Source organism: Pimephales promelas, chromosome 23 (assembly GCF_988280905.1).
Source record: "Pimephales promelas chromosome 23, fPimPro1.hap1.1, whole genome shotgun sequence".
Lineage (NCBI taxonomy): Eukaryota > Metazoa > Chordata > Actinopteri > Cypriniformes > Leuciscidae > Pimephales > Pimephales promelas.
Genome location: NC_142791.1, coordinates 13,009,866 through 13,154,044, shown reverse-complemented (window position 1 = coordinate 13,154,044; position 144,179 = coordinate 13,009,866). Strand labels below are relative to the sequence as shown.

Below are 144,179 nucleotides of genomic sequence, written 5' to 3'. Positions count from 1 at the left end.
AGCAGCTGCAGCCGTGTTATTTCTCTTTCGCTCTGCTGCCTGTGCCCTCCCTTGGTGATGCTACCTGTCTGCCGGGCAACGGGGACTGAGGATTTATAGGGTGTGAATTTGGAGCGTGTCTGTGTGGAGGCGGTGACATTAGGGAGTGTTGTTAATCATTTGCCCAATAGGATCCACTGGGGGATTTGTAGATCGAGCTCCTTAAAAGAGAAACCACGTATATTCACAGGGGCTGGTGGTGCAGCTCCGCCTCTGGGACCATGGAGCCACAAGGCAGAGCTGCATCAGGGAGCACATGCCGATCTCAGCTTTATGTTAAGTGATCTTAGCTGTGGATGGATGGCAGGACCTCTGGGAGTGGAAGAGTTCTGCTGTGGAGGGGGCAATGTTAGTTTCTTGGCTAGGCAATTGTTGTTAAACATTTTCCCAATGGGGGGTTTGTAGGCTGAATTTCTTGAAAGGGAATGAAGTGTAGTTACAGGGAGCTCCTCCTCTGGGACCAGGAGGTCTCACGGCAGAGCTGCATCAGGGAGCACAGGCTGATTTCAGCTTTTTGTCAAGTTTTCTTATTTTTGGATGCATGGCAGGACCTCTAAGAGCGGGAAATCCTGCTGCGGAGGAGGGACGGCTGTAGAAAGGTGAAACAGATGGTTTGAGTTTTTTTTAAAGTACCACACAGCAGGACGGTGTTAAAGTTTTTGAGGATTCAGTCTGCTAGAGTGTTTTGGCATTAGATTTTAACTTTGAGTGTCAGATGGAGGCTTTATTCGTGGTGAGCGGCGACAGACGACTTCAAGGAAAATCTCCATCTCCAAATGCTTCCAGTGCCAAGAGCGAAGACACAGATGCCAACGCACCACCCTCCAAATGGATACCTAATTCTGTCTCTTCTTCTCTTAAACACTTTCATCTCTTCCAAGTTAAATCATTGCTAAAAAAAGACCAGCAGGGCTGGTCATCAGCATATGTTGTGTTTTGGACACTGTATTGGATCCTGGTGTCCTCACTGGGCTTCTTTAACCCTGATTTAATTGCACAATGCAGCCTCTGGGTAACAAACACGCATTTTTACTTAGAACCGTCCTCAGGAAAAAAAAAAAAAAAAACTAAACAAAAAAACATTTTGTTTAGCTATGCTACATGAGCCAGTTCCATTAGACTATATGTATCAGTTGATGTTTAGTATCATAAAATAGGTTTTAGCATTGTTTTTTTGCTATTCATTTTAGAGCCAGACCGATATATCGGCAGGCCGATATTATCGGCCAATAATAGGCATTTTCCAAACTATCGGTATCGGCAGTTATAATGGCCGATAAATGAATATTTCTTCATATTATTTTAATTAAAACTCATACATAACTACAAATAACTAATGTTAGGGAAATGTGTTAATGTGTTGTTGTGCGTTCCTGAAAAAAATAAAATAAAAAATATCGGCCGATATATCGGATTTTAAAACCAACAAATATTTGTATCGGTATCGGCCTTCAAAATCCTTTATCGGTCGGGCTCCAATTCATTTTGAGTGTTTTATTTTAAACCATTACATTTTAAAATAAATGATAAAATCCATCATTTACAATTTTGATTAGCATATTTAAAAATCAGCTTATATTGATTGTGAAATGCTAGAAATATTCCAAAAGTAAGTCAGCGGTTCTCAGCCTTTTTTGACTCCAAAGCCCTCTATTGTCCACAACAGAGTATTTGGCATAGTAATGGATATGACAATGTTGATATGTTTGGTCTTTGGCGGAACTTACTACTGCCAATACACACACAACATGTTGTTGTCATCTATACAGGTGGAGGGTTTCTGAGTCTCATAGTCGAGAAAAGTTGCTGAACTATTTTTTTTTTAGGTGAACTGTCCCTTTAATACTATATGATCCTCCAACTAGACCAGCACTATCCAGCGTAATCCAGCATGGAAATTCAAGCTGGTCCTTTCAGTACAGAGATATCTTTCTCTGTACTCTGTGTGTGTCTCTATTCCCAAGCTCTCTCGCCTGCTTTCTGTCTTCCTTTATATCCTCCGGATATTCATCCATCTCTCAGCTTTCTCTCACTTCAGGATACAGATACAGAGCATTCACTTCAGAAATGTGTTGACTAAATCTACTGGACAAATAGGGCCATTTGTTTTGCCTCCCATCCTCCCGAACATATAATCTCCAGTGCAGTAGAGTTGATGCGTATATCATATATCACGATCACATGAGCCCATACTCCCACAATGCACCCCACTGGGTTTCTAATAGGCTGTCAGGTTGTAAAGGTGACACCCAACCCTTCCCTGCCCTCGCCCCCTTCCTCCACAGGGGGAAGTGATGCGTCGTCATCTGACCTTGAGTGCCTTTGTCTGCAGCTGATTGGCTCGTGCTGCTGCAGATGAGCAAAGTCATCAAACATTAATGTGCAAATCTAATAAGTGCGCTGAGGTTCAGAGGGCCGGCGTGAATCTTGATCGCGATACCGCAGGTCAGCAGAAGCCAAGCCCCCCCACCCTCTCTCTTTCAATCAATCCGTCAATCAATGCGCCTGTATTATTACAGCATGCTCGCAAAAATTACACAGTGGCGGCAAATTGTCTCTTATAACAGACCTGAGAGATATCAGGTGAAGAGCTGATCAATAAGCCCACAGATGCTTTCCGATTGCGCATTATGTCAACGCGTTGATGGTTTATGAGAATTTTTTTAAGACCTTTACAAATTGACAGTTTACAATATCAAACATAAATGCATGACATATTGACGATTCTCTCACTGACACACTGCCCTTGAATTTTGCATTCTTGCACGTGTGCATTTTCGCAGGCTGATGATCAATACGGCTTGCCGTCGGGTTAAAGTGGATATAGGAAGGTACACTGCTGTTTAGGGTTGAAAGCCTTCGATTTTAGGCTGAGTGATTCTCTCCCTCCCCCTGGCCGAGTGATGCAGACACTGGGGAGTGATGGATGTCGCTGTTTGTGCGGTCGCCTACCGATTCATAATTAAACATCATGCCGTCATGGTCATATTTACTCTGCTGCTTGATTGGCTTGTGGTGAGAGGAGCTTTCTGGGGCCGTCATTAAAAGCCCTGTGTGTGTCTGTGTGCCTTTTTTGACATTTTATGCTTTTGCTGGTTGCGCATGCAGGGTTGTGTTTCATTCAAAACTGTATTGAGTGCCTTTTCCAAATAAATTATTGATAAAAAACGAGATATTCTTTTTCAAACACAAAATATAACTGTTTTCGACATTTATAATAATAATCATGTTTCTTAAGCATCGAATCGTCATATTAGAATGATTTCTGAAGGATCATGTGAGACTGAACATGCAAAATTCTGTCGGCATGTTCTCTGTATAAGCTGCACTTGCAGTTTGAACACAAATATTTAGTCATAAACGAATAAATCTTTATTTGTTAGTTTATAAAAGCTGGTGTCATTTATAACAGTCTGACGTTATTTACATAAGTAAATCTATGCAGGAGTGCAGCCATCGGTAGCCACAGGAAGCCTGCAGAGATCAGGAAAACAGCCAAGCTTACACACATAAACAACTTGCAAAAAAATAGAAATACTGAAGGAGAACCCAATGTGATCACAACAACATCTCTGTGCGATGATGAATGACATGTACATACAAATATATATCCAGATAAATACAGTATCTGTCAAATATTTGTTAACTTTTTTTTTAAATGTTTTTGAAAGAACTCTCTTCTGCTCACCAAGGCTGTATTTTTAAATCAAAAATACAGTAAAAACAGTAATGTTGTGAAATATTATTACAAATTAAAAGAACTGTTTTCTATTTGAATATATGTTAAAATGTCATTTATTCCTGTGATCAAAGCTGAATTTTCAGCATTACTCCAGTTTTCAGTCTCACATGATACTTCAGAAATTATTCTAATATGACGATTTGATGCTCAAGAAACATTTATGATTGCTATCATAAATGTTGAAAACAGTTGTATTTCAGTGATGTTTCGACATATAAGAGGTTTTTATAATTAAACATATTTCAAGTTTCATAGCTTAACTTCGTCCTCATTATATGCAAAGCTTTTCTGGGTAACACTTTACAATACGTGTGCACTAATAAGCATTAATTCATGCTTAACTAATGTACAGATAATACTGAATTAATGTGTAACTAATGATTATTTAAGCTATTCATTAATGATTAGTTCATAGTTCACGTTAATGTATTAGTTCATACATGAATTGTTATTAATTAAATATGTAATTGTGGATTAATTCCATATTTTTTAACTAATAGTATTAATTAATATGTTAATTACCAGCATGAGCCAAAGCCTTGTATTTCAACTTCCAGATAATATGACAGGTACACTAATATGCATTAATACATGATTAATTACTTCATTGTTAGTGCAAATTCATGTGCACATTACTACAATTACTAAATGACTAGTTAATAATGATGTGCCCCAACAAGTAAAGTCATAGCATAATGGTACCTTTGCAAATCATTAGCTAATGATTAATTAAAGCAGACAACTGGAAGTTGAAGTTCATAGCTTTGACTACTTGTGGTAATTAACACATTAATTGACACTATTAGTTAAGAAAATATGTTATTAAGGAATTAATACTCAGTGACACATTGAATTAATAGCAATTCATGTATTACTTAATCTATTAATTATATTGACTCTTTATTAGTTGCTGATGCAGTAATCATTGATTAATGGTTTAGTTCTTCATTAGTTATACATTAACTCATGATTATCTGTGCATTAGCTAAGGATGAATTAATGCACATTAGTGCACCCGTATTGTAAAGTGATACCCCTTTCTGTAATCAAGTTCCAAAAAATGGCTCGTTTTAATATATTGTGGGATCTGTGATGTCACACTGGCAAATGCATTTATATATCTATATATATCTATATATATATATCTATATATCTATATATATATATATATATATATATATATATATACATACAGGGATTTTTGGTAAGCTTACAGTTAATTTGTGGCTAGAATAAATACTGAAGGGCGGGACTTTTGTCCGTGGGTAATTGATTGGATGGTTGTGGTTTGCTATTGGTGGATCTCATGTGAGTGACAGGTTGCCCCGCCGTCACTCCAGTAAACAGATAAGAGGGAGGGGAAGTTATTTTGATTTAAAGATTATGAGGAAACATGAATTTAATTATGTATAAATCATATATAATAAATATAGCAATATTAAACTATTTTGATTTCATGGTGACTTTAATAAAAAATCAGTCATCATTTAGGCTACTCAACCTGGTGTTTTTCTATTGTCGTATGCCAATCTTTCTTTTATGGATCACAAAAGGAGAAAAAAAAGCCTTGCTCTTCCATATAATGGCAGTAAACAGCGACCAGCGTCAAGCTTTTTCAATAGCTAATATGCAAAAGTATCACAGCATGATCATGTGCTGTATATTCCAAGAGTTTGGAGTATTGGGGAATGTGATAAAAACAACCGAAATTGAATGTACCGTTAAAATCTTGACCTTGGCAATTGGTGTTTTGTTCGCAGAGTGCATGTTCGTGAGACTGATTTGTGCAGTTCACTATCTTGCCCAGAAAAAGCACAAGAGAATACTCACTTTATTTTGATAGTCCCTTTAACACATTCTGTTGACTATGATGTTGCACACGTCTACTAACTCTCATCTCATACTAACTCTTTTGGTTTGTTTTTCACCGTATAACCCCAGAACACTTGGAATATACAGCACATGATCATTCTGTGATATTTTGCATCCTTTTTAAAAAGCTTCATGCAGAAAGATGAGCATATGACATTAAAACAACAATAGGTTGAGTAAATAATGACTTGATCTTTATTTTAGGAGGAACTAGCCCTTTACGGTTACGGCCTTCCCAAAGTGCATTGCAACAAGCTCTGCATTGCAAAAGCGTCCAAGATGACTGGTAAAATTGAGAGAAATGTTGATCATAAATATATCTATTTTAATCTTGAATTAGCAGATATTTCTATGTGTGCAATACATTATAGATTTTGTATGCAACAAGTTAACGTCAAATTGTTCTGTTCCCATGTGCTTATCAGGACTTTGTATTGCAGACTTGCAAATCAGTCACTTATGAGGTTCCTTCCCTGTCACAATCCTACCTCAGAAGGTAGCCTATGTAAACACTAGACAGAGAGCTCAGTAGGTTTAGGAAGAGAGATAATGATAAACACATTCTGAAACACTAATGCAATGTGTCTCAAAGAAGAACTGCTCTGTCAGTAACATCAGCCTCAACAAATGTGTGTGAAAGTGTAGAAGACGTAAGTGTCCAGCACGTTTATTATGCACACAGTGATGATTTACTGGCCTTTCTCTCAGTCTTCTAATGTGTCCTTTTTCTTTTATTGAATTTTGATGCAGATAAATAGGAGCTGTGTTGTAAGTGTCTGTGGTGTGTCCGGGGTGTAAAGGCCAGACAGATAAGCCTGCCATGTAAACTCATTCATTGTGTGTGTGTGTGTGTGTGTATGTGTGTGTACGTATAACAGAAACTAAAAGCTGTGATATATCAGAGATAGGATGTGTAACTCTCTACGTGGGTGTCAGAATCAAGCAGGTGCTTGTAGTTATCAAATGCTCAAATAACATACATAGTTTCTAATATGTTTTAATATATTTTTGAAAGAAATGCTCATCAGGGCTGCATTTGTTTGACGAAAAATACAGTAAAAACAGCAATATTTTGAAATACTTTATCATTTCAGAACACCTAATACATGTGAATGCATCACTATCAGTGTAAACACACCTTAAGTGTAGACCGTTAGCTTCATTTATAATGGGAACCGTCAAGTTTTGTGTCATGGCACCTATCGCTCACAGAAAGTGTGTGTTAGAGGTGAAAATGAAGGCGAGAGGAAGTTCTCTGTTGACACCTTCCAGAACAGTGTGTCTTGTGCCCTTTTTTCCTCTCCATATCACCTCATCTGTCTCTTTCTCACCCTCCCTCTCTGCCCTACTTCAGTCTTTATCATCAACACATTTAGCTCTGAAGGCGGCTCTGTACACCAGTGCCTCCCAACAGTCAGTCTGTTTTAGTGGTTTAATAATTCATTCATTCATTCAATTTACTATGCACAAATCCCATTTAACAGCACATCTAGAGGAGTCTTAATGGAGCCCATGCTAAGTTTTAATATTATGCAACTCTCGACCCAACAGAAAAACAGGCCTTCTCTCTCTAATGCATATTTTTATCTGTGGGAATATTATGAGAATCTATTGTAAATCTAGTACACCAGATGCTTTGAAACCTAATTACCTTATTTTTATGTTCCACGGAAGAAGTCAAAGGTTTGGATAAAACGGAGTGAATAATTGTCAACTTTTCTTTCGGGAAGCACTATCCCTTTAAACATAGTTATTTTTATTAAATTTCTTCTCATCAAGAGCTTCTTCCAAAGTCATCCGCAATGTCATGATAATAACGGCGGGGGAAAACGCAACCATGAATTGTGTTCTGAAGCTTGTGATTAAAAATTCATTAGGTTCAAATAAAAAAAGCATTAAACACAGAAAATAATAAAGATTAGAGATTTATCACAAGTAGTTGTAAAACAGTAAGTGTCAGAAAAGTGGTTACAATGTCAGGCATAAAAAATTCAAAAGCTGCTTGTCTATATTCTCTCTCTTTCATTTTCTCGTAACGAGGAGCAGGCACTAATGAATCTCTGGAGATGCGCAGAGACCTTGAGGAATCGGTCAAGGTCAAGCCTTGATGAAGTCATAACCAAAACATGATAGAAGGAGACAGAGAGTTTGGCAGAGAAGGTGGAAGAACCGTGGAACGGAAATCAAATCCTCTCGACCTAATGCATTTTACATTAGACTGTCAGAAACACAAGCACAGACTGTCCAGGTTGTTTTACACTCTTTGCTTGGTAAGCAGGTAAAAACTGTCAGGCACATATAAAGTTACACTGTAACAAAAAAAATCCTTTTTTTTTTTTTTTTTTGACAAAATATTTTTTTTAATTAAAAATTTATTTTATAAACATACCTTTCATTTTTAAGGAGATTTAGTGTTTGTTTAGCAACAATATACACTGATTATTTGGAAGCGACAAGAATTTCTAGAGAAAAAATACACTACCCATAATCCTGAAGAGAGATCCACCAATCACAGACCATGGATGCAAGAATCGTCCACAAAAATTGCACATTTTGTTTTTACGCTATCCAACTACTTGTATAGTTGCAAATATTTTTCATATTTTACATTCAATGAAATGCAATTTGAGTTTGCAGCTTTTAATTAATGTTTGTTAGCTTTGAGGCTAATATCTACAGGATATACTTGCTTATAAGCTTTTGGCAGATATATGTTATGCTTGTTGGTTTGGTCCATAGCTTTGAACTATTAAAGGATGTTTTGAAATCCTTGTGGAGAAAATGAATGGGAAAATTGCTGTAAATTGGATAAGTTAATATAACTCAAAAAATAGTTGAAACTGATTACATCAAAAATTTTAAGTGACATTAACTAAATTTTATAAGTTAAAGAAACATATTTTTTTAAGTAAATGGTACAGTACTAGGTAATGTTTACTGATACAAACTTGATATTACAAGTTAATGTAACATTATTAATCAAGTAATTTTACAAGGACCTTTTGGGTTCACATAACTTACATTTAAATAAAGATAACTTACATTTATTTGTAACAGTGCAATTTATTTGACCTTCATAAAAAATGTTGAAATTTATCGGTAACAAATTACTCCATTTATTAATTTTTAATAGCAAACCAAGGCAGCAAAAACAGAGGGTGGATAGTGTTGCTCTCTGTAATTTCCAGTCTTGCCTCTGGCAGGTTTTTCACCTTGTGTTTTATAAACCCAGCGGCTCAGTCTCATCCGAGACCTTCGCCAAACCAATCCAAGTGATGCTAATTGTGTGAGAGTGATAACATTGGCAGGGAGTAATGAAGCCTCAGACTTGAAGAAAAGTAAATGAGGAAGAACCTCCTGCCGAAAGTGACGACGAGCATTGCGAAAGGTGCGAGATTCGGCTGAGCACTGATATTGAAATAAACCTAAGGATTTTAAAGCAAAATATCATCTGCCATTCCGTTGGCTCACACCTTAATGTGTGAATAATGTGTTGTGCAGGGCTATAATTAGCCATCTCACCTCTCTCTTCCCTCTCGGAGAAACAGAGCGATAAGGAGAGCACAGCTGCTCTCAGACTGGAGGAATAAAAGCACAGGGCAGCAGGCGGCCGGCCTCTGACCGCTCACTCCGTCGAGGAATAGTTCAGCCCAAAATAACATTTCTCTCATTATTCCTTCCTAGGAACGCCAAAGGATAGATTTAGCAGAAACTTCCAATACAAAAATGTGAATGCTGTAAATGAAGTGAATGATTCATAAATAGGCTAATGAGAATAAAGAGAACTTACTTTAACACTCACGAGACGCGCCGTCTAACATTGTGCTCAGAAACCTGAATATCATATGGAGCGTCCCGTGAGGGTCAAACTAAGTTCTCTTTATTCTCATTATTTATGAATCACTCACTTCATTTACATCATTCACATTTTTGTATTGGAAGTTTCTGCTAAACGTCTTGTTGCGCTTAAACTATCAAATACACACAACAAGGTTATGTCAAAAACACACAAAGTTCGCATAAACACATGCGGTTATGTCCGTGAACGTAAACAGCAAGAAAAGAAATCCAGTGTTTATTAGATCTGTTTATTAAAGCGAAAGCAGCGTAATATATAGTGCTATATAGTATGCTGGTAATAGGAATCAAACAGCAAAAGAAAAATAGAAAATCACTCACTTTGTCTGAATAACTTTAGTAGCTTTATTAAGGATACATTTGTTCTTAGGCTCAATATGATCAACATGGCGGACTGTGTTCAGATCACCCAGGCCTAGTACTAATGCTGATAGGGCATAGTTGTGGGCGGAGCCTGTGTAATGTCAACATCATACTGAAGAAACGGCTTATTCTGAGACACTGCTTATGATTTATTGGGATAAAAAAAAAATTATAGGGTGGTTTTGTACAAACACTGCCGACACACATTTAAAGCTACACTGTGTGATTTTTACCCCCACATAGTGGTGAAAAGGTATATGACCATCCAGGGAATATTAGTTTCTGTTCCTCTCAATTCCGATTTCGTTTTAAATCCTATGGTGGCCAATGTAGTCCAATATTAACATGGCTTCCAGTTGGACCTTGTCCATGAGTGTTGACTCAAACGTAAACGCGAAAGGCGAAGCTTGAATTAACGGGCATGTCCCTCTTCGGCTAATGTACTTTCAAGATGGAGGGGCAACATGGTGACCGACATTAGAACCCCTTACCCGTATGTATTTTCAATGGCATATTATACACTCACAAGAATTCTTTATTACTTGAACAAAGTAAATATACATTAATGAGCACATATATTTTTGAAAGAACAAGTGTTTTAGCTAAGAATAAACTAAAAGAGTCAAACTGAATAATAGTGCACGTGTGCAGTTCACTGAACGGCCACCGGTGTCACTAATAACACAGGTTTATGAATTCTACATATAGCGGCTTTAAATCACACAGAGATAGGCTAGTAGTGAGGCAAAATTACATTCATTTGAATGAATGAATTAAAGCATTTATTTATTTCAATTAATGAGAGTGTGAGAGAAATGCGTCTGAGCAGTGAGAGTCAAAAATATCCCCTTACACAAATATCCAACAGGAACCCTGCAGGTTTTTTGTAAGGGTCTCTACTAACAATGAATCTGCGAGTTTCAAAACATTCAAGAATAGCGTTGTTACCCCTTGTTGCTTAGAGATATAAAGTAGGAAATTCAGTATAGTGAATTTATTTGAATATTAAAAGTCGCGAGCAGCATTGATTACAAGTTTGTTGTGCTCCTGAATGTTTCTGAAATCTTATCTCTGATCTATGTTTGCCAGTGATGTATGTGTGTGTGTGTTTCAATGAAAATAGCACATTAACATAGAACATTGATTTAACTGACTGGAAATACATGTGCATTGCATTTTAATGCACATCTTCCAGCCAATCAGAATCATTTAGACAGATATTTTTTAATCAACATACCTTCTTGAAATAGTACATCTGACCCAGTAATCCTCACATTCCTCTTGGTAACATAACTGCACTTCATTATTTTTAGTGACGCTGATTTTTTTTCCCATGATGCCACTCTGTAAAGCTGCCTCTCTCACCTGTGAAAGTAATATGAGCACAGTAACTATGATATATGGCCACCGAGTGAGTTTGTTTCTTCATTCTGTTATTCTTTCACTGTTTAATGTGTTTAACAGCTGCGTCTGCTGTGTCTCATCCTCCATTTCACTCTCCCTTCCTTCTCACCCTTTTGGAGACAAATCATGTGTTATTCTTTGCTCTTGGAAATCATACTAAACACACTTTATTCAGTGACAAAAAAAAATCATTTGAATAATTGGTGCGCGACATTTGTTTAATTCAGCGAATGGTACCAGTAGGAGTACCTTATTATGGAGTTTAATTTGGAACTATATTTATGTAAATATCATTTAAAATCTGTATTATCCATATATTATTAGCCATTTTTTTTGTATATTTTTAAATATTTATGATATATATGTGCCATATTGGAGGCATTAGATACACACTGTCTACCTATTTTTCAATTCTTCTTATTTACTTAACATATTAGCAACAGTATAATAATCATAACATTAAAGCATGGCCTTCATTTAAATGAATAGAAACAGTAGCAGGGGTTTAGGCTTTTAATGGTGGTTATAATATTGGTAGCCTATCACAAAGAATATGCCATTATGCAATAGTGAAATCCTATGACATCTGCAAATGCCAATTTATTATCACATGAACAGCTTGTGTATGATTTACGTTTGGTTGATTCCGAATGTCAAAACAATGACAAGAGAGATATTTGTATGTGTTGTTTATAGCAGGCGAAACTAAAAAGACTTCACTGTTCTGCCCCTAGTACTGTCGGTTACCTGAACAGATCAGGTGAAAGTGTAGATAGCCATTTGCAATTGTGGTGTGACGCCAAAAGCTGTAAAAAACAAACAAACAAAAAAACACAAAAAAAAACATGGGACTTGCTCACTCTTGCATACTGTAACACCGTGTCGTAACTACATGCGACGCGATAAAATTCCAGCGACAGCAAACTTGTGTCTGTCCACACTAGACGCGACGCGACTGTGAGACGCCACATGTCAATCAAAAATCACAGTCATTCAGGGGTGCGTTTCCCTAAAGCATCGTTAGCCAAGTATGGTCGCAAGTTCCGTCGTTACCAATAGAGTTCAATGGAAATTGCGACCAACTTGCGACCATAGTTGGCTAACGGTGCTTTCGGGAAACGCACCCCAGAAGAGCGTGTGGGCGGAGTCTCTCTGTGAAAGCGCACTGCTGGCCCTCACTTGCATTGGAAATGGGTAAGGACATAATCAAATCAAGAAATAACATTATTAAAAATCAAAACATTAACAAAATATACGGTAACACTTTACAATACGGGTGCATATGCATTAATTCATGCTTAACTAATGCACAGATAATCATGAGTTAATGTATAACTCATGAAGAACTAAACCATTAATGAATGATTACTGCATCAGCAACTAATAAAGAGTCAATATGATTAATAGATTAAGTAATACACGAATTTCTATTAATTCAACATGCCATTGTGTATTAATTCCTTAATAACATATTTTATTAACTAATAGTGTAAATTAATGTGTTAATTACCACAAGTAGTCAAAGCTATGAACTTCAACTTCCAGTTGTCTGCTTTAATTAATCATTAGCTAACGATTTCATTGGTAAGGTATCATTATGTTATGACTTTACTTGTTGGGGCACATCATTATTAACTAGTCATTTAGTAATTGAGGTAATTCGCACATGAATTTGCAGTGACAAAGAAGTAATTAATCATGTATTAATGCATATTAGTGTTAATTGACACCATTTGTTAAAAAAATGAGTTATAATGGAATTAATCCACAATTACATATTTAATTAATAACAATTCATGTATGAACTAATACATTAACCTTACATACTCTTAATTTGTTCCTAATCATTAATGAATAGCTTAAATAATTATTAGTAACACATTAATTCAGTATTATCTGTGCATTAGTTAAGCATGAATTAATGCTTATTCGTGCACCCGTATTGTAAAGTGTTACCAAATATACTCATTGACTAATTTTGTTATGAAGTACAGTTGTATGTTTGCATAGAATTCATTTTGAACGCTATATTTTATACTTTCAAAATCTGAGGTAAATGATCCATTATCGCTTGTGGCACAGTGACTTATTTTTAACTAAAAATAATGTGTACTCATAACCAGTGTAATTTCTTAATTCTGTCAGCCGCGACGTCACAGAAATAGGCACCGTTTCTAAATTAGAAACTTCGCGTGTCGCCGTTGCGTCTGGTTAGGACATAAACTCTGATTAACATGGAAAAGATACCTTTTATCCCGTGTCACGTTGCGTGTAGTTAGGACACTGTGTAAGTTCTGATCTAGCCTTTGCTGTGTGACATTTTGTCAAGTCAGGATACATTGCCCCGTTCTTTGCGATGTTGTGTTATTAGGTGTGTTTGGCTTGAAGCTGCACTGTGCAGACTGGTCGGCGTATGACATCACAGCGCCTGCCGTTATCATTCATCAGCCCACAGCCGTGCTTCCTCATAGCTCTCTCATAGTTGCTGTTGTTTTCCCCAACCTAAGCATTCATATCTCCCACAATCATTATGTTGGGACTTTGGAGACAAGAGTAATTGAATACTTGTGTGTAATGATGTGTTACTCGCTTTGCTGTTCCACTTGCCTGGTTAACAAAACCAGTGTGAGGTTACACCCATTGTTTCACACCTCTGCACAAATCCTGCATGTTTGCAGTGCAATTATGCATTTCTACAAATTTTGCCTCGTCTTTATCTGAAATTCAAATACCTGACTATTTTTAAATATTGAGATTGTAAGAATCTGAACTCCCTGTATGATGCAGGAAGCCTAACCCAATGCACATGGATGTCATTCACATTGACATTTTCTCATCTCAGTGCCACATATTGTGTCTGTTTCTGTTTGATGGAGGACCATATTGTGTGTATGGAGGTGTAGTGATTATGAGCTGTCTAGGGGTCCCGAGGGTGAAAAGAAACAGTTGAGTAAGAACGCCTACTATATAGCAACCAACAGCGCATCGATTTCATCACGTCTACTGTATGTGAAAGCGCTTCGAGGGTCCTCATGCGACTGTGGAGAGCTATGGACCATTTCATGTGGATAGTTTAATTGGATGAATTCTGATAAATTATTCTTAACAGCCCCCTAATTGACTAATTAGCCAATGATGCTTTTATCCGAGCACTTATAATTGGAACAATCCCTTTGGAGAAACCTGAATTGAACATTCTGGTCCAGACGTCATGAATGGTGCCTGCTCAAGTCACCTTTATTATAACGCTTTATACAATACAGATTGTTTCAAAGCAGCTTTATTGTGATAACAGGAAAATGATGCAAACAGTTCATTTCGGCTGTAAAGCAGCTCTAAAAGCAAATAGTGTCATTGTTCAGTTCAGTGTTGATTCAGTTCCGTTGTATCATGCAAATGCGGATGAATAAATAAACTGAAGAACTCTTCAATCCCAAGATCATTGCACTGCATCAGAACTTGTGATCTTTGTAGTTTGAAGGTAACAATGACTTCTTTGGTGAGGAAAGATGACTTTACAGTTTGTTTGAAACAAGCATTCATTTTGACCCAAGCAACATTCATCAATGATGCTGTGAAGGGGGAAGTATGGGGCACTTCAGGAAGGGACACACTGTGAGTGTCTTGTAGAAGGACACACTGATGCTGGTTCATTAATCATCGCTTGCGGGCTTTGAACCTACAACCTCTCGGTTACCAGCGTGGATCTACAACCACTCGATTACAACACATTAAATATCAGGACACTCTCCACAAAGAGTCTCAACTTGAAGACGTGTTTTAGCTCAAAACTTTCTCTTGTATTGTCTCAGGAGGTTCTGTCAGACTTAATTTCTAAAGGCGTATCAGCTGTGTCTCAAATGTTTCTCCTGAAATGAAGAACAGAAATAGAAAAGCAGCAGACTTCAAAGAATAGTTATTTCATAAAAAAAAAACAATAATAATGGCCTCATGACAGCCAATGTCAAAGCCAACCAGATGAAAGTTTGACTTAATTTTATGTCAAGTTGTCATGACAAAGATATACTGACAGGTTATTGTGTTATGATTTATGTCAAGATGTCATAACAAAGACATCTTAAACAATGTCATATATGCATTCAAAATGTCATTATTGAGCAAAAGTCACTCGTAAACATGCATAAACCCTACTTTATATTCAAGACATATGTCATGTCATATATGAAAGGTGTCAGGTCAGTCTTATGCACACCCCTTCAAGTAAAGTGTTACCAAAATTTGTGTTGCACAGAAGAAAACAACAATACAAGGGTGATCTGGATGAGTATACCTATAAGCGAAATATTTTTTTCCCCCATTTAATCTCATTGCTGTATAGCAAAAACTATTAAATAGTTCTAATTTGTGATTTTTGTTGTTGTTGTTGTTCCATATGCTGTTTATATGCTCAGGTCCTGTTTCGGGTGTTTTATAGCCTAATTAGCATGACAGCCATGCATCCTGAGCTAGAGTTCACACTGTTTGTTGATATTAAGCGTATACTCTTTGCATATAACAGTATGCACATTTTAAATTACAGAGATTAATTGAGAATCATTTAAAACTACAGCAAACAATTAGGTGAGAAATAACATGTCTAATTAATAACATTTATGTCAAGTCACCTATAGTGCTTTATATACAGATTGTTTCAAAGCTTTCACATGAATAAACAGGAAAACTATGCAAACTTCATCAAATGTGAGACAAGTTATTATTCATTATTCTGCAGTAGCAGCTCTAAAAAATGTCATTATTCAGCTAAAGCCAGTTCAGTGTTGCTTCAGTTCAATTGAGCAGATGAATTTCTGAATCCAGGCTGCATCACAAGTCAGATTTGTGGATTGATATTATTCACACATTTTGCATACAGGTCCTTCTGCATGAAGATCAGGATTCGACACAGCAGCGTTAGTTGGACTTATATCATGTGATCTCTGCATTTGCATCCTAAAGCACCTAAAATGAGCACTACATGCCATATAAATTCATTTAGACTAGATTCACTTGTTTTCTGAATAATAAATATAGATGAACTCTTGCATAGACAAAACTTGATGCCAGAATAATCAACCTGATCTCATGGGAAAACGTAATTTCGTATTAATTACAATGATGTGAATAGTATACAAAAATGCACGATTATTAGAAAAAACAAAAGAGCCCATTCCAAAGACCTGTTCACACCAAGGTAACTATTTAAGCTACAACAATATTTAAAGGGACAGTTCACTTTGAAATTAATTTTTGATATGTTTTATCTTACCTCAAGGGCATCCAAGATGTAGGTGTCTTTGTTTCCACATTTTTTCAAGTTTTATATTTTTTGGTTAAACCGTTTTTGACTGTCAGTCATATAATGCAGGTATATGGTCACCACCTCAAAGTCCAAATTAAACATGATTTAATGACTCCTAAATGTAAGTACACATTGATGGCCTAAGACACGAAACGAGCGGTTTGTGTGAGAAAACGAACAGTATTTATATCACATCCGTGATCTGAAGCCGTGGGCGCTTCGGTCTGCGCAAACGCTGTAAAGCGCCGGAAGTGATTTCGAAAAAATTCAACGCTGTCTGTTGATATATCGAAATCGTCTTCCATTGCGATTTCCTGTATATCTAAATAGGTTTAGATCTTCACAGTAAAAAGTAAAGTTTCAGAAATATCTGTGTAAACAATGAGTGACGTACACGCGCAAGTGATCACTTCCGGCGCTTTCCGGAGCTTGTGTGCAGACCAAAGCGTCCACGCCCTCAGATCACTTGGATGTGGCCGTGGTTACGTAAAAATAATATAAATACTGTTCGTTTTCTCACACAAACCGCTCGTTTAGTGTCTTAGACCATCAATGTGTACTTACATTTAGGAGTCATTAAAAAAATCATGTTTAATTTGGACTTCTCTGTGCATGCTCTTTGAGGTGGTGACCATAGACCTGCATTATATGACCGACAGTCAAGAACGGTTTGACCTAAAAATATAAAAATTGAAAATACTGTGGAAACAAAGACATCTACATCTTGGATGGCCTTGAGATAAAGAATGTTCATGCTAAACATTTGTGTTGGTGTGAACAGCCCTCAAGTCTCTATATTTGGTCGCTATATGCTTAGATCCACAAATCATGATGCTTGATTTAGCAAACACCACTTACAACAGCAAGCTTATGTGGATAGTACTATCCATGAGTGTCTGAAAACACACTTATCACCTTTTCACCCTTTGTGATCTAAACAAGTGGTGCTGACAGGGTGTGCAGACTGGACATGTTATGGCTTCAGCACTTTAGAGTGTGTGACAGAAGTGTGAGAGGCGTTTAGGTGTCACTGAGACTGTACACTGTCATTATTTAGCTATGAAAATGGCAGTATAAAAAGGTCTTATTTATATCTGTCTTTGACCTTCTTAGGAACCACAGCAGGTCCTTCCATCGCTGTCTCGTCTGTGGATTCCTGCCATTCCTGTGAATCATTTATGTTTATGAGAGAACATTCTTTGGCTTTCTATGTGTCGATATTCTGGCCGCTCTGCTCTCCCTTGAGAGTATATGCAAAACTTGCCTAGTCGTTTTGGTCTAATAAAAGAATTTCCTCATTAACACTTTTTGTAAAAGCATGTGTTCATGGTGATGGCTTCCTGTAGCTGTACTCTTAAAAAGCACATCCTGCTGCTTAGAGATTTGGTTTTGGTTGAAACTGCTATAGCCGCTTAGCTATTAGATATTTGCTTGCTCTTCTTTGTTTTTGTATGTTTTGGGAGACTATTTTCTGATTGAATACCTTTTGAAATATAATTTTAAATATATGAATACTATCCACACCAACTGATGTTTATATTTGTAAATTACCATGTTTTTGAATGTAGCATTCCTAATCAGAACATTCTACTTTGTTGTAGTATAACATTTCGTTTTTTGCACGTAGCATTGCTAATCAGAACATGCTAGTTCACTCGGGTTTTTAGTAGGCTAATTTACTTTAAATGAAAACTTCAATGAAAACTTTACAATTAAGATGAAAAAAGGTTATTCAAAATATCAATAAATAATATAATAGATTATAAATAATTCTTTTTAAATATTGTTCAAGGAATTTTAGTTCACTTTTAATAAAAGAAAAAAACTTTTGCTGATAATTTACTCACCCCCATGTCATCCAAGATGTCCACGTCTTTTTTTCTTCAGTTGAAAAGAAATTAAGGTTTTTGATGAAAACATTCCAGGATTTTCTCCATATAATGGACTTCATTGGGAACCAAATGGTTCAAGGTCCAAATGAGAGTTTCAGTGCAGCTTCAAAGGGCTTTAAACGACACCAGACGATGAATAAGGGTCTTATCTAGGACCCTTGGAGTCATGACTCGAAAAAAGATTTGTTCATTTTGATGAACACGTTTGAACAGGAGAGTCTAAAACGCTCATCACAGAACAGAGCAAGCCGAGCATATTTGCTTATAAAACTTAAAAAATTGTATTTATTTTTTTAAATGACCAATCGTTTCGCGATAAGACCCTTATTCATTGTCTGGTGTCATTTAAAGCCATTTGAAGCTGCACTGAAACTCTCATTTGGACATTGAACCATTTGGTTCCCAATGAAGTCCATTAAATGGAGAAAATCCTGGAATGTTTTCATCAAAAACCTTAAAGGATTAGTTCACTTTTGAAAAAAACTTTTGCTGATAATTTACTCACGCCCATGTCATCCAAGATGTCCATGTCTTTCTTTCCTCAGTCGAAAAGAAATTAAGGTTTTTGATGAAAACATTCCAGGATTTTTCTCCATGTAATGGACTTCAATGGGAACCAGACGGTCCAAGGTCCAAAAGACAGTTAATAACAGTTTCAGATCCAGCTTCAAATGTCTTTAAATGACACCAGACGATGAATAAGGGTCTTATCATGCGAAACGATCGGTTATTTCAAAACTTATTCCAAAATTGTAACTTTTCTAAGGACAAATGCTAGCCTTGCTCTTCTGTGAGGTGCGTTTGTAACGTTCAAAAGGTCACGGGCGACGTAGCCGGATGTACAGAGTCAGTGTTTACAAGTTGAACGCATAGGTTGAACGTGCAAACTAACTCAAACGCTGTTTACAAAAAAAAAAGGGAATTGAAAAGGTAAAACAACGATGTCGGACGATTTTGATTCTGTACTTCCGGCTACGTCGCCCGTGACCATTTGAACGTAATTACGTATTGCGTGACGTTACAAACGCGCCTCACAGAATAGAGCAAGGCTAGCATTTGTCCTTAGAAAAGTTACATTTTTGGAATAAGTTTTGAAATAACCGATCGTTTCGCATGATAAGACCCTTATTCATCGTCTGGTGTTGTTTAAAGACATTTGAAGCTGCATCTGAAACTGTTATTAACTGTCTTTTGGACCTTGGACCGTCTGGTTCCCAATGAAGTCCATTAAATAATCCTGGAATGTTTTCATCAAAAACCTTAATTTCTTTTCGACTGAAGAAAGAAAGACATGGACATCTTGGATGACATGGGGGTGAGTAAATTATCAGCAAAAGTTTTTTTTTAAAGTGAACTACTCCTTTAAGTGAACTGAGATCTCTTCTTGGCAATAAAAGAGCAAACTCAGGGCAATAAAGCTCTCCTCTGGGCGCTGCAGAGTGTCTATGTACTGTAAGCTTGTCTCCTGGCTGTATATTCTGTCCTGTCTCTCATTAGGGGCCAGTGCTCTGACCTCAATGGCCCGTCTCTTGTGTTTAATGACAGTATCTCTGGGCTCTTCCTCAGCATCCAGCTAGCACAGATGCAGTGCTCAGCACTTCAGATGTTATCTGCTTTCCTTTCTCACCTCACTCTCCCTCTCTTATTCTCAACTTCAGACTGTCATATCAGCAGCTCTGCTCTGAAGTGTATGAGTGTTTCTCTCTCTCTGCAGTACTTGTATATGCTGAGAAAGACAATGAAGAAAAATGTGTAAATTTAAAGTTCCGTGTTGTGAGTTATGAGTGGTTGTCAGAGTGTTTTTAACATACTTTTCTATAGTTGTTAGAACATTGCTACATGGTAGAGAATGTTTTAGTGTGTTGATTGGTGGTTCCTTGCATGTTCAACTTCAGAGTAATTTTTTATGGCTGCGATGTGTTTGCTTTTGTCTTTTTCAATATTCTGCACTGCAATTTCTAAAGCATTGCTTGGTAGTTGTTGACATAAGCCCCTTTCATACAGCACGTTGATCCCGGGAAATTGCCAGAACGCCTTCTGTGTGAAAGCAAACACGACCCGGGATTGATACCGGCATCTCTAGGGCTCTCTAGTGAAACCTCCATTTCGTCAGTCACTGACGTAACGTCTCCTTCCCCTCCTTCAGGGAACGAGGGTTGCATACATAACCGAGACGTTACTGGCACGCAAAATCGCATGTTAAGTGTGTACAAAAGTATTTGTTTATAAAGAGTAAATATCTTTAATCATAATAAAAAAATGGGGTAAGAAAAAAACTTTATTTAACATACTATTATTGTCACGATTACCAGTTGGAGTGCCCCAGAGAATCACCAGAGGGCACTCCACATCAGAACTGATCACTTCTCCAGAACTCCATTTCCCATAATGCCTCATCCCGGTGACTGATTACACACACACCTGCACCTCATCAGACTCTCTATTTAAGCCACACGCTTACACTCACCCAGTGCGAAGTATTGCATTGCCACGGCTTGTAATTTCTGAGCGTATATCCTGTTTCTGATTTCTCTGGTTTTGATCCTGGTTTGTTTCCTGACTTCTGCCTGTTTGCTGCCTGCCCTGATCTTCTGCCTGTTACCTGACGACTCTCTGCGCTCACTCTCTGATATCCCTGTTTTGCTGTTTCCTGACCCCTGCCTGTTTGATGATTCTAAATAAAGCTGCACATGGATCTCATCTCGTCTCCAGCTTCGTAACAGAATACTTCGCCTCTTCAGATCCAGCAGCCGAGAGAGAACCGAGATCCACCATGGACCCACTTATTAGTCTCTTCCGCCTCAGCCAAGGTAATCGTTCTATAGAGGAATATGTTGAGGAATTTTGTGAGTTATGCCATGGGGTGGACTTGGATGATTCAGTCTTAAAAGATGCTTTCCGATATGGACTTAAGGACATAATAAATTATCTCATGCCTGATAATACCCCTCAATGGACTTTATGTCAGTATATTGGATTCGCCCTGAGAATTAGCGGCTCATCATTTACTGTGGGCTTTGAGGATAAGGCCGAGGGGGCGTTCCCAGAGACCGTCCAGCCTGAGACCATCCAGCCAGAGACGCGTCACTTCACTTCTGCCGAGCCAGAGACGCTTCACTTCACTTCTGCCGAGCCAGAGGCGCGTCACTTCACTTCTGCCGAGCCAGAGACACTTCACGTCACTTCTGCCGAGCCAGAGACGCTTCACGTCACTTCTGCCGAGCCAGAGACGCTTCACTTCACTTCTGCCGAGCCAGAGACGCTTCACTTCACTTCTGCCGAGCCAGAGACGCTTCACTTCACTTCTGCCGAGCCAGAGGCGCGTCACTTCACTTCTGCCGAGCCAGAGACACTTCACGTCACTTCTGCCGAGCCAGAGACGCGTCACTTCACTTCTGCCGAGCCAGAGACGCTTCACGTCACTTCTGCCGAGCCAGAGACGCTTCAAGTCACTTCTGCCGAGCCAGAGACGCTTCACGTCACTTCTGCCGAGCCAGAGACGCTTCAAGTCACTTCTGCCGAGCCAGAGACGCTTCAAGTCACTTCTGCCGAGCCAGAGACACTTCAAGTCACTTCTGCCGAGCCAGAGACGCTTCACGTCACTTCTGCCGAGCCAGAGACGCTTCAAGTCACTTCTGCCGAGCCAGAGACGCTTCACGTCACTTCCGCCCAGCCAGAGTCTCGTCCCGCCGAGACAGCCCAGCCAGAGTCTCGTCCCGCCGAGACAGCCCAGCCAGAGTCTCGTCCCGCCGAGACAGCCCAGCCAGAGTCTCGTCCCGCCGAGACAGCCCAGCCAGAGTCTCGTCCCGCCGAGACAGCCCAGCCAGAGTCTCGTCCCGCCGAGACAGCCCAGCCAGAGTCACGTCCCGCCGAGACAGCCCAGCCAGAGTCTCGTCCCGCCGAGACAGCCCAGCCTGAGTTCCATGTCAGCCCTGCCGAGTCTGAGCCTGTTCACGTCACTTCTGCCGAGCCAGAGACGCTTCACGTCTCCAAACCAGTGTCTACGGACAAGATGGCCGCCTCCGAGCCAGTGTCTACGCACAAGATGGCCGCCTCCGAGCCAGTGTCTACGGACAAGTTGGCCACCTCCAAGCCAGTGTCTACGGACAAGATGGCCGCCTCCATGCCAGTGTCTCCGGACAAGATGGCCGCCTCCAAGCCAGTGTCTCCGGACAAGATGGCCGCCTCCAAGCCAGTGTCTCCGGACAAGATGGCCGCCTCCAAGCCAGTGTCTCCGGACAAGATGGCCGCCTCCAAGCCAGTGTCTCCGGACAAGATGGCCGTCCCAGTGTGTCCGGCCAAGATGGCCGACCCAGTGTCTCCGGACAAGATGGCCGACCCAGTGTCTCCGGACAAGATGGCCGACCCAGTGTCTCCGGACAAGATGGCCGACCCAGTGTCTGTTCCTGAGCCAGTGTTTGTTTCTGTGTTTGTTTCTGTGTTTGTGACCATTTCTGTTCTAGTGTCTGTTCCTGAGCCGGTGTCTGTTTCTGAGCTGGTGTCTGGTCCCGAGCCGGTGTCTGGTCCTGAGAGGGCATCACCGCCGTGGCCGCCCGAGGGGTCCTCACCGCCGTGGCCGCCCGAGGGGTCCTCACCGCCGTGGACGCCCGAGGGGTCTTCACCGCCATGGACACCCGAGGGTCCCACAGTTCCGCCCTGGCCACGTCCACAGCCTGCTCTGCTCTGGCCATGCCCACAGTTTGCTTCGCCTTGGACGCCCGAGGGTCCGACAGCTCCGCCCTGGCCTTCGCCTGCACAGCCTGCTCCGCTCTGGTCACCTGCACAGCCTGATACGCTCTGGTCACCTGCTCCTCTTCTGCTCCACGGACCTGGCCCTCCATCCCACCCCCAGATCCGCCTTCGCTCCACCGCCCACCTGGACAATTTTGTTTGTTTTGAGCGTCTGGAAGCCGCTCTTTGGGGTGGGGCTATGTCACGATTACCAGTTGGAGTGCCCCAGAGAATCACCAGAGGGCACTCCACATCAGAACTGATCACTTCTCCAGAACTCCATTTCCCATAATGCCTCATCCCGGTGACTGATTACACACACACCTGCACCTCATCAGACTCTCTATTTAAGCCACACGCTTACACTCACCCAGTGCGAAGTATTGCATTGCCACGGCTTGTAATTTCTGAGCGTATATCCTGTTTCTGATTTCTCTGGTTTTGATCCTGGTTTGTTTCCTGACTTCTGCCTGTTTGCTGCCTGCCCTGATCTTCTGCCTGTTACCTGACGACTCTCTGCGCTCACTCTCTGATATCCCTGTTTTGCTGTTTCCTGACCCCTGCCTGTTTGATGATTCTAAATAAAGCTGCACATGGATCTCATCTCGTCTCCAGCTTCGTAACAATTATTCTCTGAAAACATGTCATCTGACAACTTTGCTTCTCTGGTAAATTTATCTTGTACTTGTCTTAGGAATGTTTCTTTCTATTCCTTTTTTCTTCTTGTTTTGCAGTGAAGATTGCTGAAACAGATTGTGTAAGAGAGGAAGAGGAGTGAAGGAGAGAGACAGGAACTGATAACTCAGTGTCGGCTCCAGATAGAATCATCACCAGAAGGTGTGAATTGAACCTCAGAGTGTCTGTCCATCTTTGATACTCCACCACACATAGGCTACTCTGTGTTTCTCTCCCCGCTCTATTTCCTTTCTTTCTCTCTATCTCACTCCCTCCTCTGTCTCGCTCTCTCCCCGTCTTGCATCTGTTGTGGTGCAGCAGGCCAGATGTTGCCCTTGTCAAACTCAATATCAGATTTTCGTAGTTTTCTGTTGCAGCAGCTGAGCTAAGTGGGTTACTGCCCTTCCTCATTAGTCTGAGTCTTAATTGATTTACCCATAATTCTTTCACCAAACATGTCACTTAATTTTCATGCTCAAATAATCCATAAGAGGGATATGGGAATAGAAAGAGGAGTTTATCAAGCATGAGACAATACGTCAAACTCAGAGTTTCCTAGACAGTGGAGACTCTGGAGAGAAATGGTGGAATTTAAGCAGGTGTTAAGCACTTCTGTTTTGATTAGTGAGATTATAGGAATATGCTTGTAGTGAACTTTGATTGGCTAGTCCATTCTGGAACTGAACATAAAAATGTAAGTGTCATCTCCATTGTTAAAAAGAAGCGCGCTTAATTAATACTTTATTGTCAAATTTGTTTTACTTCAAAGTACATTTTAACGAATTATATTTAATAATATTTTGTCACGCTTTAAGGAGCACATGTCACGGATACATAAGCGTCCAGACCTCTTCTCCGCCCACTAGTTCATCATCCCCGGAATACTAATCACCGTCACCTGTCTTGCTCACCTGATGCCACTCAGTATTCACTCACCTTCACCTTTAAAACTGCATCAGTTCCCTCAGCACACCGTCTGGTCTCGTCGACTAACCCTTGACGTCCTAACTCTCGCTACTACTCACAAGATACTTACCTGCCTGATACTCACCTGTTCCGTGAAGATTCCCGTCTGGCTTTCTTCGTCTGATCACCATTCATTGACCTAGTTCACCACCAGCCCGTCTGTAACAGATAAGAGACTTTATCAATCCATATCAAGACGAACTCTTCAGACTGCTATCATTTAATGCTTACTTAATGTGTTAGGGCCCGTCCACAAGAAGACGCGTTTTGCTGTAAACATGTATTTTTTTATCGTATTGGTGTTTCGTCCACACGGATCCGGCATTTTGGGAGAGTGAAACCTCTATTTTTTGAAACCGGGTCCCAAAGTTGATAAATCTGAAAACAACACCCTTGCGGTTTCGTGTGTACAGCCAATCCGTATATTTTGTGAAACGATGATGTCATCACATCACGAGTCGGCTGCGTCACACGCCATCCTCAGGTGCGTTCCATTCGACCGTAAGTGGACTGCGAAGTGGACTTCACAGGGTATTTCGCCATCTTAAGTGAGATTCCAATTCGAAGGGAATGAACATGTTCAGTTCGAAGGGCACTGCGAACGGCATAGGGAATAAGGGAACATCGATACATCACTTCACAGGAAGTCAGTGAAGTCCACTTCAACTGATATACCATGTTCAGGGAGTAGGGAGCAGTGAACACTGCATAGGGACCCTGTCGAATGGAACGCACCTTTCGTCTTCTTCTTCTTCTTCTTGGTTTGTATACAGCGCACACGGTTATGCGCATGCTCAAAGTCTTCTTCTCTGTGTATAGTGTATCTCTGTGGCAGAATTACAGTGCCCCATACTGGTCTGCCATATATACTACACCGTTTTCAGTGGTTTCGTGTGTACGCAGATATTTGTTGAGACGACGCCGTGTTTACGTTTTTTATTTTTTTTTTTAGAACGAGGGAAAAAAAACGGATAGGGAACGCACCGGCTTCGTGTGGACATGGCCTAAAGCACACGTAAAGTACTTGATCATAATTCCAAAGTGGAAGTGAAAATAGGAGTATTTCCTTTGCACTTAGTCTAATTATGTTATTTATGCTATTTATACTTAGTGCAAATAGTGGCAGATGTGTGTGTGTGTGTGTGTATACAAACAGCGTATATGATTATTTATTCAAATCAAAAATGGATGACAACTCGGACATAACTTGTCCCTATTCCTAAAGCCCACCCCTTGACCCCTATCCCTACCTGCTAAACACTTTTTTTCCCACTACTCGTTAGGCATTTTATATGAGTTACAGGAAGAATGAGTTCAGAAAACTGAATTGAACTTGGGTTTATCATGTCAAATGTTAATGCCATCCACCTTACTTTCCACACCACTGTTCCTGTTATCAGATGGGTTTCTTTTGTAATTTTATTTTTGTCATCCAGACATTGGTGGGCGGAGTTAGTGTAAATAGCCTCTGCCAACAATGTGGGCAATTTGCACTTGCTGTAAATGCACAATCTGATATACGCTTCAATTAAAATGACTAATTTTTGGGTGCTGATGGTGCAGTGGATAAGACACATGCCTTTGGTGTGAGGGACCCGGGTTCGAATCCACTGCGAGACACCAATGTGTCCCTGAGCAAGACACTTAACCCCTAGTTGCTCCAGAGGCGTACTACCTGTGACATGTATAGCAATTGTAAGTCGCTTTTGGATAAAAGCGTCAGCTAAATGAATAAATGTAATGTAAATGTAATGTAATTTCATCTAATATAAATTTACACTGTAATTCCTTTTAAGTACCCAAAGACATTACATTCAGTTTGCACTTAGGTATATTCTTTTAAAGTATACTACTATTACTTTACTATTATATTACTTCTTTTTCACAAGGACATGTTGCAGCAGACTTGATGCGACCAAACGTTGCCACAATGGTTCTTGTGGGCTTTGCAATCAAGGTTTAAATATGAGGAAGTGCGACAGAGAATTGGGAACTATGGCGGAGAGCAATAACGGCTTAAGTTTTGGAACAAGGAAATGAGAAATAAAGTGTAACCAAATAAACAGCCCAAAATCGAGTACAGTGCATACATGGACACCTCCATCCGGTGTGATTATGGTGGCGTCATGGGCAGAGGGGTCAGACAGCAGTGAGACAACGGTGGGCCGGAGGGCAGCTATGTTTAGCTTCCAGACATACGGCGGGTCCGGAGGATAATGGAGGACATAGGCACACGTCTGAGAGCGTGTGTTAGCAGGATTACAGTCAATTCCCTCTGATGCTCATCTGGGAATTCGGATGAGTCCGGGAACATTGTGGGAGCATTGCGTGCAGGTTATGATGGAGAAAACCCATCAGTTGCTAATATGGCACAACATGCTCACAGACAGGCATGAACGCAAGCATCCTTCTGTTTGCCGTGAGCGTTTGATAGATGGGAATTAATTTTGTTTATTTCTTTTCTCTGGCACCGACACTTGAAAGAGGCATAGGATGAGAGCTTGAGGAGAGTAGCAGCGGGTAGAGGAGGAAGAGAAGGAGTGTGTGAAAGGGAAAAATGAGAAGAATCCCATTTGAATGAAAATCATATTCAAATCCAGGGTGAGGAATGAGCTGCAAAAGCGAACAGCCTTGAGAGTTTTGCATAATGGCTGGCAAAGCTAACGTTACAAAGCTGCTCTGCTGGAGTAAACAAATGGTAAAAGAGACCGCTAATACTGCCGTGCAAGTGTAAAACCTGTCTTTCTTGTGTGAACGTGAAAACCTGACAAACAAGGTGTTTTCTCAACTGAAGCGAGCATTTTATTTTGGATTCGTGCCTCACTCAATTAATGCATGTCTACCACCGATTCTCCAACATAGTCAGTAGGGGATAGGCAAATGCCTTTCCTAATATGGGGGTAATTAGAAGGTTTAAACAAGGCAAGCAAGTGGCATTAATAAAGCTAGCCAATTTAAAGTTAAAAGTGGATTATCTTGTCTATGTAAATATCCATGCTCATTTTCATCAAAGTGTAAGGGATCCAAACCCAGAGCTGCCATTAGGGAGCTCAGGTGTGTGTGTGTGTGTGTGTGTGTGTGTGTGTGTGTGTAGCCAGGCTGAGGATAAAAGAGTGTTGAGATATTGCTTTGGCATGAGATTACAAGAAATCATTCTCACTTTTCAATGGAGCAAATGTTGATTGAAAGAACGAGTGCTGTCCAAACACTGAAAATAAACCCAAACATAATTGTCTAAATGGAGAGATTTAAAAATATATATATATTTGTTAGCTGAATCTCACAAAGCCTGTCAAAACCTTTCGAAAAATAAATAATATTTAGCATAATGCAAATGAACTCTATTTTAGCATAATTTTTTCCACTGCCAGTTTTTTAATTACACAATTTAAATGTGTGTGTGTGTGTATATATGTATATATGTATATATATATATATATATATATATATATATATATATATATTCATTTTTAAATATAATATTTTCATTTTTTTGCCTCACAATCATTTAATGAGAATCATATGTATAAAGATATATGGTAAAACTTTTGAGGGGAAAATATGCTTAATTTCTCATGAAAATAAATGGTATATAATATAATAATAACAATAAAAACATGAATAATAAATAATAAAATAAATGAAATGTATTAAAATAATTATTTAATAACAATTATTAAAATCATTTCACAGTTTAAAATGTAAAGCAATTTATAGCAATTGATTAAAACCAGTTACCTAGACTAACCCTAACTTAAACCATTCCTATTAAAGAAAATGTTGTCACGTCGAAATGTGACATGCCCCTTTTAGTGCTAATGATGACAAACGCCATTGGATCAAATGTACCTGGCCTGTTTAAATATGCAAGTACAAGTACAAGATTCGAAAGTTACAGCCTACTTTATATATAACGGCATGCATATCAGTATGTTTCTTACACAAAGCTTTCATAGAAGAAAACTCAATGAGTAAAAATACATTGAATCAATTTACATTCTAAGAGTTTTGTCACCAGAAATCTTTGGTCTAATTTTGCACGGCTAGGTTAAACACCTACGCACAAACACGAAACACCAAAGGTGTCAATTGTCTCTTGTCTTCTTTTCTCATTTCCCTTCTAGCTCCCTGTCACTGTATAATACCTGCAGTTGGCCCCAGAGGCCCGCAGGATTCACTCCTCATTTAAGCAGCCACACAAAACACAAATACTCATCAGAACTCAATTAGAGCAGGTCCCTCCACAGAAAACCTATAAAGCAACCAGAGATCTAAGATAATATAGCTGATGCGAACTTATATAATCCCTATATTCTTCTTGAAAGAAGTTCTTGAAACAAAGTTACTTGTGGGGACACCAAACCAGACGAAACATATGACAGAGCTTCGTCAAGCATACAGCCGGTGAGTCCCTTGAATCTAGCGCTCCTCGACAGGCCATATGAGTGTAGAGGCACAAGTAACTGATCAACATACAAATCGATGGCACAAACAGGGAGCGAGACCCAAAGGCACTTGAGACATCAGATTGTCCCGAGCATTGCCGCAGTAGCATCCTCTACCCCAGATACAGCTCTGACAAGGACCGGAAACACTAAACATAACACTGTGAATCACTTTACCATTCATGTGGGGAAGAATGATATTCATAAAGAGCAGTCAGAACTTTTTCTGAAGACTTAAAGTTCAGACATTGATCAGTGGACCACTCCCAGTAAGAGCAACAAACAGGTTATTTCCTTGGGCTTAACACATGGCTGCAAAAAACTGCAATATAAAAGGAATGAACTTCATTGACAACTTCAATCTTTTCTGGAGTCAGAGGCAAATGTTTCAACAGGATGGCCATCACACACAAAAAAAAAACTGGTTCAAGAGTGCAATATCTACTTCTCCCTCCATCATCCTTCTGCAGTGTGTGCCAATCCACTCAACCTGAATGGCACGCACACACTCTAAAAAAAAGGTTCTTCAGCGGTTCTTCAGGGGTTCTTTGCGGTGGTCATGGTGCTATATAGCACCACTACCATTTAAAGAACCTGTTAAGCCCAGTTTAGCTCTCTGTGGTGGTTAACGTGCTCCTCTTATGCACCTCTTATGGTTCTACATAGCACCATATGGCAAAGATAAGTGGTTCGCCTATGATTACAAGCCAATGAACCAGCACCTAAATGGACATGCGGTTGACAAATCAAACAAGGACAATGATAACACCACTCAGCCACAACAATCTCTGCCCACGGACACAATCTCAGCAGATCCCTGCCCAAAGAGCTCACCACAGACAGACCGGGACATATTAGAACTGCTCCAAGATTCAGTTCCAAGGGACCACTTTCTGGAAAACAGCCAAGGAAACCAGGAGAGCATGCTACAGCCTCCGATAACACCAGAGCAACAGCCCCTCTCACCAGACACGTTATCCCTCTCTCCAGCATCTCCACTTCTGTGCTTTTTAGAGAAAATTGAAGAACTAGTGTATGCTGGAACCAAACTATCCCTCTCTTTTACTGCAAACCCCCAGAAGTCTACCAAAAGTGGCAGGCCACCAAACCACCAAAGCCTGCGGGCCCAGCTCGCCCTCCCCCCTCCTTTGAGAGGTCTTCAGCCTCTGCTATAACACCAGGGCCCACTATTATTTACTACTAACTGTATATGTGCATTTACTGAATAAGCATTGTGCCACTGTTCATCTGACTGATTGTACTGTATTTTAACTTATTTTTTTATTTGATCTAAACTATCTATATCTAAACTGTTTTAATTATTCTTATTTCTTTTGATTATTGTAATTTCTTCTTAAAAAAAATTGTGTATGAAATGTGCTATAAAAATAAACTTGCCTTACCTATATGAAACACCCCCTTGAGTGCAAATCATTGTTGCTCTTGATTCCTTGATGTGAAATAGGTATTCATGTACGTCACATTTATGTACATGTGGGTGGAGGGCGATTACTTCCTATTTATAGAATTTTCTGCTGAATTCTGTTGAAACCTTGTGAAATTACCAACAGACTGGCACCAAGTGAGCAATCATTGACTCACACCACTCATGTCGTTCCAACCCTGTATTACTTTGAAGACAAAAGATCTTTTTCTGAAATGGCATACTGTATAGTAGGGACTATATTTGGTTCAGGCGTTCTGCATCCACCAGGTCATGTGTGACCTGCGGCATCAGTTGAGTTCATAAATGAGTTCTCTCCTGGGGCCTCGTGGGATAGTAAGTGTCCATCATCTGCACTTCAGAATCTCGCCAGAAATAGTACATCCGGATACTTTACGCCTACTGTTTTATGACTGAATTCAGACACACTACACATACTGTTTTTAACTAACCATAGTATAGAAGGAGGCATAGTCGATTTTTGTCTATACAGTAAAAGTCAATCTTGTTTCTGACCCCAATGACTTTCTCATGATCTCATGAAGTAGCGTGTGTATGACACGCCAATTCGTATTTCCATTTTTGGCGTGCTATCAACACGCATAATGTTTATGAACGCTGTTGACTTAACGTTATTACTATATGTATAAATATATGATTAACCTCAACCCCGTCCCTAAACCTATCCGTCACTGGGGTTAATACCATTTATGAGTCTTCCCATACGATCCTAGGAAAAAAAAAGATCGCTCCCCAGATGTAGATCTACATTTTGCTTCGTTTCGCTCGGATATTTGAAGGCGTGTACAGACACGGAGTCATTTGGACATTAATGGCGTAGACATTCACGCATACACGCAGATAGCTTAAAATGCGTTGAGATAACACGCCACTTGACTCGAAAGTGGCGTGTACTGTATGTTTACGCAAAAGTCATGATGTCATGTTGGTATGAACAAAAACAGTTGTTAAAAATACCTTCTTCTGTTCCAGAGAAGAAAGCAAGTCAAACATGTTTGGAATGCCATTGGGTGAGTAAATGACTGTTTTCATCTGAAATTTAATTTTAAAAATGTAATGAATTATCCCTTTAAATGTAGATATGACATCATGAACCTCAGCAAGTATTACTTCTTCAGAAGTGCTGATTGTAGCAACCTAGTAAACACAACTTTGTCTCCTGGTGGACTAATAATCATGAAAACTGGATCATGAAAATTGTGCCGAAGCCAGACAATCAGATCTGAAGACTTCAGTCAGCTCATGGCATTTTGTGCGTAAAAGGCATTAGACACAGACCGTCGGTGAACTGTTGGCGGGCGGCTCGTAGGCGTCCCATCAGAAGGTGAAGCTAGGTGTAACGTAATGTGACCTGTGAGTGTGTGTCTGTGTATCTGGAAGAGAATTGTTGGATGAGAGTCTGGTGTGTACTGGCGGATGGATATTCACAGACGGCAAGATTAAGTGCTCTTCTGGATGCTAAAAGCTAACAGCTAAGCTCTGATTCATGCCAGGGCACATGCACACTCACTGCCTGGTTTGTGTTCTCAACAGCTTCATTGAAGTTTAAGATAATTGGTTTGTGTGGAGATGTCGTCTCATTACAGTAAAGTGGTTGTGCAGTGTGGTTGTATAAACTGGTCTGAGAAAGATCATGAATTAAATTGAAAAGAAACGGTTTGTATTTATGGTTGCTAATTTATGAAGTGTAAAGTGTGGCTAATGTGTGAGGGAAAATGAAAGAGAAATAGCCACATGTTGCCCTCAACTAGCACATTTGACTGACAAACAGTACACCTCTAATAACGAATTTCCGTCTTTAGCGCTATAAGAATGTGCTAGGGGGTCTGTCAAAAATAGATCACTGTGATTTTACCAAGACGTTCCTGGATCAACATATTTTGTTCTCCCTGGAACAACATTCCTGTCTGGAAATTTAGTTCTAACCCTATCCCAACCCCTCAACCTAACCATAACCATAACTTCTTACAAAGATAAGAGTGAAATGAAAGGTGAATAACGCTGTTGTAGAAGCACCTAACCCTGGTTGTAAGCCAATGCATTCTCATCCCAAGGCGTCATATACAACGTTTTTGCCAATGCGTAGACATCCAACGCACATGTCACCCTTTAGCATCAATATAACACGCAAAGAGTATAGGTAGGTTTAGGTCTGGGGTAGGGTTAGGGTTAGACCACTAGGAGGCGCCTTCTGCCCCATATATATATCTGCGTCTCATATTGACGCTAAGGGGTGCCATGTGCGTTGGATGTCTACACATTGGCAAAAGCATCGTATAAGGACGCCTTGGGATAAGAACGGGCTGTTGTAAGCCTAAACTTGACATAACCTGTGAACTTCCTCAAATCTGATTGGTTGATTGAAATTTTGTTACAGAATTAGCAAAGATGTTGATCCAGAAACATGTTGCACTTGGCGAAATCAGGTTCACCTCACGAGAGTGAAAAATGACAAATATGTTTTAAATATAAGAATATATAAAAACCCAAATATAAATTATTATATTATATAGCTTTATTATTACTTGAAATTTTTTTTTTTTACATATTTATTTATTCATTCATTTGTTCATTCCTTTTTTGATAATTCAGTTTAAAAATATTTGTCCTCATAAGCTTTCATTAAAATTAAAGGCAATAAAACTGGTTATGAAACTTCTTTTTTTTTCAGCCTTTAACCCCTTCCAACTCTTCGCTCCATTCTGTTGTAATGCCCACTTTTCACAATCCATTAAATTCCCTGGGGATAAAATCAATCTCTGTCTAAATTTTTAATGAATATTCTTTTTGAATATTTGGTTTTAATTATAGAAATAAGTCACATTATTGGTCAAAAAAAATGACACGTTTCAATTGTGTTTCAATGTTTGGCTTTTGTAAAAACACAGATAAGTTGTTTTCTTTGGATAAGCAGTAGATAACGTGTCGTCCACTCTGAAAATTGATTTTGTTTGCGAAACTAAAGTAATGGGCTTTTTGGTTGTGCATTTTTTTTTATTGTCTTATTTCCGGCATGTCTGTCAGATCAAAATCACTTTCTCTCTCACTTGCCCTCCCCCGTCCTCTTCCTCTTGTTTGCTCATCCTTTGAAGTGATCGGCTTGAGGGCCGAAGTGACTCCTGAGAGAAAGACAGAAATGGAGGATGAAAAAGAAAAGATGAAAGGATCTTTTGGTCTTATAGAACAGGGGAGATATGAGGGAGGGGTTTGGCGGTGAATCACATTTTTGTTTCTCAACAGTTGAGGGTAAGCTAAGCCAAAGGGGGTCAAGGAAATACTGACATGCTCATGAAAAATCTCTGTCAAAATCTGAGCTCTTCAGTCCCATCAATCCAGAACTTCCTGCAGGATACAGATTCAAACTTTCTCATTTATGCGCTACTAACTTATCCACAATTTTCAGCAACACCCAAGAAACGTTACAGTAGCTAAGTAGCAAATTTTTGAATACTGTTTATAATATGTTATAAATTTAGAAAATAATAGTTAGCTACTTTTTGAGAGTAGCCTGACTGTATTTTAATGTTACACATTATTTCCAAGTCTGTTTGCTTCCTCATCTAGAAACTCACCCCCTTAGGAGAATCTGGCCCAACAAGAAAGTCCAGACTACAGTTGACTACAGATGCCTTCTGGTGTTGTGTTTTTCCCCCTTTATTCTGCCCAAGAAACTAAAATCCCAAAACTAAAAGCATTCCTCTAGCACAAACAGTAGAGCATGGCACTATAGCAACACCAAGGTCATGGGTTCGTTTCCCAGGGAATGCATGAACTGATCAAATGCAATGTAAAGTTGCTGTGGATAACAGTGTCTGCCAGATTCATATATTTCAATGTAAAATCCTAGAGTTTGGTGAAAACATTTATCAAATATAGCAGAAATGTTGAAAATACATAAATATAATATGTACATTAGAGTTAAAAGGTTTTAATGTTTTTGAAAGAAGTGTCTTCTCCTCACCAAGGCTGTATTAACTTGATGAAAAATACAGTAAAAACGGTAATATTGTGAAATATTCTGTATTTTTGATATATTATACCTTCTAATCTATTGAATATATATATTCTATTTGATTTAATTTATTCCTGTGATCAAAGCTGAAGTTTCAGCATCATTAGCTACTCCTGTCTTCAGTGTCACATGATCCTTCAGAAATCATACTGATATGCAGATTTGATGCTCAAGAAACATTTCTTATTATCAATGTTGAAAACAGTTATAAATAATTAAAAAGATCTTTCTGACCCCAAACTATTGAACAGTATTTAATTCAATCCCATTTTTTGTTAAATCTAAATAATAACATAGCAACAAGTTAACTTCAAAATATTGATAGCCTCAGCCCCAGATATCATGCCCATGATCCCTTAGAAATCACATACACAGACGTCATGCCCATGATCCCTCAGAAATCACATACTCCGACGTCATGACCATGATTCTTCAGAAATCACATTCTCAGACGTCATGCCCATGGAGTTTTGGTTGAACATCTGATGCATATGACACACTTAACTGGAAACACTTCATGCTTTTCGAAGTCATGATCTGATTGGATGCATTCTATGGGGTTTCCGTAAGATGTGTGTGTTGCCTTCTTTAATGGTCCGCCTGAAAACAAACCCGCCTTGAAAGCAAACCCTCCTCACAGAAGAAGAAAGCCATCGTGTTTAAATGTGACAATGAGCGCTTATCATGATCAACTACAAGCTGGATTTTCAAAAAAAAAAAAAAAAGTATGAAAAGTTTGTGACATAGAAGAGTTTTGCACACTGGTGTATTATTGTATGGCATTGACATTTTCACTCCCCAAAACATGATGCTGAACAAAATAAACTGTGATTGGTTGCTTTACATGTCAGTCAGACGGCCTCTTGGGTGGTACTCAGCCAATGAAAGCTGCAATGGTTGATATCTCTATTGATATTGACATCTCTACTGAGTGCTATATGTGTTGCTTTTTGCATAGTGTTTCAAATCAGAGGTTCATTTCCCTGTTATGATGCTCCCAGTGAAGCTGCTGCCTGTGTAGACAGTAGACAACAAGGTGGCTCCGTAAGATTTAGAACATAGTGAACATGGGATTGGTCATTTTGAGATGTCACTCGAATGGGGTCATTGATAGACAACAGGGAGGAGCTAATGAGAATGTTCTGGAATATACAGTAAGGCTTGTGTTAGAATAAAAGAGAAGTGAGAAGATCTGAGCCCTCAACTCGTTTTTATGCATTAGTGGTGACAGATGTTCATTATGAAGGATAACTCAGGTGGATAACTGACAGGTGTGTTTGTGTGTATGTGTTTGCAAATGTTTGAACAGGAATGAAGAAGAACAGAAAGAGACAGACAGAGAGAGAAAGAAGAAGTAAATCAGAAAACACAGACAAAGCTGGTATCCAAAAATAAATGTCTCATCTAACACCCACACACAGGAACGCATGCACCAAATAACCGACTAAATACAGACCCTATTCTCTTTCCATTGGTTTTATCACCTTATAAGACAAGAGATTCATCAATCATGTCGAGACAAGTAGTGTCCGTTTACTGCTGACAGCTGACACCGTGTATCAGACCTGTTGAATGGGAAGGTTGTTGACATTGTTCATCTGCTGGAAATTAAAAACAGAGACTGATGAGGGGATCAGACGAGCGTTGTTGTTTTCTCACGCACACAGTCTGTCTGTGCTGCCCAGCGGACCTTCGCTCCCCCTCGTCCATGTCTCCATCTCAATGCTCCACCACCTGCTGGGCTCGTCGGCACCTCTCCGCTGCTGGTGCCCGCAGCCCGTGCCACGCTGGCCACTACCATCTGCTGAATGTCAGCATGACTCCTGCCGCCCTGGCACAGAGTGGATAGCCAGGTGGTGCTTGAGCAACCCTTCCCCCAACACCCTTTCTTTCTTATTACAAGAACAGATATGGTTACGGGTTTGTCATAAAAGTCACCTTTAACTTGTTTATACTTCTCTTGAGCATGTGTATAACTAAAGTATGTTAAAGTCATAACGAAATCAAAATGTACCCTTTTAACTTTATCGCATGTTCCTGGTCTTCTTCCAACTAGATATTTTAGACTTTTATTTTCAGATGACATCACCAAGGCCACTTAAATTGCCACCAATGGGCGCTGTTGATGTTTCAGGAGGAGAGAAGTCTGCAAACAGATTAGGTTCTGGCTCGAACAACACAATCCAATCAATTCCTAACGAATAAAAGTCCAGCTCTATATTTGTCTTGTTGGATATCCTGCTTCACATGGAAATATGTCTCATTATGGAAGTAAAAGGAGTTGCAGTCAACCAAATACTGGAATCCTCATCCCCTCCGCCTTGATTCTAGAATAAGATTAAAGGGTTAGTTCACCTAAAAATAAAAATTCTGTCAGTATTTACTCACCCTTATGTTGATCCAACCCCGTAAGACCTTTGTTCATCTTCGGAACACAAATTAAGATAGTTTTGATTAAATCTGAGCTGGATCACTCCTGCATACTAGTCCATAGGCTTATTGAGGAATTGAAATTTGCCGGCCTCGAAAAGTTATTAAAGACATCGTTAAAATAGTCCAAGTGACTTCAGTGGCTCAATCTTAACTTTATCAAGTGACAAGAATACTTTTTGTGCGCAAAAACAAACAAAAATAACAACTCTATTTCAACTATTCACTTCCTTGTCTGTGGGCCTCTAGTCAGTTAATGTAGTGTCATAGCGTAGAGCTACGTCATACGTAGGCTCACTGACATGGGTGAGGGAACCAGGGTCGGCGGATTAATAGCAGAGCGAATAAGGCGCTTAATTTTTCAAACATGGAAGACGGGATGAATTCTCCAGTACACCGGAGGAAGTTTGAGGTGGACCGTCACCGTACTAAGAATCTTGGTGATGGTAACAATGAATGACGGGCCAATGAATTTAGGAGCAAGTTTTCAACACACGGAGGGGAGAGGAATATCAGTAGATGAAAGCCACACCTTATGACCAGCGACGTAGACGGGAGGCTTCGACCGGTGGCAATCTGCCTGGGCCTTAGTGCGCAAACACACCTGGAGGAGAGCCTCCCTGGCTGTTCTCCAGATGTGTCAGCAGAGGGAACGGAGACAGGTCCATAGACGACACTGGTAAAGAGTTGTGAGTGTACTTAACCCATGAGATATGCTGCCTCCAAGAGGACGGAATTCTGCAACACCAAACATTGTAACTTTCATTCCAAATCTTGGCTGGCCTAGCTCCGTCTGGACGTTGCTCTGGGGATGAACCCCAGAGGAAAGACTGAGCAATCAACAAAACTCTCCATAATTTGGATGTAAACTGAGGACCCATCAGAGACCGTCCTCTGGGAGGCCATTAAAACGAAAAAGATGATCTATGACAGCCACCGCTGTCTCTCTGGCAGAGGGTAATTTGGGCAGAGCGATGAAGTGAGTAGCCTTCAAGAACCTGTCCAACATGGTTAAAACCACCTTGTTACCCTGTGAGACAGGGAGGCCTGTGATGAAATCTAGCACAATGTGTGACCAAGGTCTCGGCACTGACAACGGTTGAAGGTGCCCAGCAGGGGGTCGAGTAGAAGTCTTACAACAATGAACAGACAAACCTGCGAACCGTGACACGATCAAAGTAGATGAGAGAGACAAATTGACGTTAACACATAGCATTTTAATCCGTCTCCTTTGTCCCATTTCAACCAATTCTGTCCTGATTTCTTTGAAGGGATGGTCTATGAGGGTCTTTCATCTTCAAACCAAATTTGGGTGTCCAGCCAACAGTTTAAATCCCTTCTGAGAAGCGTACTGCCCATTATTTTTATGCATGAGGTCAGTAGGCAGAGAGTAGATGTTCTTTTGAGGCTATTCGAATGTATTTTGACCACATTCGAATGTGTTTCGTTCATACTTCGAATGCAATTCGGTTGAATGAGTTTTCAACTACCTTTGGAAGTGGTTGAAAGTGGACAAGTTCAAAACGTTTTAGACCCTGTTTACATCAGTATTTAGCCTTGTCCATTTGTGATCCGATCAACTAAAACACACTGTAACAGAGACAGGGGTGTACCAACTGTCATCAAGAGGCCCCAAAGATGTTCAAGCAGTAGCTGCACCACTGCTCTGAATGTGCCGGCCAATCTAGGCGTATGAAGAAGAAGAAGAAGAAGTGACTGAGTTTCATCTGTTTGGTGTTGTAAAATGTTCCGGTACGCAAGTATGACAATTTATTTTCTGGAAATAGTCAATTGAAAACAATAAACATTTAACATGGTAACCGGTCTTGTTTATGAAAATCCAGCTAATACTAGCTTAAGGTTATTGATGTCATCACTAGCAGGTCCAGTCTAGTTTATTTAGCTGATCAGCTGGACTTTTACCTGGAGAATCTGGTGGGTTAATCATCATCAAGTTGATCATAGCTGGTAAACCATGTTTGACAACCCCCCCCCCCCCCCCCCCCCCAAAAAAAATGCATCTGGAACAACATGAAAAATTTATGACTGAATTTAAATTTTTTGGTCAACCAGTACTTTTTGATCTGTGTTTCCCAGTGGGGTAAGCTGCATGGACATCAGATTTGTCCATTTAATTTGTGGATGTGCTTGTTCAGGTAAAGAAGTTGTTGCCACCTGTATATTGAATGGATTCCTCTTAGATAAGTCTTCCAGCAAGTTCCCTGGTTATTTTCACAGTCTCAGCTTTGAAATGGCCACCTGTCATTTAGCTCAGGGGCCTGCAACCCAGCTGTCAGCCTTACCCCTTACCCCTTACTCAGTCTTTCTATCTCTCTCATATCTCCTCCTCTGAAGGTCTAACGTCACCATCTCTATACTTCCAGGCCCCTGGGGGCCAGTCATCTGGAATGGCTCTAACACAACTGGAAAATTGGCAAGTTTGTCTAGATCATCGACTGAACGTAGAAACCCTCTTAGTGCTTTTACTTGTGTCAGCAGGCGGACAGGAAGTGCACTAGCACCTAGCTTTCAAATCCTATCCCCCTCAAGAAGACAGATAAAAGCAAGCTCCTGAGGTCGGTGTTGAATGTCAGGCTTGTTGTGATACGATTGAAGAGAGAAGCGGTCATATTGAGAGAAAGAGAAAGAGGTTGGGAAGGGGGAGGTAGGGGGATGGAGAGAGTGCTGGCCATCTGTGCCGCTTTTGTCCTGCTGTGTCTCAGGTAGGGGTGAGAGGGAGACTGTATGTTCTGGGTTTGGCAGGTCAGGATGGAAGCCTCATTGGGGACAGACAACCCAATTTTCAGTCTTGGGCATTCAGTCATCTACAGTAGGTGTGGTGGAGAGAGCAGCACTGCCATTCACATATGGATGCAGACATGAACAAACACAATCACATGACTTGCAAAGTAACAGATTAGATCTCGAACACTTCCTTGCGGGGAACTGTTCGACTTTCAAAAGGTAACTGGACTTTAACATTGTACAGTACCTGTAGCCACAATGCCACAGTGTGTGTGGTTGCCAGAGCATTGATATGCATTTTCTGGGCGGCCCATGGTATTCGCTAGGGCTTGCAAGAATAGTTCATGTCAAACCCCAAGTCTCTATACCAGGTCTCTAGATATTTTTCTTACTTTTGTCCACCTGGTTGTTAGTCCGATCATTTCAAAATGTATAAACCTTTCTATCCTCCAAAAGCCATGCAATTTGAGATATCATACATGTCTGTAGCACGATCATCATAGAAGAGTTACTGTACAATGTGAAGTTCAATAAAAAAATTTAAAAAAAAGATCATTCTAATGCTGCACATTGTTTGTAATATTTGTGGGGTGATTATTTAGCTGATTCTATATTATCCAAGAGGCACAATTTGCATGGGTTACTAGTATTATATATATATATATTTTTTTATCACAAAGCTAACAGCAACAACATCAACCAATCAGAAAATCTGGATAGAAATGTTGTTTCAAGAGCATATACTTGGCAAAATATTGGAAATCTTTTTTGAAAATCATATTTTCATCATTCCATCTTTCTGGACAGATAGTTACACTGTGAATACATTGTGATGCTCCGAGTCAGTTTAAAAGCAGTTTGGGCACTGCAGAGGGAGGATCTCGTGTAATATCCAATTATAATATTGCAGGTTGAAGCTCACTAATTTATGCAAAAACATGCATATTTATTAGATTATGCCACCTCTTATTTAGATGACTGGGGACATTATGTTATTCTAGAGGGGAGGGTGTCTGTTTAATAAAGAGTTTTATTAATGTTTAATTTGATTTAATGAAATCCAGCTGTGTAAGTTTATGTTGAAACATAAAAAAAGAGTATTTGTCCTTTCAGGATAGTATGCCCTGTTGTTCTGGTGTGTAAGCAGAGACACTTAGTTTCACACATATACACCCTTTAAATGAACAGGAATTTAAACAGTGTTAGCTGTGTGTGTGTGCGTGTGTGTGTGCGTGTGTGTGTGTGTGTGTGGAGACTGTGTTCCTGGCATGTTGTTCTACAGGAGAGACCAGACTAATGTGTTCGGCCTTGCATTGAAACTGCCATAGAGGTGTTTTTCTGAAAGACTCCTCTGAGAGCCGGAGTATTCTGCATTCCTTGTGGCCTTGGCTTCCATACTCGAACAATCACAGCACTGAATTACTGTCACTGCACACATACCTGTTTTCATAGCCTTGATTGGATTATAGAGTTCAGCTCTGCGGGGAACAGATTCATGTGCTTGTCTGGGAGCTGATTGATAAACATTGAAGTTACATTGTATCTCGTCAATCAGATTCAGACTGGATTGCTATATGACAAGATGTTCTATATTATATATGATCAGCAACAAAAGAAGAACGAATCTGAGACCTCGTTCAGAGGAGGCAGCAAGAAAATGATAGTCTTATAAATTACAAATGTATTTTATATTTCAGTCAATTTCATCTATCTATCTATCTATCTATCTATCTATCTATCTATCTATCTATCTATCTATCTATCTATCTATCTATCTATCTATCTATCTATCTATCTATCTATCTATCTATCTATCTATCTATCTATCTATCTATCTATCTATCTATCTGCTTGTCTGTCTCTCATCTATGTATCTGTCTGTCTATCTATCTATCTATCTATCTATCTATCTATCTATCTATCTATCTATCTATCTATCTATCTATCTATCTATCTATCTATCTATCTATCTATCTATCTATCTATCTATCTATCTATCTATCTATCTATCTATCTATCTATCTATAAACATATTTTACCTCAAGTTATCTCTGCATTTTTTGTGGATTCTTTGAGTAAGCTCTGCATGTGATAACTAATCTTGCGCTGATAATATTTGATAAAAATAGGTGCAATGACAAAATGGTCTGGGCTTTTCCTATTTGGATATTTTCCAGAACACAAGTCACACTGTCACAGATAAATTTAGCCTCGAGAGAGACTTTATAATTCGAAAGATAACTCTGTAAGACTGTCAGATGTTTCGCCAGGTGAAACAGTGTAACACTATCAGTTATTGCAGAGCAGCAGCCCTCCAATTAGAGCACGCGCATATCATGACGTGAACGCGCCCGTGGTCCAAATACTTGAGACAGTTGGAAAGCAGAAAGAGAGAGACAGCCGGAGAAAGAAACACTTGACTGGAGGTATATCGGTCCAGCGGGGGATTACGGCCAACGAGACCACGGTAATTCATCTCGTTCAGGATGCTTTAAGATCCTACCATGCCGATAGAAACACGCAAATGGTTTTAAAGCGCATCGTGTTGTTCCGATGACTGTTTCATGCTCTCATGTACATCATGGGTCTATCGGCATATGTGCTGCTGTTATTAGTTAAATGTAGGCTACAGTAGCCTATCTGCGGATCAGAGCACATCTATTCATAGTTTTACCTGCAAATGCCTTCGTATCTTTCTTTGATGCTTTCAGGTTAGGCAATGCAGTCCCTCCTCGGACGATGGGTTTGTATCGGCTTTCAAATGGACGGATTACATGCACGCGCGTGCATTTAACTTCACCTCGCGCTTTCAGATGCTGCATTTGGGTAGATTGAGGTTGTGCTGGTGCATCTGCTGTAGTTGAATAATTTATTAGGCTGTATCTGGGGCTGGAGGAGAGAAACAAACACTGGCTTGTTATGTGAGGCTATTTTAATTGCGGCGAATGAATTAGACGCTAGCCAATATAAACTTTGGTTGTTAATTTGTGTTGCCCAATTTTACTGTGAGTATGCCATCAAGTGTGTGAAGGGATGGTTTGTTTGCATTAACCGTTTCTATTGTGCTTTAGGAACTGTTACTGCATTACCTGTGACCCATGGAGCAAATCTGACCTAAATTAATTATTCTAAGATTTGAGTAAAGCAGAACACCTTTAGCTATTTCAGTTTGTTCCTTTTGTAGCCTATTTAAAAATAATAATATTAATAAAAACAATTTAATGGAGTAACTCAATTTGAGTTATTTGGGACACAACTGTGACAGAAGTGTTCGGTTTTCTATTTGATTCATGTTTTGCATTTCATAAAATCATACGTTTTTATAAAATACAGTTATTATTCTGCTTTTTGGGCCCTGGCCAACATCTTTTAGTTTGTGTTGGCCTAGGCCTATATATTTTACAAATCAGTATTGTGACAAGACCCATCAATATGATAACACTGCATATTCACCACATCCAATTTCTCACAACTTTCAATTCAATTTCAATTCAGAACTATTCAGAACTATGCAGTATTTAGCAAAATTAGCTATGCAGTGGTTTTGTTGTTATATAAAATAGCCTAATAAGAAAAAATAATAATATCCAAGGGGCCTTTTACACCACGACATTTAGTATTGTAGGCCTATCCTATGTAAAAAATATTGTCATGATTTATCACAACTTTTTATCTTTTGTCAAATCACCTAATTAGTGGGATTCAGATAACATAGTCTAATATTTTGAGTTTTCTATTTATTAAGCCAATCTCCTTCAAATTAAATTTTGAGGCAACCACTTAAGTTACCCCAACAATACATTTTTTTGTATGTGTATGTATGTGAATGTATGTGTACATTTATCATTACTTTAGTTTCATGCAAACGTCTAAAGAAATCGTATGTTTGTAAATTCGTATGTTTGTTTAGCTATATTTATCGTTTGTTTTGCTATTTTAAAGAGCCTATTTTTTCTTAAGGTTTGGTGTTCATTATTTATTAGTAGCTTACCTTTATAGGGTTTATAGGGCATTTGTATGCAACTTGATTGCAAGTCAAAACTCCACTAAAATGATCCCGTAAATATGTTCATGCAAAATATATAACCACGTAAGATCGATGTTGGGAAACTTGGGCAGTCTTACTGTCCTCCGCGTGAATAATGAATTGAGCTCGTGCACGCTTCTGCGCGTTCCTCATTCATCTGAGTGCGCGTGAGTGAGAGGCAGCAAGCGGAGAGGAGCGAGTCCCGCTGACACCACGATATTAGTCTGAACCTCGACTGACTCCTACACATTCAGGATACTCTTGGATTATTTAACATTTCGTCTTTCACCAGTAAGTAGCGCTTCTGAGTCTTTCTGAGCTCCTGTTTGCGGCTTTTTCTCTCCAGCCCTGGAGGTTCGCGCATAAACGTGTTTGGCTCAACGGTTGCGACAAGTTCCATTTAGAAAGTTGCTTTCTGTTTCTCCACCTCTGAAAAGAGCTTCCCACTTCCTCGTTTAGATTTGTTTGTATGCTGAATGTTGTTTTATGAACTGCACGTGATTTCTTGTTTTGAATGTTGTAAGAAACTGAAACACGTTGTTGTTTTAATTGTCTCAGTTAACCCGTGTCAGTGCGTTGAATGTAACGTCAAGTGTCATTGATGGTTAGTACTAACCGTGGGTTTGTTCTGTTATCTTTTTCCTACAGACACAGTTGTAGAGTCGGTTAAAAAGGGTTGATAATCATCTTGCAGCAGGTGTCTTGTAGAGAGACTTCCGCAGTTTCACACGGTCTACTGATAGCGATGTTAACGAATCGTTCTTGTGAGTCGCATCATTCATTGATTCAACTGAATCGGTTCAGTTAACCGTTTGGTACGATACACCTGCGAATTGAATTGAATCCGTCCGAACGGTTCTGGAGTCAATAGATGACCGATTAATTTGAACCTTGATTAATCTTACTGATAACCAACTCGTAATGAGACTAGAACAAATGAGTGAACTGATTAGAGTAAACTGAAAAATTGATTCAATGGGCAGAATCTTACTTTAATAGCTAGACGAATAGTTGGGACTACAGGTGGGAAGTATCGTTCTATAACTTATTTGGTTAAAATGTTCTCAAAATATTGATGCTTTTTTCCTTACACATATTTAACGTACATGGTACAACCACAGCATTCCCACAACCATGACAAACCTGTAAGTATCATGAGTCATGGACTTTTATAAATGTATTAATACAAATATATAAAGATAAATAATGAAGTTATGTTATGATAAATAATGTAGTTATGTAAAGCTTTAAAATATTTATTTAGCAATACAATCTCCATAAAATTATTATTATTAGTAGTAGTAGTAGTATGAAAGGGTTAGTTCATACAAAAATGAAAATGATGTCATTAATGCCCTAATGTCATTCCAAGCCCATAAGACCTCCGTTCATCTTCAGAACACAGTTTAAGACATTTTAGATTTAGTCCGAGAACTTTCTGTCCCTCCATTGAAAATGTGTGTACGGTACACTGTCCTTGTCCAGAAAGGAAATAAAGACATCATCAAAGTAGTCCATGCGTTAGTTAGAATGTTTTGAAGCATTGCACATTTTGGTCCAAAATAAATAACAAAAACCACGTCTTTATTTAGCATTGTATTCTCTTCCGGTTCTGTTGTCAATCCGTTTCAGTGACGCTTCTGACGTAAGACACTCCTGACGTTTTATCAGTGCGCGGCGTGCCTGAGCTTCGTTTACAGTCTGAGGGAGACGCACGTCAGCAGCGTCTTACGTCAGCAGCGTCCCTGCGGACTCGTGAACGCGGATTGACAACAGAAACGGAAGACAATACAATGCTGAATAAAGTCGTAGTTTTTGTTATTTTTGGACCAAAATGTAATTCAGTGCTTTAAAACATTCTAACTAACCCACTGATGTCACATGGACTACTTTGCTAGTGTTTCTGTTTCCTTTCTAGACAAGGACAGTAGCCTATACCGTACATAATATTTTAAATGGAGGGACAGAAAGCTCTCAGACTAAATCTAAAATATCTTAATTAAACTGTGCTTTAGGTTTGGTGAGTCATTTATGACATAATTTTCATTTTTGGGTAAACTAATCCTTTAACAGTACAGTACATCCATGAACCACTGAAACAATTATGTAAAATTCATGGCAATTCATTGACCAAAAAGTGTGGGAACCGAAGTCTTTAGCTTGCCAAAAATACCATACTAGGCCTACTGTAAAACCAAATCTGTTATCAATTATTTTATTACTTAGTTTGGATAAGTTGCCACAATTTTATTTTACAAACTACAACCAGAGTAACTAATATTTTTATGGAAATACCATGGTTCAATTTCTGTAAAGGTGTACAAAAATCTGTTTTTGCTTCCTCTTAATGTTAATTGGTTACACAAGTATGGTGAAGTTCTGTTTGACTTTATCTATAATTCAATGTGTGATCTATTAGATCCTGAATATCCACTTTCCTTTCACAAGAACAACGAGCATAACTATGATGCTTGTTTCCTCATGCGATCACCTGGTGCGTCGCTTCTGTCCCTCACACACATGCACACACTGTTCTTTCTCTCAGCGACACGCGCTGCTGTGAGCACAGCATCTGAAATGCTTTGGAAATTGCTTGGCACATTGTCTGAAAATAGCTTGTGGCTATCACATATTGCCTCAGGTTGAAATGTGAAAGATTGCACTTATTTGGACTGAATTCCCGAGAGAGAGAGAGAGAGAGAGAGAGACAGACACGGAGACACACAAGTTGAAACTTATTTATTTTTTCATTTCTGTGTGGGGCAAAGTTGTTTGTGGCAAAATAAAAGTATGAAAACGCATATATAAACTGCAGTGTCTGTTACCTGGTGATGTTCATTGCTTTGACCGTACGATGTTGGTTATGGAGTCTAAAACGATGTTTCTCAACCGCTGGCCCAGAGTGTGTAGTAAAAGAACAAAATTTCGGGGCCGTTTACATGACCTTTTTAATTAATTTTGGCAATTCATTCACACAACAGCGGGTTGTGTGCTTGGGGCTTGGCTTTTAATGGTGAGACAATTGTTTTTGTAATTAGGCTCTTAAAACTCATATCAAAATTTGGATTTATATATTGTCGGCCAGTAATTCGGCTTTCAAAAATAAAGAATTATCGGTTACGACCAATATGTTCATATCGGTATCCCTAACTATAATAACTATTGGTGTGGTAGGTTGTGTAGGGTTTTCTGGAAAGGATTTGCATATCCATGAGTTATTGTGGGTCCCATGGCCAAACCAGTTTGAGAACCACTGGTCTAAAATATTGTTGGTTTAAAATTTCCACTGAACAGTGTGACATACGAGACAGATGTCGCACAATCTGTCTGCCTTCTTCCCCAAGATGTATGGGGGTCATGTCATCGTAGAGGACCGAAAAGAAATAGGCTAGTCTGTCTGAAGATATATTCTACCCAGAGAAGAGATGACAGATGCTCGGGTCGAGAGTCGAGAGGTCAAAGTGCGAATGTCTCTGTCTTTGTTTCTACCAGTTTTAAGTCCTGTTCACACCAAGAACGATAACTATAAATAAAACAATAAAGATATTATAGGCTAGTTCTAAAAATTGTTTTCAATATTAAAGAATAGTTCACACCACACACAGCTAACGATAAACGGCACAGGGAAACGATTTTATCCAGTTGATTAACGATAAAAACCTATACAGCCAATCAGAATTCATCCTGCTGTCACAAGCTCGAGCATTTAAAGCGGCAGACAAACACACGCTTATAATAAACAGAAGGATATCGTCCGCTGGTTTGGACTCTAATATAGTTATCTTTATTGGAATGAACGGGCTTTAAGTCTCTCTTTTATGGTCCACATCGGTCCCAGAGGCCTTAATTTGACTCTCACGGCCTGTTGCAAGGATTTAGCACTTGAATAATAGTTTAAGAGTTGTGTGTGTGTGGCATATCCTGAGGGCAGAGGGAGTCAACGGTGGCAGATGTAGCTGACTTTCAGCATCGTTAGGTCACACTGGCTGTCTGTGGAGATTTAGAGGGGCAAAATAAACCTGAGAATGGATTTGTCTTTCTCTTCATGGATTTATTGACATTCCTCCACATTCAGTCTTAATCTTAAAATCAACATCAAATCAAAATGGACCTTGTTTAATTTCTTATTGCATGTTCCTGGTCTCATTGTGCCCAATTAATTGGTGCATGTTGTTCCAAAAAATAAATAAATAGTTTGACTATGTAATATTTCTTAACTCGCTCTGCCTCTTCGGCTGACATCACTCGATTCAAACACGTCTTGTCTGATTATTTATCCTATTTGAAATGGATACACTTCATTTCTAGTCTTTACCTAAACCATATGTATATATATATATATATATATATATCTTATTATCAAAGTTGAAAACGGTTTAATTTTTTGCAAGTTCTGCATATAAAATTACTTAAATTTACGTCCTGTGATCAGAAATGATTTGTAAAGTCTTGGTCAAAAAGATTTTATACATTTCATTATGTTTAAATATACTGGGATTTTTGCCTGTATATTCTATTAAATGCCAATATTGGCATTCATCTTTCTCCCTTGTTCTCTCGCTCTTTCACCTTTTTTCCCTCCATCGCTCTCCAACCGATCGGAGCTATTCTTGGCCTGCTCTCTTGCTGATGGGAAAAGCTGACATTGCTAACAGAGGGGGAATTTGAGCTCGACTCAAGCCAAAGCCCGCTTCCTCCTCCAGAGCCTGCATGCACCCGTCTGCCACTGCGCCATCAGGACATCTGATTTACTGTCTGCTGTTTGCATGACAAAGAAAGCCTTTCTGTTTGAGAAAGGAAGAACCAAACAGAGAGGAAGAAGCTCTCCTTTTTCCAAAACAAGTATTTCTTGAGGTCTTCAGACTGCCTGAGGTCTTCTGCTGGCAGCATTACCCATTGTACATTGTTTATTGCTGGTTTGGCAATGATCGAATATCAACCAGTTTACAGGCAATACGTTCCACTGTGCCAAATGATTTTGGCCCGTGACTTGGTTGCATCTTGGCCGCTGAATTTAACTCTGTCTGACTAATGAGGAGAGGTGAACAATCCCATAAAAGAACTGGCACGTTGTGCAAAGTCAGAATCTAGCAAACAGCAAAGCAACTACAAAGACATCTGTGCTGATTTAATCATGTATTTATTTATTTATTTGGCTTATGCCTTTATTAGGCAACATAGTGGGGAATTGACAGAAAAGCACAGGACGAATAAAGAGGGACAAGTAAAAGATGGACTCGGCCCGGTTACCCCATGAACACAACAGACCTTCATATATCTGTGCTACAGTGTACATAACTGGGCTGAATGAAGTAAATTTAAACAAAAGGATTTTACTATATGATTATACTTTTAATATGCGTTAATGGAAATAGAATTTTTTTATGTTTTTTGTAATTAAAGGCCCACTGAAGTCCGCTGACGTCATTTCCACTGAAACAGGCAGCTAAGGCGGGACATATTGAACGATTCCTCCCCCTTTTCAATTAGCCAATAGCGTTTAGTTTACCTCACTGACTGGAAGTGCTTAAGGGTCTGTTTACAAATCGCATATTTTGCACGCTCAAGTTGTTTTTTCAAATGTAGTTGCACGGTATGCGCTCTCATAATGGAAGTGCGACGCGGTCGTTTTTTCCATGCGCATCTGCGCCGCATCAAGATGAAAGCATCTCAACTTTTCAGAATGCTGCAAGCGCACCATAAGCGCACAGTAGGTCACATGACAAGAACCAACCGGAGCGCACCGTCCTAGCGCTTTGGAAAAAGGAGAATGTGGCACGCCCAGCGTTTTCTACGTGTTTTTAGGCGCTATATGTGAATCTGGCCTAACAGCGCCATGAACCTGAGACTCACAATGACAGCTACTGTCAGACAATTGGCATCTAATGAGTTTTGTCGAGTTAATGTCAATAGCCGTGCTCTCTGTAGGTGTATGTTCATATTGATATTTTGCCGTTATGTGAAAAAATCCAGCAAAATGTTCCGCCGCGTTTGTCGACCCCAGAGGATTAACTTTAGCCTAATCATAAATTGTGATTAAAATATGATCACTTACATCAAGACGCCGCTGTGGTGGAGTCCATGCAGGGAGGAGCAGTGTTTGGCACTGAGTCGCTTTTTAGCGCGAGCTATGTGGTGCATGTCCACCTCTATTCAGTTGGAATAGAAAGTTAAAAAGTTGGTGTAGGGTTTAGTTATCCTTTAATCAAATCTTTATATCGCACTGCAGACTGCAAACTTACAACTAAGATAAAATGTATCTTTCTCGCATGACCCTGTAGACCTAACGGCAGCACTAATAGAGGTGCAGGAAATGCTGGTCCATGCTCAGTTTTCAAGATAATTGTTAGTTGTCCAATCTAAGCTGCACTGTTGAAAAGACCTCAGAGTGACATTGTGTGACCCTTGTCTGATAAATGGGTTGTCTGTTTTGGGGTCAAAGGGAGCAAGAGAAGGGCTGGGTACAAGTGTGCATGTGGTTGTGAGTGCATACTGGAGGAAAGGCACCATGGGATTGAACTCCTGAGGGGGTGTGCAGTGGAAAAGTGCCCTGCGCTGTGTCAACAGGCAGTTTGTGTAGACGTGCGTGCGTGTGTGGTTTTAAGGCAGCTGATGTGCCGACAGGAGCAGCGGAAATGGATCCAGCGATGAGCAGAAACCAGATCTAACGCATGCACAGGAAAGGAATGGCCTTGTAAGGCATCTGAGAGTCAGAGAGAGAGAGAGAGAGACAGTGGGTCACCATTCCCTGAGACAGACGCACGCATTCAATGTCTTCACCACACAGGCTATAGAATAATACATTTAGCAGCATTATTGTATAAAGCTATAGGTGTTTAAAACTAAGGATGATTAGTGTTTTTAGGAAACCATGTGCTGTTGATTTTTATTTATTCAATTTGGAAAGCGTAGTACTTAAATCCTGACCTGGGAACAGTTCCTCTTATACTTTAATCTTACAAATCCAAATATTTTATGGAAAGTATTGTCTCGCATGAAAACAGTCTTAAATGGTCAGAATTGAAACGCAAGGACAGTGTTTTTTATGCTCTTGTCTTGTGAATAATTGAAGTTCCATTTTTTTTTCATTCGGGAGCTATTTTTCAAGAGATTTGTAACTAGTTTTTGCTTACCTATAGAGTGCCGAAGTTACAACGTCACTTTGTAGGCCAAAACACAGAAGTGAGTTAGCATTTTAGCACTTCCAGTTCCCTCGCCCTAAAGTCTATGGGTTTTCTGAATGGGTTTTAGCTAAATCGCCTGAAATAAGGTCTGTGGTTAACAAAGCCTCTAAATATTTTCACGTGTTGATCTATGACATAAAACACACCAGTTAAAACCAGCTTGTGTTTTTTTAAACATTGTGCCTGCTTTTGTTTTTGAGTCAATGCAAATAGGCGTTACGCACGTAAAAAATTCCTGTGGCGCGAATGAGAGAACGTAGAACGTGGCGCGAATACGCCTTATTTGAAAACATATAAATATAGAGAGGTGACTCTCTCGATGAATGCTCGGTCGACATGAAAAAAATGGCCGCCAACAGATTACGATTCCGACGCGCGAATGGATTCAAAGTGGTCAAGCGTCAAACTAGACACGAATTTGACACACTATTCGCGTCCGGTGTGAACGTAGCATAAAGATTTTCTTGATACCAAACGTGTAAGGGTCAACTCTTTGTTTAGCACAGATCTTTTTTTTTTCTCCCAAAAGTCTATAGGGAAAATGCATAGCTTTTCAATCGAGGGAACCCATGCGTCGTTAGCTTCCGAGTTGTCCTACAAAGTGACGTCATCACTTCGGCACTTATTGTGCTTTCTCATTTAAAACATTTGCTGGTTTTATACTGCCAATTTTGCGGTTTTAGTACCAGAGCAAAAGCTATTCAATTAAGTGTTGGCCTACGTCATTTTTTTTGTTGTATTGTCCGGTTATCATTGCAGTTTCCGATTCAGTCGATTTAAATGCGGTTGTCAATCCAGAAACATTGCAGAGTGTACTTGGGTGCATAAAAAACTAAACTTGGTGAGATTGTGAATAAGCAGAAAGCAAGAGAAGAACCTCTCTTTATAATCACGTATCAGCCTGTAGGCCTACTGAATATTACAACCAGTAATTTTTATTTATTTATTTATTTAGTACTGACTGGTACTGGTAGAGTATGTCAACCTTATGAATAGTAAAATAGTAAGGTACTATAAATGCATTTTAATGCACAGTGATGAATGATGATCATGAATGAGGCAGAATTTGGGTTCAAGGATGATGTCTGTCTCTGCAAGAGTATCACAAATACGTACCAATTCCTCAGTGGATTTGGTCTAAAGTTATTCGAGTATTTTAGGATACACATTTATTTCTATCAGTAAGACAAACTATAACTGCCTCTCTCGAAGCACCTGTGTTTCTATTAGTCTGATAAGATTTTGCAGATTATAAGATTTGTATGGCGTGGTAAATTATCTCTGTCTCAAAACCTAGGAGGCATGCGTCAAAAACATCTGCACAGCGGAATCAAAAAGGCACTCATGTACACAAAATCTAATGTCAATCTTGAATCAGTTAATTGCAATAGAGTTTTATGTTGGTAACAGCATGTTACAAAGCTACCTGAGACTCTTGTAATTATAACACACATTTATACTTCTTTTTTGAATCTGCGCATTGTGGGATTGCATTATCATTAAGGATGCGTGCTACGTTGCCTTTTATTTCGTTTATTTTTTGCTTTCTAGGTAGACCGCTCTCGATGTTTTGAACAGCCTTGAATGTTATTGCATGTAGCAATTAATCCCTATTTGACCTCCTTGTTAAAAAATGTCATGGCTGATATAGATATTCAATTAAAGACTGGAAGGCAGAGTGCTTCCCCATCTGATAGTGTGTGTAATTTAATAAGGGAGATTTCCAGCACAGTGGTATCGCCATGATGATTTTTATGAGCGATATAGAGAGATAGAAAGAAAAAGAGAAGGGTAGATGAAGAGAAAGAAGGAGGGGGTGTACTAGGACACTTTGATTTGTTCAGCCTTGATGGTCGTCACCCGTTTGCCTCCACGGAGAATTAACTAATTAGACAGTGCCTGGTGCGTATGCTGGACACACGATTAGATAGATGAAAGGAGCCCTCTGTTTAGCCTATAAATAAGTGAGTAGAATATTGATAAGACAAGCGAGCAGGGTTATTACTTTCGGCCCGCCACTTTTGTTCCTTTGTGCCATAATACAGTACTCAACAGTTCTTTTTAACCCACAATGCTGTGTGTGTGAGTTATGGTAGCGAGAATTAAGCTGCCAGACGTAATTGTAGGAAGTGATTCCCTCTGAATTGTACTTTTGTGACAGAACTACACTTATCTGACACCGATCTTATTCACTGTTCTCAGAATGGTCGTAGCGGCTGTTGAAAGCCCCATAATGACTGTCGGTCTGTTCATTAGGGATAATTGGTAATGTTGCTCAGTTCTGGGCGTGTGTGTGGGTGTGTTGAGTTGAAGTCATAAGTGTATGGGTTATAAATAAAGACCAGGCTTTCAGTGATGTATTATTGATCTGAAACCCTATACAAAAATTCCATCAGAAAACAAATGCTTGTGTGTGTACTTTAGGGCTGCAGAATTAATCTTATTAAATATGAATGCAATGGGGAATCAGAGGCATTTAAATGAATCCATACTCCAGTCCTTGTTGGTTGCATTAATAATAGTAATAATACTTCGTAACATTTATATAGCGCTTTTTCTGGGACCTCAGAGCGCTTCACCCGCCACTACTATGCAGCACCACCTGGATGAAGCGACGGCAGCCATATTGCCCCAGAACGCCCACCACATACCAGCTTACTGGTGGAGAGGAGACAGTGATGAAGCCAATCAGTAAATGCGGATGATTGAGGCCATGATGGACAGAGGCCAAGGGGCAAATTTGGCCAGGATGCCAGGGTTACACCCCTACTCTTTTTCGAAGGACATCCTGGGATTTTTAATGACCACGGAGAGTCAAGACCTCGGTTTAATGTCTCATCCGAAGGACGGTGCTCTTTGACAGTATAGTGTCCCCGTCACTACACTGGGGCGTTAGGACCCACACAGGCCACAGGGTGAGCACCCCCCTGCTGACCTCACAAACACCTCTTCCAGCAGCAACCTGGTTTTCTCAGGAGGTCTCCCATCCAGGTACTAACCAGGCTCAGCCCTGCTTAGCTTCAGGGCAACCAGTCTTGGGCTACAAGGTGATATTTGAGTATTGAGTTGTATTTCTTAGTGTTATTTTAGGCAGTATTTTGTGGTAAAATTATTTGGGTGGTGGCAATTTGCTCCAGTTTAGTAAACATGACCAAAATTCCTCCTGCCAAATTTAGCAAACAACCCCTCACTTACACAAGATTTTTAGTCTGTGTGAATGTGTTGATTCAAAGAGCCTTTATGAGCACGTTTTCACAAAGCCAGTGAGTGGATAAAGCACACAAAGCACATTTGGATAACAAAAAAATATATATATATTTTTTTTTTCTTCTGTAATTATTATTTTTTTCCACATGCCTATTGTAGTCCTGCAAACAATGTTCATTTTGAAGGTTTTGGAAACTAATATTTTGTACCCATGTAGGCTATTCTATATATTAGGCCTATGTGCAAGAAGGGTTACAATTATTCATTATATTCTAACATTGTAACAATGTTACAATCTAAAAACAAAAACAATGCTTTTATAGAATACTAAAAATAAATTACTATATCTATTAAGTGTTAGCTCTTAAGATGAACACATTCACTAATCTGAGCTTAGTGATTAAAATAAGCCGGGTGCACATTGTACGATTTATGATAGTCCTTTATGATTGTTTCTTGTCAGACTGTACAATACATGATCCCCCTGTAAGCCTTGTCACAATAAGATCTTGGTTATCATCAGAGTGTACAGCATTAAAGACGCATTAAAAACTGACATACACAGGAAAATTCCTCCGGAGTTTTACTTCGTCAATCCGTGACAGTGAGCTGCATTACGTGTGGGATTGAAATGGTAGCTACAAAGAAATCTCTAACGTTAATTTTGGTCATGGCTTGTCCTGAAAAACAGAAAATTTGTCAGTCGTCACACCGCAGGAGTGTGAGTCAAATCTTCTGACACTGCCAGAATTTCATTGTAGGTCAAATTTGATCGCAACGGTTATTTAATCTTCTGTTAGTGAGCCGGTCAAACTAACGATCAAAAACTTCAGATTTTAGCCTAGGATTAGAGGAATCTTTTAGGATTTGCTTAATTCGTCTCAGACTGCGAAATTGTAGTGTAAACCCAGCTTTGGCCTACATTTGATTACCCCGGCCCGTTACAAGAGACACTTTTCAGTTACTACTACTATCAAGAAAATATACTTGTAACTTTTAATGTCCAAAAATTAATTGATCAATGTTTATTTTAGAATTATTGCGGTCCGTCTGTTTGTCGAGCCATGCATGCGGTGGCTCTGGTTCAATGAAGTCTGTGAAGTTTAGCGGAGACTTTTTTGCATGTGGCTAGTCCAATCCTAACAGCAAAATGAAAACATTTGCATGGCTTTATACAGTAACATTTACATATGGATAAACATGTGAAATGTAAGTTATCCTTTGATAAACACCACATCTCAAATGCATTAAAAAGTACCAGTACCTGTTAGATCACCTGACGGGGTAATATCTTCCGAGGTTATTTTGAAAGCCTTAATATAAAGCATGTCTTATGTTTAGGAAAAATTGGATTATGCACTTTCCTTGCAGCAGCTCACTGTCTGTCTTCTGCTATTATGCGCTCGTAATATCTAACAACTGTGTATTGATAGAAACGGTATTGCCTCATAATCCTGTTTATTTTATAAACTCGATATAAGACCAAGCCCTATTTTTTGCTTCAGGAGAGTGACTAGAAATTACCTGTAAAGTGGGAGAATTTGAACGTATTGCAGGTCAGATTCAAACCTGCATCACCCACATGAGCACCACAGTTTAATATAGCTTGAGCACATATGTAACCAGTTTCATAATTATTTTTTCTTTTAGTGTTTTGGATAGAAAGTAGAGATTGATGAAACTTTTTTTGGAAGATGCGCAGAATTTTATTGGACCTGCAGATGTGAGATTTTCGAGAAAGCTCTAGCAAATAGTGAAGTCAATTTAGCTTTGTCATAAAGGGATTATTATATAATTGCTTTCTTGAAGCAACAGTATTTAGATGTGTGCATGAAAGATGAAGAGACATGGTGAATTAATTGAGTGAGCACAAAATGAATCCTCTTTAAATATGTCCAGAACCTCACGTAACATCTGTCCAGCGTGTCATCCGAACACACTGTCACCTGCCGCTCTTCATTACGATAATGATTTCTACCTTCCATTTCTCAGTTGGATTTTGGGATTTTTGACTATTGATTTCCCTAAAAAGAGCATTCTCCATGCTGAAGTTGTCTTTCTTACCCTTCATGGCTGTGGCCGCCTGCTAAGCTCTCAGGCGCAGTGAGTAATTGGAAATCTCCTTTGTGCCAAGGGACACCCTGTGCTGCATATCTTTCCTTCATTCCTTGGGTTTGACACATCCCAGGGATTTCTCTCTGTTTCCTCACACACATACAGTTTGTAAGTGTACACCTCCTAGCCTTCAGCCAAGAGAGTTGAGGGATGTTTTCGGGACGAGGTACAGTGTGTGTCATTAGCTGCCAGAGGGTCTTTGAGGTATGGTAATTGAAGTTACACTCACTCTGACAGAAATATGCAATGCCAAGGTGACCAGAAGTCATTCATTTTTTATACACTCGAATACTGTGGTTGAGTAGGATGATCTACATTTTACTTGACTGCAAATGATGACAGCAATAAAGCAATTGTCATTCATTTTCACATTCACATCACATTGATTGTGATGTCCGCACACTGAAAATAACAGCTCCAAACAACTTTTTTTTTTTTACATTTCGACCATCAGGTCTTCATCTGGCACAATTCTTTGATTCTGGAAATTTCTTTCAGTGTTATTTTGATAAACATGACGCAATACAACATTATGGTTAAATGAAAAGTTTTTTCTGTTATGAAATCATTGTTTAAACACAAAACACGTGATGTCAATGATGTCATCGGTGAATCCGCCCAATCGGGAAACAGCTGTGCTGTCATCAGAGCTTGTGCAGCCACTGTCGAATCACTCTCGCTGTACTTTCAGTGATGTGGTGTCAGCACTGCATGAAGTCGAACATACCTAGTGACTGTAACCTCAGCGGTTTACTCGCAGTCAGTGTTAAGCGTACCTTGGAGCGTTGAAAGGCCTCAGGGGTAGCACCCTTAGTCCTTCTATTTGCTGAGCCCCATGTATTGATACAGCTGTGTCTTTCTCAGCCTTCTCAATACTACAGTTGCACTGTAAATCTTGGCTGAATTGGCAAGTCATGCCTTCCTCTCTCTCTCCCTCTGGAGACCAGAATGTCTCTTTCCCTTAAGACTCTGGGGTGCTCCCTAACAACAGGGATCTAATGATCACTGTGTTGTCTGAGATAGATTATATCTTTACACAGAGAATAACTATTTACTATTTTTTTTTTTTAGTGGCAATTTTTTTACAGTGCTCTTTTGTGCCTTTTTTTTTTTGCAGTGCTGCTAGAATTGTTCCTTTAATTTTTTTTCCATTCTGTACGTTTGCACACTCCTATATGCATAAGACGCTCTGACCCTGACTGACCCCATGGGGACACCCTTTAATCTGTGCGGTGGATGTGTTATAGCCTGGCTGGATTACTTTTAAGTCGCTTCTGATTTGTATTCACTGATCAGGCTTAACGTGGGCAGCAGTAGCCGGGTTAGCTTTGTTAGCATGATAAATCATCTGGTGGCTTACTGTATGTAGAGCGGTAAACCTGGCTTCAGCCCTTCTTTTTTTTCAGGTCGAACCCTGATTGCGTCACAGATAGCTTGTCAGCTGCTGCTAATTTTGACATGCTCACAGTCTCTTGTCTATTTACAGAGCAGTCTTCAACTGGCTGTAACTCTCAGGGAAATAAACAAGCATGTTGGACGTGAACAGCAATGCCAATGTAAACCGCAGCTCTGTTATTGCACCTGTAATTGATTTAAGAGGGTAAATGTGCATGTTGGCCATCGCAGAGGATTTTACAGGGACATTCTCCCTTGAACATTCAGATTAGTCGTTGAGTCAACCAACATGGACTTTTCAATGGTTGAATCTTAAATTAGTCCCCTGATTCTATGTTGTTACATGTTAGTGTACAGTATATTGAGTCTTTTGCTAAACTCGTTTCAGTTGTGGATAAATGGTCAAGATATTACTTTATTAATATGAAATTATTATGTTAATTTAACTCATTAAATTTGACTGGGTTGAATTGAGCCAATAAAATTAAATGTCAACGAACTGATATCTTTGTTCACTGCTAGAAGCAAGAGCCATACTAACATGCTAAAAAAAAAAGTTAAGATGGGATTTGCACAATAATGGCTTATTGATTAAAGCAACATACAGCTTGGGTTGAGGATATACGCTTCACTCTTCAGCACAATGGTAACCCCCAAAATGACTAGCCTATATAACAGAAACGGTTCTAAATCTTAAACAGAAAATTAAACACTAATGGCTGGTTTCACAGACAAGGCTTAAGCTAGTCCCAGTCTATTATGTGTTTGAGCTGTCTGAAATAAAAGCAACTTGCACTGACATATCTTAAAATATGTTAGTGTCATTGTTTTGTCTCAATATGCACACCAGTATGTTTTTTTTTTTTCTAAGGCAGTGTTATAAAATCTACTTAAATATCCAATTTAAGGTCTAATCCTTGCTTAATCTAAGACCTGTCTGTGAAAACCGGTCCTCAGTTTCCAGCTTTTTCATCTTCCTGAAAAACACATAAAATATCACTTCATTTTAACATTTACTCTCTTCATCCAGTCCTAAAGCATGCTGGGAACTATAAATATAAATCCCCTGCCCAAAGCAGGTTATGCCAACAAAAATGATTCATGTGGTCTCATCACAAATGGTTTGGTAATTTCTATTTAGCATATTTAAGTGGATGTCACACAATTTTGCATATAAGTGGATTTCACGCAATTTAAGTTGGGACAAAAAAAGTGTCTAGATTTGTTGAATTAGCTCGGTTCGTTTCAGTTCAGGCTGTTTATCTACTGTATCTTTGTCTTCTGTTTGTAAATGACCTCTAATGATCATCTAACCTCCATTTACCAAGGATAACTCGCATGTTGGTCATCAGAATGGACTGTGGCAGGCATTTACTTTTGGTAACACTTTATTTTAAGGTGACATTTATTCATTACTATATTAATAACAGTAAATTATGCATAATTTCGACTAACTCCAAACCAAACCTAATCTGTAACACTATAATAAGTCCATGTTAATTTAATATTTCTTCGTACTTATTTGAGTAAGTACAATGTATCTACGTCACAGTTTCTGTAAATGGCCTTGATGGACTGGGTAAGATCATTGCATTTTGAGAACCGTTGAATATATATAGTCCTAGTATTATACTAGACTGTGCAAAGAAGTACCTGTTTTCCAATAACAGTAATATGCACTCGAAACAAAGCCTTTAGGAATGACCGGTGCGGTGTGTAATATGTCCTCATATACTCGTATGGCTGTCCAGGTCTGAGAGCCTCGAGCTGGGATGGGCTAAGCTCTGTATCTGCTGTAAAACGACTGGCTGCCTCTCTGCGGTACCTGGGGAATTCTCTGACCCACTTTGCCTTTCGGTTGGAGTTATTTTTTACACATTAGAAGAATAAAACAATGGCAGGCCTCACAATGTTTTTGCTTTTACGTTTTTCCTCTCTTTCTTGTTCCTTTGTCACTGTCTATTTTGCACCAAATTTAATGAGGTGGTGGCGAAGGGGGAATGGAAGTTCATTCAAATCTTTAGCTGTGAGGAAAATGGGAGTCAAATGCTACTTTAAAACGTTGGTATTTTGTCAGCCATCCTGCAACGCGACAACATTGCTCCTCATGACAATCCAAGATTGCAGCGTAACTGATCAATTGTACTGACAATAAGCTCACACACATACGTAAGCTTGCACATACAGTCGCATACGCAGAAAAATTGTCTTTGTCGGCGGATGCTCTCTCAGCAATATTTGTAGAGGATGGTGCAGTCTCTGGAGATCCAAGTCTGAACTGATGCAAACCTCGATCGTTATTCCACACTGCCTCTTTCACAGAGAGGTCACAGGGGCTGCATTTGCACTGGAAGGCCTAATGTTTAGATTCGATATTTTGACACGCGTTCGATTTTTATATTTTTTCCTAGCGGTTTGCATTTACTTAAGGCGATACTGACTGTGTTAACTTGAATACCCTGCCAAAATGTGTAGTGCTGGTGGCCTAAATTGATTGGTCAAAACTAGTCTGCGGCACAGAAATGAGAATTGTATGACCAGGTGCACACAGCCTTTGAGGTCTCCGGTCATGTACGGACCTCGGAAGCATCTCAGCAGGCGGTTTAGGACACAGAGACCTCACTGATTATAAGCCTATGTTAAGCTGATTAGAGGCTTTAGGTATCTCCGTGCTTTCTGCTGGTAATGCTGGTGTCAAGTACCAGAATCGCAGAAACTTGCAAATGTTATCCATTAGAGAGAGAGTTGCTGTCACTTTCTCACCGTAGGCAAGCAAATTTCCTAACATAGTGATGCTACTCAACCCTCTACGGATAAACTGTAGCTCGAGTCGCCGTTGGCTAGTAAAATGTTCATATTGCCCTCCAGACTTTTTACAATAAAATTTTCTGGAAAAATATAATAAAGCTGCAGTTTGTAGCTTTTTTGGGGGTTAAAAATGATCTAAAATATAACCAGCCAGTGTTCAAATCTATCTGCTTGCCTTAGCTGGATTTAAAGCGTTAAGCTTGTATTAATGCTTTTAATTTCAGTGGTACTGGTGGATTTCCGCGAGAGATTCGAGCATGTCGTCACATCTGTACACAACACATATAAATGAGGAGTCTCGGCTAGTAGGCTATATTGAGTGTAAGGATGTTGGAGCATTTTCTTAAAGCACTTGATATAATTAAACTTATCAATTTGATGGCATCCAGAAAGGTTCAAACGACTATCACCAGTGACAACTAGATATTCATCTGCTGTTAAATGCAAAAGACTTCGTTTGGACTTCAGACTGGCTACAGAAAAAAAAAGACTTAAATCACTTAAAGACTTTTATCACTTAAAAAAAAAAATCTATGTTCGTTTTTTATACTGTCACCATAATTAAGATTTTGAACAGGTTTTCTGCGTTTTTGTGTCAAATATCTCCTTTATTGTGAAAATAACAGCAGAATTCATTTGTCACAGAAACAGTGAGGATCTCAAAAAAAAGAGACTGTAACCGGACCCATGTGGAAACGAGGATAAAATCGGAAGGACATTACATGTAGTCACGCAATGCTGATGTTGTTAACATAAACAATTTGAGAACAAAGTATAATTATTTTGCACGGTTTTGCGTGATATGATAACTTATAAGCGATTGTTAGATTTAATCAGTGCGATTTACTGCAATGTCAGAACCAGATCAGAAGTGGATGTTTCTTACTAGTTCAGATGACATTTTGTGGTGAAAATTCTTATGTTGGTTGTACTTCCAAAAAGAATAATCTGTGATTCTGAATGACCGTATCCACATCTTCACAGTGTCTGACAGCCTCACACTTTCCTCAAACATTGTGTTCATCCACGCTGTGCCGTGCCGAGGCATAACTCGCGCAAAGTTGATAATTCTTGAATAACTGCAATTGCAGGTTTCAAACAGAGATGGCGACAAAGAGGAAAAACTGTGGACACACAGTGAGAGAAAGAAAGCATCAGAGGGCGCTCTCAGACAAGCGTCAGTGCTTAAGAACAAGCCATTGGCTTGTTGGAGACTTTTTTTGTCGCCTCGTGAAATTTGGTCGCATATGCAGGTGATTGACTCGCATTGTAGATGGTTGCTACTAACTTAACTACTGTGTGACTATCTCATCAATTTTCATAATAGTGTAGTTTTTATATCAAATTTCCGCATCAAGTGTGAACATAGCATTTCACCTACATTAGTGAGTTAGGAAATCGATTCATTTTAGTTGCAGTTCAGTTGGAACCATTTGTGCAGTTGAACAATAATAAATAAATAAAAATTCAGGAAGTAATGTCTTTTGTTGTGAAGTATATAGAAGTGTATTTTATCACTTAAAAAAAATCTATGTTCGTTTTTTATACTGTCACCATAATTAAGATTTTGAACAGGTTTTCTGCGTTTTTGTGTCAAATATCTCCTTTATTGTGAAGATAACAGCAGAATTCATTTGTCACAGAAACAGCGAGGATCTCAAATGTGATGTCATTAAACTTTAACAGAGAAGCTATATTTAAAGAAACTGCAAACTTTACAAGAAGTGTGCAAACTGCCCATTTTTACAAAAAAGCAGTTAGCAACAAAACAAGTAAACAGCTGATCAGATGATGATATTTATCAAGGTATTACTCATTTAAATCTCCACAGTATAGTAACTATGTTTTGTTAGAAACTTGTATTGCTACTATGTTTTTTAGCTGGATAGTTTTGACCAACAATTTTACGTTTTGAAAATGTATAGCTTTCAAAGTTACAAGCGTTTGTAGTGGTCAAGTTTGTCTCTTAAGAAATAGATTTCACTGTTTCCATTACCACTCTCTATCCCACTCCGTACACCTCGAGATGAGCTCAGCTTCTCATCTTTTGATAGAATAAGGTGTCATTGACCGAACCAACCTCTGCTTATTAGCGAGTTTGCAGCTGTTTCCTGTTGTGGCGGTAGAGCGGTTAAGAGACGACAGCTGCGTTAAAAACAAGTGAGGTGACAACACAAACTGCGCTGCGCGTCAGGCTTGGCCTCCGATCGCAATGTCTCTTAACACCTAGGAGTGGGAGGGAGCCAGTTTCCATGGTAACTGCAGAAGTAAAATGATTGGGCTTGGCCCAGATTGTGTTAAAGAGTAATGAACGGAAGAGGGGCTTTTCTCCTCCCTTTCTCTCACGTTTTGTTCCTAATTCTTGCATTCTTTGAGCAATAGACATCTATTATAAATCTAATCCTCGGGTGGAAAAACTCTTCAACATCACAGCTGTGTCTTTCATGACTAGATTAACTGCTGTAATCTCTATGGTAGAAACCCTGCCTAGTGGTTATTACATCACTCTTTAATTTAGTAATTTGTCTTTATTTTTTAATAATTGAGTCAAAGCCCTCACATAATACCCATAATCTTTGCCCCTTTTATTTGCCTGACTTGGATGTGTGTTAAACCAGTGTGTGATTTCTTTGGCGCTCAATGCAGGATGAGAGAACATGCGAAGGTAAATATTTTGGCTCTTGGGCAAATGAGACCCGGATGTTGAGTGTTGGCTTGTTTTATGGATGGCTGAAGCTGGAATGAGCTCTATATTGAGCAGGCGGCCATGTTTTTAAATGATGGACAGAGACCTCATTGTGAGGGGCAAGCCAAGCTTGACCCGTTCAGACTGGGTGTCTGTCTATCGATTTCAGTTCCTGTTCAGGCCTGACTTGAGTAGCTTGTTCAAACTCTCACGCTAACAAGAAGTGGATGTGAAGTTAAGCTTTGTGTTGTCCTACAGATGAGGATGTTCATTCAGCTAGTGCCATTGAGCAGGTGGTTATTTATTAACTGATAAAACTAATAAATTAACTAAATGTAATATAACCTTAGTGGAAAATCTTACCTTTTCATTCTTGTCAAGTCTATTTTCATATTTTAATTATTATTATTTATTTTTTTTTGACATTTTATGTAATGTAGGCTATACAATGTTTGGTTGTTTTTCTAGGATAAAATATACCATTAAATATTGTGGTATTTATGTAGCCTACTATGAAAATGATAGATACTTATGTAATATATGATTTTGATCACATTGGTCATCCCTCCTATTTACCCAGTGAAAATTCATGAATGAATGCATGCCCTTCTACTAAAAGTCAAAGGCACTTAAATCGTTTGGCAAGATAAGAGGTTCTATTTGAGACGCCTGAGCCGGATAATCTCTGGGCTGTTTTCATGTGAAAACTGTCTTCAGAGCAGCTACAGTTAAACACTTTGACCCTTTTGGGGCACTTCACCAAATTGCTAGTTTCAGTAACCAGCATTACTGTACTCGAACAGTGAGTTAGGGTCAGAAGTCCTGATCTGTCTGATAACACACGGTTGAGGATTATTTTCCTCTCGGGAAGGAAGAGATCCAGCTCTTCGCTATAATAGCTTTGTCTGCGGGAGTCTGAGGTAACAATCCAGCTTTGGCAGTTAGAGCACTGCCTTATTGCTAAAGCCGAGCTGGAAGGCTCTTGTGCGAGATCTCTGCAGGATGTGTCTGGTCTCATGGAAGGCGTTTGGATCCTGGTGAGAAGCTGTAATGTTGAATGGCAGAGGAGAATGGTTCCATCATTCGTGAGTTAGCGAGCTTTTCACAGCAAAGGCCAGCGGCACGACTCCGACCTTTCGTTTGGTGAACCAGAATGAGCTTGCAGGTGGATTTGTGACTACACCATTCTCAATCCTTGCTTGAAGGGCTGAGACTCTGATATGTGTAGCACAGAAAATGTGGTTTCTAAAACATAAAAGGGGAGTTTTATTTTTTGGTTCAGGCTTTTTTTTTTCAGGGGTGGTAGTCACATAGCTAGCTGAATTATGTACACTAAACCTTATAAAAGTATATAAACCTAACTTGCTCAGTTCCATCATTGCAGGCCCATTCACTAAGAATAAAAGCTATAACTAAAAATCCAAATGTAAAAAAATAGCAGAGTCAACACCACAACTATAATTGGTGTCAATCAGAATCCATCCTGTTTTAAGATATTAAACATTTAAAAAAGAGCAATATCATCCACTGGTGTGACAGTGAACGCTAATGTAGTTATTGTTATAGTTAGGGTTGGGTATCGAGAATCGAGTATCGATCGGAACAGGGACTAACTTTTCGTTTTTCCCGAAATCGTTCAAAAGTTAAAATTTCGATTCCTAGTTTCGATATTCACAGTCCGCCGAGCGGAAGAAGAAACCACTGAACAACACCAACGAAGAAGCGTCTACCGGAAGTGTTCATAACCGCGCGAGTCGAACATGAGTAGCTTACGTCGGCGGTCCAAAGTGTGGCTTCACTTTTCTAAAAATAACGAAATCTCGGCAAAATGCAAAATTTGTGACAAAAGGAGTATTTGTGACAGAAGGAGTATTTCCTTCAGAAAGACCGTTGGTTAGCAAGGTTAGCTAAACTTTTTTGACCCTGCCTCTTAAAAGAATCGGAATCGAGAATCGTTAGGAACCGGAATCGAAACAAGGAATCGGAATCAGAATCGTTCAAATTCAAACGATACCCAACCCTAGTTATAGTTATCATTCTTGTTGTGAACAGGCCTTAAGGTACAGGAAAGAAAGTCAGATATTATGTCACGAGAGTAAGCGAGCTGACTAACAAGAAGAGTGAGATGAGCTGACTGACAACACAATGGCGGAAGATTTTGTTTCAAAGCGAAATGCTAATTCGAACGCAAAAGTAAAATATGCATGGATGGACATTCATAAGAGATCTAAAAGCGAGGTGGTCCTCCTTGAGAACGTCCTCCTTGGCTTCTCAATTATTTCAGCCGAACAAATTTTACATGGCAATATTCTACTCATTTTTGTTCATGATAGATTGCATCCACACAGCTGACATGTTCACCATTTGCAGCTTATGGATGTGTCAACATAAACAAGTCATCTAATCAAACGGCATTGTTTCGGTCTGATTTTCCCTCTCCAAAACCAAGCTTTTTAGCTTTTTAATAATTTCGCTTACCAAAATTGTGACGCACCATTAAGAGAATGCAACACGTTTGTGTTACAATTACAAATTGTTGTCTGACACATTGAGGAACACTAACACAAAAGTGAGCTTCCAAATCCAGAAGCGATTTTGTTGATGCATTGGCTTGGAGTATTTTTAGGCCTTACTCTGTTTTTCATCTTGATTCTCACTCTTTATCCTTGTGCTGCAGATCCCTCTCTGTGTGTTCAGATGCAGTCGTCAGCTCTCTGAGGAGAACATCTGGACGTCTAAGGCTGGCACTGTTAATTAGGGCTCTCTGCAGTCAGTCACTCTGTTCACACTGATGTGCTAAAGTCTTTATGGATTTTCACGGTCATTTGAATTAACACAGAAAAGGATCTGTTCAGTCAAATTCAAAAACGCATTAAAATTCTGAAAAGGGAGAAACATATTGGCCAAAAATGAGAATGTGCTTGTGTTCTTTACAAGACTATAGTGTGTCCAAAATCTTTGTTGGCAGTCATCTTTACTAGTCTTTGTTTTTGAATCCATATTTTGTGCTAAAGTTTTTTTTTTCTTTTGCATTGAGACATGATTTTCGTGACACTTAAGCAGATTTCATCCCAATTACATAAAATAAAATAGCCTAAATCTGTGTGTGTTTTGTGCGTGTATATACTGTATATATATATATATATATATATATATATATATATACACTGTATATATACACACAGTATCTCACAAAAGTGAGTACACCCCTTACATTTCAGCAAACATTTTAGTATAACTTCCCAATACTATGGAAATTAAACTTGGATAGATTTTAGAGTTGTCAATGTGCTGCTGTATATTTACTGTCCTCTGAAAATAACTCAACATACAGCCATAATTGTCAAAAAAACTGGCAACAAAAGTGAGTAAACCCTAAGTGATAATTGCCGGATCTCTGCGGTGTTTACTATTTAACCGGCGGGATAAATGACTCTTGCACCAGATGCAAATCTAAAGTATAGCACCTCAATGCAGAACATGAGATCCACGGGGAGGAGTCGGATCAAGATCCAAGGGGTGGAGATGGGTAGGATTAGGGTTGGGTTTAGGGATTAGGGGTGGGTTTAGGGATCAGGGGGCGGAGTTGGGTAGGTTTAGGTGTATGTAAGGTGGGAGGAGTTGGATGTGCATCCGACTCCTCCCCGTGGATTTCATGTTCCGCAGTGAGAACCATCTCAATCTAAAAGGGTTGGTCTGAAATAGCTTCATTATTCAAAGGTGTGGTTTGGGCGTAACGGGAAACAAACCAATAAGAACGTCATATCACATTCCCTTTAAGAACATGAGGAACGAGGTGCGCTTGTTCCATGGCGCAATTTTATTATAACGCTGCATTTACCAGCCGTGCTTCAGAATCGTTTCACAGCCGAGACAATCGATATTCTCGTCAGGACCGTAAAAGAAAGAGAAATGACATTGGGGATTGGACAAACCCACCCAAATTAACTTCGGTTAAACATGCATATAATCTTTATGCCTATTTTTCCCATCGTCATGATCACAACAATGATTTCCCTTGTATTTTAATGTTTTTCCTTGTAATAATGTATCATTTGCAAAAAGTAAATGCATCTGTGTAGATGAGAGAATCATCTTGCATTGTTCACACTCTGTATTATGGCCAAGCATGCACGCTTAAAATAGCATCCGAATGTACGCGCAACGTGCCACTGACTTTAGACTAGGTTTTTTTTTTCTGGTCAGTGGCGCAATTGTTTTCTGGAACCACAAAATAACACCAGGGATTGTTTGTGCTGGAACACGCCTCCTTTTTTACACTGATCCACCCTATTGCATGAGTGCAAACTACGAATGATTCAAAGCCAAAGCCAAATTGATGTACAAAGTCAATTGCGTTTGGTGCTGCTACAAAAACTCTTGTAGGTAGTTAAAGCAAAAGGCCATATTATAAGCAATAAGGACAATCAACTAAAAACTGAAGCTTTTTGTGGGATATAATTTAGATGTTAATTAATTTGCTGTTGAATTATTTTATTGCAACATTTTGTGGCAAATTCCTCTGTAAAGCAAGTTAAATAATGGTAATGGAACAGCATTTCCTGGAAGCTAAAGGGCAATGGTACTTCATAATAATGGCATCCCTGACCTTTACAGCTGCTGACAAGAGAAAATTAGGGTTTGGCCAGCAGATTCTCCCCGATGCTCTTTTAAGTGACTTGCAGTCAGACTGGTTTGTCGATTGGCATTCATATAGTAAAACTCCATTCTTTGGAATGCTGAAAGTTTTTGTTGTTTTTACAAAGGTCTGCCACAACATGTTCTGCCTTTTTCAGGAAGAACATTATCTGACAAGAAACAGGTTTGTCCAGAAAAAGCTGTCATGAGCTATAAACCAATCAGGGGACGCCTTGTAGTGAGTTTGGGCTTTATGGCTCAAATGTCCCAGCTTAAGTAGGCGTCTGTAGATTACATCGGCCTTTACCAATTAAAATGTATAGCACAGACACCGTCTGCTTGACATGTATCCCACAGTAGAGCTATTCTCATCTGGAAAGCGTTCTTTCTCCAGTATTCAAAGTGGAGCGCTGTGTGGGAGACGTTGTCTGAGAGCGCTAATTGAATTTCACTTTCCAGGATCACCACACACTCCACTTTACTGACGATCCCGCTTAGCTCATCCCACATATGTGGAGTTTGACAGATTTAGAATAACACGCCTCATTGTGACAAATATTTAGACCTGTTGTGTGTAGACTGCCAGAGGTCTTGGGATTGCTTTCATGCTTTCAGAGCTTATTCATTGTCAACTTTATTTGGAAACATTATAGGATTTCAGTCTGTTGTTCTGCATATGGCTCGGTGTCGTGTTCGAAACTTTTGAAGCACTGATTAAATTGCCTCTACCATAGAGTATCAAAAAATGTCTTGTCGTTCGGTATCAAATTTTTAAATCTAAGGGGATAATCTGGTCAACGTCAGTGAGCCAATAAGCATGCAGCATGATTGGCTGTGGCGATTGATCAAGAAACAATACTAGTGTGGCGAGCGGGAGATAAAGGGCAGAGCCGCACGGTGAGTAAGTAGGTCAAGTGCAGATGATGAACACCTTTGTCTGATTGCAGTAATTGGTGTGGAGAGACTGCATATTAGCCGGCGGGATTGAGAGAGGGTGAGAGAGAGTTGGACTGGGACTCAAGGAACTGGTGATTGAGAGAGAAATGATCTGCTGACCGTAAAGAGTTGTTGTTTATCTGCTGTATTACTATAATAACACAGTGAACGCGCTACTGTGCGCCCTGTTTCTTTTGTTTATTTTAATAAAACCTAAGACCCAGTCACGCCGACCCTGTCTTCTTCCTTCCACACCCACTGAGCCTCATCACAACTAGTTTATGTCAGTTACGCCCAGAGACGTGGCTCACACCACACACGTGTAAGCGTCCCAACCTCCACAGATGTAAAATATGTGTGAACGATAAAAAGAGTGGCTACATTTGACCTGGCTCGATGCCTTGAGCTTGCGCTTGAGTGTGGGGCATATATTCTTCCTCCCAGTGGCCTAAAGTCATTGAGTCTGTAAAAAAAGTCAACAAACTAAAAAAATAAAACCAATATTATTATTTTTTTTGGCAATATGTAATGTAATCTTGTTAAAGCAGATTTCATAAATTTGGTATCGAAAAAAGTATCCTTCAGGAAACCGTATCGAAATATGTTTTAATGATACCGAGCCCTAGTTCTGCATCCATCATGGGCAGGATGGCTGAGTAGCTGTCCAAAAAAGGACTTGTGTGTGTGTGTATACAGTTTGTTTATTTCTTAGCCACCAAGCAGTGACGTGATTTATGCCCATGTCGATTAGGGATGCACCGATATGAAAATTTTGGCCGGTACCGATAACCGGTAATTCTTTATATTTGAAAGCCGATAACCGATATATCGGCCGAAAAATTTAAATCCAATTTTTTTATCTAATTTTGAGAGCCTGATTACAAAAACAAAAGTCTCACAATTAAATCCATGTCTCAAGCGCACGATTATAATGATGTTCTCATTATAGTGTTGTGTAGCCGATATGACAGATTTGCGCTGCACATGTTGTACCAAACAATATTTAAATTTTTAAAAATCTCTTTTTAAAGAGATTTCAAAAATATTTCAAGAAAATCAAAATCATAAACAGTGCTCAACAAGTGTCTCAGCTGAAGGGAATAATACATTATTTATCGGCTTTAATATATCGGCCACATTTTCTTACAAGGCCGATAACGATAACATTAAAAATGAACATATATCGGCCGATACCGATATGCTGGCCGATATATCGTGCATCCCTAATGTCGATGCTTTCCCACAGACAGTTATTGACAGACATGATAACGTGCATAAGCGGTCAATCTGATTTGACTATATGTGCAAAAATTGTGCCGAAATAGTTTTTCTTTTTTAATATTTGGATGTGTTTGTGTTGTTTTTAAAGCTTTATTAGTTTGTAAACTTGACATAATTAAAATGAATTGTCATGGCCTCCGTGTTCATGAGGCAGCCATTATTCACTTTTGACTTCACATTTGTTTTGCTGGATAATTGAGTGTGCAGCACTTTGTATCATAGCAGCTCACATAAGAGTGTAATTATTGATGTTTGAATTAGAGCTCTGTGCATTGATCACACTTCTGCTAATGCCTCTATTTTAGTGCAGCTTGATCAATGTGGCACTAGGACTTCACATCAATACAGTCTTACAGAACAACTGCAGTGTTCTTCCATACAACGTCACAATATTTAGTCATAAACACCATTGCGTTTTCATGGTATTTCATCTGTCTCATTAGGTCTTCTGCAGATCATTGTGATATTGATGTCTGACTATAAGCATTGACAGCGTTAAAAGGCACAAATGTTTCATCTGCACTTTTTCTGTCTATGGTTCTTTCCTTCCTGTTTTTCATTTGCTTTTCTTATTTGTTTGTATTTTAAGCTTCCAACCTGTTCCTCTTATTCACCCTTTGTTCTTTTTTTTTTTGTTCCGTCATTTTCACTTCCCATCCTTCTTACAGTCCTTCGATCCTTTTTCCCGTCTCTCCTTTTCTTTAAACTTTCATTTTGTCTTTGGGCCTGTTCACATATCGCGTTTTGCGCGCTCAAGTTCGTTATTTCAAAGGTATGCGCGCTCATAATGGAAGCGGTGCGACATGCTCATTTTTTCCGCGCCGCATGGAGATAAAAACATCTCAACCTTTCAGAATGCCGCAAGTGCACCATAAGCGCACAGTAGGTCACGTGACAAGAACCAACCGGAGCGCAACCGCCCTAGCGCTTTTGAAAAAGGAAAATGCGGCGCGGCCAGTGTTTTCTACACGTTTTTAGGCGCTATATGTGAATCCGGCCTTATTCTTCCTTCCATACCTCTTATTCTTACTTTCTTTTTGTTATTATGCTTCCTTGCTTCCTTTTTTCCCTTTCTCTTTTATGAATTTCCTACATTAGCCATTCTTTCTTGCTGTTATTCTTTAATGTTATATTGCAACGTTTATATTTTGTTATTCATCCATTCTTTGTATCTTTATTTGCCTCTTTTACTTCCTTCCTTCTTTGCTGTTTTCTTTCGTAACCTTGCATCCTAATGTTTCTTGTTTCCTCCTATTCACCCTTTTTCATGGATAAATAGACACTGGCTCATGAACGCAGTTACTGGCAGATTGATTTTTTCAATTGGAAAGATTAGAGATGACCCATTGTCACCCGTCTCCCGGCATAAACAATTTCCAGTGCTTGCTTTATCATCAAACAATCAGGCATGCCGCTCTGCCAGTCGCTGCAGTGATGATACTGAAGCGCAGAGAACTCGCTCTACTACCAGTTTAGTCTTGGCAAGATGCCCATCGATGGAGGTGTAGCATGAAACACTCGGTCGGTCAGTTTCAAGAGTGCTCAGACGCAGCGGTTGACTGCCCACTAGAGAGTGAATTATAATTTTGGAATGGGAGGAAAAGAGCTTGTGTTTAAAAGTGATTGTTTTCACCCATTGTGCTTCCAAGACTAGGTTTGTTTGACCCACAACTGGTTTTATTTTCTCTTTCCTCACTTGATCCTTGACTCAAGCATTGTCAGGGTTTCAGAACAGATCGCTGGCTGCTTTCAATCGGGCCGGGAGAAATGATTACATAATTGCCTTCTCTCAACTGTTTGACAACTGTGATAATTGTGCACTTAAAATTCCTGTCGCATGGTGCTGTTTAAGATAAGGGCTTTCAAATGCTGTCTGTAGTATTTGAAATATTACTTTTCTAGGTATATTTATCATTGTGACCCCTTGAAAAAACATGTATAATTAAAAGACATTTTAGTATATGAATTAGCGTGCATACCGGTAGAAAATGACATGAATAAAATAGATAGTTAAAAAGATACTGTTTCAGCTAGGGCTGCATAATATTGGAAGAAACTGCCATTGCGATATTTATTGTGCAGTATATTTTGGTGTATGAAAAAATAAAGAGGTTGTCAGCAGATAGACTTAATAGCTCTATTTGGAAACAATTGTTCAGTTTCGAATTTGTAAGTGCAGACTATCCTTTTAGGACTGAATGAGATGGGGGGAAAACTTAAATATGGTTGTTCACACTTTAGTTTATTCCTTACAATAACCAACTCAAACCAACTCTTTTTTTTTTTCAGTAACCTAAATAAACAGAATATATATTGGGAAAAATACTGGGAATGTGCCCACATTCCTGCTATTTTGACCCTTTCAGTATGTCTATAAAATATGAATTATTCACTTTCCAAACCAGTAGTGGTGTTTTGTTCCTAAATGAATCCTGGTATTGATGAATTAGCTTGAGAAAACAGTTTAGAAACTTGATCATGACAGCTTCAGTGTTTTAATTACAGACATTCATGTAAGATGAAAAAATGCAAGGAAGCTGCTTTGTGTGATTTTTTTTTTTTTTCGACTTCAGAGAATATTAATAAAAGCAGTGAAGTGCTGCATTCACATTGCAATTTCTGTTTTATTACAACACCAGCGGCCATATGTTGTGTTTTGTTTACGACCAGTTAGAGCATTCACTGCATCACATGATTGAAATAAAACATCATTGCTTGTTGAGGTGTAACTTCCAGCTCTTCCAGTCACTTCCATGGGGGCAACAGTCCATTTCATAGTGGTTAAATGGTGGGATGTTCAGTGGAAATGGATTTACCCCATGACCAACAGTGGATGGGGATTTGATGATCATGGCCGCGGTTGGAGCTGGGAGGATCAAAGCTGAGTTTCAGCATCATTACTCCAGTCTTCAGTGTCACATGATCCTTCAGAAATCATTCTAATATGATGACTTGATGCCCAAGCAACATTTATTATTATTAATAATTATCAATGTTAACAACAGTATTGTTGTATTTTTCTCAGGATTGTTTGAATAGAAAGTTCAAAAGAACAACATTTATTTGAAAGGGTTTTTTTTTTCAAATTTTTCCTAAAAAAAACATTTTATGTGTGTGTTCTGCATTTTTATTAATGGACAGTAAAAGCAACTTACTAATTGTGACTTAACATTTCAAATGAGTAAAATAATTAACTCTTATCTGTTTGCTTTATTTGATGTGGGTGGGGTTTATTATTATAGGATTATTATTTTTGAAACAACTGAAACCGTAAAACATTTTTGTTACTTGAAATAAAATTAAATAAACAAAAACATGAACTAAAATAAAATATTTAAGCTATTTATTGGCTATTGCCAAGGCTAAATTTCAAATTTTCCATTAATTTGATGCACTAAAAAACTAAAACTGAAATAAAAATGTATAAAAACTACAGTATATAGACAAAATCGAAACTGAAATAAACACCAAAAACAGAAACAAGATAATTTAAAATACATTTTAGTATCTCAATGATACTAAAATAGCATTGGGAATTAACCAACCATTTTCCGTCTTCTGTCTGAATAGTTTTTGTTACTGCACCTATATGTAAATGACCTCTACTGTAATTAATAAACGAGCTACGAGGACGGCGGAGAAACGTTTACGTTCTGAGGATTGTTGACAATATGTTTTATATCATAAGAGCAATACAAATCCTGTTAAGCATGATCCGGCCCATTAAACTTGCTAACATGACAAATGAATTACAGTGGCAGTCATGAATGCAGCACTTTGTGTTTCTCCAGCCCAGTAGGCATTGTTTTCTAATGATCCTCTCTTTTCGACAGGTCCAGAAACAACAGCGTCTGTCCTCCGTGAGCAGGTGCTGGAGAGGGCCAGGAAGAGAGCGCTGACGGTACGTGACCTCTCTCTCGACCTCTCAAACACGGCCGTCCTGAGCGGGTCAAGCTGGGGTTAGGCACATAAATCAGAAGTTCTCGAGACCACCGGACCATTCTTGGATCTGTTTGCTGGAGTTTATTTTGAGTATGTGCTTTATGGGTGTGGAGCGCTTCCCCCACTGCTTATTTTGGGAATAATTAGTACAGGGTGGTCTGGATGCGGTTCAAGTGTTGAGGTCTTAGTTTGTTTGAATGTATTTGCCCTCACCGCCTCTGGATTTTGTTGATGAAACAATTGTGTTATTCAGAAATGCCGTGTTTTAAACCCGTCACAATCCAAATGGCCACTTTGGTTTCCCAGTGGACATTGAGGAGGAGGATGGTAGGTTTACAGGCTTGTTTTCATGCACAACTTGAAGATGTTTAGTTGAACATAACCTGTTTACTTCTGAGAGCCTCTCTGAACCTTTGCCTATGTTCAAATATTGTGAAAAAGATGCAAACTGTGTTCATTTACACAGAAGTAGCTTATTATCACCTGTGTTTTCAGTGGCTCGGAGTGGCTCGGTTCACAGTACATGCTGCTTCAAACAATCTTTCTAATCTGTAGAGTTGGGATCACCTCAACATACAGCGTACATGAATGCAACGTGCGCCAGCTTTCCGACTTTCCATATTTGGATTTAAGAATCGCTTAACAAAAGAGCAGCTTTACTGTGCGTTCACATCGGACGCGAATTCGCGAAAATTCGCGCCTACCGCGTCTAGTTTGACGCTTGACAACTTTGTGTTAATTTGCGCTTCAAGAGTGAAACTGACACACGTAAAAACAAAAGTTTGAAGTTTGGAGGTGTTTTCGCATCTTTCGCGCCACGCTCTACGCCTCATTTGCGCCTCAGGAACTTTTTACGTGCGTAATGCGTCTTTGCATTGACTAAACATTGCAATCATTCGCACCTGACGTGCTATTCGCGTCCGGTGTGAACGCACCTTTAGGGATTTCCGCCAAAAAAAGTTTGATTGTTTAACATTTGAAAATTAAGAAAAATTACTTGAAGAAATTACGACAGCAATACATAATAGTATTTTAATTTTACAGTTGTATAGGGTAAAATAAAATAATAATAATAATTATTTTTATTAAATGCTATTTATTTTACAGCGAAATATTAAAATGGCAAAAAATAAATAAATATAATAGTATAATAGTATATATTATATACATTTTATTGAAAATTATTCTTTTATAATATAGCCTAATATAATATTTATATTATATTAATATCAATATATTGTTGTTGTTATATATTGTAAAGCCCTACAAAGCACAGCAAACCTTGTTTTTAAATTGCCATCGCATTACTTATTAGAAAAAAAACTCCAAGTCTTGCAGCCCTAGCGGATGGTTTAATTTCCAGAACAATTACGGAATAATCTCAGATTGTTCCTCACTAAAGGGTTACGAATGTGGAGTCCTCAACACCACTCACAATGTACTGTACAACTGAAGCCTCTACTAGAGACCAAACATCGACTACTGGCAAAGTAATCACACACCTTTATGTCCACGCAGGGATGATGGCTCATTCTCAAGCATCCACTGACACAGGAAAGGCCTATTTATTATGGCTGTTATTGCAAAGTGAATGTGTCTGGGGCAACAAAAAAATAACAACCAAGTAATGGCTGTGGCTGGCATTGATCTTGTCTTGGCATGGGCAGAAATGTGCCCATGATAATTGTCTTCAATCACATGTTGTCTTAAGTCTGCTCGCTTTGGCTCTTTATAAAATGGAGATGATGCTTAGGGCAGCTCTATTGCTCCTTTCGGACTTGGTTCAGGTAATGGAGTGTATCGCTGTTCTGACAGAACAACATGTTCTGACTTCCTGTCCAAACAGTGGCTAATCGTTTCCGCTGGCTGGAACAACTACTAGAGTGAGCAAGTTGCAAAGACTAACAGCTTGTGTCCGCTTGAGTCCACTTTGCTCTTCTCTCTTGTAACCCTTGATTCATTAGCCGTTGTGATGATTCTCTGACCCAAACCCTGCCGTCATCACTCTACTTTGCGGCCCGGATGCCAAGCCCCGCTCTCAGAATCACACATTGACACACATGCTCACGGTACAGCCAATCCAAGTGAATGTATTCCCAGGCTACCTCTCATATTCCTGCACGCTTCTCGTCTCTCTCTCGATCAAACGCGTGCACACACACACACACACACACACTCTTTCGCCGCAGTGTCCTTGAGAATCCAATGACTTTGTCAGCCCACGCCTCTCTGCGGTTTTTGTACATCTGACATGTCATTGCTAATTGTTAATCGTGCATGTGGCATCTGATTAATGTTGGTTTATTCTGAACACATTTTGTTTGTCATCAATTAGCATTTATGAGGTCTTTTAGACCCGACGTTGTAAATTTAGTAAGCAAAATATCTTGAAGACGTCTCTTTATGTTATCCGATACCACAAATTATTATTATTATTATTATTATTATTGTTGTTAAAAAAATATTATTAATAATAAAAACTAACAGAACACTCATCATATAGTGTCATAAAAATATTATTATTATATTTAAAATGATTAATACATAGTTAATAAATACACACATAAATACATAATTAATACAAAATAAAGCAGTAAATAAAGACTAAATAAAATAAGTTATTATTATTAATATTAATTGTCCTGTTTCACAGTATTTTACCAAATCCTCATCTAATCAGAGATCTGACATCAGTTCCTTAAGTTAACCCATCTCCCTGTCCTTGTCATTTCCTGTGAAGCAGTTTGTGCTACTGTATTTTGTCCTTTGCCAGGCTTTGTTCTTTGCATCTCATATATCTGTTTTTCATCATATTCAGATGTGTTTTGGCCTGTGCTGGATAGGTATGTTTGAAAGGGCTGCTGTTCAGTGGAAGACAAACATGAGGCACTCTCAGAGAGAAGGACACTACTCTGCCTGAAGCCACTTGAGTTTCTGATTAAACCTGTCTGCCGCTGGGACTCCTGGAGTCTCCGACCGCTACTGATGAATACAGATAAACACTGACACACCAGAGATGCGCGCCTCCTTAGCTGAGTCCTAAATGAATTATTAGCATGCATCTATATATTTTTGAATTCTTTTTTGACCTGATACAGCCGTTAACCGTAGTAGTGAAAAATACAGCGCAATGCATTACAATGGCTAAATACATAAGTTAAATGTGATGCAAAGCCATTTCCTGCTGTCTTTAATCTTACTGTGTAAAGTCGCAGGTTGTGTTGGAGCGTTAGATTGAGTTTTGTTGTGTCGGAGGACAGACAATGCCTCTGTCTGTTTTACCACGTGGTGATATACCATCTCAATCCTCTGCAATAAGAGCCGTTCCATCTGTGTCTCTCTCTCTCTCTCTCTCTCTCTCTCTCTCCTCCTGTCTTGCGATCGTCGCTCCCTGGGAATCGGGGAGCTGCTGCTGGAAGGATGTAGCCATGACGACAATTCCCGCGGGATGAGTCTGCACAGAGCCTCAATTTTTTTTACCCATCTTACCAAGCATTCTTTTTTTTTCTCTCTCGCTCTTTTTCTCCCAGTTTATCTTATTGACCTGACAAGAAATAATGTATTTGTATTTCCCCAAAAGAACCAGTTTTTGACAATGGGAATACAAGAAATGAATAAAGATATTGCTGATTATTACTAATAGAAATAAAAATGGAACTGTGCAAAACTAAGGAAGTAAACATCAGTCCTGCGGGATGAGCCTACACAAAGCTTCACTTTTTTTTGCCAATGAATTCTTTTTCATTCTTGTTTTATTGGCCTGACAAAAAATTGTGCATTCGTTAACCCAATGTATGTATTTTGTAAAAATGTGTAATGTATAAATATTGAAATTAATGAGAAATATAATTTTCCTTGATAATTCGATACGTACTAAGTGGTCATTGTGCTATAAAAATATCCGGTAAGTTTCCCCAACTCAACTTCCGCATTAGTCCAAAAAACAGCTTTTATTGAATCAAACCTCAGAAAACGACTGACGTTGTAGTGCAATGAACGACCGCCTCTGCAAAAGATCAATGCTTACTTCTACATCATTGCCTCTTTATCTTTTTCTCAAGATCGTAAAAGAGACATTGTTTGCAATCAGTGAATCAGAACCAAATACATAAAGTGCACAAGTTTTATTAACTAGATCATAAATGTGAATAAACTAAACAAAAACATAAATACATGTGTAGGAAAAAGGAGTGAGAGATGGAATGATGTAAAGGTGGAGAAGATCCATCTAACTATGAGAACCAACAGCATTTAATTTTCACATTTCATTGAATTGAATACTTGCATTTGTAATGGGACCGTTGTGTACAGGTCTTGAAGTTGTGGAAAATTGAAGTCATTGAGGGTTCTGTTAGTGGTAAATGGAAGTTGTTTGAAAGTTATCTTTCTCCATGAGCACATAGCTGGTTTGCTCAAGGCCTGGGGCCCTGGGCCCTTGTTGAGGCTACGCTATGCACCCAGGAGAAGTGAGGAAGTCAGAAGAGTGGGTGATTGGAGTCGTAGTTGGTTGGAGTCCTGGTTCCAAACTCCTGAGATTGTCCTTCTCTCTCTTGCATGAGCCCATATGGTTGGATCAAGGCCTGCTGGGCCCTCGGGACCCCCGTGGAGAGAAAGATCCAACCCCTAAGGGTTGACCTGGACCAATAAGCAAGGTGAAATGTCCGAGTGGGAAGGTTGCTGTAGTTAATTTAACATTCTTTGTCCCAAGCGTGGTTATACCTTCATTAATGCTCAGATAGATATATCACATCCACACGGCATTCTAGAAGAAGGTGATGTACATCAAAGTGTGAGTCATTAAATAATGATTAATTAGGTAGGAGGCATAATACAGGTGAGGTTACATTGAACGTTAGTTGGTTGTATACCAAGGTACATATCATAATGTACTGTATACATAATAGTACACAAGACAGTAAACCATTTACACTGTTCACAGTTTTATGCATGTTCATTTATTTATCATTTAGTCTAAAATGCAATACTAGAAATTGTTAAATTAAGGCATGATGACCAATGGACAGCAAAACGCTCGTTGGTTCAGCAGGGTCAGACAAAAACAGGACAAAAATGAGGAATTAAGGTGAAGAATTAGGAGTGGGACCATCAGGAACCCTTTAGGCCGGATTCACATATAGCACCTAAAAACGCGTAGAAAACGCTGGGCGTGCCGCATTCTCCTTTTTCCAAAGCGATAGGGTGGTTGCACTACAGTTGGTTCTTGTCACGTGACCTACTGTGCGCTTATGGTGCGCTTGTGGCATTCTGAAAAGTTGAGATGCTTTTAAGTCAATGTGGCGCGGACGCGCTTGGAAAAAGCTTACATTATGAGCGCGCATATACCACGTGTCTACATTTGAAATAACGAACTTGAGTCTCCATTGCCACCATTTTCCAGACCTGGAGTCTCCAGAAGTTCAAGGTATCGAGGTCCCAGAGACTTTATGTGCCACAAACAAGACTTTTAAAGCACATGTAATATGCATACATGCATTTTTCACAGTTGGCAATGTTTACGAAATAAACATCTTTCTGTAGTTTCTTTGTTTTAACACTATTATAATGTAATAATTTAGAAGAAATAGGCTATATATTTAAAACTATATATATATATACATAATAGACATATAAAATAGTTATAAATAGAAAGAAGAAAATAACAATGCAAATCTAGTAAAAGTGACAAGTGAACCTGTTGTTTACAAAGTCAACAATAATATAAATAAAAAATTAATTATAGTTTAAAAATGTTTGTAAAGGTAACGCATATTAAATTTATGAAAAAACTATAAATAGATAAAATAGGAATAAAAATCGAATCATGTAAATAAAACTTAGTGAATTGAGAGTGAAAAGTGTATTACATTGATCATGAGATTCAACATTGCATCAAGCCAAAACACTAGAGAGAACTGGAGCGAGTTGTGCTGCAAACACACTGAGACGCGTCTCTGATCCATCGCTTTAATCTCTGCGCTGGATTCGATGAACTCAGAAATGCTGGATGAGAGGTGGTGAATATGTAACGAGGACAGTGGTGTGCGCTGGAAATGGGGTCAGGGGTCAACACTGCAGCTTACGCACAGAGATGAACTCATCTTCCTGTCTGACGGTGCTGGGGTCACTGAACTCTGTTAGGAATTCAGCACTTTGCTGAGGCAAGCCGATTTTTCACCTCCTCACACACAGCGCTCTCCCGTCACCTAACACACACGCAGCGCATAAGCCCCATATCTGTTTTCCATTCACACTATCATCAAACCCCCTAGAGCTGCACTTGTCCATGAGAATGAGGTGATGTTTGTAAAGGCTTACTACCAGCGCTGGGCAGAACACCGTTTTTCATATATTGAACATGATCAACTTATACAAATATGTTTATTATAATTACTGCAGTTTTTTTTATGTCAATATAAAATTAAGCATCATCGGTTGTGAATATCTTTGATTTTTGGCATGGTATTATTTTTTATAAATAAAAATATTTTGGTAAGAATATAGGTAAATATTACTGTTAGTCAATGTGTATTGGTACATTAGTGCATATTAATAAAACTGAGTAAGTATAAATCATTCATACTCTTAATTTATTGATAAACTTTTTGGAAAACGTGTTGAACTCTGAATCTATTTGTATACATTGACTGTTTGGTCAAATTTGATCAATTTTTAGGAGAGCACATTGATATTGAAATGGTCATTGAATATCATCTAAAGGCTGAAAAAATATTTACTTGTTGATGCTTGACATTTGTCATTTACATGTTTATTTGTATTGTCATCTCAGATATTTATTCGTTTTTTTTTTGCAATTTTATACAAATGTATTTTATTAGCAACAAATATTGATCTTTATATATATTAATAAAATATTGATCTTTTTAAAAATGTATATTTTATCATAAACCTTAAAACGTCTAAAACTTTAACGCATGAAAAATGGCATGCAGAGATTATTGCACATTTAAATATTATTAATATTTTTCACATACTGTAAAAAAAGCAAACCGAGGTGGCAGTCTTCATTGATACTGTGCAGTAAGCTTGTGTTTTATTCTGAGCATGGAGACACATGTGACCTCAATTACCTTTTTACCCGGTTTCTTCCACTCTCCTTCGAGGTTCATTCAAAAGTGATGTTTAGTTCTTAATCTGGCATCAGATTTCTCCCACTTGCTGTGCATTCAAACAAACCCAACACAAGCGAGAGGTACGATGAGCTCTCTTCAGACCCGTTCAGCCTCAAGGCCCCTGCATGAATTCCCTCTGTCTAATTAGAGCGTTTTATCGGGAGCGTCGGAGCCGTGCACTCGAGGTCAGCTCTGCCTGTGAAAGCCAACATGTGGGCGTCCTCTTTTGATAACCCAACCTCTCTTTGCATTCGTTTCTATTCAACACTGTCTAACGGTCTCTGCAAACCAGGCCACTCGGATTGAGGGATTCAAGTTTTAGATCATGTCTGGAATCCAAAGGCTTCTGGTGGACTGAGATAAAAAAAAGTAAATGAATCTTTGAGAGGAAGAAGGAATGGAGAAGAGGGAAAGAGACAGCCACTGAAATATTTACAACATCGCTCAATCTGATTGACCGTCGACTGCTTGTTCCAGTGAATTGTGGGTCGTGGTTACTGCTGGATACCGAAGGGAATGGGTTATTCTGAGAGAGAGGGAGAGAGACGGCAAGGGATCGCTCTAATAAATTGGTGTTGTGGGGTAACATGCCCAAATTGACCTGGAATGAATGAATTCAGTGATCCGCTGTGTCTTGGCAGCCGAGTCGCAAGGTGCGCACAGACGCGCTCTGTTTTCCTCTTTCGGTTTTCCCGCACTTGTTTCTAAATTCCTCTTTTCTGCATAAATGCAGCCACAGACTGAGTTTGTTCTGCACTGTCTCGCCACTTTCACAAACATACCTCGCTTCCTCTAGACACACACACACACACACACACACACACACACACGTGTTGGCGGTGCAGTAGTAGCAGGGGGCAGCCCGTTGTGCTGAACAGATGGTGCCCGTGATACTGAGCCACGGCGGCCCAAGGTTGGATGCGACTCTAGCGGGGAGCTGGCGCACCGAATTGCCCTGCGTGTTGCTAGAACGTGAAGCTGAAGTGGAGAGAGAGGAGTGAGAGAGTGGCGTGATCCGTGGGCCATTATATAAGAGTCCTTTCAAAGGGTCAAATGATAGAAAACTGTTTTTCTCTTGCTAATGCAGCGACTCTCAGGTGGTTTCACTTCAGAACTGACACGAATGGTGACCAAATCTAACATTCTGGTAATGAAACATGAACTGTACATTTCCATGAGCTGCACAGGCTCAACAATATGCAAAATTATTAACATGAAATAAACTGTATAGGGGAAAAAAATGTGAAAATATGTAGTTTAATTGGATTGGCTTGCGAAAATAATGTAGTCTGTGACAGTATGGTGCACTTTTTTTAAAAATTATTTTATAAATGACAATTTTTAGAAAAGTATTTGAATATTACATTTATATAATATATGATGTATGTATTGGATACTTTATTTTTATAAATAATTTAATAGAAAATTGGTGAGTGATTAAACGTGCCTCATAAAATGGAATATCTTTTAAAATTGGATGTGTCAGAAATAAAGTTGGATTTTCCTCATGAGTATGTGAGCAGATCTGGTTTTCTGTAGGGATTTCTGAATAATTTCTTTTGAATTGGATTATTGTAGTGAACCAAATGTGACCTAAAGCAGTTCACAAATCAGACATAACACCCATTTGGTATTTTGGTGATACTTTTCAATAAGGTCCCATTGATTAACATTAGTATGCATTAACTAACAGTATTTATTCATATTCATTAATGTTTGTTAATAAAATTAGAGCCCGATATTAACTAAAATATTATGATAATGCATTTCAAAAAGAAACTTATTTCTTTTGTCACAACAGAACAGACTGATGATAGTGGCATTAGCTAGCTTTGTGTTTAGCTAGTCCATGATGAGCCATAATTTGCAGTTTGCAGGATGGGTGGCGCATTATACACGAGTGTTGCCAACAGGGATGGTGTAGAGTGCCTTATGGGGGACAAACTATACAACTCCAACACTTATGACATGGTTGAAGCGTGCTTCATCCGTTTTTATTTTATTTTTGAAATATTCATTTATCGGCCATTATAACTGCTGATACCGATAGTTTGGAAAATTCCTAATATCGGCCTGCCGATAAATCGGTCTGGCTCTACTAAAAATACAGTACAACTGTTCATTGTTAGTTAATGTCAGTTCAAGTCCATTGAATAATATTAACAGATGTGAGTCATGTGACTTGATTAAGTATGTGTTAGTAAATGTCGAAATTAACTTTAGGTAAGCTTAATAAATGCTTTAGAAGTATTGAGTATCTAATTAATGCGAACAAAATTTTGCCTTATTGTAAAGTGCATGTTACCCATTTTTGTACAAATTTTACTTCTAATAGGTTAGCCATCTTTACATCCAGTATAAAGTACCAAATACAGCCTGTTTAAGTGCAGTGAGAGGGTGAAAAATAATTGCGTAAAAGAACAAGAAACTTTTACTATTATAATGACTTCGTGGAAAGAGATCAAACTCTACAAGCATGGCCCCTTAAAGTTCCCTTCTCTGCTGCGCGTCTTAGCTGTGATGTGTCTCTGAGGTCTCGAGGAAACCGGAAGATGCTGATTTTGAGGCTGACCGCTGTGCTGTGTTTAACCGTTGTCTTGGCTCTGTTCTAAGAGCCTCTTTGATTTATCGGCAGGATACAAAGTGTTGAGTGGGCTGAATCTGCACACACACACACACACACACACAGAACACGCACATTGATATTTCTTTCATCTGCTTTTCTTTCTTATCCAGCAGTGTTTTCAATGATTTTCTCATTCTCTTTCCTACATCTATTCACTTCATTGTCCTGATGGAGTTTCCCTCTGCCCTGCTCTGTTTCCTTCTCATTTTATGTCCTTCCTTCCTTTATTAAAGTTTTTTTCAGTAAGTGCTAAACAAGTGTTGTATGCATTTCCTCTCTTTGTCCACTAGCACTTCTCCAAAAGATTTAATCCACTCTAAATGGCTTTCACTTTAAGCTGTTGTTTTGTATCATGGGCAGCTGTATTTTTAGCAGTTTTGCAGTGTCACCGAAGCAACTGGAAGCTCAAAGTATCCCGAGGAGTCTGTAGATGTCTTTCATGTGTCAATGTAACCTCAGACTGCACAAACAAGTCCAGCTTTTGAGAAACTCGAAACCGTTTTTTTTGCGCTTGTGAACTGTCAACATTATTTGACAAGTGATTAATTGTCTTTTTTGTTCACATTTACTTAAACTTAATATGCCTACACAGTACAGAGATGTTAAAAGACGTTATTGTAAAAAAAAAGTTTGGATTATGGTGTGAATGAGCCTGATGTGCTCAGATGCTCAGTACTTTTATGGGAAATATTGTGCTATAGTGTTCGTTCCAAATGTAGTTACACTGTCTCTGGGTAATACTGATGTGCAATGAACTTATATGCAATTATTTTGTTCAGCAACTTGCAATTATTCATTGCTTCAATTAATGTAATTATCTTACTGTACACTGTAAAGTTATTATTAGCTTGTGGCTGATTACTTTTTGTAGCATGACTGTTGTTTACCTACTTTCACATTAAGAGTAGCTGCATTCTGTGGTTGTTTGGACTTTATTGAGCTTAAAACAATGAAAACATAGCATGTGATCTTAATTTCTGTAAAAACAGTCATTATCTCTTGAGTTAAAAGATATTCTGTCTGAGTTTGTGGGTTTATTCAGGGGATACTTTAACAGCCATTAAATTAATAATGCTCAGACTGACTGTAGCTTTAATACCACAACAATTGTTCGCATTTTGCATTTGTAACAAACAAGTGTGTGTGCATGTGTGTGTTTATGCAGTTCAGGGTTTTAGAATAAAACGCTATTGAACAGAGCGTGGGTGTTAGTATGGGGATTTAAACGTGTGTGTGTGTGTGTATGTTATTGGAGTCCTCAGGCCACATTGAAGAGGATATCAGTTTGATGCATCAAATTGAATTATTCCAGGCCATTTTTGTGGTTCCCCGTTTAAAATACAGCTGGATTTCATGAACGAGTCAGCCAATACTGTAGATCAGGTTTATGTTCACACTAATGTCTAAAACCCAAGCCAATGTGTGTAGTGTGTAGTTTTATGTCAGATGTATAAATATTAATGAAGTGACAGTTTAATTTGAACAGAAAGATTATGATTGATTCAGTAAATTTCACAAATAATTAGAAAGAATTGGTAAGTAACACATTGTTAAACATGAAAATTTGAAGTTGAAAAACTCCAACTGTTTTCTCGTAAAACTTCTGTAATTTTGTTTAAGCTGCTACATGTTTGCTGCATGGCTTTTCTGATGTAGTAAACTTGCTGTGTATCTCACTCGGTACTGCAGTGCACTTGCGATGCAAAGAATGAACCCTCTCAGATAGGTTTACTTTAGAGTATGTTATTTTCAAATGCGATGGAGAATTCATCTTTTAGTGCCAAGATATGTGAAATAATCAACATAAAATGTTATCAGATTTACGTTCATCGGTTCATCTGAACAGGCTTTACTGCCACTCACTGGAAATTTCACTTTGAAAGTGTCTCAAGATGTGATATCATTTTACAGAAGTGCTGCCACATGCACATTTTTCCTCATTTTGGGGTAAGTTTGTCTATCACCCCATTAGTATTTACAAAAATTATCAAATTCGGTGAATTTCATTGATACTGATATTAACTGTTTTGGTATTGTCACCTAATCTACAGGGAAAAATGGGCAAGGAAAGTATTTTAATGGTATAATTATACTTTGAAATTGTATTTGAAGGATAGTCCCTTGTACTGTATCATCTCGTTTTCCAAGGGGTCCTACACACCGCAGCAAAATCCTGTCATTATAATATTGATTTGAGTTTGGGAAGCATTTGCTTTGATGGATCTTTCTGTCTGCTGTGTGTCCGTTAAGGCGGATTTATACTCGATGTACGTACTGTAACTTTTCTCCGCTCCTGAAAATGTCCCACCACACCGGCACCCAGTTTGTGCTCGTCTAAATTAATTGCTTACATTTAGAAAACGATTCCTACGATAGCAGAAATGAGCCCTTTTAATGAAAATAAAGATCCTTGTTTAATAAAAAATGTTCACAGAATGAAATGAAACTGTTTCGTGAAATAATTAGAAAATATTTAAGAGATTGTTGTTTAATTGTTTTGTAGTGTGGTTTTGGTGAAGTCTACTAAAATGTCGTCATATATACTTTGCTGCTCCTTAATGGTTTAGAGAACATTTACTCAGTGTCTCCCCCTATCGTTTCAAAGAAAAGTACAACGACGAGCGCGTCAAGTGTAAACGCCTCTTCCATTTGGGGAGGAGCGTATGCAGTCAGCTTCAAAGCATAAATCAGGATTGAGTCAGTTTCACATTAGGCCATCAGAAGTTGATTGAGGAAGTTGCAAAAAGGTAGAAGTGAGACAAATGAGAATTGTGTGAGGAAAAGCGAGTCTAAGTGAGCGATTATGTTGCATTAGAAACCGTTAATGACAACAGGAAGTCGCACACTAGTTTCTAGTCTCTTATACTTTCCCCTTTCCTCTTCCTCGCTACAGGGTTAACCTCCAATCAGCAGGAAGCACCCCTCCATCTTAAATATTGACAATGCAGTTATTCGTTTATTGATCACCCATTCGCACTGTTGCATGTTCAGCATTTTCTTTCACTGCCAAATCAACCAATCTTGCTGCTGCCAAATCTTCCTGGAATCAAGTCAGCCTTGGAGATAACTGTGTTGGAAGATTTTTGGAAGATGATGTATTTTTTTGCATTGCGCAATGAATGCTGTTATATTAGCACCTTTAGCATAGCATTTTTTTTTTGTTGCCTTTGAACAGAGCAGGTATGCATCTGTTCAAGATGACAGGGTGTTGTTTCCGTTTGGCTAAGTGGAGCATGCTAGATTTTCTTATTGACTTTTAAACGCTCTCTCCATGAGAAAAAAGGTGAACTGTTGAAATATTTAGTTTTTTAATAATAAATGTATTTTAAGTGGTACTGAGTGGTAATGCTTCATTGTTGCATTTACAAGTTTTGGAAGGACATTTAATTTTTTTTTATTTTTTTTTTAAATTTTTTTATAGAATTTTTTTCTTTCGGAGGCTGTATTTCTGAGATATGCCTCAGTTCTTTTAGGTCTTTGTTCTGCCTTACAGTTTTATTATGAAAAATTACTTTCATTCACACTTATACAACTTTACTAATGTGTAGGTATTATCTCACAGCAAGTCTGGACAATTATTAGTAGGTTTTCCTCTTTTTGACTTTTTTTGTTTAATTTAACTTTAATTTAACAATCCTTTATTATTATTTATAATCTTATGTCGACCAAATTAGTGCCATGTAAAAATGCCAAAGAAAACACAATTGCTTTTATATCATAGAGAGGGCCCTTGCAGAACCTCAATATAATAAAAAAAGTCATTTTTTGAGTCAGTATATTTAAAAACAAAATCAATATACTTTTGAAAATTAGATAATGAAATTTATTTAATATCATAGAGAGGGCCCTTGCAGAACCTCAAAATAATAAAAAAAGTAATTATTTTTTTAGTCAGTATATTTAAAAACAAAATCAATATAGTTTTGAAAATTTTATAATACATGTATTTGGTTATACTTCAATTGAGGATTTTTGGCAATTTTAAACATTAACTTTTGAAACATTTTTTGAGAGTAATAAATTCTGACCACAGTGTCCGGTCCAGCATTTCAAATGATTTGTAGTATTTTGTTTAATAGCATTTTGTGATGGAAATGACGGTTGTGGAAATTATATATATATATATATATATATATATATATATATATATATTTTTTTTTTACTATTTTTTGTAATTCAACTCCTTTGTCTTGCTATTAAATATTGTATGTCCTAAATACAAACATTTAAATAAAATGTAACACTTTTTTTCATAACATAAAAATCACAAGTGAACTTATCTAATTGAGTTTGAGTTGTAAAAAAATTGTTCATAATCTTTATCGAACTCAAAATATCTTTTCACAAACTCTGTCTTTATGTGTACGCTCACAGTATTCAAGGTGTATTTTAACTTTGTTACACTACACACAATTTTCAAACTATATGTAACTTGGAATACAAAGTTTTTCTTTATCTTAGTTCCACATTGACACCCCCACCCTGTCAATTTCTTTCCCTTGTAAAATGACTGCTCTTTTGTAAGAAAGTTTGCTGAAGGTTAGAATATGTAAAGTACAAAATACTTTTGTCTTTCAGAATTTCTCTTTGTTGAGCAAAAGAATAGAAACCTGCGACACTGTCATTCAGCTCAACATGATTTGTTTGCACGTATTTGTGCCAGAACCTTGGTTTGACTACTGCTGAAATATAAATTAAACTCCAGTAATTTAATTATTCAAAAACATCTAAACCTCGGATTTCGGATAGAATTCAGGACGTTTCATGAGAAGGGCATCCTAAACTGCATTGTCTTTCTGGACATGTGTGTTCATGCATGCCTCTGTTTGGGTGTGTGTAAGACGGCGCTCGCTCAGCGTGTCAGTCGGCAGATTTGAGTCCAGGCACTTCCTCCCCAACACACTACAGAAGGAATACTTAAGTATGTGCGTGAGCAAGTTTGAAATGCTTTCCTTCAGTAAACATTCTCAATATATGGGGTATGTTGAGATTAGCATTAATAGACTTAGTCAAAGAGGTTAAAATGGCTCTGAAGTAAACATTTTGACGAGAAGCGGTATTTAAACTCACCTGCGCGTCAACACCAGCCTCTATATTTAGCTGTGAAAATAACGGTTGCATTTACATGGGTTGCAGTTCAAAGTGGAAATAACATTAGGACAACACTGCATTCCCAGACGGATGCTTTGTATGTTTGGAGCAACACAATTAACATGTGTTTATTGCACACACCCTAACCAAGTCTATTCCGGTTGCCCTGAGTGTGGCAGCAGGTGCGGTTTGCCTTGTGAAAGATTCATTAAGTGTCTGTCCAATACTCAGTGTGCAGAGAAGCGTGTCGCTGATCTGGCAACCTCATACTAATGAGATGCCATCCGCCAGAGCGCTTTTCCTTAGAGGAATCTAATGAGGTGTTTGTAATGAGGGAATCAACATGCTCGCGTTTTGAAATTTTAGAGGTTTTCGGCTGTAAATAAATGCCAAACTTGTACAGAAAACGTCAACTAGACTCGGATTGAAAGTCTCTCTCATTAATGCCAGCTCGGTTGATTACCCCAGAGAAGAAATTAACAGTTTTCCTCAAAACACAGAGAAGAATGAAAGAAAATGAATGTAATGTAATTAGTAACACTGGGGCAAAGACATGATAGTAGAAGTAGCCCTCTTCACCCACTCACCTCACGGATCCTCTTTCTGTCTTCGGATTGGCAGTTGAAAACAATGTCGCGCCTTGTTGTCTCAAGTCTCAGGTGGATTGATGTGTTTTAATGAAGTTTGCCACTAATTTAAGAAGGCAAGCATTGTGCAGTGCCATTCTTTTGTAAACATCTTCAAAGAAGATGGCTCGATTAAGTTTCTAAAGGCACACTTTGACAAAATAAGGTAATTTGATTAATCTTCAACTATGACTAGACATTTTCTGAAAGTAATAGATTCTGACGCAGTGCAATTTTGTGGTGGAAATGACGGTTGTGGAAATTGTTGTAATAAAATGGCTGACTCCTTTGTCTTGAATAAAAAACAAACAAATAACGTTTAATTATTATTTTCACTCTTTACCAAATCAAAATTAGAGCATGATTGGAAATATTGTTTGCAAGTTTGAGTAAGAAATGGTTTATATCTTTGTTGAACGTAAAATGTATCTCAGATTTGTTAAATTTGTTCTAGGTACCTCTGTATATCTATACATTTCTGCTTGATATGCTACAGCCAATTTTAACTTGTGTACTTTGAATTGTTTTTGTAGGGCTCCCCCCCATTAAAGATGTTTCTAGTCGCCTATTAGTCACCCATTTAATACGTTAGTCCAGTAGTTTGATGGTTTTGATCTTCATTGTATTGGTGGTGGCATCGGAAAATGGATTCAGTTTTAGAGCTGAAAGAATATTAAATGTAACATTGTTACATTATGAAGTAAAAATAAACCATAATGAGCATTAAAATATAAATTAACTGCTTTGCACCAGCAAAAGCAATGATTATGAATGTGTCGGGAAAAAAAACATCAAGGAGACTGTCTGAACTATTTAAACTATTTATTAAAAAGCTAGTGTTTTCTGAGTTAGTGTCGGCTGCGCAGATGAAGTTGGTGACGCTGACTCATCTCTGCGGTGTAGTGGATGCGACAGTATAAGAGAGAAATGCACATTACTACCTATGCAGGAAGTGCTAATTCAGCTTCTGTACTCCACACAAACACTTGCGCCTAATAATAGTGCATATTTATCTTAACGGTAGAGCGAGCGGCCATGTAAAGAGATGACTATCCAACTTTATCCAATCAAATTAGTCTTTTAAAATGTGAAATAAAATGTTCTCGTCGACTGAAGTCAACTAAAACGGCGCAGCCCTGTTATTTGGCATGCAAATACTGTGGATGCATATTAATTATCACTTGAAGTACAGTACCATGAGCTGTTCACATTCTCAGTTTTGTCTGTCTGTAAAAACTTTTACTATACGTTTGATTCATAAGGTCTGTTTTACTTCAGAAAGCATATGCAAAAATATGATGTCATTTTATGTTCAATGGGAAGTGTTTTAGCGATACATTTCAAACTAGAGGTGTTAATGTTAAAAAAGATCAAATCTTGACACTTTGAAAACTTTGTCGAATAAGGGACAGCATGGCTTGCTATTTTGGTTTAAAGTTTGCTGGCAGGGATTTGGAGGGCGTGAACTAGTTTGTTTGCCCTATTATTCTGCAACAAAGTGAGATTGTAATTGTTTGCAGGGCAGAAATGTCACCACTGGCTGTCTTCAGGAGTGCCAGACTGTCCTGGTAACAGAATCCAGTTAAACCCAACATCCCACTCTTGCTTTTCTAATACCTCTATTATCTAAAACTGCTAGAGGGAACCAAAAAATGATTAAAGGATTGACATCAGTCAGAAAGAAGGTGAAGGGGAAGGTCGGTGAAGGGGGCAGTGTTGCGGAAGGCTTATCTCGTTCTTTTCACTTATTTGTTTGAGGAGGTGTGAGCATTTCTTCTTGGACATGGTGAAATATAACTTGACCATTCTAGTTGCATGGTAATCTATGATGTCCTGTTTTTTTCAATGAGTTTAGTTGAATCTCATTTTGATTAATACAATTCATCAGATGCATTCATTTATTCTCTGTGGCTTCCTAAAAATATATTTGATTTAATTCATGATTTAAAAAAAAAACTTTCGAAAATAATTAAGATGTGTGCGTACACTCATAAATTCAAGATGTAAGGAAAATATGTTATTACTTTTACCTGATTGATAAACCACGTGATATTTTTTATATTGAAAATGGTTGAAAATAGCATAGAAATTTATTTTTTTAAAACATACTGTATGGAACGAACATGAATGCAAAGAGTAGCCATTCTTTTTGGTTAAGTTGTGGCCACTTTTATTTGACCCATATTAACACATTTCAGTTTCTTTTGGGAGTTTAGTTGATAAATGTTTAATTGAATTGCATGATATGATATGGTGATTAATTAATTATCAATATCTTCCGAGAAAGCCCACTAATGAAGATTATTCACGAACATTGTTATTCTGACAGAATAAAGTAAATAATCAAAGTCAATATATTTTACATTGTGAGTAAACTAAAAAATCTACTTGAATATTGCAGTCCATCTTAAAATGATATCTTATGTAACTAGACTGCATTGTAGTTTGATTAGGCTATATGTGGCATTTGATGATCAGTCTAGTGATTTCTTTTTTTAAATGTTTGTCAGTTAGTTCTGTCTGGCTAATGATGTCTCTGAAAGGTCTCGTACGTGGTGTGTTTTCAGCAGATTGTGCCACTGATAACGAGGCAGTGACAGCAGGGACACCAGCGAGCAGACTGTGAATGTCTCTGTGTGGACACACTCCACTGAACATTATTACAGAAGATCTGCAGGGCTGCATTTGAGCGTAATTGCGCTGTTGGCAGCGGCGTGGGTCCCACGTGAGATACAGTTGTTCATTTCTTAAAAGGATGTCAAACCTAGAGGATATAGGGCTGAGCATAAAGGGACTTGGGAGATAAGCTGTGACTTATTAGACAACACCATTTCTTCCTGTTTAACATTATCTTGGTTATAGATTATTGGATAATGTCCATTAGGTGAGAACATTTATATATTATATGCATTAACCAGAGCATAGAAATAATCCTAGTATGTGGCCGTGTCCCAAATGGCACACTTGATATTGGGTTATGGTCTTTGCTCCCAGGTGTCCCATTTGTCATTTGTGACATTCAGAATGGTGCTTTTTCTTTGTGCACTCGGCGGACCATATGCAAAAATGTGGACGCATTAATATCTGGTTACATGTGATGTAATGATCTTGTTTCTTTAGCATTGAAATATGACTGAAATCAGCTCTATTCCCCTCACAGTGTTTGGATTTCTTTCTTTTTTTCTGAAATCATTTTTTGAGAGGACATCTGTTCAGCTCTAAAAGCCATAATCCAGAGAATGAAATTATATTCCAGGGAAACTGCATTAATACAGGGAAGATTTGGCCAGATAAGAAGGGATTAAGTGCGATTAAAAAAATGTACTGTTCTGTGTTTGATCCACAAATTATGGTTATTGCCAGCACTCAAAACGATTCTGGTCTGTGTATTCTCTGCAGTCAGGTGAGTTTCACTTATAGTCATGTTTATCTTTGTGAGATATCCCTGATAAACATAGCCAGATAAGTGCTCAATAAAACAAACCTCCCTGTGTCGGGAAATAAACAAGCGGAACAATGGGCCGCATCTCAGTTGTGTTGTGTGGCAACACCCAGATCATGAAATATGTATAACTTTCATATACTGCATTGCTCATTTTCAAACAAAGAGTAACTGATACCTCCTGAGGTGATGCTACACATTTAGTCCCCTTGGATACAGTGATGTTTTTCCATCTTGTGCCACTGACACTGTTGCAATGCTAACAAGAAAAATGTACCGAATACATGCCGGAATGGTGCAATTAATGCTGTTTTCTGTCTGTCTCTTAGGTTTGGTGCAGCGGGGTGGGCAGAGAGGCGAGCGCATGAGGAGAGGGCGTCCTGAGACCCCCATCTCCACCGCTCGCACACACACGTTCACGGACACACCGCGCCTACAGCCCTCCAGCCGCCATGGTAAACCCCTCATCTTCTGTTTGTGTGGCTGATACAAGGTTGATGTCTAAATGACGAAATCTCCCTTACATGTGTTTCTGTCCAAACCGCTCTAATCTAAAACGAGTTAAGATGTGATGGAGAGTTGAGAGAAAGAGAGAAAAGGGGGGAGGAGATCAGCGTTTGATTAATGGCCCTCACCTCCGGCTTGTGGAAGCAGGGTCTCATGGGAGAGTAGGGCTGTGCGGTTTGAATTATTAAAGTCTGAGAGTTGGGGGGGAGGTTCATAAATAACCCAACGTAATGAGCGCCCTGCTAGCGTGAGCTCTAATGCTAACCCAGCTTTGCCACCGCAGCCGGGGTGACCTTGGATATGCACACGCAAATGCACACACACCCAAGCACATCCCACTGCTTTCCTTTTAGCAGCTTTCAGTGTCTTTTGATTCTGTATCTGTATTGATTTATTGTGCACATAACGAGGTGACCTTCCTGGTTTCACTCGACTTCCTGTCAAACTGTGTGTATCTGTGGGCTCTGCCACTTTGGCCACACACACACACACACAGAAAATGCACTAACTCACACTGGCTGTGTGTCGGCTTGACCCTACACTATCTCAAATAAATTGAGTTTCAGAACATTAAAAAAAGCTCTATTATGAAGCTAATGGTGGTCTGAAAATGAATGCACAATTTTTTTTAGAGTTTTGTGTTTCTGGCTTATAGACTGGTTCTGCATTTCGTTGGTCTGGTGTTTTTTAATGTCATTGAAAATGATTTTTTCTTGTCTCTCAGTTTAAAAAGCAAATAAACAAGCAAACATTGTGCATTAACACAATAAATGTTAAAATAACACACATTTGAAAACATAGCCCAAAAGTTAAACCTTATAACGTGTGATTTTTTTTTTTCTGTGCTAAATGATATAAAGTCTGTAAACAACTTTCAAAAAATTTGCAAGAATATGCAAAATTTGCACCTTTTACAAGCTGGAACCACTTTAAAGCCTAAATAATGTTCATTTTAGGGAAGAATTTAAGTGCTTTAACAAAAACGCAAGCTTCACATTTCAGCTTTTTAAGCCCTCTGCCTCCATTGTATGTGGCTTATTATTACCATGTTTTTATCAGAAAAAAATTAGATTGAATCAAAATTATTTGCAGTGCTTATCAACATGGTTACAAATAGAACATAAACTGCTTGCTTGCTTTTTTTAAAGTTGTTTTTGTATACATTTTTAAAGCGGCATTCCCCAGGTCTATGTTCTAGGGCAGGTTGAGATTTAAACACTTTGGGCATCAGAAAGCTGCTCACGCACACTGCCACAGTCTGTTTGTGTCAATCTCACCACACACACACACATACTCTCTCACTCATCAAGAAGACCTGCATCAGTCAACAACTATTTGTGGTTAGTCTATGCCTACAAGTCTATAATAAGTAGCCTCAGAGCTTTGCAGATCATTGCCTGACTGGAAGACATTTTAATTAGGGGTGTGTAATTAATTTATTACTGAACACTGACCTCAAATATACACACAGAGATGACACAAAACGCCAGTACCCTTGTGTGGTTATTTATTCCATCTGATAGGCAGAGCAGGAGCTATAAATAGACATTACTACAGTAAACACTACTATTTCAGGGACATTTTTTTAATAAATAAACCTTGGAAAATATACATTTCCCTTTTAGTGGACTTGATCCTTCTGTGCGCGCATTTGTCCATCTTTCTCCATTCGATTGAGATCTGTTTGTCTGAATGGGTTCTCAGTGTGCCATTTGTTAATCCAGTGGTTTGATGAAACCCTCCTTTGCTTGATTATACTTGATTTCTTTGTTTCTTTCTTCCTCTCTCACACATGCATGCTTACTTGTTGTCTCTTTCTTACTCTGCCCCCAGGTTTCACAAATTTAAGATTCCTTTCAAAGCACCTCCTAAAGAATCCTAATAGAATCTTGCAAAGAATCAAATAATATCTTGCTCTGTGATAGTCTCATTTTTTCTATTTGGTCGTAGAGTGTTATACTATTATGCTATTCTCAGTTTAGCCTCTGATTAGTTGAAGAATATTGAGGTTTGGTTAGTTTAAGAACGATCTGTTCCAAATTACAATAAAAACGGCATTTGCAGTTCTGTACCTAGACGAAAGAGCGGACATGAAAATTACTTTCAGAATCTTTCTAATGTGAATTTTTTTTAGCAGTAATTGCCACTTTATTTGGTACACCTGTTCAACTTCTCATTAATGCAAATATCTAATCATATAGCAGCAACTCGATGCTTGTCATCTTGGCTTTGTTTCATGAAGCATTATTTTGCTTCTCTTCAGCTATGATAAAGCATCATTTATTCACAGCATCGCCATGCTTGATTTTTAACAGGAATGAAAGCGAGGCTGTGAGGTGTAGACATATATCTCGTCAGTGGGTTGTATTGTTATTTAATGTGTTTTTGGATTGTTCTGCTGACTAAACACTACAAAAAAATCTCAGACAAATTGAGCTGGGGAAAATTGTGATCTAGGACCTTTTATACAGCTTTTTACACTGGATGCCATTAAAAACAGTAAGTCTTATCTCTCGCAGCCTCGCTTTCATACCGGTCATGATGCTGCTCTGAATAAGGTCTATTGCGTGTTCGTGCATTTTGGGGGGGCAGAGGAATGAAGGGAGTGTTTGTTTGGATTGATTTTTTTTTTTTAAATATCAACAGTTTTTCTCAGAAATCTCTTACTGCACCCTTTTTCATTGCAGCCTAATGTGTTTTATGTGGTAGTTGAAGATGCCCAACACTATTGTAATACTCTATATAACCATTATTCTGTGTGCAGCTTGTACGTACTAAGCTTCTTTCTATCCTTATCCATTCTTTCCCTCTTGGTATGATGTGTGATTAAGATCCAGTGCTCTCCGCTCCTCCTTAGCTATTTTACACTCTTTTACACTTCCCAGTATGTTTTACGGCCACTCGCAGGCAGCCATTAGGAGCGCCTCATAAACCCTGTTAAATACTGGCCTGATGCCACAGAGAGGCCGCTGTCACTGCCGGGAACGCACAGATATGCATCTTTTTATCCCAGCCACCCACTACTGCAGATGCTGAAAGACACACGCTCTACAAGGCTGCTTTAATGTTCTCAAACACGTGTAGTTTGTATAGCAGTGTCAAAGTGTTCACTCTGCGTCACGGTAATTGATCAACTCCACTAAAGGTTGCAGCCTTCAACCATCAGTGCTTCGCACTCGACAAACAAGCCCGACCATGAAGGTAAAAGAGTAGCAATGCTCGAGAGCACGTAGATGTGAATTTGAGAATGGTATAATAAATATGCATTCTTGAATGTGAACATTTACACTCACAGCTCCAATGTGAAAACCTGTTAAACAAATAAAGTTGAATGATGAAATTTGCACTCACAGATAATAGTCACACACCTGTATTTTGAATTTGAAGCTGCAGACAAGTTGCCACAAATGTGTAAAATGCCATTCACAGAAATACAATGACACGCACAAACATGGAATATATATTTGCATTTATTCGTACGTTCACATTCGTAATACAACCTCAATTTGGCATTTGCAACTACTAAATTTTGTCACTGCACGCGCCATTACTTTTCGCGATATATGAGGTGTAAAACTAAATTCAGTGGCGGCGAGGGAGGGGGGCAAGCCGTTCACACGAGCCGTTTTGTTGGTTGGCACTTAGTCAATATGACAAAAGAAAGCAAATTTGTGTTTAGTGCAAATAAACCAGCTTCCTGCGTTTTATCAATAATGTATAACGAATTGTGTTTTTTTTTTTATAACTGTTGGTCGATTAAGCCTCATTAAGCATTTTCTTGGTTTTCTATGGGAGGAAAATGCTTAACGTACAATTAAACGAGTTGCGGTCATATTCTGAGCTCAATTGCTTTTCTGTATGCTTTATTTATGGTGTTTCCTGAGTTTAGTCCTTTAATACCATCTGCTTTTCTATAGTATACATTATTAGCATGGTGTTTACTAAGTATATAATTTATTTTTTTAATATCAGTTTAATGCATTAAGCCATGTTAGCGTTTCAGAACATCCTCTTTAACCTTCATACCCAACTGTCAAGCCTCCAGAGTAAAAATATCACTGAATTCCGATTGAAACAAATTAATCTTGTATTTCTTTTGTTGCTGGTTAAACAACAACAGGCGTTCAGAAGATTGATGCATTATGTCGTTTTTATGTGTATAATCTGTGAAAGGTCAGACCCCCCACCGGGAACTGCAGTAGCACTGATATGGGCTTTGATACGCTATTCAGCAAGTCTGCTGTCGAATGTAGAAATGGTACAGGAAGAGCGACAGAATGAAAATGACGGGATTAGGGAATAGAACTCGTGTTGAATATCTGATGTCATTGAGATGCCGGCCCTGTGAAGGATGATGAAAGAATTGATGAAAGATTTGACTGGTAGTGCACACCTACCTTTTTATATCTCTCTTTTATTTTTTTGTCTTCATATTGTGCTGCGTGCAGAGACTAGCTTTCAATGCGCAAAAATTGGAAAACTCTTTATTTTTTTATATTATCTTTGTTGGTTTGCAAGATAATTAGATTATATGAAAGATCTGCATAGAAATGTTTGCAGTTAAACAGCTTGACACATAAAATACCACGAGATTCGTAGATTTTTCTCATTTCTATTCATCAAAGAATCCTGTGTCTTGGGTTCCACAAAAATTTTAAGCAGCAAATTTTACATTTTTTTTTTAAATGTATTTTTACATTACATTTACATCTACTAGCTAGATCTGCTTGCGCTTTGGTTGACGAAGCAACAAAACATCCTCGCACGGCACAAGCCATTGAAATGAATGGGTTTCGTATCGCAGCGTCACACATGCCACGTCTTGTTGCAAAAGCATGTGAAAAAAAAATACAAATTCGCTTGACCAAAAAGCTGTTAATCGTGCGTAAAACAAACAAAAAAATGTCGCCGTTGATGTGTTTAACTGACAGCCCTAATTTCTCGTTAATGCAGTTATCTAATCAACCAATCACATGGCAGTTGCTTTAATGCATTTAGGGGTGTGGTCAAGACAATCTCCTGAACTCCAAACTGAATGTCAGAATGGGAAAGAAAGGTGATTTGAGCAATTTTGAGAGTGGCATGGTTGTTGGTGTCAGATGGGCCGGTCTGAGTATTTCACAATCTGCTCAGTTACTGGAATTTTCACGCACAACCATTTCTAGGGTTTACAAAGAATGGTGTGAGAAGTGAAAAACATCCAGAATGCGGCAGTCCTGTGGACGAAAATGCCTTGTTGATGCTAGAGGTCAGAGGAGCCGACTGGTTCAAGCTGATAGAAGAGCAACTTTACCTTAAATAACCCCTCGTTACAACCGAGGTATGCAGCAAAGCATTTTTGAAGCCACAACACGCACAACCTTGAGGCAGATGGGCTACAACAGTAGAAGATCCCACCACTCATCTCCACTACAAATAGGAAAATTAGGCTACAATTTGCAAGAGCTCACCAAAAATAGACAGTTAAAGACTGGAAAAATGTTGCCTGGTCTGAGTCTCGATTTCTTCAGATGGTAGAGTCACAATTTGCCCTAAAAAGAATGAGAACATCATGCCTTGTTACCACTGTGCAGGCTGGTGGTGGTGTAATGGTGTGGGGGATGTTTTCTTAGCACACTTTATGCCCTTTAGTGCCAAATGGGCGTCTTTTAAATGCCACGGCCCACCTGAGCATTGTTTCTGACCATGTCCATCCCTTTATGGCCACCATGTACCCATCCTCTGATGGCTACTTCCAGTAGGATAATGCACCATGTCACAAAGCTTGAATCATTTCAAATTGGTTTCTTGAACATGACAATGAGTTCACTGTACTAAAATGGCCCCCACAGTCACCAGATCTCAACCCAATAGAGCATCTTTGGGATGTGGTGGAACGGGAGCTTCGTGCCCTGGATGTGCAACTCACAAATCTCCATCAACTGCAAGATGCTATCCTATCAATATGGGCCAACATTTCTAAAGAATGCTTTCAGTACTTGTTGAATCAATGCCATGAAGAATTAATTTCTGAAGGCGAAAGGGGATCAAACACAGTATTAGTATGGTGTTCCTAATGATCCTTTAGGTGAGTTTATATACATACATACATGGATACAATGGGTAGAACAAGTGTTTGATACACTGTCAATTTTGCAGGTTTTCCCACTTACAAAGCATGTAGAATTCTGTAATTTTATCATACTGTAGGTACTCTTTAACTGTGAGTGACGTAATAAAAAAAAGGAAAATAACATTGTTTTTTTTTTGTTTTTTTTGTTTTTTAAGTAACTCACTTTTGTTGCCAGCAATTTTGACTATAATGGCTGTATGTTAAGTTATTTTCAGAGGGCAGTAAATATATACTGCTATACAAGTGCCATTGATTTCATTTCTGGTTCAAAATTGTATGCATCTTAAACATTATGAAACTGCCCCATGTTTGCATTATCTCTGTAATTAACATTCACATGCACTCTTATTAAGGAGTAAATCATGTCAAGAAAGATTAATTGCAACTAAGTGATTTTGATGAATTGTAGGAGACGGCAGAAACCGCAGTTAAGTAGCTGTTCTCTGGTGTACCAGTGTTTGATTGAACCAGTGAGCTCTGATTTCATCAACAAAATGTCAACAACATTTTTTTATTGTTAATTAAAACAGCAAAAAAAAGTGTTTTCATTACTTCAAATAAAATCAACATTAACTGATATACACTCACCGGCCACTTTATTAGGTACCCCATGCAGTAACGGGTTGGACCCCCTTTTGCCTTCAGAACTGCCTCAATTCTTCGTGGCATAGATTCAACAAGGTGCTGGAAGCATTCCTCAGGGAGTTTGGTCCATATTGACATGATGGCATCACACAGTTGCCGCAGATTTGTCGGCTGCACATCCATGATGCGAATCTCCCGTTCCACCACATCCCAAAGATGCTCTATTGGATTGAGATCTGGTGACTGTGGAGGCCATTTGAGTACAGCGAACTCATTGTCATGTTCAAGAAACCAGTCTGAGATGATTCCAGCTTTATGACATGGCGCATTATCCTGCTGAAAGTAGCCATCAGAAGTTGGGTACATTGTGGTCATAAAGGGATGGACATGGTCAGCAACAATACTCAGGTAGGCTGTGGCGTTGCAACGATGCTCAATTGGTACCAAGGGGCCCAAAGAGTGCCAAGAAAATATTCCCCACACCATGACACCACCACCACCAGCCTGAACCGTTGATACAAGGCAGGATGGATCCATGCTTTCATGTTGTAGACGCCAAACATCCGAATGTCGCAGCAGAAATCGAGACTCATCAGACCAGGCAACGTTTTTCTAATCTTCTATTGTCCAATTTCGATGAGCTTGTGCAAATTGTAGCCTCAGTTTCCTGTTCTTAGCTGAAAGGAGTGGCACCCGGTGTGGTCTTCTGCTGCTGTAGCCCATCTGCCTCAAAGTTCGACGTACTGTGCGTTCAGAGATGCTCTTCTGCCCACCTTGGTTGTAACGGGTGGTTATTTGAGTCACTGTTGCCCTTCTATCAGCTCAAACCAGTCTGGCCATTCTCCTCTGACCTCTGGCATCAACAAGGCATTTCCGCCCACAGAACTGCCGCTCACTGGATCTTTTTTTCTTTTTCGGACCATTCTCTGTAAACCCTAGAGATGGTTGTGCGTGAAAATCCCAGTAGATTAGCAGTTTCTGAAATACTCAGACCAGCCCTTCTGGCACCAACAATCATGCCACGTTCAAAGTCACTCAAATCACCTTTCTTCCCCATACTGATGCTCGGTTTGAACTGCAGGAGATTGTCTTGACCATGTCTACATGCCTAAATGCACTGAGTTGCCGCCATGTGATTGGCTGCTTAGAAATTAAGTGTTAACGAGCAGTTGGACAGGTGTACCTAATAAAGTGGCCGGTGAGTGTATATATATATATATATATATATATATATATATATATATATATATATAGTACCTGTGCATTAAAATGGTTTTATTGCGCACCTTCAAGTCCAATTAGAATTGAATATATCATGGTCTGTCTGAATACTCGATTCTTATTGGCTGGAAGTTGTGCAATAAAATTGTTTAATGCAGGGGTAGTTCCAGTTAGTTTAATCAAGTACACAGTACACACACCACTTGAACACAGACTTGAACACCACTTGAACACCCTTTCGGTCAAATATTGTGCTGCAAACATCAATAACAGTTTTAACTTGTCAATGCTGGCAAATAACTATGGTATAAGCCACAGATAATTCACAGCAAGCTGCGCATTAAACGATTTCAAAATGCACTCCACTTCGAGTTGGGTGGTTTTTTTTTTTTTTTCTGCCATGCATTAAAATAGTTTAATGCACATCTAGCTGTAGGTAATCTTCCTTACACACATGCACTGCATTTAGCATTATTTGCGTCACTTTTAGCACCGTTTTAGCACCGTAGCATCGGTCGTGCCCGTTGAGAAGCGTCTCCCTGAATTCTATTAGATCTACTAGATTGGTTATTAGATCTAGTCACGAAGTGGGTGACATTAGCTGAGAGACTGACTGAAGGTAAGAGATAGTGGATGATGAAAGACAGTAGGATTGAGGGTAAGTGGGAGCAGGAGGGCTTCACGTCTGATTAAAAGAGGTTGTTGGGTGACTGTCACTGAGCTCAAATTGATTTCCACCCGTGAGGATGATGTAGAACACACTGACACCTGCAGACACGGGTTAATACAGCACATCAGTGTCTGATGGCGTGTTCCAGGGTGTGAGACACGGCTTCGGACATATGTGAACCTCTTTTTGTAAGCTCTGTAGATGTTACTTCCTTAGACGTTTGTTTTGCCATGAAGGCAAGCAGAGGTGAGTTTGATTGATTAAAGTTTAATCGGCCGCTACAACCTTGCATGTCTGTTTTGCGCCCACTTTACTTTAGGAGATAAATTGAGGAAGTCAGCCAAGGTGATCTTCAGAAGTTGTTAACATAGTGGTGTTTGTGTGTAGCACCTTTATTAGTGTTACGGCTATTTAGTTGTTTCTTCAACTACGGGTGCTTTGGTTTTGTGGATTTGTTGATTTGTTTTGTGACCTTAATATAAAAAGTCTTAGTTTTAATGAAAATGAACTCCTGAAACATAACAGGCCCTATCATTCACCCGGCAGCCCAGTGTGTTTTTTTGCCAGTTTCAGCCCGACGCGATTTCATGCGTTTTCACGTCCCGTGCCAAGTTGTTTAAATGGCAAATACATTAGCTCCAATGTGTGCGCCCATGGGCATCAGCTGGTCTGAAAATGTCTTATTATGTTTTATTTTTCCAGCTAATGAGACTTTTTACTCTCTCCGTCAGAGGTCCATTCGGTCGTTCGGGAACGATGACCGTCATGTCATGGCCAAGCACTCCACCATCTACCCTTCCTCTGAGGTCCTGGAGGCGGTGCAGAGCCTCGTCTCCACGGTGGAGTGCGCCCTGAAACATGTGTCTGAGGGGATGGACCAAACTCAAGCCAGCCAATCAAATCAGTCAAATTCACCCAGCACACAGGAGGAAGAGACGGAGGCCAGCACCGACGAATCACCAGAAGGCAGCACAAAGTGAGTGTTCAAAGTGCATCCTGGGAAAACGGACAGAATTTGTTAGTTGTTGATTTATTGGCTAAAAATCTTTCTGAACTAGAGTCAGTAGTCATATTTTGTGTGTTGTGTCTCAGCGAGGGCAGCAGCTGTAGCAATGGTCCCAGTGAAGGAGCGGTGTTATGTGGAGTGATGAGGATCGGTCTGGTGGCCAAAGGCCTCCTGATTAAAGATGACATGGATCTGGAGCTGGTGCTCATGTGCAAAGAGAAACCCACCAAGACACTGCTGTGCACCGTCTGTGACAACCTCCCGCTGCAGATTGAGGTAACGACACCTGCTCACACCAGAAAAGCCACATGAGCTACCAAAATACACACTTGACCATACAAACCACCTTTACTGATGGAGTTTTGATCTGCTCAAAAAGTTACTGTTTGCGTTTCATCTGTTAAAAAACTCGGGGCTAGTTTTTGCCCCAAAGAACAAGGGAAGCATGTCTGCAATTAAACACTTTTTCCTCTGGATTTGCTAATAATGAAGCATACTGTGGTAATGCACTCATTAAAATATGCTTGTGAAGGTGATTTGTAACTATATGTTACTAAACGATTGTTGCAGTACTGTTTCAATTTCTCCTGAACATTTGCAACTGTAACGGCTTCTGTAATTTCTATTATTTGCCAAACATAAACAGAAATTGCTGCACAACTTCAAAAATATCAAACATGTTTTTATCACTAACTAAAACAAAAAACATAATTTTTATTAATTGACATAAAACTTAGATTTATTAACTTAGAAATGTTTCCTTGGCAACTAAATTAAATAAAATGTTACATTTAAAGTACTAACTAAAATAATATTAAAAAACGAATAAAACTGACAAGCACTTAACAAATTGCATTTTTTTTTCATTTAAAATAAATAATAAATAGCATAATAGTTAATAGTTAAATAATAATAGAATTGCACTAAATCCTGTCAAAATTTGTTTTCAGTAATTAATTTAGACTGTAGGCCAATAATGGGACAAGTCTCTGTGGGACAAGACGTCTCAGAGGGTTTAAAATCAAAATGTAAAATGTGCATTTTTGTGGTTAAGAATTCTCACAAAACAAATTGTTATTAGAGCTTTGAAGCTGTAATAATAGTACTGGTTTATGCAGGTGAACTTTCGGATTTACATTACCAATGTAATTCCTGTTGGAGGAATTTCCTTCATCTAAACGGTTCTGTAGATGTCATGTCCATTTCTGGTTTCTAGTATTATTTACTGATATTATATGGTCATAAAAAGAGTATTTTGATATAACCTTTACTGAGCGATTCTCAGTTTAGTTTGTGTGATGTTTGTGACTATATTTTGTCTGAGACTGCATGTTCGAGTGTATTTTACACTTTTAGTTTGGTTCTATTCGTTCTTTAGACCCCTATTTAGTTCTTGGGTCAGTTGGCATTCACACTGTCGTTTTTAAGACCGAACCAAAAAAGTGCAAATAAAGATAGCTCCTTTATGATAAGAAGAACCAGTCATTCTTCAGCATTCTGTCCTCTTAAGATCACATCTTGTGATATCTTGTCCTGTTTTTGGTTTGTTTAGGTGTCTTTGGTCCCTGTTGCGTTCATATTTTAGTTGAACCGCACCAGAGTTCTTTTGGAAGTGGATCTTTTCAGCATCTCGGTCCGCTTGTTTGGTACATCAGGGTTCAGATGGCGGAGTTCACATTTATTCAAATGAACCGCACTAACAGACCAAGCGCACCAGAGTTTGTTTTAATCCAACCTAACATGCCAAGTGTGAACACATTACACTGCCAGAGTTGTTGACTCAAAAGTGTTTTGAGGGAAATTTAACTGCAGATTTGTATACAGAAAAAAAGCTGCAACGTACGTACATAACAGACGTTCTCTATTTATATGCATCATGTGTAAATAATCTAAACCTGCCAGCAACCAGTTTCCCTAATTAGACACTTAGGACAGGCCGGGAGGGTGGGGTGATCCGTGGTGACCCAGTCTGAACCCCCCATCCAGACAGAAATCCCATTAAAGCAGACTGCACTGCCAGCAGGGCAACTCTCTGTATAATGGATCTGTTCGTAATGGAACGGCAGTTCACTACTTTGTCTTTCTTTACTTTCTTCCTCTTTCTCTCTGTATCAGTCAGCAATTGCATGATAGACATGCACATTTCCTGTCTCAGCTGCGTGCTCAAGTGTGTGTGGACAGCCCCCATCCCCCTCCCTCTCCCAAACACACCCATACACAGGTCACTGTGGTGGGACTGGGAGATGTAATTGATCTCTGGTTTACATGAAAAGACCAGACGGATTGGAAATGTTTGGCTGGAATTAATTGAATGGATTACAAACCTGTTCCCCACATCAAACCGGATTACGTTAAACATTATAGCAAGCATTTGTGCGGTCTGGTTTGTAAATGCTTTGTGACTGTGTGACCAGCTGTGGTCATGTGATAACAAAAAGCCTTACAAATTAGATTCTTGTCCAGTTTGTTTTAAAGTAGGTGTGTTTTGCACTTTTAACCTTATAAAGCCTTGGTCAAAACTTTGCTGAAAAAACTGTAGTATACAATGAACAACAAACCTTCTGTCGTCTGATAGTTCATACTTTTTTTAACAAGTAAACTCTAAAGACGTCACTCTTCAGGTGGTGGTACACACGTCTTTTTGATCTGAAATTTTTAATGATTTTTTATAAATTAAACAGGAATAACTTTTATATTGCTAGTTGTATTTCAAGATGAACATTTACTGGACTGAAGCAACCTTTACTTGATTATCCATAATCACATTTGTGAATATCAAAAATTATACATTAGGCCGTTCAGGATTTATTTGTACATATGTTTTGCCCCCCAAACTAAAACTAGAGCTTTGATCATAAAACTAGGCATTTAAATATCATCTTACTAAAACACATTATTGGGAGATATAGAGTTACAAGTGATATTTAGATTTAGTCATTTGTTATACTCTCACTGAATTTACATACAACTGCACTGATTTACATTGCAAGCAATCAAAATTTCATCCTACTTTTTGGCCATATAAATATCAGCAACTGCATTTGCATATTTATGGATTTTTTTCCCTCCGAGTATGAGCTCAATATTCTCCTATATCATAATATGTGAGCCATAAAAGCCTGATGTGTGAAATTATGGTATTTTTATTTATTTATTTAGATTTTTTTCTAAACATTTCACATCATTTTAATGTGGGCAGTTTTGCAGCTTGGTGTCAGTAAGTGGTATAGGTTCGGGAAGAAAAAAAAAAGGTACTTTTTCTATATTGGGACTGTCATACCGGGAACAAATTTTTGCTACATGATTGTAGTGGCCAATATAATTCTCTAACAATATGACTGCGATAGAAGTTTTAAAAGTTACTATATTGTAGTTTTAACATGAAATCAAAGTTTTTTTGTTACTATCATGGTTATTGTCAAAACCGTTATATAGAGACACTCCTTGTCTATATAAAACATCAAATCATTTCCAAATAAAAGCAAGAAATGTTATTTTCCCATGAAATGATCGGTTTAAATAGCTCACAACTCTACACTAAAATAAAGCCATATATATGATCGTTCATTCTGGGTTATTTTTGCATGTTTTTGACACTTTGGCTAATTAAAAACTCTGACCCCTACAGAAATTGACAGAAGAGAAGTATGAGATACAGCAATGTATTCCCGAGGCCGCCATCTTGGTCTGCACCACGACAGAACCCAAACTCACACTGAAGGTGATGCTCACCTCCCCGCAGATGAAAGACGACTGTGAGACGGAGGAGCAAGGTTTGAGCCTACATGTGACCTACTTCCTTTCTTTTTTTCTTTTCTAAACAGGAGGTAAAGGGGAGGGATGGATGAATGTTTGTGTGTGCATTTTTAGCGATAGTCCATTAGAAGAACGAGCTTTAGTCTCTTCCTTACTCTGCACCCAGAACTCTCTCAGGGCCGTGCACATAAAGCACACACATCAGTGGACTCATCGTATAGTCTAAACACGCACACACAGAGCTGAATCAGCATCAGGTCGAGTGGTCTGTGGGCTGTTAGACTCTTGACCCGCGGGGCCGCTCACGGGAGGTGCTGAACAACAGCGGGAGTAGACACAGACCTACTGTAAAGACAGATCTCCTTTAAACACGACATGAAACACTTTTGTAATGGGACATGAAGCCAAATATTCAGTCAAGAACAATGCAGGGTGGGACTGTGTATTTATTATTTAATCCGTATTACATACTCAACCTGGATAGTAAGAGCATAAGAGCAACCCAGAACACTTTCGGTACATTTCTGGTAGGGGTGTATTGTTTTCCTGCCTTTCATCTGATAGTACTCTGATCAATTAAAATTCTAAACTTATTTACTGGCCTTCATGTCATTTCAAACATGTATGACTTTCTTTCTTTAGCAAACACAAAAGAATAACTGTTGAAGTCCATATTATGAAAGTCAATGGGGTCCAAAATAACACTGGACCCCACTGACTTACATTATATGGACCAAATAATTAATTTTGTGTCCATTGATGAAAGTAAGTGATGCAAGTTTTGAGCAGCATGAAGGTGAGTAAATGACAGGATTTTTTTTTTTTTTTTTTTGGTGAACCATCCATTTTACTCACTTTCGTCCTGTCGTTAATTCACACTTTTTACTGTATCTTTCTTTAAGTCTTGACATTGATATGAATGCGTTATGTCAAGTCTGATTTGGGCTTAGGGTTGGTAATCCCTGATGTAGAGGCAGTTGAGCTCAGAACACATGAGTTAAGTTAAGATGGAAGTCTGTTATTGGAGTTTGTGGTGCCGTGACCCGTGACTGACCGCTTTGACAGCCGAAGCGGTTGTATCTTTAGTGGATGGCATTTAGGCTATAACAATTAGAGCTGCAGTGGTGCAAAACGGGCTGTTTCTTTCTCTCGCTCTCTCCCTCATCCGCAGGGTCCTTGCCTCTTTCACACACACACACACACACACACATTCTGTCGCTCTATGCAAATATGCTAATACTTTGCCAACGAAAAGGTTGCAGCCCTGTTGTAGTACATGCTTGAGTGCTCTTCGGTTACAGTGGCAGTAGCAAACCTCAATACTTAAGAGGGTGATCGAGTTATCTAGATGTGTTATTGTTATGGACTTCATGGATTTCCATTAGTACCACCACAGATATCTGCTGAATTTAACTGTGATAATTTAATTACTAAGTAATGAAGGATACTTGGTAACTGTCTTGAACACTGTGTTGAAATTCTACAAATTTCGACCTAAAATAAGCTTAGAAATTGTGAGCAAATGACCAGTCATATTTGCCAGTGTTTGCATGAATTAATCCAGTCATTTCAATCCATGTAATCTAGAGTTTTGCATGAGGGTGGAAGATTTTTTTTCCCATGCAGATCTGTGTGAGCTGTGATCTCTACACTATTGACAAGACAATGGACATCTTGTGACTGCAACTTTAGTTAGTCAGTTAGCTGTTTATAGATATGTTTAATTAACCAACTTTAATTAATGTACTCCGCAAGAACAAAAAACTGACTGTACTAGCTGATCTTATAGCACCCCTAGTGGCAGCACAGAAAATGTAGCTTATACTTGTGTTTATTGAAACTAGCTAATATTTGACCATTTTGAGATGATCAACACTGCCAAATAACAGATACAAATTGGCACTGTTAATGAATTATGCTTAATTCTCCAATGAAAACATTGCTTAAAAAAATGTTTTACATTTTCAGCCTTAAGGCCCGTACACACCAGGACGAATATCAGCTGCGTTATTCGTCAGCATTTTTCAACGTGTTTTTTGTGTTCACACCCAAGCGATTTTCACTGACGATGAGCCAAGTGAACATGCAAATTCATTCCCTGACATTAGATGGCGCCAATTTGCTCTGCAATACCTCTCCATATCAGTTTTCTTTTATCAAGATGTTTGTAGTCCCTGTCGCGTTTGTCATATGGTTCTTTATGTTTTAGCACCAACGAGAACAGTGTGATGTTTCTCACTGTAGAACGGCGACACTACTTGGCCGTTGCATATGTGTGCTCGATACCAAACCAAACCAAATTGTGTTTTACTGTAACTTCAGAAGCTCCAAACACGTGAGCAAAAGCACCAATCTCATTGGTCGGATAGTTTTTGACGCAGCACGTCAAAATAAGAAAAATAACCCGAGGCGTTTTTTTAAAAAATGACGCTTTTACGCGTGGCGTTTTTTTATGCGTCGGTGTGCACACTCACATTGCCGCCCTTTGTTTAGTCACGAGGCGTTAAACGTCGGCGAATAACGCGTGCGAAATTTCTTCCCGGTGTGAACAGGCCTTTATATCGATTACCCTGCTCTCTATTTATTGTATATATTTATCAGCATTGGGACAAAAATAGTATTTTGGTCAACTGCTAATTGTTTTTTTATGAATTTCGAAAGAAAGCAGTGCCACAAAATAGCATTTGTGCTGCATCAAGGCCGGCGTGCCTTAATCTCGCTCTCTCTGACATATACACTCTCGTTGGTTTGCTCACTCGCCATCCTCTTTGATGTGGATTGTTAGAAGCAGGGGGAGGAAAATGAAAGAATGTATCCGGATTGAATCAATACCTGTGCCAGCACACACCTCATCCATCTAACAAGATGTGTCAGATGTGGACACTGCCCCTGGAGTGTGGGATGACAGATGTCGGGAGGGAGGGTAGAGATGGAGCGATGGGTTGTAGATCACTACAAGAGCACCTCGTATTTTCATGACCAGGTCAAGGGCCCTGTCCCGTTGAGAAACTGCTCAATCTCAGGACCGGCCCGAATGGGCAGTTCTTATCACCTCGCAGACAGACTTGCATACACGACACTCACACTCACACACTGAGTGATACTATATAAGATAAGAAACTATTCTTCAAAGGACCATTAAGATATTTTACATTGTGATGTTATTTCATGACATTTACGGACTGTACTGAAGCATAAAAATACCATAATATGTTTGCAGAGATGAAGGAAACATGCTAAGTTCACATTAATTGCTTCTCTGAAAAGCAATGCTACAGCCAGTTATTCTACTTCGAAATGTGCGTTTTGTGTTGGAATATCAATTTTATACTGCCCACTGCCAATTTACACAATAGTATTTAGACTCCCCGGGTTGCCAGTTGGCAGAAAACAATCCGATTGAAGCCAGCAAACGAACTGGGTCACAGATTGCGATTTCTACCCGACCTAAAAAGCCTTGGTAATAAAAACATTGCAAACGTATACATTAGCTGATTAATTTACACTGTAAGGCTCGTAGCTTCTTTTAGCCTTAATCTGGCAACCCGAGGCTGAGGAGGAGGGGGTGGGGAAAAATCGATCCAATATTTTGAATTTGGATTGCAGTAAAACCATTAAACCTTTTTTCTTTACTGTAATACATTAATAAGAATCACTCTTTAGCATAATAATGTGAAATACAATGCGTCCAAGCGTCTATATTGTAAGTCTGGGATTCATTACTTTTTCAATTCAGCTTTTTGTTTTGCTGATAATGTTACTTCTATAAAAAAATATTTATTAAACCTCAAAAACATAAAATAGAGGCAGTTTACTAGATATCTCAGACTATTGGACCATACTGTATGTTTTTCCACCTGTGTTTGTGTATGAATAGATTAGTGATGCACTGAAGCATTTGTCTCATTTTGAATGTGTGGAAGTTTGTGGGGTGATCAATGATGGATTGATGTTGATTTTTGTGGTTTGCGTGTGTCATTGATTAGAGGTTGGGCTAAACCATTCCATCACTCTGACAAATCTTCCTCTTTAAACCATCCTCAGCTGGGCTGCTGTGATTAAAATCCAGAGAGGAATTATGAAAGAGTAATGGTCCAGTTATCATCATATAATCTCTAAATAACCCCCGTACATCTGCACGCCTTTTCCTGGATTTACACTGCGGCAGCATTGGCTTTTTTCTTGATCTATTTGTTTATCTGCAGAGGAACACAATGTGATGGTCTCACTGGTATGAAGATGCTCATTTACAGAGCCAATAAAAGAAAAGATTAGCAAACGTTTTTTGAAGAATGAACCTTATGTATTGTTTGGGTGGGAGAGATGAAGAAAAATGGTCTGACAACTCAAAATGTTTGTGTGTTGTGTGTGAGCGATCTCTTCTCTTGTTGTGACTGGTCTATAACAATACCCACTGCATGTCTTCATTACTTCAGTGTCAATCCAAGCACAAACTGGCACGGATTCGCTGAGGGTGTTAGCGTGTGCTGATGCTTTCGACATTAACTCCTAACCAGGCACGACGCAGGAAATTAGAAAAATATTTTGAGATGCAGCCAATAAGAAAGTATTTGATGTTTTATTCAGTGTGCAGATTTCTTCAGATATAGACTTTTAGAAACTAAAACATGCTTTTCACGCTCTCATTGGTTTAGTTAGTCTTTTACATGGCTGTTTTATAGGTTTGAGGTCAGTAAGTGTTGCTTTTTTTAAATAAAGAAATTTGATACTTTTATTTAGCAGAGGTACATTGATCAAAAGTGAATGTAAAGACATTTATAATCTCACAAAAGATTTCTATTTCAAATAAATGCAGTTCTTTTGAGCTTTCTATTGGTCAGATCCTGAAAAAAAAAAGAAGACTGCTGAAATTTCAGCTTTGTGTCACAGGAATAAATTACATTCAAAAAATTTTAAATATATTCGAAAATATATTCAAATAGAGAATTCAAATCTTAAATAATCAAAATGAATGCAAAAAATTCAAATGAATGCAAACTTGGTGAGCATGAGAGACTTCTTTCAAAAAATCTTACCAACCCCAGACTTTTGAATGGTAATGTATGTCAGAGGAGAATGTTGTCTATACTAATTTATGACCCAGCTAATGTACTTTACACCACATCTTAAATTTAATAATTTTACGATACAGAATACTTGAAAAAGTCTTGTACTCTAGCATTTTATATTTAATTTAATGTATACGATAATATCTTCACACTTTTTGAGTAATTTTTACTGGGAATTACACACTAAAATATGAATCAAATTAATTTCCCAAGAGTTTTATTGTGACAATATTGTGTACATGAAGAGTTCAGATGCAAAAGCCTCTAAGTGCCATTTGAAATTTTCTTCGAGAATGATCTCATTTTTATCAAGCTTGTATATTTAAGTTCAGTTATTTCACTTAAATGGCAATTAATAGGTAATCTTCACTGCCATTTAAGTGAAATTACTGAACTTAAATATACAAGCTTGATAAAAATGATCATTTTAGAAGAAAATTTCAAACGGCACTTAGAGGCTTTTGCATCTGAACTCTTCACATATAACAAAAAGTTTAAATCTGTTGGTTTTCAAAAATAAAATAAAAAAATCAACACTCAAAAGTGCCAAAAGTTGAAGAAACGCCAATGCATCTGTGGTTATGGGATTTTGGACCAATCTGAATGCTCTATAGATGGAGCTATTTATCATACAACAAACATAAAATATAGATAATAAAGTGACTCAATTTACTGTTGCTTGTGACTTTTGCAGCTCATTAGCACAAAACATTCACACATTAAATCAATTAAAATTGTATTACTGCGTGTCTGGTTAGGATGGTGTGTAACGCCAATTGAACAGCCTCATTTGGCATGTTTTAGACTGGGTTTAGCATTTCATAACACTTGGCACATGCTAACACCTTTTGCGAATCCTTCCTCCAGTTTCCAGCCAGCCAAGGAGATGATGCACTGAGGTTTCATCTCTTTTGGATGAACTGGACCAGCTGAGCCGATTGGCTTCCTCCTTTCTCCCTCCTGCTGTGCCCTAACAGCCCCTCCCTCTTCACATGTGTGTGTGTGTGTGTGTGTGTGTGTGTGTGTGTGTGAGCGTGCGTGTCTACGCGTGTGTGATTTGATTTCCTGTCCCGTTCTTCTCACCGATAGAGAGCGTTGAGTCGAGCGAGCCGGCGGACCTGTTGGATAGACAGAGGTGCCTGGTGGCGTTGGCCTCTCTGCGACATGCCAAATGGTTCCAGGTTGGCGCTCACTTCTTCTCATTGTTATTGTAGCCTTATGACCCAAAACTACATGCCATTTTCCTCAATTTTCTCCTGCTCTCCAAACGCTCAACACCTCATCACGAACATTTACGTATCGTAAGGCTACAAAAGCAATTGTTACACTTTTTTTTTTAGTTTTCTTTTGCCTGTTTTTGTTTGTCCATAACCTGCTTGTCATCATAAAGGATTTGTCTAGTGCTTTCCTGCACTGTATCTTCCCTTCTCCCACCCCACTGACATAAGCCCCGCCCCCTCCTCCATCACCCCCACAACACGGACCAGAGCTGAACACACCTGCACACTCACACACACACACATATATTCAAGATCTAGAGATTTAGGGGTTAAAGGTTGAGTTTGATTGTTGCTCTCAGCTCATTGGCCGATTCCCTCTGGTTTCCTCAGGCTAGAGTTAACGGCCTAAAGTCGTGCGTGATCGTCTTACGAATACTGAGAGACATGTGCAATAGAGTCCCGGCGTGGGAACCTCTGAAAGGATGGGTGAGTAGTCAGATTGACTATCACTGCAAACACTACAGTGATGATTTGGTAAAACTTTAGGTGTGTATGTATAGATTTTGGGAAGTAAGGATTAATTGACTTTGAATTGTTGAAAATTGGGGCTCAAGTGGGTAATAGAGACAGTGTGCAGCAATACGGATTAGTGATAAATATTCCTGTATACATTTATTTTTAATACCCAAACTCTAATCTGTGTACACTGTAAAAAAAGAATTATCAATAAGTTGTGACCACTTCTACAACGCTTTAACTCAACCAAGTTAAACAATTTTCAACTTTTTTTTTTATGTTTACAAGATTCAACCATTTTTTAAGTCAGTTTAATGTGTTTTAAATTTGAAGAAATTCTTTAAATATCCAACATCTGTTGATTGTAATTAAATATTTAAGACCGCAATTTAAAATGAATTCTTGCATCAGAAATTAAATGGATAATATTACCTCAAGTTGTCATTACAGTTCAACATCATTTTTTAAATTGTTAATGTGCTAAAAGACTTTGAAAATCCTTCATTTGTCATACAAGTTCTTATTGCATATAAAAAGTACACTGTATTTTGTCATCCAAAATAAATATTAAAAAAAAATGTAAAAATGTAACTCGAAGAGCTTCTTTATTTTAAAAGTAACTTATGGATATGAAGTGTAATCATTGCATATCTAGTGGCTAAAAATGTATACAGTATGTACATACTATTAAAAAAATACAGTAATAACTGTAAAATTATGTAATTATATTATTACAATTTCAAATAACCGTTTCTTATTTGAATACATTTTAAACTGTAATTTATCTGTTATGGTAAAGCTTTTTTGTGTATTTTAGCATGTCTAAACACTTCATTAGCCAATCAACATTCAAGACTGGATCTGTCCACTTTAATTAATTATTAATAACTTGGTCATTGAGTGATTTAAACTGACTTTTTTTTTTTTTTTTTTTTTACAATAACCACAGATTTAATCTCTCATCCCAGTGGGCCATGGGCACATTTTAATGGCTTGATAGCTCTTTGTGTAATAAAGCAGTCTTTGAAAAGTGATTTTGCTGTTTTGTCCTCAGCCTTTGGAGTTAATATGTGAAAAGGCCATCGCTACGTGTAACAGACCTTTGGGAGCTGGAGAGGCTCTGCGCCGGGTCATGGAGTGTCTCGCCTCTGGCATACTGCTTCCAGGTATGAACACTTCCACAGAGAAGCCATACAAATTAGTCAAATAAATAAATTGGAAAATCCATTATAAGTAATAATAATAAAAAGGTCCCAGGTACTTCATTTTTAATACATTTTTATGAGTAACAGATAGGGGGACTTTTATTTTATTTATTTTATTTTTTTGTGACTTATGTTTCTTTTGACTTTTATGTTCAGCGTTACTTTGTGTATAAATTACATTTAAAAATATATTACAATAGAAACCAGTTATTTTGAACTGTATTAAATATTTCATAATATTAATGTTATATTTATTACAGTTCAAAATAACTGGTTTCTATTGTAGTATATTTCTAAAATGTAATTTTTACACAAAGTAATGCTGAATTTGCGTCATTACACCAGTCTTAAGTGTCACATGATCCTTCAGAAATTTTTCTAATATGATTGTTTGATGTAAATTTCAGTTTTTTCAGCATTCAAACGAACACCATTTTTTGAGAGAGATATTTACTATCACTTTTGATTAATTAAATGCACATTTTCTAAATAAAAGTGTGTGTGTGTGTGTGTATATATATATATATGTGTGTGTGTGTGTGTGAATATAAATATATTTTTAAATTTATTTATTTATTTATTTTAATGAAAATATTGTAAAGAGTAAAAAAAAAAAAGTTTATAAAATGACCTTTTGTTTTGTGTATTATTGGATCCCTCATCATACTAGCCAATAAATAAGCCTGAATATGCGAGATAAGTGTGAGTGTGTCCTGTACGGTGTGATGACAGCAGCGGTGTCACTATCAGATCTGGGTTTCATTTGCAAAGCTCTAGTTCCTGTCTGTGGCCCAGAGGAATAATAGAGCCTCATTTATCTACTCTTGACACAACTAGTCCATCCCTCTCTACTCGTATTCTCTTTTCTCACTTATTAATTAATTATGAGATGCAGGCATTAACATTTGATTGGCTTGCATAGGAAATAAACCCATCCCACAGTGATATATTATCTTATTTGAACATAAATTATATATATTTGTATTATACCTTAAGGGCAACATTTAAACTATAAGGGTTGACTTAAAGGTTTAATTAACTCCTAACCTGCAGTGACGGGGAGTCACTAAATAATGAAACGCTACAGTTTCCAGGAGCTTCCACAACGCTTAACTGTGTCAGTTATATAAATCATATATTTTGTTATTATATTTCCCGTGTGAATAATGATCTTCTTCTGTTTCTTCTCAGGTGGGCCAGGCCTGCATGATCCCTGTGAGAAGGAGCCCACAAACACACTGTCGGCCATGACGGATGAGGAAGCAGAGGCCGTCACGTTTAATGCACAGGTACTGCCAGTGTGTGTGAGATGCAGGTGTCAATGGATAAGAGAGAGCCGCTTATCTCATCTGTGCTGTCTAGATTACTGCCATGTCTCTCTCTCTCTCTCTCTCTCTCATACACACACACACTGGTCTTATCAGTGATTCCGGCTTATATGAACACGATATTACAGTTGGCAGTGAGCCATGTCTCCTTAAATCAGTTTAAAGTGATTCACAGTATCCACCAGCTCTAACCCCATTTTTGCTCCTGAAGTTGATCTCAGAGGTAGTGTCAAACCCTGTCATAACACTGTCACAATCATCATAGTCTTACAAAACGCTCTTCACAATTAAAATCATTTGATTTTATATCATCTGCAAAATATTCTCAAATAGTTCTCTAACACGCACACACCGATTGAGCACCTTAATGATTGGCTCTCTAATGAGCGTGGGAAAATGATACGAAGTCTGCCTGTGAAACTTACTCCTGCCCCGGGGACTGTGTGTGTGTGTGTGTGTGTGTGAGCTGCATCTCTGAGTAGATTTCTGTATCGCTTTTCCTTTGAACGCTCATGCAGTCGAGATCAGAATCACAATGTGTCTAATGGTTTTGCAGCAGATCGAAGAGGTTCCGCACACACACACAGACATTGCTTAACATTTTTATCATATTGTGTTATTTCCTTGTTTTAAAGAAAAAACGCAATAATTTTTAAGCTTATTATGTTTTGGGGGAAAAAATATTAATTATATTTGTTTTATTCATCACCTACTTTTGTGACTGTGAATATTGCGGGTGTAAATGAGGATGTTTTTACTGCAGTTAGCCGTAGTCATAAATGAGATGCATTGCGGTAATATGCCATAGTAACGCCTACCTGCAGAAATACTGCATTCAAGAGAGAGTTTCTGTTGTCACATGAGACTAAAAGATGGTGCTCATAGCTATAATTTACTCTGTGATGAGGAGTTCATGAGTTAAAGATAAGCTGCGTGTTTAATCACTGAATTTAAAGGAAGGACAATATAACATTTTCCTTCATTAAAATGCCATTATTGCTCATTAACCTTAAATGTCACTTAAAACTTTACATTAGGAACAACATGTACTTTGTGAAACTTTCTTAATATTTACTAACTACTCTACGGACTAATCATCTTTAATCTCAATGCTAAGCTTGGTAAAATGGGAAAATAACGACGTATCCAATTTAACTTTCATCTGAAATCCTATAACAATTGATTTACACTTGCATTCAAAGGTTTGGGGTCAGTTTTTGTTATTATTATTATTTTTTTTAAAGAAATTAAGAAAGGACACATTGAATTGCTTTCAAATAAATGCTTTTCTTCTGAACTTTCTATTCATCAAACAATCTGAAAAAAAAAAAACTATCATGTTTTCCACAAAAATATGAAGCAGCACAGCTGTTTTCAACATTGATAATAATCAGAAATGTTTCATGAGCATCAAATCAGCATATTAGTGTTTTCTGAAGGATCATGTGACACTGAAGACTGGAATAATGATGCTGAAACCTTACTGAATCCAAACGATTTAATGCTAGTGTATATAACAATTATTAATAATTAACTGTGAGGAAATTCATATGTAATTACAGTTTAAATTTATCTGCAAAACTAATTTGAAGCATTTAAGTGTGAACCTTTAAATAAGTGATGGCACATCAGCCACTAGCAGTGTGGATGGCTTTGTTGATTTATAAAGGAAGTGATCTAGTTTTATGTGGCGTATCTGTCTGTGTTAAACGAACACATTCAGCCTTTAGTGAAGCTGATTCCTGTAATCTATAACCAACTTAGGTGTGGGGTCTTCCTTTTATTTTTAATTTGTAGCTGCTTTTCGAATGGTAACTTGGTCAATATGTTGACGATCAAATATTCAATATGTCTAGTACTATCCAAAATTGGCTTTTCTCTGTGAGGCAAAAGACTCTGGCTATGGATTTGCACCCCCCTCCCCTTCTCTGTCCCCTCCTACTCGCCTCAGCACAGTTTCCGAAAGATTGTAATTACATCGGCAGATTCTGAGCGTCCAGGGAAGAGCAGCAGTGCTTTCGACTTCAGTGATATTTTATGGTGTTGCTGTGGTGAATTTACAAGCGCAGATATGTACATTCTGAGACATGAAATGAAATGAATAGCTTGGATTTTTGTCATTTTAAATCACCCTTCTCCCATTTTCACCTCAAAATATTGGGTTGGCTGTATATGTCTTGCGTCTTTGGGACAACACTAAAAAGTTTATAAGCTTTTCCGTGATGATATTCTTACAGATGCTCTGATTACTGTAATTAAAGGTGTCCCTCAAAATGGGCTCTCAAATCTTTCTAGAGATAGTTTTGGAACCAAACATAATGGTGCCTCCTAATGGGCTATAACTAAAGTAAACAGCTTTGTCGATATCTGTTGAGATGAGTTAATTTGCGAGTTAGTTGTAGCATGAATTATTTGTGAGGCAGTCTGCCCCATAATTCCTCTGAACACAGTGATTCAGTGCCCGATGTTCCACATCTACAGGCGCTCTCTGGGCTCAAGCAGAGTTATTGCTTTATTATTAAAAGAATAAGCAACAAGTGTGTGTGTGTGTGTGTTCATGGTCTTTTGAGACAATTTTTCAGGAGCAGATAATTTAGGGTTTGCTCTTTGATAACCTTAATAGTAGGGGTGCGTCCCGAAGACTAAATCTGAATTCGGAAAGGCACGGAAAATGGACAGCGCATTCTACGGAGCCTCTAAAGGGACATGGTTAGGCTTGCTGCTGTAGTTAAATTACAGTCCATCAGATTTCACGGATCACGTGAAGAGAGTAAGGAGAATGACTGACCGGACGATGGCGGAAGATTTGATGTGCAACAGATCCTGAGTGTTATTGACAAATATCTTCTCTTATATAATGTGCGGTCAGTGCCACTACTCCCTATACACAGAGTACACGTGATCGCGAAAGTTAAAAGCAAGTGCTCGTTCAAAAGCGATTTCAATACCCTGCATATTGATAGCTATTATGCCCGCAAATTATTTACAATATAATTACACAACTATATAATTGCGAGAGAGAACAATTATAAAAGGACTAATATAAATCTGATATATATATATATATATATGTGTGTGTGTGTGTGTGTGTGTGTGTATGTGTGTATATACATATACGTATATATATACATATAATATACAGTATATACACATGTATATATGTACGTATGTGTGTGTATATATATATATATATATATATATATATATATATATATATATATATATTTATACAAATACGTATATTTATACAAATACGTATATATTTCCCATCACCATGTCCCTTTAAGGGCTCCATTGAATGTGTCATTTTCTTTCTGAACATGTTGTTCCGCTTCAGCACATCCATACTTGATACCTTTTTATCATATCTAATCTTTGTATGTGTGTGTTTCAGCATGCTCTGCGGCTTATGGCCTTTGGGCAGATCTATAAGGTCTTAGAAATGGACCCCCTCCCCTCAAGTAAACCTTCACAGAAATTCCCTTGGTCAGATAAAGAAGGTGAGCATACATACCTAATTTATTACTTAAACCTAAAGTGTGTCCTTTTTTTTTATATATTTAAATAGTCATAAACTCAGTCTAGTATAATTTATTGATATAACTAAAAGCATGTCATCCAATGGTGTTGGAGTTTGAGGTGGGGCTGTCTGATTGTCCAATCAAATAGAGGAAGTTTGAGAAACCTATTTGAAAACAGTCATAATTTTTGCAAATCCATTCATTGCCACTGGAATTACATACTTTACCTTTTATTTGATTTAATAATGTAAATAATTTTGGAATTTTACTCTGACATACAGCTCTAGGTCTGTTTTCGATGTGTTTTAGAAATTCATCGTTGGTGTGTTTTCATCGGCACTTTAACTTTATTCTTGTGTTGTTTCAGGTCTTGGCCTGAAGAGACCTTATGAAGATGGTCTGCTGGACGACAAAGACATCATCAAGAAGATGAAGCGCAACCTGAGAAAAGGTCTGTCTGAGTAATGATAGGCAAATATATTGTCCAGACTGGTTAATTTACTGAGATTTGTTGAGATTTTGGGCATGTTTTCGCTTGGTTGAATTTTTTTTTTTTTGTGTGTGTGTGTGTATTTTTATTATGTTGTGCAAAGTAAGTCTTAATTTATGAAAAACTTTTTTTTTTTTGTAATCAATAAATTGCATGGATTTTTATGTCATTGCCATTGCCATTCATCAACAGATATTGGATACTGATAGATATCAGTATCTGCACTGGGCATTATAAAATGCATATCAGTTGACCTGTAGTATGTTCATATTGGTCAGGTTTTCTGCAAAAAACAATTATGTAGTTTTTATTTATATATTTATTATTTATATATCAATTATTATAATTTCTAATATTTATGAGTAAGTTATTTTCTTTATATTTATATATATATATATATATATATATATATATATATATATATATATATATATGTGTGTGTGTGTGTGTGTGTGTATATATATATATATATATATATATATGTGTGTGTGTGTGTGTGTGTGTATATATATATATATATATATATATATATATTAATGTAATATTTTTTGTGTAATTTTTAAATGGCATCTGTCATTTTAATGCATGAATTTAGTACATGATACAATGTGGAAAAATTTCTGTTTTAAACCAGCAAGGAAACACTCAGTATACAGTAACCTGCATTCTCCAGCCATTTATTCTTTGTTGTTCCCCTGTTTGGCCATAAAAGCTTTTGTCCTCTTTCTAGAAACATTACCGTATAACACGTCTCATTTTTCCTCACCTCAGAATTATGATTTTTCTTTGCTGTATTGTACCTCTAATCTCTCACCTGCTTTATCTAGTGTAAGCTGTAGAGCTCTCACTGGACTCTTTTATTTGCGGCGTCCCTTCCCTCTCGCTCCACATCCTCCTGCTCTTCCATCTCTTGCTCTCTCTCACAGGAAGCAGACAACCGTTGGGAAATCAATGGCATTGATTCTTAATTTCTCCTGGAGCCGTGCTGCTGTCCCCTGCCTGTGCTCCTCGCTGGACTCAAATAAATTGCTTTCAAAGCAGCAGAATTTCACAATTAGCCAGCTGATGAAACGAAGGGATGCTACAAAGTTAGAAGACGATCTGTGTATCTATGGAGCGTTTCCTTTTCGCTATAATTGCTAATGCTTATTTCTGTTGTTTTTCCCTTCCAGCAGTTCTTGACAGTAAAGCAATAGACTCGAATCAACCCATGAACGCTCTGATGCGCTTGAACCAGATCCGGCCGGGGCTGCAGTATAAACTGCTGTCTCAGTCAGGTCCGGTTCACGCCCCCGTGTTCACCATGTCTGTAGACGTCGACGGCACCGTCTACGAAGCCTCTGGCTCCTCAAAGAAGACCGCCAAGCTGCACGTGGCTGTAAAGGTACATCTGGACTTTAGTTGGAGTCGTGTGATTGGAGTGCTGAGCGTTACGTAAGGAAATAAAGGATTAATTCACTCAAATTAGTATTTTGTCATCATTCACTCACCCTTGTGTTATTTGAAAACCCATATACGGACAAATTACATAATGTCCGAGCTGCTCTCTTCCATGCTATGAAAGTGAACGTTGACTGAAGCATCAAAAAGGACAAAAAAAGAATCATAAATGTAGTCTGTGTGACCCATGTGGTATTTTATTTATATTATTTCTAGCCTTCTCATACTGTAGCTTTGCACACTTGTATGGAAAAGAGCAGCTTGGACGTTCTGCCTAATTTCTTAATTTCTGATCTACGGAATTCATATGAGTTTCAAAAAACTGGGTGAGGGTGAGTAAATAATGACAGAGCTTTTGTTGGGATGAACTATTCCTTTTTTAATAACATCCACTAAGCCACAGTGCTGATGCGGATGACGCAAGTTCAAGCCGTTGCTTACTTTCCTGATCCGGACGGTTGACCCATTTTTCCCTCGTCATGATCTGTGCTCTCATTGAATAAATGTGGCAAAAAGGTTTAGTAATAATTTGTGCTAGACAAACAATTTTTTTTTATCGATCTGTTGATTTAGTTTTTGATTTAACTAAAAGATTAATCAGATAAAAATGCAAACCTTTTTTTTTTTTTTGTGCATGCACAAACGTTGCAATAAATGCTGTTTACAACCTAGTTTACATCCATATTACGTAATTTCAGAGTTTCCAGGTGTTAAATTCTGGGTTAAATTTTGCCATTTTGAAATTATGAATCAACATGACTATACAATCATCATCGTAATAACAATTATTATTATTATTGCTCAGTAAAAATATTAAACAATACGTATTTAAGTTAAATAACATCAAATAATAATTATATTTTTATTTTACATTTTTCAATTGTTAAACTATTGAGCTTTTATGTCTATGAGTGACCCAAACTCATCACACGCAGACCTGAAGTTTGTGTGGAGCAACATTTACCGTTTCAGAGATGCTGAAAACACATGGATCATGAGCTGCTTGTGTGATAAATGAACACATTACAACACTTCATTCTGAAACACAAAACGCATATTTAATTAATCGAATCGCAGCGTTTGCAATTTTATAATCGCTCTATGACATATTTCGATTAATTGTTCCATTATAATATTCATATACTACATTTTTTTCCTGTGTGATCAGGCCAACATATACAGGCCTAGTTGTTGTGCTAGTGTTAAGCTCTTATTAGATTGTATGCTCGAGCGCATGACCGAAGGTTACAGCTAAAGTATGTCTGCTTCTCTTCAGGAAGACCAGTAAAGCTTGTTCCCACATACTCACACCAGTGATTCCCAGGATGCAAAAAGGGCTCAAATCTTTGTAATCCCAGAGTGCTTGTGAACAAAGGCTCTGGAGTGTAAGACCACACTAATCCTCTTTCTGTGAGCGCAGCCTTTAACAGTACCAGCGGCATCAATTTGGGTCAGACTGGCAAATGAACCCTGGCGCTCTTATGATATCCTTTACCCTGTGTAAACGCACACTTGAAGCAAGCATTTACCCTAACTGTGAGATATGAGCCGTCAATAGCAGTGCAAGTGGCAATGTTACAAAATGTTACTTTTTCAAAAATGCTTTCTCTGTTCATCAATCTTTTTAAATATTGACTGATGAAAATTCAACTCTGCTATCACAGAAAAAAACATATTTTGAAATATATTGAAACAGTAAAGTTATTATTTCATAGTATTACTGTTTTTACTGTATGTCTCATCAAAAAATAAATCCTGCCTTGGTGAACATAAGATAATATAAGAGCATACTAGAGGTAGAAAAATAAAAAAAAGATGAATTAGCCGACCCCAAAACTTTGAGCGGTAGTGTATATATAATTAGAGATTTAATTTATCAGTATTAATCAGTTGTTTCAATATATATTATTGGGTGACGACTGATATTGTATTAATATATTGTGCAGTATATGTATAGTATATTTCTTTAACTATTCAGGGTTTAGTTACACATCCAGCTTTATTTGCACAGATCTGCAGCTCAGTTTTGTGCCTTTTTTATGAATACAAGCAGTCTTTCTCAATAATGACTTCAGTATCCAAGAAACGTCTTCTTTTGATTCCGCCTGCTCATGCTGATGATGGCCACAAAGATGAATTGATCTTTCCCAGCATGTCTCATCATTTTGTTATACTTTCATAACAAAACCTCCAAAGCGAGAAACTTTAAAGCATTACTTTTTTGGATCATTGTGTGATTTTCGAAACTTTAAGTAAAATGAGGACTGATGTGGCATAGCAGAATGTAATTTGTTCATGCATGTGTTGCTGCAAAACTATTGGCGTCTCTACAATGTTCTTTCTTCACCATAAAAGTAGTCCTTGACAGTCTTGCGCTATTGTCTTCTGGGGCCAGTTACACCAATTGAATTGACTGAATTACATCAATAAGCCTTTGTTTTATCTGACAGACTTTAAACCTTTAAACACACATATACTGAAACAGTATTTTCTTGAAAAACACTCAACAATCTGTTTTAATAACAACAAAATAATTTTTTACAGTGTATAAATGACAAATGGTGCAACCTAATAAAATGCAGAGTTAGTTACTAACTAGTACTTACAGTGCTAAGCCTCTAGCGTGTTCCAGTTTAAGTTAAGGAAGGCTGATGCAACCCTACCTATAGGCGAGTAATAAATGACAACTTACTAAAATATAACTTCTGTTGGACCTCCATGCTGGATCTGTTGTGTGATGATGTGTTTTGTGGCCGTGTGGTGTAGGTGCTACAGGCGATGGGTTACCCCACAGGCTTCGACACAGACCTGGACTCCATGAGTGCAGATGAGAAGTCAGACGGGGAGGGCAAGAGCGAATCGTCCACTCACTCAAGCAATAACACATCACACTCAGACAACTCCAACACGTTGGAGGTACAAGCACACAAACTGCAAACTCAAGTGTTTATGAAATGTTTTTACTGTTCTAGTCAAGTCACATTTATTTAGAGAGTGCTTTATATACAATTTAATTGTTGCAGCTTCACAGTACTAAACAAGAAAATAATAGTATTAATGTTACTAAGTTGTTTGATTCTGAAACAAGATTTCCGCTCTAAAGCAGCTCTACAGAAGACAATTGTACGGTATCATTATTCAGCTCAAATCTGTGTTGATTCAGTTCAATAACATGTTCTGCATTTAGGTGCGAACTCAGGGTCCTATTTTGACGGCCAGCGGGAAGAACCCGGTCATGGAACTCAATGAGAAACGTCGTGGGCTGAAGTATGAGCTCATCTCAGAGAGCGGAGGGAGTCACGACAAACGCTTCGTCATGGAGGTGGGCCTCAAACACACATGTGAATCCAATAGCATTGTGGCATTGACTTTTGCTCTAAAAAGCATCAGTCACACCTTTTTTTTTTATAAAGACAAGAGTTATATGGATCCTTTAAAAAGTCTTAAAGTCATCATTCAAAATTGTGGTGTTGATCTGAGTGAAACTGCTTCTCATACAAGAACAAATGTAAGGCAGGACTTGCTTTTGTCTGTGGGGAATTGTTTGTGGTTTGCTATTGGTGGATCTCATTTGAGTGACGGGTTGCCCCACACTCGCGCCAGTAAACAGAGAAAACATGTTGTTGTTTTAATGAAAGCTGACATGAATTAAAATAATGATGTACATTTGTAATAATTTACAATAAATGTTCCATAAAAAATAAGAATGCTCAATTTTATGGTGACTTTAACAAAAGTATATCAAAAAGTCTTTATTATAATTTCAAGACGTCTTGCTGCAAATTTGGGATGGAAAACAGGAATCAGAATATGGTTTAATGTGATAATTATATTTCAAAAGGCTCAAATTAAATTGTGAGTGATGTGAGTTTCAAAGTCAAAAAAATTATGCTTAGTGATTCCTTGTGATCTGCTATTGATGAATTATGAAAATGATTATGGTGTTAATATTTTAATGTTTTGTAGGTGACTAAGAGTGCTTATCTCTCTTATCATTTTCAATGAGCCGGGAGCAGTGACGCATAGACATTTGAAAATAAGTCACCCAATGTATTTTAGGCTCGTTTATAATTACAAGTTTTCAAGTATTATGCATACAGTATTTTTTCTGGATATTTTAGTATTTTATTTATGAAATAAACTTTTCTGTTGTTTTCAAAGTAAACTCTTGCAGCCTCTCTCAGGGCCGACCCGTTACAGGAAAGACTAAGAACATTATATAACACATTTAATATATGGATTTTACTCACACAACAGTGTTTTATTGCCTGTCTTTGAAAACATTGTCATCATATCAGCAAAATCCAATATCGATCGACTTCTAAAAGAAAGCACCTTATGATACACATCATCTCACATTTCAGTCATTGATGTATGATGTAATTTCCTGTTCGAGACCCTCCTCATCCCGTGCTCTCGTTGGCAGGTGGAAGTCGACGGGCAGAAGTTTCGCGGCGCAGGGCCCAATAAGAAAGTAGCCAAAGCCAGCGCTGCCCTCGCAGCTCTAGAGAAACTCTTCTCCGGGCCGAATGCTGCTGGAAACAAGAAGAAGAAAATAATCCCTCCGGTAGGTCCTAGATATTTTGTAATAAAAATATCCTGGATGAAACTGGGACCTGCAGACTAACTCATCGTTTTTGTCCAGAAATCAATCTGTGGCAACCTTACACATAGATTCTCAGTGCTCATTAAAGCCTGTGTGTGTGTGTGTTGTAGAGTAAAGGGGCATTAGCTGCCGCTGCTGCTGTGTCTGCCGCCGCGATCCAGGCTGCACGAGGACGAGGAAGACACACTCTCACGCGAGGAGCTTTCGTCAGCGCTGCGGCCGCACCGGGATACGTCACGCCAGGTGTGTGTTTGGTGACTGTCTTTCTATAGTGACTAAAAGCCTGTTTACTTCAAGTTGACTTTTTGACCCATGTTAAATTGCATTCACCAATGCATTTCTATAAAAGAAGTCCCAATTTACCCATAACCATCGTTCGAAATCAAAAATGTTTAAGGGATACTCCACTTTTTTTGGAAATAGGCTCATTTTACAACTCCCCCAGAGTTAAACAGTTTCTGGTCTCATTGACTTCCGTAGTATATATTTCTTTCCTACTATGGAAGTCAATTATACCAGAAACTGACTGGTTACTGATATTCTTCTAAATATCAGAAAAATCGTCTGAATGCATTTGAGAACGGTGAAACTCAACTGTTTAACTCTGGGGGAGTTGAAATGAGCCTATTTCTGAAAAAAGTGGAGTATCCCTTTAAGTAGCACAATTTTTCCAATATTGATAATAAGAGTTTGAGCGCCAAATAAAATGAGTAATGCATTCTACGGAGCTCTAAAGGGACATGGTTAGGCTTGCTGCTGTAGTTAAATTACAGTCCATTAGATTTCACGGATCATGTGAAGAGGGTAAGGAGAATGACTGACAAGCAATGGCGGAAGATTTGATGTGCAACAGATCCTGAGTGTTATTGACAAATATCTTGTATAATGTGCGGTCAGTGCCACTGCTCCCTATACACAGAGTGCACGTGATCGCAAAAGTTAAAAGCAAGTGCTCATTCAAAAGCGATTTCATATTGATAGCTATGATGCCCGCAAATTATTTACAATATAATTACACAACTATATAATTGCAAGAAAAAGCAAAATCATTGGAATATAATTTTTCCTCCCATCTCATATTTTTTTCATCACCATGTCCCTTTAGAGGCTCCATTGCATCATTTCATTTCCAAACACAGTATTCTGCTTCAGGGACATCCCTACGATTGACCGATACTATCAAAAATCTTTCATTTCGCTGATATGGAACTGATATATTGTGCGTCTCCAAACAATATATAGATATATATGAATTTATTTATTTTTTTATATTTTCTTCATTTATCTGAACATTTTTTAGGGTATGATGTAAATTGTTTTCAAATATATTCAATAGCTTTAATTAATGGCTTCAAATGCTTTAAAAGTTATCTGGTCAATAAGATTTCATTTTGATGAACTCTAACTCTTGTTGTTTTTAACATGGTATTTTGTCACAACATTGTTTGCATCTATATTTGCTTGGTAATTAGTAGATGTATTTACATATAATCAATTTATAGTTTATATTATATTATTCAGACAGGCTCTTTCACATGGCTCATGTCAGTAAGATTGTGAAGGAGTCTTAACACTTACCTCCCAGTCCGTCATGAATACCGTGTTCTCACAGGCTTTGGAGCCCCATACGGGTACAGCGCTGCGGCCGCCACTCCTGCATACGGTACGTACCCCTTCCTTCCCATCCTCCCTTCCTCCAGTCAGGGTCTAGGGTCCAAATCTGCCCCCACTTACTCCCCCGTTCAGTTCTCCAATTGGGCTTTCCAACCCCCGAAATCAATTCCACAAAGAATCCCGTCGAGAAACGACTCCCTGGACGATGGAACTGAACCATAACCTTTTGGTTCTTAATTGTGGTTGGAGCAAGACTTGCTGCACCTGGCCTGAGTGTGACTTTGCTCGTCTAGTCTGCCTGCTCGACGCTTGGCCCGTTTCTCCTGACTCTGGGCGGCTCTCGAAGCGTCGGCGTAGTGCTACTGTCTACAGCACACAGTTACACCATTCAAAGCAGCCGCTGGGCATGATGGCCTGAGAGGAGAGATCACAGTTTGAAGACTAGTACTGCGACTAGCTAGCAAATTAGGGACGGTTCACATAAATATAAAAATTCTGTCATCATCTATTCACCCTCATATATCCAAACCTGTATTTGCTCACACAATCCCTTCACACAATTAAAGTCAGTGGGTTTCAAAAAACAACATTGGAATCTATTGACTTTCATTGTAGGGACAAAAAAATGGTTGGGGTAAAAAGGCTTGAAAAACATAAGGGTGAGTAAATGATGCCAGTTTTATTTTATTTGATTTTTTTTTGAGGGGGGGAGGGGCTATTCCTTTAAGGCACCGCTAAATAACCGTTTAATAGTTCAACCCTCCGCCATCTAAAAGCATGTTCGCACCAAGAATGATTTAACATGTACTACAGTATATTAGCATCTGCTTTAAATGCTTGAGCTCTTTAGAGTCGGGTGATATTCTGATTGGCTGACAATCATTTTTATTGTGATTCCAACTAAATTCTTCTACAATTATTAAACATTTATTAATAATAATGTACAATTATTAAAACTTTATTATTGTAGTTAACGTTATAGTTGTCCTCCTAGGTGTGAACAGCCCTATACTATGTGCTTGAATCGCTCTATCGCAAAATCCCTTATTTAATTTCTGTACTGGTCAGGGGGTATGTTTATAATATTAAAACAGAAAATTCAAAAAATTAAAATTCGTATCATTTACTCACCTTGCCATCCTCCATCTCTGAGTCCATTTAATGAAAGCCGCAGTCTATAATCCACATGACCCCAGTGAAATAATCAATGTATAAGAAAAAAATATATATATTTTTAACTTTCTGTAAATCATTGTGTCTGGTATGAGCGTTCATGAGAGGGACATTGTGTCCAGGGCCGGCACTAGCCATTTGGGTGCCCTAAGCACAAATGCTTGGTGGTGCCCCCATACCCCCCACCCCACCCCACCCCCCAACCACCCATACCCATGTATTTTAGCATTGACCCTGCATTCAGAAATACAAGACAAAATATTCATGGATTCTACTGAATCATTAACCATCATACAAAAATATTGCACACATTAGTCTTTTATATAATATAGGCCTATGTGTCACTGGAACATTTAAAACTCAAAACTCTATTCTACTTTTAAAAGAGGTCTGATGAGGCACAATATAATAATTCTGTACATAATTTGTAGGGCTGGGAAAAGATTAATCGTGATTAATCGCATCCAAAATAATGTTTGTGTCTACATTAATGATATAGGCCTATGTGTGTGTACTGTGTATACTTATTTTGTATATATATATATACATGCACATTTGCATGTATGTATTTAAGAAATATTTGTTATTTATATATAAAATATTTTAATTTATATATAATATAAATTATCTATAAATATATACAGTATATACATGCAAATATTTCTTAAATATATATGTGCATATGTGTGTATATTACAAAATAATTATATACAGTACACTCACAGATCATGTAGAAACTTTTATTTTGGATGTGATTAAGCTTTTCCCAGCCCTAATAATCTAATCTAATAATAATTCTAATTGCAGTTTCACCAACAGATGTCGCCCTTGGGCCTTTGACCGCATTATCCGCATAGAACAACAACGAAAAAACGTATCTAAGCGGTCTTCCTTTTCTTCTCAAACAAACTAACTGCATCTTAAACAGCCCAAGTTGAAAAATGTCCCGGAGAAACCCCCGGACCCCCGTTAAAATAAAAGATTCTACATGCTGAGCAAAGCCCTGGGTCATTTGCACAACTACTAGCGACGCCCCCCTGGACATGCATACACGAAGCAAGGGCGCCTACAAAACTAACACTTTTATTTAAAACATTGTCTTAGCTGCAAGCGAGTATTATCCCGCTGTCTCTTCTTTTCCCCTTTTTCCGCCCCCGACTCTTTGTGCCTTTTCGAGGCCATGTCTGATGTCGATCAGGTGTCTGCCAAATTTGACACTGATTGAGGAACAGACCACTGCAAGGTGTGGAAGGGGGGGCACCAGAGGGAGACTGGCACAGGAGATTCACCTTTTTCTCCAATTTGGTCTAGCCTAGGCATATTACTTTTGTATTGCTTTTGTATATTAACATGCTTTAGACATATTTTATTTGTTATTTATACTAGTAGCCTATTGTGATGATTTTTCACGACCCAGATTTTTTGGTGCCCCCCCAAGCACTTGGTGCCCTACGCGCAGTGCGTGATGTGCGTGTGCGGAGCGCCGGCCCTGATTGTGTCATGACTTTGATGCGTTTTGAAGTTCACGTGAGAAGTAATGTGGAAGCACGGAGGACCGCATTTTCTCGTGTGAACTTCACAAAGCATGTGTGTCACATTGTCCCTCTCATGAACGCTGGTATGACAGTAAACTGGGAAAAAAAAAAAAACATTTAAAATGTTATATTTTTTACACACACCAATCATTTGGCTTCAGAAGTCAGGTTCATCCACTGGGGCTGTATGGATTACGGTCACGATTGCTGTGTGGGTTTTTTTTTATGCGTCAACCGAGCAGCAAGCGTTATATGGACTCAGAAGATGGCTTGAGAAAATGGTGAGAGAAAATACATTGTTGAGTGAACTATCTCTTTAAATTGATTACTTAATTATTTAAATAATTAATCACATTAAATCAACTTTCTAAATTGGCATCCCCAGTTAATATTTTAGTAAACACAGTATAATCTTCAAACTTTCCCACATCCTGGGTCCGCCTGCCTGTACATTGTAGACTAGAGAAAGCTCTGACTGATGAGAAAAGTGCAGCGGCCTCTTGGGATACTTAAGTGTTCATCAGATGTACACTTCGAAATCTCAGCAGTGTTTCAGCCTCTGTTTTTATAGAGCGATTTCGGACACACTGTTCTGCTATACAGTAGCGAAGGCACATTCAGAACAGCGTTCATTTCTATTATTTATGTAGCGTATTTATTAATGTTTTAAATTAGCTTTTATTTTTAATTTCTTTAAAGTTTAGTAATGTTATGTGCTTTTGTCATTTTTATTCATTTAAAAATATTTCTATTCAGCTTTATATTTGTTTCAGTTTTAGTAGTAGTTTTTTTTTAAAGAAAGTAAAAAACATTTCGAATTTTTTATTAATTAAGTTTAAGTTTAAGTTTTTCATATATTTTTTTTATTTTAGCTTTATTTCTATTAAGAAAAACGTATTAAAAAAGATTTTTAAAATGGCTTAAATGGTTTTAGTTTCCGTTAATAATTTGACTGACCTCGAATAACTGCCGTTTTATGTTTAATATTCATTGCCATTGTCGTATCTGTCTGAAATTGCTGCTGAGTTTTGACACATAGTTCATGACGTTACACTCCACGCAAACACACCGCTCAGGGACGCCCATTCCCATCGTAACTTCTAAACACAAATAGAGGAATGCGCACACAGTAAACAGATTTGTAAGCGCCTCTCCGGTCAGGCCCAGATGAAGATGCTTTGAATGAGCCTTATGTGCAGGGGGGGACTAGGTGAGGTGGGCTCAGCGGGAACGAGGGCTGAATTTGGAGGGTCTGTGTGTTCGTTCCTCGCAGGATGAGGGGGGTGGGTATGGGGTTGCTGCTAGCGGCCTGGTCTCTGCCTGCCACATAAAGACTGTTCCTTTAGGTGGAAGGTGAAACCTGGTATTGTGCTGTAAGAGAACAGTGCGCCCCTCTCTTTGACGTCTCTCCGGTTTGGTGCCTGAGAGCTGTGTGCATGCAGTAATTCTCACCAGTCATCTTACGCTGTCCAACCCTTTTCCTCCTGTTGCTGCTTTGGGATTTCTAAATGGGAACGACTGTGAGACTACGACTACTGTTCTATTCACACACACATACACACACACTCACACACATGGCACAGAATGAACACTCCACATAAGAGCACCAGCCAGCAAATCACTCCTGTAACCCTCCATGTGCCCCGACCCACATTTCAAATATACATGTATGGTTCAGACACCACTTTTAACTTATTACTTTCAATTAGATAGTTCTGTCTAGTTGTTAAAACTAGGGCTGGGTGATATTGAATATTTATGAATATCACAATGGCATTGTGCTGTTTTTACATTTCTTAAAGACTTTGCTAGTAAACTAAGCTGCTTGTATGTACTGAATGTCGATACTTAATGCAATGGTGATAAAAAGAGAGATTTAAACCTTCCGGAAAAAAAAAAAAGTTAAACTTGTCTTCGGAAAACAGTTCTTTTGATAAATGAATAAAAATAAGCATTATTCTACAAAAATTGTACTTGATTTATACATTGGGAATATAATTTTAAAAATTCGTTTTAGTGAATTTCGTTAATTTCATAAAAACTGTGGAAAACATATCTTGATTATTTTTTATTAGATTTATACTGAATAAAATCAAAAATATATACTTGTTTATTTTTAACTAAAATGTCACAGTATATTATTGTTTGTTAGATTTATTCATAGTAAATAAAGGAAAAGATAATTATTATTCCTTTAATTTAGTGTTTGTTTTGTGGAAAACGTACCATTATTATTATTATTATTATTTTTACCCTAATTTCACTGTATTTTATTGTTTGATTTATTCAATGGCTAAATTGGTGATAAATTGGTTAAAATCTTGGAGACTTTCCGAACAAACACATAAATGCTGTAAAATACTTAAATTATAACACTGTCATGTACAGAATATCAGCGACAAGTTGTTAGTATAACAACCAATCAAATGAAAGATCTGGAGCTGTTAGGTTTTATTGTATCTACAGTATATCGCCCAGCCCTACTCAAGAGCCATTTTTCATAAGATGACTGAATATACCATGTGGTTCAGCTGGTCAACTGTGTGTGTATATCATATCACATGACATTATCTGAATGAATGCTTGATTTCTGCCCTCTCTCTTCACCTGACCTCACTCTTCTCCTCCTCTCTCTTGGGTTCATATCCCCATGCTAGAATAAGACTGAATTGGCTCTAGCTTTATTTAAAACAAAACACCCTCAGGTCTTTTATTTTGTCCTGGACTTATGTGGAGTGCTCTTTTCATTTTCTCTCTAGGTTTGCCCAAGAGAATGCTTCTGTTGCCCGTCATGAAAGTGCCCGCCTACCCCGTCCCCCACTACTCTTTCTTTTAGCTCAGGAGCCTACCTTACACACACACACACACACACACACATACACACACAGACACCGCGTAAATGTACATGAGGAGGGAAGGTCAGAGAGCACATCCCTACCACACACAGGGACAGCTAAGAGGGTATATTTGTAAAGAGCTTTTTATTTGATCATTTATCTTCTGGTTTTAAACAAATACAGGTTTTATGTTCTTCAGAAAGAAAACTTGAAGGATTTGTACTGTGAATTGTTACCTCATTCTTGGACATTTTAAATGATATCAGCCTCTTTTGTTATCATGGGTTTTCTTGATTGGGAATAGGCAGTCACGACAGGCTTACTGTATGTACGGATATATCAGGAGCTGTGCTTAAGATGTATAGATATAATTCAAACTACTGCTTACAAATAAACCTTTATCTTCATCAACTGCCAAGCACTGACTGTTGTATATTTCAGATGTCTTTAGTTACTTCTGTAGCAGTTATATATTCCTCTATAGCAGTTTTAGCCGTTCTGAATGAACATTTGGTGTAGCTTTCAGATACTTAAAGAAGTTTAAAAGCATGTTCCAGGTTCAATGCGACTTGTGCTCTTAGGACAGCATCTTCATATTTTGTGAAGACCACAGAAAATAGGTTTGATTTGTCCCTTAGTTTGTAAGTGAAAATTGCTGTAATGCACTTTCTGTTTTGCTTTGGATTTAATTTGTTTGTTTTTTGTTTGGTTTGTTGGACTAAATCGAAGTCTATCTGCACTGTAAAAATGAATATGCTTTATCTAATCAATAGAATTGTGGCAACAGATTACACAAGCAATATTATTAATTAAATTGAACAAATTAGAATTGAGTAAAAATTAACAAAAATGTCTCACTAACTGACAGATGTCAAAGATTAATTAAGAACTTTTTATTTTATGTTGTGAACATTGAAAACACCTGACAAGCAGAACAAGCACAATCACTGAAGGAGAAAAACGTCATTTTAAAACTAACCTAAACCAAACCCTGATCACCATAATGGTGACTTCAATTATGTTTTTTTTTTTTTGTTTTTTTGTTTTTTTTGGTTGTTGTAAGTTCTACTCATTTTAAATGGTTTACTTTTAAGGAATTCATTTGATTAATTTTTACTCAATTCTAATTTGTTAAATTTAATTAATAATATTGTTTGTAATCTGTTTTTTTGGATTAGATAAAGCATATTCATTTTTACAGTGTAAGTCTATTCTGAAGTTTTGTTGTTTTTGTTTCAGGTTTTTTTTTTCTTTTTTTTTTCGTTTGGTTTGCAAAGCCTTGACTGTGTTAACATGCACTTTAAAGCTATATTTTAATGTTATGTATTTCAATATAAAATATTTAGGGAATATTTAATGACTTCCATCGAGTACATTATTCTCACAATCTGTTTTTGCAAACTGGGGACGTATCTGTTCTCTTCTAAGATAATCGACAGAATGTATTGAACCCGGAACATTACTATTTATTTAATTCTAGCAGCTTGTGTTTCCAGACAGAGCTTGTTTTAAAACGTTGGACGTTTAAGAATATCAGCCTGCAGTTTAGGAGCTTTTTTGGGCATTTAACACGTCGAGATTTCATGCCAAACTGACCCCTTTTGCGTTAGTTATGAAGCTGATTATTTGAGTTAGTTATGAAGCTGATTATTCCATTCATAGTCATTAAACATTACGTTTCCGGGTTTGGTTGATCAGGTTTTGGATGTCGACTGAACAGTTAGTAGTATTGAACCATACAAAGACACACATTACACACACACGGCTCAAACACGGCCCCTCACATGGACACACACCGGAGCCTCCAGTCACAGCCTTACAGCGGAGAATCGAAAGCAGCAACAAGGGATCCATGGAGACATGCTACTGAAATGTCTTTTTGTCCTTTTTTTGTTTTGACTTCTTGGTGAGTGTCTTATCGTGTGTGAGATGTTATTTCATACTCCTCCAAAGGCCAGCACAAGCGAATTCACATTGAGGTTCACGTGCGCTCACTTTGCTCGGGGGGTCTTTCCTAACCACTGCTAATTTAGTATCATTGAGATAGTGTTTATGAATATTTTAATGATTTTTTTTTTATATATATATATATTGAATTTTATTCATGACCTTTTACATAAATGTTTTCAGTTATCTGTAATAACCCTGTTCCTGACCCTTTGAGCTACAGACGATGCCACACACCTGAAATATAACATTGGCTTTGGTACATTGAGAGCAAATACACCAGTCCCTGTTTCTACAAACGTTCTGGATTTAACGTTCATGAAACATTGACTCCATTGGTTCTCGTCGGATCACCTGGATCAATGCTTGTGCTGGCTTATGGCTGGGTCATGATCATCACTTACCAAAGAGGAACTCCATCTCCATGGTTAAACGAGTGGTCACTATTTTCCCATTCATTGTAAACGGATCCCTCCCATTCGTCATGGTCATCCTCAAGTGTCCACTCAGAACCAATGGCCTGTCCTCTTTGGTAGTGATAGCAGTCATTGTACTATACTCTCTCCAAAATCACAACAGATCTGATTTTTCAGAGTTATGTACTAACTACATCTGTATGGAAACCTCAGAGGTGCCACATACGTTTCACATTTCCTCTGCCTTCTATCAAAGGAATGAGCTCCAAGTTTTTTTTTTTTTTTCCGTTTTGTCGGAAAGTTAACCGTGCAGCTTAAGTTGTTGATGTCTTTTTTATTAACCTGAGACGCTCCCAGTGCAATGAAAACCCCACGTACAGCCCGAAAGAGCAGAGACCCTAGTATCCACCCCTGTGGCACACCCTAACCCTATTTCCCTCCTGCCATCAGAATGTGTATATACATATATATATACCGCTGCCTCCTGCCGTGCCGCATCATTAATCGCAGCTCTCTCTGCTCTTGTCCTCACTGTAGGTGGTCTTTTCATTGACAATCCCTTTTACCAGCCGCGGACCATCGCTCCTTTTTTTATTCACTTGGGTCCTCAAGATCTCTTCTCTGACTTCTAGAACCATCAGGTTGTGTGGCTCTAAACTGTCGTACCACTCCAGGCATGACCAGGCTGTCTCCACCGCACAGAGACGGCCCAAACTTCATTCACAAACCCATCCAAACCCAATCTAAGGATCCAAAAATGCACCACTCTTACAAAAGCAATACTCTATTTGACTTGCTCGTCCCGAAAACCGGCCGGGGGACCTCGGTTCCTCTTTATATAGCAATACACTTGAACTCTTTTGGGCTTTAAGCTTACTTGAGATGTGAATGTTCGGTTGAGTCTTACTCAAACTTGGCGTTGCAATATAGTCATTTTCATTGTATACTCACCACATGTGTATGTGTGGCTATATTATAAATACACGCATATATATGTATGGTCTCTGGCACTATAAATATATATGTGTAGATATACCGATGTACTTATGTATATTTATATGCAGCATATGTATTTATATAAATATACATACATACACACATATACATATTCTTGGTATTAATTATTTTAGAATTGGAAAGTGATATTTAACCATTATACTAGGATATATCTTTCTTCCAGTTTTATATATATACAGTATACATATATGCTAAGCAATTTAATCTAGTAAATTATTCTTGTGAAAATGCAATATGAAAGCCCTTTTCTTAATCTACCTGTAGTAGATTAGTGATGCTTCCTTCTCTCCGACTCGGGCGGCTTGGCCGTGTGTTGGTCAGATCTGCGCGTGTGCGTGTTTTTGCTCAGTCCACCAAAGTCTGGCGTTCTGGTTGGGTCAAGAGGTCGCCCGTGCCGCCTACACCCACACCTCACAGGTCTTTCTAAAGCACATCCGACGGCAGATTGGTTTACTCTTTCTGGCCGTTGACTGGGGTGCATACTCGTACACGTCATCACGGTATGAGGGGCAGCTAGTGTGACCCGGTCACTCACTCACTCAATCACTTCTCCCTGCAAAAGCACAGGCGGCTCTCTTTGACGCGGCATAGGTGGCCCTTCATTCGCCCTTCCATTCATTCTGTCATTCGTACTTCTCAGGCCTGTTTCACACTGCACACAAAAGGCACATATTTGGACACATTTCAGTGGCCACTCACATTGCCTGCACAATCATAGCAGAAGCGTAGCTGCAAGTTTCTGTGGAAAACATGCGCAAAATTTGCTGTAAACCTATTTAGCAACACAATATTTAGCATTAAAGGCTTTTATACAGTGACGGAGAAAACCTGACTGAATCCAGATCATTGAAAGAGTTCCGTGTCGAGCAATTTTCAGTAGCGAACTCCCGATAGATGTTTAATACATTCTGGTCGTTATTAAAAGAGACGCTCAATTTAGTCAACCTATTTTTCTTAGTAGTACTGCAGTTCTGTGGGTGTGAAAGCGCAATGCATGTTGTACTGTTGTGAAACAGGCCTCGGGTTAATGCAGCAGCAGCGAGCAGTCGCTCTTTACTTTTGTGCGTTTTTCTTCAGCAGGTCTGTTGTAGCGCAACTGTAGGCCAACTAATTAATAACCGCTCTCAAAAGACTCCCAGAAACAGTACCAACCACAGAGCACAGACATGGGAATGAGCTTGAGGATATCAATTTAGCTGTGCTATATTCAGATTTACAGAACCGTCAGGATTGTTTTACTGTACTCTGAATGCTTATCGTTAAATAATGAAAGTAATTTTTTCTATAAAAATGTCCTTCTCTTGTTGGCTTCACATATACAAGTAGATAATTCAACCAATATCACTAGGAATGTATTGATGTTTGTATGTCAAAGTAGTTTTGATATTTTACTGTGCTTTCAGTAAGCAATTGAATGTCACGATTTCTCACCAAAACCCAAATGTATAAGGCAAAAAAAAAAAAAAATGGTTTTCACTAAAACAGGACACAGCTCACATATATATTGAATGTGTCCCCTTATATCAATTTCCCCATGTATTTAGTCATATTTTAGCTGTTGTGTTTGATTGTGTAATAGTGTAGCTCTCAAATAGGAAAAGATGGGATATAATCACAGAAACAATACAGAATAGTAGTAGAGTAATAATAGTATAGTATCATTCAGTAAAAGCAATAGTACATCATACATCATATGATCATAATATTCTTGCTTGTCATGATGTATTTTTTGGGGGAACACTTTATTTTAAGGTGACATGGTTACATGTTACTTCATGTACTTACTGTAGTAATAACAGTAAATTATGAATAATTACAAGTCACTAACCCTCAGCTGAACCCTAACCGTAACACTATAAAAAGTACATATTTGAGTAAGGACAATGTAACAACGTCCCCTTGAAATAAAGCGTGACCTTTCTTTCTTTTCGTTTTTGAAAACAAATTCATTTTTCTGTTCCCCAACCAGACGAGACTTCGGTCAGTTTTGAATTAAAGCTGGTAAGTCTTGTATGGGTAAGTTTTGTATTAAAATGCAATAGAGATTTGAGAGAAAAGCGCATCAAAAGACAAAATGGCCTTTATTTTTCTTTGAGCTTTATGAATGATCGGCAAACACACAAGGCCCTTTCCTCGATCTGACGCCACACCAGCATTACGCAGTTCAAAAGACACAGTTAACCTTATATTGAGTTGGTAAAACACAGGGCTAACAAAGTGGAGCAAAGAATGTTAATTTTTACATTACGTCGATTCAAAGTCTTCCGTGTTATTTGTGTCTAATCAGTTCGCAAACATAAAACTCATTCACGATAAAGTCGACATGAAATTGGCCCCATTTACTTTCTTTATTAAATGTTTCTTGACTTATTATGAACCTTTTTTCATCAAACTTCCCTCTTATTTTTCAACCCCTCTCCTCTAATCATCTGGTTTGCTTAAACAGGATGTAGCCTAACACTCATTTTCATAATCTAATCAGTTTTCAAAGTAAAACATTCCGCCTTTTCAATTTCAAAACAGGAATAAACTGAATAAACTCACACCATCGGGGCTTGAGCCCTAAAAAGCAGGAGAAAAGAAATGTAGTCCATTTGAAAATACATAATGTTGTATACAGACATGAGTTTAGAATATAGTTGCATGTTGACTTTAACCAAGATTACCTCATGATATGATTTTCCACAATCACAAATGTGCTGTAAAATATTATGTGTTCAAAAACAATGTCTCATAGTCAATAAAGATATTCCAGGGATGTTTCATTAATCCAAATATATAAATCCAGTGTAAAAGCCATATAGGCTGCGTTTACTGCATTGCAAAGATCAGATTTTTTGACAATATCAGATTTTTTTTTTCTTGCCTGCCCTGTTTACATTCACTTTAGAAAAATAATTACAGTAACTCCCACCCAAATAAATATTTTATTTATTTTAATGATTTATATAATTCATGTCGGTTGGTTCCATGATTACTTTCCAGCATGGATAAGTTAAAATCATAGAGCAAAATGTGACTGAGAGGATATATAGGCTAACGGTTTGATTACGGTAATAACGGTTCACTTAGATCTACAATTCTGAAGTGAAATAAAGAAGCATTGAAAGAATGCGTTTATTTAAATTCAGTTGAATAAATTATCAAGAGAGAGATTGAGATTGTGAAGCTGTTTAAAATGACAAAAACTGCAAAGTTATCTCGTTGTAAAGAAATATTCAGTACTGAAGCTGTTTTATTTCTACAATTCACTTCGCAGATGTTAAACACTCTCTATGCTCCACATCTGCTTCATAATACAACATTTAAAAAGCTATCTGTTGAAATCAGATACATTTTTAGGTCAGATATTGTCCATATATCATATTTAAAACCACATTTGGAAGTGTCCAAGAACAGATGCGAAAAATCTGATGTCGTGCAGATGTTTCTGTTTACACATATGCAACAAAATCTGATGTAAAAAATCTGATGTTTGTGCCAGTGTGGACGCAGCCAGTCCGTCTTTATAAACATCAGATGTTGCTGCATTGTTGCTGCAGTGCTTAAAAGCATCAAAATCTTCTCCTGAAGTGCAAATATATGCCAGCCTGCTTTCCCGACAGCCAGATGGTCTTCATAAATATGTTGTTAGAACTCATATTTTAGTTCAGTTTAGGCTAGAATGCTGCTCATCAGCTGCGTTTGTTTCTCAGTGGTAGCGAGGGATGGGAGAAGACATTTACACAGCTGCCATCTCCTGTCAAATTTAGTGCCGAGGTGATGTATGAAATAAAATTCAATGCGCAAGAGAATATCTGATTAAAATAAACCAAGCTTGATTTCCCGGGAGCCATCAAAAGTTAGTTTTATTTCCGATTCCGTTTGCCGACTCGTGTATGATGTCACCGTTTGTGGGCGGGGCCCCAAGATACGCATAAGATTGTACGCCACTTCATCGGCTCTACTCAGGTAGATGTTAAACTCCACTTTCCAGATATGGCATCCGCTTCTCGTGATCTAGCACACTTTGGTTCGTTTGTCGGAGCCATGGCGCAGCAGTTGACATCTTGGAGCTCACATGAGTAGCTAATGCAGGTTCAAGTCCCCAGTGTCTTCACTTTCTGTCCAATACAGTAGCAAAAACGCTTCATTTAGAAAGAAATCCGGATTAAAAGCATAACATTGGCACTGAATGGTTTAATGGACTTGCCTTTGATAGAAAAATACACCACTTAAAATCAAACGACCATATATTTTAGTTTCATGTAGCCTATTTAAATTGACCTATTTTAAATTTAGTACTCTCACTTAGCAACAGAGTGATGATAACCATTAGATTAGAGACACTTTATGACGTCGGTGCTTAATCAATACGAGCAGACTGAAGTGGTGGAATGTTTGTCCTGTCGTGAAAGAAAGGGACTTGTGTGTGGCACTGGAGTTGAGAAAAGCTGGAAATTCAATTTGCGAGCTTGCGATGCAAGTGCAGAGATATAAATCCGGTTTCAGATTGAGCAAGCTTTGCAAAATGAATTGCTGAAGGTAATGTTTTCTCCTCGTCTCCGATCTCTCCCTGCATATGAAGCGGGGCAGATGGGGACGGCCGTCATTTGAGCTGGTTCACGCGCGAGTCCCCGTAGACTGAACCAGCAATAGAGCCGTGTTTAGGTTTGGAATGTATTTATGTAGTAGAATGTACTTTCATAGAAGAGCAAACAGCATCTTTGTAGACGCATCCAAATTCACTGATATTAATTATTTACCTATGATAAAAAATATTCATGTGATTTGTGTGTGTATTTTTTGGGGGTGGGGGGTGTGCGTGCTTATGCCCATTGTTTACGTTTATTTACTTTAATTTGTAACTCACAAGCTTGTGAGCTCTTCCATGATTCTGTAAATACTCCTGAGTCAGACTGCGAATGAAAGCGGTCTGCGGGATTCTCAGTTATCCATACCACAACTTTTATGTAACTTGACAAATTATATAAAGAAAAAAATGATCTAGATTTGAGATATTATAAAGGGTAACAATATAATGTGAAGTGGTGTGCACAACTTCTGTGAGCGAGCAGTGCTTGAACATGACAGCAGTAGATGTTTGCTAGCCGTGGTATCAAATTATAAACTATTAGTTGTGAAAATACTATGGTGGTTTGTCTGTCACTTTTTTTGCCATAATTTATGCTTTTAAAATAAAGTGCTAAATCTCTATAAAGTGTAAACTTTTCTTTTTTTTTAAATAAATCTATAAAAATGTTTTGATGTGTGGTGTATTTTGTTCTGTGTCCGTTCTTTGTCTAGTGCTCTACAAGACAGAAGCTTGTTGCTATCGTATTTTGAATTTCTAAGTTCGTCGCAGTTCGTGGAATTTGTCCGTTATTGATAAGAGAGGTCAAATATCATTGAAATACAATGAATGTCATGTTTGTTTTAATCTAGCCAACCTGTTGTTGGCTATGTATAAGACAGAGGGTATCAATGAGCAACAGCCAATGAAATTGTGAGTTGGAAGAGCGTGACAGAAGGGCGAGGGAGTGCTGGGCCAGCAAGGAGAGCAAGCTTTTAAACGTCCTTGGTCCTGTCCCAATTGACACAATTCAAGTGCATTTGCGGTGGCTATACACAAAGAATGTGTTTTTGCATTTAAAAATGCAAGACGCGAGTGGAATAGAAGGCCTAGAAAGCAAGGCGCTGGTTTCAGAACACTGTCTCATCCACGAGATTCTGCAAAAGACGAGTGCAGTGGTCAAACACGTCCGTCGGTCACTAGCTGTATCCCAATTCAGAGGCTGAAGGACACAGACTTCAAAGATTACGACATTGTCTCTGAGGTTCGGACTGAGCGTTGTTAAATGGGATGATCTAGCCTATAGAGGATAGCTCTTGTTGCCTAGCAACTGTGTCAGATGCCATTGATGAATGACAGTAATATACTGAAAGTAACTTTTTTGAAAGTTATATTAAACTGTATGAAAACATTTCAGGCTACACAAACTGTTTAAATATGTTCACCATGGTCCATTTATGTACATAAAGAGTATAAACAGTATCACTTTACTGGAAGGGTTGTGCATAAGACTGACATAACACCTTCATATTCATTATGGGAGGTTTTATGCAGTTTGCATTGAAACTCTCTTTTGGACCTTGAACCGTTTGGTAAAAGTGCATTATATGAAAAAAATCCTGGAATGTTTTCATCAAAACCTTAATTTCTTTTCGACTGAAGAAAGAATGACATGGACATCTCGGATGACATGGGGTGAGTACATTATCAGCATGTTTTTTGAAAAGTGAACTACTCCTTTAACTCCACGATGACCTTTTGTCATTTTAGGTTTCAGAAGAATGTTCACAAGTTCCCCCTTTGCATGCACTTCTGCCCACACTTTGAGTCACTGACAGTCAAAGCAGCATTCCTTCATGAAAGTGTGGACTCGGAAGACAATGAGGGTTTGGTGTGTTATTTGGGACAGGTCCCTTCGTTGTACCCTAAACACTTGCGATCTTCCTACAAGTCCCCACTTTTGTGATGTAACGCTACTTTGACTGTCGGGGAGAATCCTGTCAATAGTGCGCACCGAGGGCGCATATCGACCGCAAAGCGGGCCGCTCGTGAGCACCCTTCTGAAACCTAAAATGATAACCTTCGGTCTCATGGACTTAAAGGAGACGTGCACGTGACAGCGTCCCAGAAGACCTTAAGTGCATAAGAAGTGTGCCATTTGGTACAGGGCCTAATTTTGGGATAATAATTGTCTGGGATGGTGAAATGGGCGATCTGAAGAATGTAAATCCATACAAATCATGTCCAGCAAGGAGAGCAAACAGTCCCGTAAATCACGCTGACTGGAGCGTATGAAATTCCATGGGATTAGATGACATCAGTGATGTGTTAGGTCTTTGACAACACAAACTGTAGCCCAATCATGTGACTGAGTGGTCTCAACTCAAATGGATCAGATAAGGGAGTCTGGGATGTCTGTGTGATACATGTGTGGGTCCTTGGGGTTTGAAGGGGTTAGTCTTGTCAGTCTCTGGTAACCCACCCTTGACATGGGATCAGTGTGGATAGAACATTCCGGGGAATGTTGGTGTTGGATGACAGATACTGATGAAATGACAGTCCTGCTCCTCGTCTTACTACACTTTTAGTAGGAAATCAGCTCTACGGTGTCCTACGGCCAAGTTCTTTCTTTAGATTGAGGTCCTTGCACACCAAAGTCAGGTCTGAGGTGGAAGAAGAACCAGGAACAGACCCATGAGACTGGCCTCCTCTGAGCTGTTAACACGCATCGAGCCATGGTGAGGTAAGACGGTATTTGAGCATT

At 38.4% G+C, this 144,179-nt stretch overlaps 1 protein-coding gene across 5 annotated transcripts; it reads left to right on the top strand.

Moving 5' to 3' along the window:
- The first annotated feature begins 42,297 nt into the window (after window positions 1-42,297).
- On the top strand, window positions 42,298-136,609 carry strbp (spermatid perinuclear RNA binding protein). 5 transcript variants are annotated; one of them, XM_089126517.1, is made up of 19 exons: window positions 42,298-42,405; window positions 74,049-74,116; window positions 93,402-93,527; window positions 102,899-103,143; window positions 103,260-103,449; window positions 106,802-106,946; window positions 113,088-113,179; window positions 113,609-113,704; window positions 114,789-114,900; window positions 116,131-116,228; window positions 119,662-119,767; window positions 120,156-120,239; window positions 121,454-121,662; window positions 124,485-124,634; window positions 124,906-125,040; window positions 126,145-126,285; window positions 126,435-126,567; window positions 127,937-127,987; window positions 136,384-136,609. In XM_089126517.1, exons 3-19 carry the CDS (start codon window positions 93,525-93,527, stop codon window positions 136,476-136,478), a joined length of 2,085 nt encoding a protein of 694 aa, XP_088982643.1. In that variant the 5' UTR covers window positions 42,298-42,405; window positions 74,049-74,116; window positions 93,402-93,524; the 3' UTR covers window positions 136,479-136,609. The 5 variants fall into 5 exon arrangements, with proteins under 5 accessions (XP_088982643.1, XP_039531396.1, XP_088982644.1 ...); XM_039675462.2 differs by having other exon boundaries at window positions 121,451-121,662; XM_089126518.1 differs by lacking the exon at window positions 136,384-136,609 and adding an exon at window positions 133,406-133,901 and having other exon boundaries at window positions 121,451-121,662.
- Window positions 136,610-144,179: the final 7,570 nt, after the last annotated feature.

Coding starts and splice junctions, on each gene's coding strand:
- strbp (XM_039675462.2), top strand. Junction 103,144..103,259: donor TCACCAGAAGGCAGCACAAA/GTGAGTGTTCAA, acceptor GTTGTGTCTCAG/CGAGGGCAGCAGCTGTAGCA. Junction 124,635..124,905: donor ACAACTCCAACACGTTGGAG/GTACAAGCACAC, acceptor TTCTGCATTTAG/GTGCGAACTCAGGGTCCTAT.